Source organism: Anser brachyrhynchus (assembly GCF_964034855.1).
Source record: "Anser brachyrhynchus genome assembly, chromosome: 2".
Taxonomy (NCBI): Eukaryota; Metazoa; Chordata; class Aves; order Anseriformes; family Anatidae; genus Anser; species Anser brachyrhynchus.
The window spans coordinates 131094684-131238132 of record NC_137695.1 but is presented as its reverse complement, the minus strand read 5'-3'; the positions used below and the strand labels follow the sequence as shown (position 1 = coordinate 131238132).

Genomic DNA, 143449 nt, shown 5'->3' with positions numbered 1-143449 from the left:
GTTGTGCAGAAGACACACCGTCCAGCATTATCTTTGCATTAAATGGAAAGCACCTGGCTAAGACAGAGATACGGATGACTAACAACCACAAGTGACCCAAAGAACACAAAGGGGGAGTCATGTAATGAACCTGATTCTATCTGAAATGTCTTTCAAAGGCATATATGAGATTACCCTTGAAACAGATCACAGCTAATGGCTCCTGTTGAATCTATTGTGATCACTTGAACCTGCTACGTTGGGTCAAGGTGTTGAAGCTGCCTCCTGTAAGGCGAGCTTTACTGCATTCAGCCACAGTGTAGTTCTCCACGGGTCTATAATATCTTCAAATGCTATAATACCTTCAACTTTGAGCTGTTATTGAAGTCCACCTTAAAATGAGGTCTGGTACAAACTACTTTCCCCTTCCCAGCTATGGTAATACAATTTAGGATGACTACATAATATTGGGGCTTGGATTTCTGCTCTGCTGGCAGGAATAATTCTAGAGGTTAGTAATGATCTTTAAAGCACGAGATGAATAATGAGCTGATTGCTATCAAGTTTGTCAGAAGGATCTGAGAAATACCTACACATTAAAGAAAACAACAAACTATGCCCAACAGCAAAACTGTTTTGCTGTTGTTGTTTTGTTTTGTTCTTAATAACTAAATAACTGGAGGCAGAGCTTCTTAAACTGAAGGCTTTGTTTTTCCCGTGGTAAAGTCCTAGATTGCAAATCTGGGGATGTTGAGGATGTGTGAGAGGTAATGAAGAAACAAGTAACTCGAAGGGTCCACCTGGGTCATTGGATCTAACCCCTGAGTCACAGGCAGCCCCATCACGCGGTCATGCAGAAAGTTTTCTCCTCCACATGAGAAGCTGATACCCTTTGTCGAGTCTCTGCCTTACAGCTGGGCAATGGCACGAGCAGCACCATCAGGCCGTGCAACGCTGCCGTACACCAGGAGTCACACTCAGCCCAAAGTAGAGGCCTCTCCTCAACTTTCTGTTCTCCGAGTCTCATTGCCATGCTGGTCCCCTTGCACGATGAAGGTCTCTTCACCATTTGGGTGTCCAGCTGAGAACAAGGCCTGAGAGTGGGAGAGACATGGTGAGAGTAGGAGGTGAAGATGAGGAGCATTTGCTGGAGGGGAGAGCACTCAGTGGGGAGGTCTGAGGGGAAGGGAGAGGACAAGAGATGACAGTGGAACAACAAATGAGAAAATGAGGAAAAGCAGTAGATGATAAAGAGCAGGAGAAGTGATCTCACATGGCCTGGCTCTTCACATTATGATTTAAGGGTTTATTTTGCTTGAAGCTAGAGTTTCTACTACCATGCCTGAAGAGTTACGGTCACTCCTCTCTTCATGTGTCCTAGTTTAAAATCATACTCTGTGTGTGCAGGTGAAAGGAGTCACTATCAAGATTTCAGAGGTTGCCTAAGCAAAATCTTGCAGTATGGTATTCGTGCCCCTTTTTTCTCCTGGGAATACCCTAACAGGTGCATCCTGTGATCATGTTTGTCCATTTCCATTGTTGTTTCACAGATGTACCTCATTGTCATTCTGTGGCTGACCTCTACGTACACAAAGGTACACTCCACTATTCCCAGCTTCCAAGGTGGCAGGTTGCAGTTCTCAGTTTTCAAGTTTTACAAGCTTTTGGCAGTCCCTAGCTATTGCATTTACTGTCACTGCTGGAGTGTGCAAAAGAAGGAAAAGTGGATCTTTTCCAATGGAAGGAATTTCAGTATTTTTCAGAAAACGTACCTGAAGTGCCATCACAGTCTCTGCCATTGGACTAGACTAGACAGTGTGCTATTTTCAGTTTGATGTAGACGGCAAGACCTTAAGAAGGATGGCTGTGCTGATGCCATGAGAAGGACTCTGAGGCTTCTCACTCAGTCCGTGCTACCTGGTTTAAACGTCCTGTTTTTTTGATAATCTTCTGCCTGCAGAGGCAGACTAAGGTACTTCTTTAACCACACAGAGCATATGAAGAAAAAAATGTAATCAGAGTACATGCAGTAATAGATTCATGGAGTCGTAGAAAGGTTTGGGTTGAAAGGGACCTTAAAGATCATCTGGTCAACCCTTTAGCAGGTATAGACAACAGTAATAAATGTAATGTAAAGAGGTTGTGTGTTCTGCTGGACTGTGGTCACATCCAGGGTGAGGCAAAATCTGCTGGTGTGAGGCAAACAGAAGGGCAGGCTGATAACTCTGGGCCACTTTTCCCCTTTTATATCTTTCCTATCAATATCACTGCCTCAGCCAGTAAACAAGACAATGCGTGAAGAGCCGTGAAAACAACTGTATAATTAACCACCTTTTAATGACTTCTATTGAATCCCTGGTCATTAGTGCACTTTACACTAGTGCCACTCCTACAAACATGGGATGGGAACCTCGGAGCAGCCGGGGCATGCCCCAAGGTCTGTGCTGAGATAAGATCATGCCTGACTGCGTGGCCACCAGCCTGTGGCCAAGGGTAGTCGTGGTTTTGTTGCCTTCCTGTGGTGACACATGCACCGGGAGCCGGCACACTGCTGGGGGACATCCACGAAGCAGCACTGTAACGGAGTTCATTGTCTGTCTTGCTTTTGTGGGAGATAAACAGGACTGGCATTAGAAAACTACACTATTTCCAAAATGCCCCACTGAGCGGCTTGCTGAACAGGAAAATTTGCAGCGCTTTCCACGGCGGTAGGTAGCGATGAGTGCTCTGGTTACGGTGTTTTAGCCTGCTCTGCTGAAGAGCCCGGCATCGCGGGGGCTTTGGGTGGTGAGCACGGGGATGCTGCGGCAATGCTCAGGCAACGCCAGGGCTGCCCAGGGGCTGCGGCTGGGCTGGGGGAGACAAGCAGATGTGGGAGGGAGCTGGGGGGAAGGGTGCTGGTGTCGTGGGAGTCTGTCGGGGGTGAGAAGCTTGGCTCTCAGGATGCAAAGCTGCAGGAAAAGCAGGATTCGGTAGGTTGCTGCTTGCAGAAACCTTTCTGATGTTGTTCTCACAGAATTTGCTGGTCTTCAATGGAGGCTGATTTTTTGAGAGGAAAATGTAGCAAAGATACTAAAAAAGCTTGGGGCTAGGAGCCAGTAATGTATCTGTTCCTAGCCACAGCCAAGACTTTTATATAGCCCTGAACAAGTCACTTCATTTTTTCTGTGCCTCAGTTACCTCAGTTATCAAATGGGAATAAGGATACCTTTTATCCCCAATTACCTTTGGTAGCTATAAATGAAATCTGCTTAATGAATGCCCAGTGCATGGTATCTGAAAAGCTTCTGATTACATCTTTTCCCAGGCTTGGCATCAGCTCCCTGCTTTCGGAAAATCAATTTGCCTTTATGCACACGTATTTAAAAGAACGGCACCTAACTCGCTGTGATTGGGATAACGGCATTTCAGAGGGCAGCGATAAATAGAAGCAGCTCCTGACAGAGATAGATTAGTCCAGACCATAGGATCAAAGCCAAGCCTTCTTTTTCATTCTGAGAAAGACCCACTCCCTGCTGAGGTCTGGGTGATAACGCCCTCCCCCGCCTGTGATGGCCGGGGCCCACCTGGGCGCAGCCTCCCTCCGGCAGAGCTTTACCCGCGGGCTGCTTAGCGCTGACTCAGCCTCTCACAGCACCACACGCACCTCGTGTGTCTCGAGAGGAGCTCAGGAGATCAGCTCCCCCAGCCTCTCAGCCCTTCCTTTTCCCTTTCCTGGTTCAGAGGTTTCTCTGGAGCATTGTTCCTCGCAGAGGTTATGGTTATTTTGCAATTTCTAGGCCGTACTCGAGATACACCATGGTTTTGGCTAAGGCTCCGTCTGTCCTGTCCTTGTCTGTCCATGTCCATATTGAACACTGCTGGAGGCACGTCCATAAGCAGGTGACCCGTCTGACTGTGGATTCGTTTTGCCACAGGTGACAACCAGATTTCAGCTCCTTGTGTCTGGGTAACGCCCTACGCAGTGGCTTTGCTGTCTTCCAGTGTGGCAGATAGGGAAACACGCTTTTATTTTTTCCTCTCCCTCAGCTTCCCTACCAGTCCTGCCTGGTTCCTCTTTCGGAATTAAAGCCCTGCGTTCGGGGGAGCACACGGCGGGGCACTTCCATGTTCTGGAGATTCTCCTTTTCCTTCCAGCCCTTTGCAGCTCACTTGCAAAAGCTGAGGCAAAGTTCAAAATGGACTGACGTGGTCAGGGTCAGTGTGGAGAGGTGCACTCCCAGATAAAACCCGCCTGTGTCTGGGAGGCCCCAGATCCAGCGAGAGACCTTTACCTCCCCGGCTAAGCCATGCCTCCAGGCTGGCTCCGTGCACCTGTAGGGAAGGAAAGGGCCAGGGCCAGGAAGGTCTGTAGCTGCGAGGGGCAAGGCCATGCCCATGGGCACCATGGCAAGGTGGCAGGGTGGCAGAAATCCCTTGCAAAGGCTGCCGAGGGGAGGTGCCTTCACTTCCCAGAAGGGTGACCCTCTCTGTTCACCTTTCAACATCCTCAGCCAGCACACGGGGCTGCTCGGGGCTGCAGGGTATGCTCTGCTGGGATCCCCTCATCTTTCAGGTTTGGCAGCATTTCCGAGACGGTTCTGCTCGCCTTGCCCCAGTAAAGCTCTGCCTCCCTGCCTCTAGCCCTGAGCCCCCAAGGGCAGGGGCTCGTGCTGTGCCATAATTCAGCGCTTTCTGCCCACAGCTTTTGTTATTAGAACACTGAAAGAAAAAGCTATCAAACTCCTTGGATTTGGGAGAAAGACGTCCTCATGAATATGCTCGCTAAGATAAGGGAAAGTGAATACACATCCTTTGTCTCCCTCAAAGCCCGTGCCAGCCTCCTTCCACGTACTGGCTTTTCTCGTGGCCACGCAGCAGGGATTTTGGTGGACTGAAACACGGAGAGCACATGGCCCTTGTCCCCATGTCCTGCCCTGGGTAACCTTAGGACGTGCAAACAGGGCTTGGATTTTGTGGTGGTGCTCACAGGATAATGACTGCAGTGCAGCGTTAAGCTTCTCAATGCTCAAGGAACACTAAGCCCACTATAACTTGCATGGTGAAATGCTGTTTATGCAGAGGATTAGCAGATCCCTCAGATAAATGCGTTTGTTTTGATTGCTTATCTGCCCTGGGGAGGGTAGAGGAACAACCCACATGCTTCTGCTTTGAACTGAAGCAGGCTTTTCAGAGAAGACTTCATAGCATGTCTGGAGTTAAACTCTAAATCTATTGCTGTTCAATCCATTTATCCATGACATTTTCCTATTAAGCTTATACTTTTTTTTTTCCTTGCCCATAATATGTTTGTTGGGTTTGGTTTTATTTTCTACTCTTCGGTTAACTACACTGAGAGCTACCCACCTGCATGTGCTGAGCATGTAATTTTTGTCAGTCTTTGGTGACAGGAGAGGAAATAATTAATTCTAGGAGTCAGATGAGGATTTCAGCATTGTACATGACACCAAGTTTTGTTACTCTTGTTTTTGGTAAGGAGTCAAGCTACATCTGCCAAGGACACCTGGCTGTCTGAGGCTGGCAAGGTGGGTAGCTGCAGTCCCTGGCTCCCTGCAAGTGCTTGTTTTGCTTGTGTTTGGAGATAAACCTGCTTAATGTAAGCCTGATTTATCCAGGTTCTCAGTCCCCTTGAATCTTCTGTGTGGTACCACAGTTCCTGAGGACTTATCCCAAGTTATCCAGTGCCAAACAGAGCAGCTGCTCTGCAGCCTGCTGAGGTACCTTGCCTTCCTCCCGCTGGCAGAGGGTGCCACTCCTTGCCCTCTAACACATTTGCTGCTTTGCCAGTGCACGATCCCGCTCAGCCTCGAGTGTCGGAGGAGCGACCAAGCAGAGATGTCAGCGCACTCATTCACCGTAAACAGGCAGGGGCAGCTGATGGGAATACCCCACAGAGCCGCGCGTCCCTGTGCTGGTGAAGGCCAGGGAGCCGCGAGGAGACCGACAGGGCAGCTGTGGAGGCAGAGGTGACAGACCCGGACAATGCCACAGCTGTTGCCTTCCCCCTACGTCCTTCTGAAGCGAAAACCAGCCAGTGGAGACACTTTGCGCACATGGGACAGCCAGGAGGGATGCCAGAACTGCCGCCTGATGGCTGACATCTCCACGGATGGCAGCTCCCGGGTGATGGAGCACATGGCTGAAGTTACACGCACCTGAGCTGCACGTGAGCGGTTTATTTTATACAGCCCATATAATTTTATTCAGTCAAGACCGTGGATTGATCCTGCACCAACAGCTTCTGGTTCTTTTTGTTTAAAAATGGGACATGAAATGGGAATTTATTGAGTGTGGCCACTACCGTTTATTTTAACCATGGTCTGGTAAATCTATAAAGAATCGCTTTGTTGTTTTAAACACCAAGAGATATTTGAATGGCTGAAACTTCACGTTAGCTCATGCATGACATGCTTTTTATCTGAAAAAAGTGCTTTTGGTGGTGAGCACCTACACTAACAGCATCTGCTTTAAAGCTCATCAGAATATGATGGCAATTGTGCTTTAAATGTACAAGAGATACTGATGGCAGGACAGTGTGACTCTGTGCCCACTGTACGGAGTCTGGGTGTACGTGCTGCGGCTGACACAACGCGGGATCCCTTCCTTAATGTGCTGCTTGTTCCTGCTTTCCTCCCGTATGTCGGGAGCTGTGGTCTCCTAAACAGGATTAAACAGATGAAGAAACAGATATATGTGTGTGTGTTTATGTTCATAATACATGCTGTAACCACTGCAGCAGTTTTCAAGTGTAACTTTTTGTCTTGCAATTTGGTAACTCCATCCCTCCCCACAGGCACGTATCGGCTTTGTTCTTGCCCTGGAGGAATAAGGGAAGGAGGCAACAAAAAAATGAGGTGAGCTCCTGCCTGTCCCTTCCTCCTGTGAGCCAACAGCTGCCACCACACAGAAGTCTGTGGTCCCAGTTATCCCAGTCTGGGAGGTGGCCATTAGGACACTGAAGAGAGGCAAGATCCTTTTCCTGCAGCTTTCAGTACCGAAAGGGAAAGGTCCTGGCTGCTTCTGCAGAGGCAGCAGCTGGGCGCGGGCGCTAACTGTGACAAGGTGCCACCAGCTCTGTCCGCCACATCTCTCATGGCCGCATCCCTCCCCTTTCTCCCACAGCTCGAAATAAAACTGCTGCATGGCCACACACCCCTCTGCCTCGTACTCGTCTGGCTTCAGCCGCACAGAGCTCAGCGTGACAGTGTGAGACACCCCAGCAGCAGGGCTCCTATGGCAAGGTGTGCTGAGCCCTGAGGAACGCTTGCGCTGCCTCTGATGCGTGGAGGCTCCGTGGCCAGCACTGGCGGAGGTGTCGGTACCTGCGATGCCTGCCCAGAATGACAGGAGATGCCATTTCCAGGCTGCTCATGTGTGTACAGCCACAGCAGTCGGTGCAGAGCCGCACTGGAGCACCGCCTGCACGCCAGCACTTTGTCCTCCACCTCCGGGTGAGGCCCTGTGATCGGGCCTGGCCTTGCTGTGAGGCAGGACCGACGTGAGACTGCTCCCTCGAGGTGTTCAGAGCCCCCAGGACCTCTGGCAACGTGCAGGCACCACGATCCTCTCCGAGAGTCATGGCGAGGGGATTTGTGAAGGGGATTTATAAGCTGGACTGCTTCACCTCCTGGGTGGGCAGGGGGCTTCAAAGCTCTGAGGTTGTGACAGCCAAATGAGGGGGAGAGGGGCATAAAGGGGTGTCACCTTCTCGCCTAGATAAGGACACAAATAACCGAGCTGGCCTGCAGGTGGGGGGCTGAGCTGGTCTTTGTCCCCGGAGCTGTGCGGGGCTCACCGCCTTTGAGCTTCACAGGTTTTTATATTCACAGCTCAGATGACAACTGGGAACACCAGATGCCTGCTTCTATCCCCCCATTCCCTCCCCCCTTAGTAGCTGAGGCCGACCAGTGTGGGAGGCTCTACTGTTTTCCATTTCAGCTTTTTTTTTTCTTTACTTTTTTTTTTTCCTCCTTGTAGTACGTTCAAATGGAGAAGCAGGTTGACGTTTTCATTTGCAGGCTTCCCCCCCCTCCAGGCAAACGGAGAGAAATACAAGAGCTTGCTCTCCTTCACAGCAGAGCGTGCAGGTTCCCAGCCTCGCTGGGGCTTGGGCTCTGCATGGGCTGGCAGCAAATCCCAGTAACCTGTCAGAAGAGGTCTGGTGCTACTGGAGGTGATGTTCACTAGCACCAGAACTTATCTCATGTATGTTGGGCTGCTCTAGAGACACTCTGTAACAGCCGTGCTAAGTCTCAATTTCAGTATTTGCATCATCTGCAGACCTGGCCATGAGTTACTGAGGCCCATGCTACACTCAAGGTTATTTTTTGGCTTCACTGATGCCAGACAATATGACAGCATATAACAGTTGCTGTAGCCATCAGTACAGGAATAAATCTGTGGCATGGTGACAGAGCACTTCCAACTGATCATTGCATCCAGCTGTGCAAATTCCAGGCCTTGCTGTAGACTTGTGTAAAAGACCACCTATATATAAGGTGTAGTCATTATATGGCCCAGGTATGTGGAGCAGGAGGTCATAAACCATCAGGAGCAAGTGCTAAACACATGGCATCCCTGTGTGGTGTTGGCTGTTGAATTTACTGGTCCCCAGCTTTGGGGTCCCAGTCTGCTCCGAATCACACATTTTTTAACTAGTTCTTGGGCGTTTTGGAAGAATCCGTAACAGCAGGTTATCAACTGCCCTTGTATATAAACCTTCATAAGGTTTGATTCCCTAGGCCTTATCTGGTATAGAAACTTCTGCTTTCGATGTAACGTAGCTTATCAGTTTAATTGTATTAGGCAACAGTCCTGCCGTAATAAATACAGCTGATAACAGCAAAAAGGCACAAGTATATATATGCTGATTGCTGGGTTTGTTTTTAGAGTTGCAATAATCCAGCAGAATTTCCTTCTGGAGGTACAAACTGCATCCATAAATTGCCTGTCTGTCTGCCTAGCCTCTCGGGAGGAGGAAGGGAGGCTGCGGAGCCTCCCGGAGGAGCAGGAGCTGGGGCTTCTCCCTCCCTCCTGTAGGGCCCCATGGCACTGCGGTTGGAAGAGGCTCCAAGCTGATTAGTCACACCACAACTTGGGCTTCTTCCATGCGAGCACTTAATTAGATTGAACTCTGCTAATTTAAGAGATAACAAGATAAGGGGAGCTCAGTTAAGTTTATGTGGTGGTTTTATCTTTTATCAGCAGTAGGCTTGTCTTTTTTTTCCCTTACAAGTGTTTAGCTGGCGGTTCCTGACAAGGTGTTATCAGCGCTCCCCTGGAATGAAAGGCTGGAGCTCGCACCCTGCAGCATGGGCGAGCGAATTTAGCGCCTTGCAGCCCTTCCCAGGGTGACAATGGCCATTGTTCAAAGCCGGGTGGGGGCTCGTTGCCATGTAAATTGTGCATACGGTGTCTAGCTAGGCTCGGTGCTGCACTCCCTACGGATACTTGTGGAGGGCTTGTAGCTACTGCCGTACAAAATACACTAATTGTAAAATTATGGTTAAGCCTGCCCTGTCTGAGGTGGTGGTGACTGGTTTCAATGGAAGTGACCTTCCGGGAAAAACTATACACACATTCATTCATACATACACGTCTATGTGTATACATATGCACATAGCCTCAAGACACGTGTGCCTAACCTGGAGAAGTTTCTCTGCACAAGTTTTTCAGTAATTACAGCTACTGTACTTGTTTGACTTGAAAGGCTTGTTGGTTTCATAATTTCTAACCTCAACCACCCCCAAATAATGAATCAGACCTCAAAACTGTTACTTAGGCTCTCAAAGACATAAGGAACTTTTGGGGTTATTTGTTCTCATTTCTTTGAGCCTTTGGTGTTGTTTCAAAGTCTTTCAGGGAAGAGGAAGATAAAATGACTCAGTGAAAGATGAGATTTCCATCTAATCAGTTATTTCCAGGAGCTGGAAAATTAAGCTAACTGTAAAAACAAACAAACAAACAAACAAAAACACACTCAAAAAAAAACCCACACACCAAACCACACACACACACACACACACACACACACACAAAAAACCACAACTGGGACCTCATATCTGTTTTTCTAAGATGGTGTTGTGATGAATGATACAGCACTCGAGAAATCAAGACAAAACAGTAAGTGCTTGTGACTACTGGCTATGATCTCATCGAGTCTGCCTGGACCTGTAGCAGAGCTGTAGTAGGAAGAGCAGCATTGCCATAAGCTCTGTTGGCATTTTAAAAGAGCTGACTTCAACCTGCTCCATGGTTTGAAGGCGGAAGCAAATAAGGACACACAACACAGGTGATGCTGTTCCTGTGTCTTGTTCAATAAAATAGAGAGGGAAGGAACCAGTATAGATGGCACAAAAGCTATTCTTACTTTGCTGATGTTGTTATATTTATTATATTTATAGCTACTATTATCAGTATTAGTATAAGTAGGATGCAGGAAAAACATGTCTGAAAAAATTCCACTCCCAGTAATGGCTATTTCAGGTCCAAGTACAGTGAGAAATGCAAAGGATATGCAGATAAAATGCCCTTGTCATGCCCTGTCTTGTAACAATATTTTTGGGCTTCAGACATGGCATATAGCCTCCCTTCATCCTGGCACTAAATAAATGCTAAACAGAAACAGTCTTACCCCAGAAGTACCTATAACTTGGGTATAAAGCACCCATCCTGCACAGAGAGGACATCATTATGAAAAGCTAGCAGTATGGCATTGTTAGAAGCACGACACTCAGCTACATACTTGCATTTTATTCTATTACAGTTTTGGAATAAGTTCACGTTAACCTTTCCAGTCTCTCACCATGCTATGTTTCACACAAGTCTCCCAGCTCATTTAGAAATTAGTCCTATCTGTGGTCACCTAGGTACAAAATTAGTTACCTGGCAAATGTTGGCACCTCAGCTGTTACACATAACCTTCTTTTGCAGGTCACTAATATATATATCACAGTATCACAGATTTCTAGGTTGGAAGAGACCTCAAGATCATCGAGTCCAACCTCCGACCTAACACTAAGTACTCCACTAAACCATATCGCTAAGCTCTACATCTAAACGTCTTTTAAAGACCTCCAGGGATGGTGACTCCACCACCTCCCTGGGCAGCCCGTTCCAATGCTTAATAACCCTTTCGGTAAAGAAGTACTTCCTAACATCCAACCTAAAACTCCCCTGTCGCAACTTTAGCCCATTCCCCCTCGTCCTGTCACCAGGCACGTAGGAGAACAGACCAACCCCCACCTCTTTACAGCCTCCTTTAAGGTACCTGTAGAGAGCGATAAGGTCGCCCCTGAGCCTCCTCTTCTCCAGGCTGAACAAGCCCAGCTCCCTCAGCCGCTCCTCGTAAGACTTGTTCTCCAGACCCCTCACCAGCTTGGTCGCCCTTCTCTGGACTCGCTCGAGCACGTCCATGTCCTTCCTGTAGCGAAGGGCCCAAAACTGAACACAGTACTCGAGGTGCGGCCTCACCAGAGCCGAGTACAGGGGGACAATCACTTCCCTAGACCTGCTGGCCACACTGCTTCTTATACAGGCTGTTGGCCTTCTTGGCCACCTGAGCACACTGCTGGCTTATATTCAGCCGACTATCCACCAATACTCCCAGGTCCTTCTCGGCCAGGCAGCTTTCCAGCCACTCATCTCCCAGCCTGTAGCTCTGCTTGGGGTTGTTGCGCCCCAGGTGCAGGACCCGGCACTTGGCCTTGTTGAACTTCACACAGTTGGCCTCAGCCCATCGCTCCAGCCTATCCAGATCCTCCTGCAGAGCCTTCCTGCCCTCGAGCAGATCGACACACGCACTTAGCTTGGTGTCATCTGCAAACTTACTGAGGGTGCACTGGACGCCCTCATCCAGATCATCGATAAAGATATTAAAGAGGGCCGGCCCCAGTACCGAGCCCTGGGGGACTTCACTAGTAACCGGCCTCCAACCAGATTTGGCTCCATTCACCACAACTCTCTGGGCCCGGCCATCCAGCCAGTTTCTAACCCAGCGAAGCGTACGCCAGTCCAAGCCCCGAGCAGCCAGTTTCTTGAGGAGAATGTTGTGGGGAACTGTGTCAAAAGCCTTACTGAGGTCAAGGTAAACCACATTCACAGCCTTTCCCTCATCCACCAAGCGCGTCACTTGGTCATAGAAGGAGATCAGGTTCGTCAAGCAGGACCTGCCTTTCATAAACCCATGCTGACTGGGCCTGATTGCCTGCTTGCCCTGCAAGTGCCGCGTGATGACCCTCAAGATAATCTGCTCCATGAGCTTTCCTGGCACTGAGGTCAAACTGACAGGCCTATAGTTCCCCGGGTCTGCCCTCCGGCCCTTCTTATAGATGGGCGTCACATTGGCTATATATATATATATATATGTAGCACCTCCAAGCTCATTTCTTCATGCTGAAGCTCACTACTCATTTCTAATTTGCTCTGTCTGTCTGAGATTACGATGTGTGTAAGTACATGTGTAGCGTAACAATTCGTTCTTCTCACCTTTGTAGTTTCTTGAAGCTCTCATCCTCATAGGCTTTTTCGATGTGGCACACTGAGGCCTCAATTTGCAAGATGTCCACTTGTCACCAGCTGCTGTGCCTGATCTTTAGACATGCTTCCCCCTTCCCCTTAAAATAGAAGGACTGAACTCTGCTTTACATGTATTTAAAAGGCTTTCGTTTTTACCATACGCAAATACAGTGATGTGGTTAGTCACTGACTATGCACATTTTGGGGGCTACTTCAGCAAATGGCAGCAGCACGGGACAGCTTATGTGTATAACACTTTGTCACAATCGCACTTGTCTAGCAATAACCAGATATCTGTAATTCTGTGCTCATTAATTTGTTGGTAACTGAAGCTGTACTGCCAGACAGCATCCTCTTTTTTGGCAACAGAGCAGCTTAAAGGGGATCATGAGGTCCGCGTTTGGCATCAGGTTATTTTAGATTTGGAGAAAAATGCCAGTGTTATAAACTGGCAGTACTGGCAGAAAGTCATGCTCCTCTGTCGTGTCTTTGTGTGCTCCAAATGGCACCGCCACAGACACAGCATCTGGGGAGCACCGAGGAACAGCCACAGCCTCTCCGAACATGCAGCGACATGCTGTGCCGACAGCAAGCCCTTGTCGTGTCCTGCAGGTCTTACTGAGCTGCGGACGAGAAGAAAGTGAGTCTGGTTTCAGGCAACAAAGAAATTAGTAGTGCTAGTAGTCTGTCCCATATTTATGTGCCGTATCTCCATATAATTTTATGAAAGCGTCCAGCATGTTCCCCTGGTGCATGAGAACAGGGGTCAATAGGTATTAAATATTAACAGAGGAGCTGAGTACTAGTGCTTGGCCTTATTACAGGTCTAAACTTGGATATTTAATAAACTTCATGGGATAGGGAAGTCTCTTCTCATAGCATCAGGAATCTTTTAAGTGCAGCTCCCCCCTGCTCTATTTTGTGCAATGAGCTCACACCACAACCTCCGTTGATATTTTTCTCACCAGTTTTCTTGAATCTTTTTAATATTTTTGTAGCACAGCTTTCAGTGCACTGCTCTCTTTAGGTCCTCCTTGGTGTCTCCTTATTTCTTCTCTTACCATTTCTCAGTTCTTCGTACCTTCTCCAGTTCTCCTCCTTCATTTTCCTGCAGGGCTAAGAAGACCTTGCCCGTAATCACTCAGGATATATTTCTATTTCCTGGCCCATACACCAGGAGCAAGCTGATACAGAGCTTGCTCACTGCTGTGTACTCTATGTGGCCACACTGCTCACTACGGGATGTCTGTAGCTCAGTCTCCTGTGGCCATGCTTGGGGAGGGCGACCCAGCTTCGAGCTGCCTACGTATACAGGGACCCTTCTGATGTGCCACACTGGCCCTTTTATAAAATACTTCACAGCTTGTCTGCCAGGTGTTGGGCTCATGACAGTGTTGCAAAGGATCAGGTGAGGGGGAAATATGTTGTTATATTGGCACTGGGCGCAGTGGCTGCTGCAGCAATAGAAAAATAAGTTGCTGGGCCCTGGAGTGTGTCTGCACTATTGAATTGGCAACGCGGTGAGGCCTGGTGTATGCACAGAGCTTTTGCAAAAAGATATTCTCATCAAGTGGTTTGGCCTGTGTTGTGCACCAAGGCCTAGGTAGTGCTGTTGTGGATTTTACATTATTAATGCAGCGTGCCTGGAAAAAGCAGGAATTGTCATTGCTTCCTCCCTAATGGAAAAGGCCTGACTTTGCTAGCATGGCAAAAAAACTAGGATAAGGAGCACCAGCTAACTGTGCCTTATTCCGAGCAAACCTGTTTACCTTCCCTTAACCTGCATGATGAAAGCTTTTGCTGAAGATTTTATTAAAATTTCAATAGAAAATGACTGCTTAGCTGTGGGATGACAGCAGAGACTGAAAAGTATATGCTCGCTACTAAATGGAAGGCTTGAAGTGAATATTGTGTGTGTGTGTGACTCACGTCAATAAATCCAGTCCATCCCAGAATATGGGCTATGCAATAAGTAATTTTCTCTTCAGGTTTCCAAGTCATCTTTGTAGCTTTGGGTTATTGCTTGACTGGTCTCTTCGGTACTTCTCTCAAAACCGCCTGCTGCCGTAGCCGGGGTCACGCAGCTCCCCAGGTCACCTCCTTTTCTGAGGCCTCCGAGTGGCTCCGGGAGGAAACACAACACAGAAACACGGGGCAAGAGGGAAGACGAGGCCCGGTGTGCTGGTTCCTGAGGCAGGAGCATGCCTGTGTGCCCGTGTCAGGGTTTGTATTGACGTCTGTCTGCACGGAGCCCAGCAGGACTGCAGGCAGGGCAAGCTGGCAGCAGGTCACCTGCAGCGCAAAGGCCGTGAGGGAAGGGCAACAGGAGAACCACTACAGTAGACATGACCCGAGGAGGATTACTGCAGCATGAAACCTTTGTGGCTGATTTTAAGAGGGGAAGACCACAAGAGTGCTCTGGTTACATGCCAGGATGGAAGCACGTCGTGTGCCTGCAGATCCTTACACATGGAGGCCGCCGGCTCCGAGGGGGTAATGCAGGCATGTCGCTCCTTAAAACCCAGCCTGGTGCAGTTCCACCTGGTCGTCTATCTTGGAAAAGCTCAGGAAGTAGTTCTGAAAATACCACATGCAGCTGCTGTGGGATAAACCGAAGTTAAAACTATCATTGTGCTGCTGTAAATGGACCCCACGTTCGTGAGATGAGCAACAGCCCGCGAACAGAAAGAAAATCCCTTCTTTGCTCCCAAGGCTGGAAAAGAAAGACTGAGGGCACGTTCACACATCCCAGTATTCAAAATAGAACCGTACACAAACTGTGGGGTGTGAGTAAGGGAAATGAGATCAGTAGCAGTTGTCAAGTGTGAGTCATCCCCTCGCAGTTTTTTGGACCGCGGGAGGGAGCAGCCTGTTCCAAGCAATATGCTCGCTGGAGTAAAAATTTCAGTCACCACAACCTATTTGCATCAAGCAATATTATTGTGGCTACAGCCTCCAGGGAAAAACTGAGCTGAATCCATAATGGAACTTTTGATAGCAAACAGAAGTAAAGAGTGGAAGAAAAACTAATTCAATGAATATGGTTTATTTGAATATTTATCGAATAAATCTTGCCTTGGTATGCATTCAGAGTAACTGAAAGCAAAATGTTGCTCTCCCCTGTTTGAAATACGAGCTGAGTAATGTTTAATTTAAAGCAAAATTGCTTACTATTAAATACTGCAAGGTTGCATTGCAATATCCTACTTCTGGATGGCTGGCTTCTTTAGTGAAGTCCAGAGTGCAGAGCTAAGCACCCAAGCTTCCTTTGTGATCTACCAGGAAAGAAGCAGAGGCATGCAGAAAGAAGAAACTGCAAACAGCTTGTTATTGTTGTTTTTTCCATCAGCTGCAATTTATAGTGAACCCGTACCTTCATTCTTCTTATACAGGGATAACTTTGCTTCTCTGAGTATTTCAAGCATTCTTTTGCCGTATATACATTAGCGTTTTAGGTGAGGAACGTGCTTTTGAAACAAATTGTCCAGTTGTCCCCTACACTTGGTGTAGCAGACTTGGAGCCTAGATTTTTCTCAGATGAATTAAGCTGCAAGGTGTGCTCCACAAGCACGTCTGATGTGCTCAGACCACAGGCGCATGTTTGGTCCGCTGATCCAGTCAAGAACTCAGCTTAAGCAACCCCCTGAAAGGCACAGAGTGTGGATGCCAGGTTTTCAGCACGAGCTGTCTCACTCTGCAGATCTGCTCCTGTCAAGCTGCATTACTCATGACGTAGGCAGAGCTCTTTCCTCAGGTCACTGCTGGCTGCTTGGACTGAAATTTTTTCCTGCCTCCCACTTACCTGGCCTACAGCTAGCTCTCACCTTCAGCTGCCTCTTCAGAAATCATCAAATGACTGCACACACATACACACACAAGTCTCTGTAAAGGGCTGGCTGCACAAAACAAAACAAAATAAAAAAGCCCCACAAAACAACCAACCAACCAAAAAACTCTGTAAAGTGTAAATCCTGTATTAGTAGGTAGCTGAGAATTAATGAATAACAAATCTCCTGATTATGGAAAAGACGGTGATAATCAGCACTTTATTGACTGGTAAGAAAAACATCTTAAAATGTTTAATAAGTGTCTGCTTCACTTCCCCATAGCTGCATAATCACTAATACACTGAACTCTCAGCAATCTGTTAATGCAGGAATGCATGGAAGGACATATTTCTGGCAAATCCATGCTACCCGGCATCAGGCCTGTAGTAGATACTTGTATATGATTAGTAATGTAATACCCTACATTGCTAAAAGTCTCTGATAATTCAGAAAACCAGAGTTACGAAGGCAATTTAGGTCTCAAAGTGCTTCTATCACCTAACTTGGTCAGTGGCTCCTTCTCTCCCAGGCCCAGTTGCCACCACCTGCACAGAGAAGCGTGCTCAGGGAGAGGGAGCAGGAATGCCTTCGTGCAGAGCTGTCCTGTGGGCGAGAGGCGTGCTCGCAGCAGATGGTGTCCCTGGTGCGGGTATGGGCGTGGAGGACCTGGTTTCCCAAACGCAGGCACCTCAGCCTTGGGTAGGTGCTGGGCTCCACCGTCAAGTCTGGGCTTTGCCACAGCATGCTCAGAGGTAGCACTTTATGTTTTTGTGGCAGGATGAAATGCAGAAGGAAATGGAAACAAGTCCTGATATTAGGAAGTTCTTGGCTGAGGTGGAGCTGTGGAAGTTGAACAGGTTGCAATGAATACCGTTTTAGGCACCTGAAGGTCCAAAATGGGATAAACCTCTCTGAACTCACAGCATGTTAAGAGCAATGGAGGAGGAAGTACAGAACAATTAGTATGCAGCTCTACATGCTTCTGCTTATTTCACAATAATTTTTCACTGCAAACTTTCTCCTGAGTCCTGTTGGATCTGGCCTTTACTACTTACCATCCATGCAAAGTGATTATAAGTGTATCTTACTACTCGAACAGGGGCCAGTTCAAGCTGAAATTAAATAGCCTTCTCTAGATAGATAACATAGACGTCATTAAAAACACTGGAAAATCTGTGTACGGTTTCTCCATGTCAGATGGAAAGCCTCTAAGGCTGTGATAGCTAAAAATGGTAGGAACTTACAAAATACATGGCCTGAAAAATCACCAGGAACTAAAACATGGCCTGATGGAATGGGTTGCAAGTGCTGGTGAAATCAGGTTGGCTGTTGAAGTATATTAGGGGCTGGAAGCCAGGAAAATTAAGAAAAAAGTAATGGAGAGAGTTGCCCTGAGACAGATCTCCTGGAGACAAAAAATTTGGGCAAGGAGAGCTGAGATGAAAAGCAGCCTTGGAAAGAGTGAGCAACACAACTGCAGACTGTTCAAGTCCAGGTTGTTTTGGGGACATAAACATGTATGCACTTCCGTGTAAACAAACATGACTGAACAGCCAAGGACCACCTTACTCATACGATTATTTTTTGCTCCTGCTAGGAATAAACGCGCAGTGCCATTGAATACAGCCTGTCCAAAACAGAACAGTCATACAACAGGAGTATGTTGGAAAGCTGGCTCCTGCCGCATCAGCCCTAAGCTGTATCTGACCCTCACACACGGGAATCCGGGTGGAGCAGGGTCCTGGAGCAGACACATCTGGGAGGTCACCAGCCCACCTCCTGGCTTCTGCTTGCATATCCAGGTCTGCGTTTGTCTTCAGTGAGCAGGAAGCAGCCAAGCAGCGGTGTCTGAGACAGCTCTGCTACTGTTAGAGTCAACAAGTGAACACTCTGTCCATCGCTTCTCCCAAATTCTGCTACCTTGCAAGCCAAGTGTGTTTCTACAGTGTCTTTGATGTAAATGAAGATCTTAGCCTTAAAGGCTTGGAGCAAAGCCAAGAGGGTAATTTTCTGTGACAATGATCCTCCCTGTAGCTCCTTGGAAATGACATATTTCCCTGGGCAGGCAGGATGCTGGAGGTGTCATCCTTCCTTCTAAAAATTGCACTCTAGCAAAATATAGGAGATGCACAGACTTTCCTGCTGCTCAGTTTGCCTGAGTTTGTTTGCTAGAGTGCATGACTTCTAACATATTTTACAGCAGCCTTTTACAACAGAAGGGTGGGAGCAGAAATCCAGCTCATTTAAGAGTAAGCTTGCTGAATTTGTGCAGGCCCTCACATGGTGTGGTTGCTACCACAGCAGAGGGCTGTACTCAGCCTGTTTATAGCACCCCCACGATCCTCCCACTGCAGTGCCTTTGAGGCTAAGTCCTCTGACAGTCTGCACGGTCTGGATCTTTAATATCTCTTGAAGGTCCTTGTTTTCAGGCGCACAGTGCACCTCTTGCTCCTCATGGCACAGGCAGGAAGGCAGGCATGTACCCACAGCGTTCACCGCATTGCTCCACTGGCAGTGGCATACACTGGCACTAGGGTGCCTGCCCCAGGAGGGCTCCTTGCGTATCAGAGGGGAACCTCACACCATCATGGAAAAGCTGTGCGATGTGGTTTCCACTGAAGCCACCTCTGTACCCGCTGAGTTTACTTCAGTCCAGAGCACTGATGAGCAGAATGGTGAGCAGCACACTCAGTCGTCTGTAGCTCATGCCTCCTCTAAGACTATCAAACACTATATGCCTTTTCTTGCTTAAAAATTCCAGTGTTGGTATCTGAACTCCAAAGTATCAGTTGCCAGGTAAATGGCTGCTAGACGGATTCAGGCTGTGTTAGTGCTCGGTGTTGACACCAAGCAGCTAGCTCACCTCGATGACTCGCATAGGCTTATTGCCGTTCTGTTCTTCTGCATCTACCCGACATGACGAGGCTTGTGCCTGTTCGGCCATTCCCCCAGCTTCTCTTCCCCTTCCCTGCCCAGCACGGGAGGCAGGCTTGCCCCTTTTCTTTGTGTCTTTGCCCAGCACAACCATGAACCAACATTCCCAAGTGCACTGTGCACAGGCACAAGAAACCTCAGCAAAAGAGCCCTTTACTTGCGTTCATTTGGTGTGCCAAGTTACTGCTCTGAAGAACTATGAAGATCTTGGCACTCAGAAAACACCCAAAAAAATTGTAAAATAAAATAAAGCTTTGTTTAAAAATGTTTAAAACCAGCCCAAAACCTGGTTTGGGTTATACATGGTAGATAGTCACACAGGTCAGGTTGTTTCAGGGGTGACTGTGCAAACCACATACTGGGTGACAGCCCTCTTGATGATCTCCAGCAAAATATGTGGATATTTTAGTTTCTGATTCAGCAAGCTGTTACTGACGTATTTTAGTCATAATATAACATGCTCTAAAGGAATATCATTGCCTATCACTTTCTGTTTAACACTAAATATAACTCTTATGATTTGGCCATGAGTGGGTTATCTTGGGAAAACACCAGCTGCTTCAAAGAAAATTAAAAAAAGTCATAACCGCTTGATATAATACCTTTAAGTGAGATAAATCAGGTTTAACCTGGGAGGTTTTGCCTGGGTCTAGCTCGTCCTTCTCTAGACCAGATGCTCTTTTTCCCATAGACGTCTCAAGGCTGGTCTTTCTAGACTTTTCTCAACTGTATTCGGTCCTCTTATGGCCAGACCTCGGTGTGGTGATTTTATGCTTTGTGCTTTTCTCACCTAGCCAGTGTGAGCCCAGCAGGGAAGAGCAGCTGGTAACAAATGTCTGCCAGACGTGAGCTGGGACTCCAGAGGCACAACACAGACCAAATCTGCTCGCCTCCTGGAGGGAGGACAAAGGACATGGGATCTTGGAGAATGAGGGAGGGCACTCCCCTGTCCACATGAGCATCCATGGAGGATGTTTCTCTTTCATGTAAACAAACTTTGAGGAAACAATTTGTTTTGAGAACATATGATGGAGATCCTGTTCCCTACAGGGTCCTCTGTGGGGACCCACCAACCCTTCAGATTGTTTTTGCAGGGACAATGGTTGTGTTGTTCACTGCTCCATAAAGGTCTCAGTATGTGCAGCAATAAATCTTCTGTTTATAACATAAATTAAGTCTATTTTTAATACCTTGCCTAATGGTACACTTATGGCAAAATGAATGACTGTGGCAGAGGATATAAAATGCTGTATTTAGTGACAGACTTGCCTGTCAGTTGAAGGTCTTTGGGTAATGAAGCTGTCGCCTTTAGACTCTCATCCCTCAGGTGAATGGGCATTTGTATCAGACTTGCAGACAACGAGTGGTGACAAGCCTGGCTCTTGGCAGGCAGGCCTGGAGGGAGAGTCTCTTCACATCTCTGCCCTAGGAACGAGGGAGGAGGAGGAGAGGGGGAACTCAGCCCTTCCTGGCAGAAAGTGGCATGACCACGGCTGTGACACCATTTGCTTCAAAAACTGGTAGAAAGCAAAGCCATAGGGACCACTGAGGCTGTGAATCTAACACCCTTACTTGGTTGGTGATCATTATGTCTCAGTTTATCAAAGAGTTTATCAGGTTTATCACAGACTTAACCCAAAGTCCAGAGAAGTCACAGATTATGATCAGTTTTACTGGAGGAAAAGCCCTTCTTGAGCAGTTGCTTGCAACTTGCGTATTCCATACAGTAAGTAAAGACAGAAAGAGGAGCAGTATGTTGCGGGTAATGCTGAAATTTCCATTAATAAGAGAGATACTTAAGCTTAAAATGCACTTTCTTTGCAAAAGAAAAATCTTGATTCTCAGTTTCATAGGTAGCCAGTTTGAGTGGCAACAATGGCATGAGAGATATGTTGAATATAAATGGAACATAACAGGTAGCAATATTTGAAATTACTTATAAAAGTGAGAACAGGAAGTGTAGAAGGTCGAGGAAGAAAGCTCCGTATTCTCCTGATGATATATCACTGCCATGTAAAATGGGGTTTAGCCACAAAAAATGTCAAGCATGTAAAGCACCGGCAAGCCTTGTGCTGGACTGTCAGCTGAAACAAAGGTCTCGTTTTGGCTGAAAGAACCTCTGCCAAAACAAATGTCAACAGTGTAAAGCTTTACCTACCTTTCTGGGCGTCTTTAATGGCCACACACTCCCAAACATAGGCCATGAGCCTGTGTGTAACACAAGGGAAACTGCATTCACCTGGAAGAAAAATGAAGCAACAATTTGGCAAACCTACTGCCACTCTGAAGGCACGAGGGAGAAGATGCCTTCTCCTCCTGTAACGTCAGAGGTATCCCATTGACTGAGTAACCCCGCTACAAGTCCAGCTACTGCATAACCAGCAGGGGTGGTGAATGATCTTCACTGCTCAGGTCACCACTTTGGTATCAGAGGGGAGAGTCATCCTACAGGGTCATCTACACCAAGCTGGTGGAAATTGCCTTCTTCTCTTCTGAAGCTTCCAGCTCCAGATATGTCAGCTTTATTCAAAGGGGAATAGGAGGAGCTGCATCGGGGGTAACTCAGCTGTGGTGCAGGCATCTGCACTTCCCGCCTCGCTGCCAACAGAAGGCCCCACGCCATGCTGAAGGCCCAAGCGATCCTTGCCACCTTGTCACAGGACATTGTCACTGGTACAAAAGTCTCATTTCGTACACACCTATGACAGGTGTGGAAGTGTGTCATGGGAATTCTGGGCAGAAAGTCCCAAGAAAAGGGGTGTTTTGGGGGCTGGTCTGCCCGTCCCCAGGTATGTGCACAGAGCTCTGTGTTGCTCTGTGGTCACTTTTCCCTCTCCTCACCTGCAGCAGGACCTGAGGGCATCTCCAAGGTGTAATTCACACTGAAAATACTAACAAGAATGAAACAAACTAAAACAGAGTGGAAGAAAATGCAGGTCAGCTAGCACTATCTTTATTTGTTGTCCAAAAGCTGTTGAATCTGAGAACCCTTAATACCCAAGAAGCATGGAAAGCACAAGCACTGAATAATGAACTATTTTCAAAACATTTTGACACATATTCAATAAATGTCAGCTGTAAAATGAAGAGGCACTGTGCTATGTATTTGTAGCCAGGATGGAAGTGAAGTAAAATCTAATTATTATTACCTCAGAGAGGGGAGTTACACTTATATACTCTCTTTGACTTACCTTGAGGACTGGAAAATGGAAAGATAACAGGAGTGCCCAGGAAACCCTCCAGATACAGTGCAGTTGAAACATGTTCTTTAAGCATAGCGTTTCAACTGATATTTAATCTATCTTTATTTACTTATTTATTTTTAAACTGTGAGCAATAAAATGTACAGCTGGTCTCAAAACCAAAGATCAAGAAGAACCTTGGAACAATAATATGATGATAAATACGGTAGAAATGGAAAACGAATCAGAATGGATTAACAGCAAGAATAACGTTTGGGACCTAGTGATTATCAAATTATGTAAAGTCATTTGCTGTGAAGATATTGCCTTCCACAGTATTTCTAATTATTGAGTAAGTGGCAAGCTCTGTTGATTCAAGATACGTCTATAATGTCAGGAGCTAAAAAAAAAAGTATTTCCATGCTCTGGGAATGTAAATTCTGTTAATGCATTACTAGCAAATATCACTGTGGAATATGGGACAAAGCAGCAAGAACCTTGACAAATGCCAGGGTCAGGGTTACTACAACACTGCTGCATTGTACAATGATGCTGAAGAATATGTGGACCCCGCTGTTTAATTTATTTCCTGTTGTTGCCATATGTTTAGTCTTAGGCTTACTACACTCTTTAGCTGAATGCTTTTCACTTGTTCTCATTCAGGTAGAAATTTTAGAGTGGGATCTCTGCACTCCTATATTTGCTTAACATTAACGCATGCTAAAAAGATGAGCGTATTCTTGTAAGAAGTTGCAATTAAGCAATTATTTGTCAAAAGGAAAAAGGATTGGAGTGAATTCACAGCATTACTCTTACCCGTGAAAAATATTACAAGTTACCTGGTTGTGTGGCAGTATTCACTAGCAGCTCTCAGCAAAGTAAAGCATTAACTTTTTCTTCTTACTTGCTCATTTTACTGTTCTATGGTCTACTTTATGCATTGTGTGCATTCAGAAATATTATCGGTTCGTCAAGGAGTTGTAGGAATAGTGCAAAAAGTATTTTCAGCATTTTCCTTCAGTAATACAAATTACTGTGGATAGCAAGATATATAAGCAAAGTTCATATATCCGAGTCAAGCTTCTAGTGCAATGCTGACTGACTCACAGGCTTTGTTGAAAGAGAGAGAGAAAGAGAGAGAGAAAGAGAGAGAAAGAGAAAGAGAGAGAAAGAGAGAGAGAGAGAGAGAAAGAGAAAAAGAGAAGGAAGGAAGGAAGGAAGGAAGGAAGGAAGGAAGGAAGGAAGGAAGGAAGAAAGAAAAAGAAAGAAAGAAAGAAAGGAAGGAAGGAAGGAAGGAAGGAAGGAAGAAAGGAAGAAAGAAAAAGAAAGAAAGTTAGTTGCAGGCATTCTGTTAGATGCAGCAAGACTTGCTTGAAATCTGGGTCTGAGACGGTTATCACTATTATGGCTCTGTTAGGGATGTAGGGAAATAATATAACTGAAAAATGTAATGAGGCTAGGATCTTAGAAATTTTTTAGATTACATTGGCCAAAAATAGTACTTTTATTGGTGCAACTCATTGTGTTCGGAGAACTGGTAGCAGCTATGCTAACGAGATAACTCCTTGATTAATCCCTTGCTTACATGAAGGGGGATTTGCCTAGTCTAGACAAAGTAACAGTATTAGCTCAGCAAGCTTTTTTACATAGGAGGCCTAAAAAACCATGAGGCATGGAAGATCTCCTTGGAGCTGGGCCTGTGAGGTAAAACTGCACACAATTTACCTTGACTCTCTTCAAAACTAGCCACAATAGCTGAAGTCACCTAGCACTGGGTTTCCTCTCCCCTAGTCCCAGCTCTCTGGCAAGCAGGACACAGTGGTGTCAGGCCAGCCTGCGATACTGCTGAAGAAGAATATTTCTAGCAACAAATCAGCAGCTTGAAGCTGCTTAGCATTTGTCATTAATACTGGGTCATTGCACAGTCCCTGGTCCAGCTCCCGCTCTGCAGGCTTCAGGGAAATGTTGAAGCTGAGGCTGGGGAACTGTATAGTGATGACAGGAATGAGCTGCAAGGTTCATGGTATAGGGACTTGCAAGCAAAGAAGCAGGCTGTAAAGCTTGGGTGTTCTCACCCTTTACGAAGCAGGTACGCTGGTGGACACATAATGTGCCCTGACATAGGAGCTAGGCACCTAGAGGGATGTTACTGGGGTTTTATGTTGGCCCTCAAAGGCATAATTCGGACCCAAACAGAAAGCGTGGGATCCGTACTCTTGTTTTGATGCATATAGAAGGAAACACACCGGATGTACATTTCAGTTGCTGGTACCAGAAATCAGCAGCTGGAAAGGGCTGAAGGAGAAAGCAAATTGGTAAGGCTTTCTAATAAAAATGTTATTGTACCCATCTGTTGCAGCACTTTAGGCACTTGAAAAGTCCAAGCCATTAAAAAATTGCACAAACAAACAGAAGATAAAACCCACACTGGGAAATAAAGTTAAATCATTGTGCCAAGCCAAAAGCCTCTGCAAATACAGACTTCTGAGAGGATTTATTCAGCTTCAGAAAACTGGAAGTGGTAGGGAGGTTCTCATGGAAAATACAGCTCAAATTCAACTGCAGCTCTCTTGTTGCTTGGAAGCCCCGGGGCCTAGCGAGTCAACCTTTAAACTACATCCCACATCAAAACTGATCGTTTTAAAACCCGAGTACGCTGTGGCTTAGCAAGGTATGGACTGTAACTTACCTCTGCTTTAACCTCTGCCTCTGATTTCTGCAGGGAACCCACCGCTCTGTATAGGATGACTTCTAAAGGATTCTCTTCCCACAAGTGCCAGCTTTGAAATGGAGCACAGGGAGATGGGAAGGGAAAAGCAGAGAGAAACACGATGGAAACGTGCTCGACTGTACTTGCAGAGCTAGAAGCTAAAAGAGCTGCCGGCAGCAGAGCATTGCGAAGCTGCAGCTGTGTTGAGATATTGCCTGTGGGGTGAAACCACGGACAGCCAAGTTCCTGAGAAAGCTGGCCAGCAGGCACTGATTAAGACTACGTCTCTGTTAATGCCTGCAGTTGGCCGTATAGCTGGAGCTCTTCAGAGCTTGGGCACCAAAGGGAACAGGTATAACATCTCAACTGTAGACCAGATCTACGCATGGGCAAAGGAAACGGATTGAAGTTAGTCCTAAATGTACTGTGGACTTACACAAGGATAATGAAAATGATCTTGCCAGTATAGTTGAGCAGGGAAACTGGAAACAGCTACACTAATGAAATAACACTTTTGATAATTTAAGCTGCATCTTTACTAATTTTTCCCAGAGAAGCTAAGGGGTTTTGTTCACAAAGGTCTTACATTGTGGTTTTAGAAAAAAATGCCTGAGGAAAGGGCATTGTTAAGAAGAAAAATAGTTGGAGTTGAGATGCTGCTGATGGAAGAGAGAAAGAAATCAGGCAAGCAAGAGGAGCTAGAAAGGAGCAGATTTCTCATGCACTCTTTTAGCAACCTCTTCCGAGACTTACAGACTCCCATTTGAGAAGGAGTTTGTGCTCACTCTGAGACTTCTGCTCTTTGATCCTCCATCAGACTTCAGTGCAGCACTTCCCGAGCCTCTCAGGCGTGCTCTGTTGTGTCAACTTTGATAGAATAAATGGGCCACAGAGTCCAAGGTGGAAGCATGATCTTGCTATGTTGGAAGTATTTATTAGGAATTTGGACTACAGGGGTGACAGCCTGCTTATTCCTAGGGTGAGGACCATCGTTATAAATCCCTAACCTGTTATTAAAAATCCTGTAAACAAAGAAAAGGTAGTTAGTTAGAATAGGTAATTTGCACCGTTTTTAGCAATGTCATTTTAACAAAACATCATATAATTTCTTTCAGGATGAAAAGAATATTAAAAGCCACTTTGGAAGGGCCTACAGGATGGTTAGTGATGGAAAGGAGCATTGTTTTGGGTTAATAAGGAGGAAAAGAGAAAAAAAAAACATCTAGGGCTTCCCTGCTGTAGCTAGGGTGCAATTCTGTTTCCAGAAGAGAAAAAAAAACAGAACAGGCCAAAAAGGAAAAGCACAGCTGTATGCTCAAGTGCCTTTGAACCCAAGTTCGTTACCAGATGCGCCATCATCTTTTTAGCACCTCTTTGCAGGGAGAGGCAGGTACCTAGCCCCAGGGAACAGTCTGGATGCCAAAGTTGCTTTTCCTTCCAGTCTTGCAAATCCTGCAATAAATATGATTACTTTTTACAAAATGTAGGTAGGGAAGTTACTGTCAGGTTGGAAGCATTGGCAGATTTAGGATGAAAGGAGGCACAAACAGGACACTGGAAGGACACCCGCTGCCTTCCAGTGCGCACACTCCTCCGCACGGCACCTTCCCCTCCGATGCCTTCATGCATTTGAACTTGCTGCCATTCCCCATCCCCTCTCTTCACCGCCTTGCCCTGCACTGCAGCCGGGCAGTGCCGGGGGTCCCTGCGCTGCTGGGGCTGGGACGCGCCCCGTGCCGGGAGGAGGGTTTTATGGCCGGGTATGGAAATCTGACATTGTGCTGGTTTACATGGGAAGGGCGGGTTAATTAGCTCACTAAATACTTTCTTATCTCTGGCAGGCAAAATTAGGGAGTCACCTTTACTGGAAGTATTTCAAAGGAAAAGAATCTCAGTTCTGTTTTCTCCTTATTTTCCTTTCATGTGAAGGCCAGCATTTTAAAGCACTGATTGTTTGGAGCCGTAAAGCAGCTCGTGTTACTTTTGGTCTATCTTGTGGTTGATCATACCAGTTCTGCCTCAGCATTTTGGAACAAAAATAATTTCCTTCTTTACTCCTCTGCTACTGCATATGCAATCAGGAGTGCATAATCATCATTTTGGTTCCTTTTGGCTATTTTACAAAACAAAAGGTCTTTACCCATGCAATGCAACCAATTCAGTTTGAACAATTAAAACAAAACAAAACAAAACCTTAAATGAAACCACCGCCATAATTTTAAGACTTTTATTCCAAGTAACCTTTTCTGGGAAAATGATGGTGACTGAAGCCAGAAATGATTGGGTGTCTTTTCCCAAAAAGGGCAGAGCGCTGCTGAGACAGTAGTGTGCAGGACTGAGCTGAAACTGCTAAAAAGACTTTCCAAACAATGTCTGATTAAAAAACTCAGAATATCATCCCCTAAAATGAGTTTTTATCGCTTTTGGACATCATTCAGCACTTAGGAATACACATCATGGACTCCATAGCATACATTTAAGTGGTTTGTATGTTTTCCTTCATTATTTCGTGAACATGCTTCCTATTTTTATTATTTTAATTAAATCACTTCATTGGAAAAGTGTGAAATCATTTTCAAACAGAATTAGTAGAGTTTTTAAGTTCAAATACGCTATGGCTGAACCCCCAAACTGGTAAGTTTTGCTCCTGAAGATCAGTCTATATATTTTGACATATAAAAGGAGATACCAGGTCTTTATCTGACAATGGATTTTTTTTTTAACTCTAGTGGCTGAAACTTCACATTTTCAGGCTTTCTCAAATATGAAGGAGAATTTTCTCTAAAATCTTACTGAAAAGCATAAGTTTAAATTCCTCAAAACCAAATAATTCTTGGAAGCTGAGCTTTAAGGAAAACATTGGATGTTGGAACACATTCTGCAGAATTCAAAAAATGCAAAACAAATATCATTGGCTTGAAAGAGTTACTTAGAGTAAAAACCATCTTTATCTACATCTGCTCTTTGAGAAAACAATATGGTCCTGGAAATATACCAGACTTCTCAGACAACGCTAATGTTCTTCTAATGCAGTTATTGATCTGGGGGTATTTCAAAGTCTGGGTGTTGTGAGGTGGCCTTCATCAGATTCTTTGAAGTTGCTCCCCTGCTGTGTTTTGGTTATAAATTGTGATTTATGACTGTGGTATTGCTAACCTCAGAATATTCATTATCCTCTGTTCTGTTATTTTGGTATCTTATACATAAGCTTCATCACCAAATTAGACTGAAAAAAAGTAGTCCCTTATATAAAAATAGACTTCTGAGGAGCTCTGTAGGGTTTTATTTGCTCGCTTGTTTGTTTGCTTCGGGGGCAGTCTTCAGCTGGAGCTGCCAAACCCTCTTCTGTTGTAATTAAACGGTACATTTGGAAAAAAAGGAAAATATGTAGTGGTTTGTTTATTCAGGAGGAAATGTTTGATTTAATTTAACAGATTATATTCTTGAAAAAGAACGGGAGCAAAAATAGACCCCTGTGCCAAGTTCTGCCTTTCGCTGCATCTGGGAATCTCAAGCGCCTGCAGAGGCTCCGAAACTGGAAGGGGAATTACGGACCTTCATCGGGAGGCTGGAAAAGCTGCTGTGGGTCTGCCCACCCTGCAGCTCAAACTGGTAAGGGGCTGGGTCTGTGGCAACGGAGACGGTGGCTGAAACAACTGGTCTGTTAAAATGCACAGTGGATTTTGCAGCCTGAACTAAGCATGGGAAGGTCGGGCATCCCGTTCTTCAGCGCTGGTTTGAATGCTGAAAGCCTAGCGTTGCTGTTGGAGATCCCTGTCTGAACGATGGCCTGAAGTAACAGGCTACATGTTGTCTTGAAATGTAGCCCGTGAGCTCCTGGGATCTGGATTTGGTACAGTAAGGGCCCATTCTTGCTGGGGTCGGGATGCCTCTGCGGTGCAGACAAGATACCCGAGCTCGCCCTGCAGCCAGGAGCGTGCTGGCAGCTCGCAGGGAGCGCGGCTCTGCTCTGCAAAACAAACAAGGACGAGCCTTGGAAAGGGCATAAGGTTCATGAAGAGTAATAAAATTTTAAAGACTTGCAGTTAGAGAGATTCTTTTTAAAGAGACAGACAAAACGTCCTGCAAGTGTTACAACATCCCGGCCCTAGCTACCTTAGCTCTCAACACCAGGGCTCAGTGAAGCCAGGGAGGGGTGGGGATGGGGTGTGAGCTGAGCACGCGGGTGAACCTTGTTCTCTCTTCCAAGAAACCCAAACCACAATTAAGGAATTTAAATTACGGGGAGTCATAGCTTCGTATTTCAGGGATTAGGAAATTTCAGTCAGCCAGGAAATAAAAAAGGGGAAGGAAAATCAAAGAATTCCTAGTGTCTGTAATCTACTAAGTGTCACCATGATTCATCTTTTCCCATATTGGGTGGAATGACATAAGAGGACAGCTTTTAATTTTATTCAGGCTGGCATCCAACAAGAGGAAGCTGATAACAGTGGCCAGTACACCAGCAGGTAGCTTCAGAAACTCTCTGGATGCTGTCGGGGAGCAATGGTCGCTGTTGAGGATGCTCATGTTCATGCTCTGCACTTCTAACATTTTAAACATGTCGTCTTTTGACCATCATCTCCATCTCTTCCTTAAGAAAAGCAAACGTGTTTACTGAGCAATAGCAGGTACCTTGATTTGTACCAAACAGTATATAATTTCTTTTTCCTTTTTCCTCCAATAACTCCACTAATCATGCACAGGATGCTCCACAATTAATGCTGTCTTATGCTGAGAAGCATTTTCCATGCTGTTATCTGTTGTTAACAGAACAACTGTTCTGCTGCTGTTAACTGTTTTGTTCCATGCCTCCTCATTTTGGTGTTGTAAGAGGAGGTTGCTGCCTGTTTTCCTTTGCTGCATCAGCCATGATCCTATCAACCTCTGCCATAAGTCCCCTGCACCTTTTTTTTCTTTTTTTTTTTTGTGAGGGACGTGAACTGAAAGACAGAAGGGTACCAAATCCTTGCAGGTGCATTTAAGAAGACACGGAGTCACAAAGTGTCTTACTCATAACAGCAAAAGCCAGAGGCTTATTCTGCCCCAGAGTTTTCTCTCTTGAAGGAATGTCTTTGTGCAGGATAACACACAAATCCGAGCCCTGAAAGCCAGACCTTGACCTTCTGCCAGCCAAGCTGAACCAGCTCTGCAAGCACTGTAAAGCTGGGGCTGGTTCAGAGGTTTTGACCCACCACACACAATTTTGAATTGCAAGGAGGAGCAAAGCCTTGCTGTTACATTCCTGTGACTCCTTCAGTGGTGGTTTTGAACTTCGGAGAATTAAAATGTTGCTTTCAAGGCTTTTACATAAAGAATCTATTTCAGGAAAGTATTTTTAATACTTGCAGCTGGTGTTTCTCTTCATTGACTCTTCTTTCTTTAGTATCAATTGTACCACGTTCCCTACCAAAGTGCAGCTGCCCTCTAGTTTCAGAGGGCTGTGTTCTGCAGCTGTATTTATTGTGTACAGGAATGTGAAGGTGTTAGGAGCTTCTGATGCTACCATGCAATGGCCCCAGTGCTCCACCTGCAGGCCTGGGGCTTATCTTTCCATGCTCTTTGCACCGGGCCAAAGACTTTTGCATTTTAGAGGAGGAGGCAGGTTCAGCGTGCGTGTCCTCACATCTGTGGGACCGAACACCTGGCAAAGGGGTTTTATTGCTTCTCTGTTTGGGAATAATTTTCCATCGGAGAAAGTGAAAACATTTATCTGGCACCCATACACCACGGTATTCTCTTTGAGTGCGAGTGTTTTCAGGTGTGCTGCCAGCCAAAGCCAGCGCCGGCCGCCCTGGAGAGGGACTTTGGCGTGAGGCAGCGGAGAGGAATCACACTTTATCGCAGACATAGCTGGGAAACTCAAGGACAGAAAGGAGGATGGGGCCAGCTGGGAAAAGCTGAACAGATCAGCCCCAACGCCCACACCTCATTCTGCTCAAATGGCCTTGAAACGTGTTTACAGACCAAAGAAGTGTGAGTTGTGCTGGCTGACGGCGCTGGGAGCTGGTGCAGGAAATCAGCGGAGGAAGTCAGGGTTAATTCGCCGTCCTCACGAATCTTAGGAATTTATTTTGCTTTCTGCTGAAAACATATTGTGCTAAAAAACAGTCTCGGGTTGCTCCAGGAGGGGTTTAGACAGGACATTGGGATGAATTTCTTCACAGACAGGGTGCTCGAGCATCGGAACAGGCGGCCCAGGGAGGTGGTGGAGGCTCCACGTGGGGATGGATGCGGTACTGAGGGACATGGGTTAGTGGTGGGACTCACCAGGTCACGCTGATGGATGGATTTTGTGATCTTGAAGGCCTTTCCCAACCTAGATGGTTCTACAAAAAAGCTTTTGATAGCAGAGCCTTTCCTATGTCGCATTAAATTCACTGTGGGCCTTGTTTTGATAGCAGGCGAAGTACAAGCGAGGAGCACGTCGCACAGCATGGACACCACGAACCCCTCCGGCTCCGGAGCTCCTTGCAGCATGGGAACCTGATGGTGGCCACAGGGGAGGAGAGGTGGTGTTTCAGATTCAGAGAGGGCTCTAGCAAGGTACAGGGGAGAGGCAGCACGCCGCCTCAGAAGTGCCTGCTCCTGGGGGCTGTCAATAAGCACTCTTTCTTGTCTGTTTGTTACCTGGTTCAGAATATGGTGTCTAATGGGCAAGAAAGCCCTCAGAGCATCAACACTTAACATCTGCTGGCCTGTCTTCATGAGCAGCTCTCACCCAGAGGATCTCCTAGACCTCCCTGGCTTACCCTGCTAATCAGACCTTCAGTCCCATTGCCCCAGAACCGCCGCAGCTGCAGCCGGGAAGAACGGCAAGGCAACGCAGCAGGCAGCTCGCACGCAGCCCGGCTTGCACCAGGTGCTTGTGCCAGGGCACTTTATGTATCAGTGTACCAAGGAGCCTGAGAGAAACATCTGAGCAGGGCTCCCAGCCTCCAGGGCCTTGCAAATCTCTGCAGTGGCCTTGGGACATGGCTTTGCAGAGCGGGATGTGTCATGAGTTTTATCATCGTTACCACGGAAACTAAGCAACCTGGAATGAGCCAGCTCTCATTATCTTCAGACCTCTGCTGTTACGGGCACAAGATCCCTGCACAGTCCCAAGGAGAAAAAGCTGCTCTCAGCAGCTCTGAGACCTCTCCCAAGCATCCATCATCGTGGTGTAAGTCACTCCTGTCCATTAACTGAAACCTCGCTGCTTCCACAGCTGCATGTGTCACCAGTGCTTGCACACTTAGCGCTGTCTGCTCTTTTAGGAGGTGATCTTCAGTGGTACAGAAGTTGCATTTTGCTTAAGAACAGGAATGTGTTCAACCAATTTGTTTGTGAACAATTTGGGCTTCCCATGAAGGATCCACAAAGCTTTTGCAGAACAGCCTTTGTATGAATGAGCCTACCTTGGCCTCGCACCCCAATGTTTAGTGTTCAAAATTCATATACATGGCCAATTGACGCTCACCAAGGGATATATGCATCCCATATCATGTGTCCCATGTGGTCAGTTTTTCACAAGGGACATGAAAACCTCTGAAAAGCCGCTGAGCCTTCACGTCCCCGCTGTGGCAAAGCCCTCTCCTGTGCTTTTCCAGGTACTGTGCAGAATGCAGCACGTGAATGTGATGTGAAACAGGCTTTGCTCCGCTGCCTTCATCTTCCTGTTAACAGCTACCAGGTGTTCCTCATTTTCCCATAAACTTTCAGGCTCAGCTTCGGAGAGGACAGGCAAACAAGTTTTGCTCTGTGATGCAGTAGGAGGTGGCACTGCTTGCTGCGGGTGAGGAGGGGGTGCTCATGATAGGAGCACGAGGGCTGACACTGCTCACCTGCGTCATCAGCAGAAGAGGTTAGGGGCTTTAGGCCCCCATGCAAGCAGGGGGATGTGTCAGAGGTTCCTGTGGCCCTGTGGCAATGTCGGTACCTCTGGCTGCTGCGTGCTGTTGGTTCTCACTTCCCCCACTGGAGAAAACACCTGACACATCTTGTGACACAAGCACAGGCATTTACTGCCCTAGCAGCTCACAGGATGGGGGCCTGCCGTGCCCATAGCTGCCTGCTGGGGGAATGAAAACGTCCCAGAGCAAGATGAAGGAAATAATTTCAAAAGCTGATAGGAATCTGAATAGCATACCTGCCCTTGGTATCTCCCTGCAGATGTCTTGGTGTCTGACCACTTCATGGTACTTTTCGGGGAGGCACACACGGCAGGAAGGATGGTGAGGGACAATTTCTCTCTCTGGCATTTTGGGCAAGCACAGTTCCACATGAAAGCTGCAAGATTTCTGCCTCGATGCCCTGTTAGAAAAGGAGACGGAAAGAGCAAGTGAGGCAGCCCTCGCTGCGGGTTCCCCTCTACCTCAGCTAATGTTTGCACGGGAGCACAGAGACATTAGCAGGGTTCGGAGAACCATTAACCACCAGGTTTTGTGGCCTCGAGGTCATGGAGCAGCAGTGCAAGGCTGCAGGCAAGCAGCAAGGCTGGCGGTGCTGGGGGGACCACGGCACCTTGCCCACAAAGGGCAGAGCACTGCCTGCAGCCAGGTGCCTGTAGAGCTGCAGCCAGGCCTGACTCTTCCTCTTTGATGCTGGAACAGCACAAAGATGTTTTCTAGACTTCCTAAAAGCTGTTTCTTTCCCCTGCCCTTTTTCTTTTTATCTTTTTTTTTTCTTTATCTCTTTTCTTTTTTCTTTTTTTTTTTTCATAGCTTTGCTGCAATTCCAGGGGTAAAAAAAAAAAAACAAAAACAGCCCTAGATATCTGACTATGGTTACCATCTGCTAAATTTTAAACATCCTGGTCTAGCTGCCTTGTCTTCCTGTTCTCTTGGCCGGCCAAGGTGTGCCTTGCTCTCTCGCGAGCACCCATGCTGCTGGGAGGAGTAAAGGCAGCTCTAAGAGCGGAATCCACCTATGCCCCACCGCAGTGCTGGCATCCTGCTGTTTCCAGCCCCAGCTCTGAGCTGTGTCTGGTGCGTGAGGTCCCCAGGCTGGGGACGGGTCACAGCACTGCGGCACAGCCACCACGCAGTGTCCTGTGCTCACAGCTTCATCCCCAGACGTCAGCCCAGGGACACCGGACCTCCCTCCCTCCCATCCCCTCGCCTTCCCACTTTCTGACAACGCAGCCCTGTGCTCTGACATCCAGCCAGAGCAAAAGGCTCAGCCTTCGTGTTTGCAAACTTAAATCAGGCACGATGGATTATTCTACTCGCACTTGGCATGGACAGGAAAAAAACCACACCAACCTTTACGGAAGACTCTTGTGTTAATATCACCACATGCAAGTTTAGTTTTGTGCAATGCTCGGTGTTCAAGCCTTGCTCTCACCCCCCTCTTCACGGTGGGAAGACGCTGCCCGCAGGCAGAGCCCTCACGCCGTGTAATTAACAGTCTGACCGCTGGATGCTACTGTTGCTCCAAGCATCCGCGAGCGCAGGCAGGGGGGCGCCTGGCAGTGCCCCCTCTGCGTTTTTCAGCCCAGCTGAGTCAGCGGCCTCTGGCTGGCCGGGCCGTCTCCGTGCTGCCTGCCCCAGCCCCGGAGGGACAGCTGGAAGCTGGTGGCCGGGCATCAGGCGATGCCCGCTTCCCGCAGCACGCACGCGAATTATTAAGTTAACGGCACCGGACCTGAGATTTTAGCAACGACGAAGTCATTGATTTCTAAATCCCCAGGCTTGGGAATTCTAGCATATTGCTCAGGACAGTCAAGCCGTTGTGTAGGTAGCACGCTAGCAGTGCACAAAGCCCAGAAACTACAGTTTTCAGGCACCTTTGAGCATTTATGCTGCAGCCTACTCATTATATTGTAGCCTACTCACCCACCTCCCACAGAACGATTAGTTAGACTTAGGTGTAAGCATTCTTTTTATTATTATCATCACCACCACCATCATCATCACCAGATGCAAAAATTGATCCTTTTTTCTTTCAAAAGCAGTGATTATCACCACAGCCTGGCACTAGACAAACATTGCATCCCGTCACGCACCAGCAAAAGCTCTATGAGCTAACTGCATCTATCCTTTAAGAACGGACCAGAGCAATCCCAAAATTAGGTCGTTTTCTCTTATTTTTCTCTCACCAGCAGCCTCCCCTTATTCCTGTGAGAGCCATTCTAGGGGATGCCCCGTATCGTGCCTGCTTCCCTGTATCTTAATTTTTACTTAATCCCTGTTACTCTCAGATTTTGTCTCCCTTTTGGAATACTTCCCAGATCTGTAACCACTGTTACTCTCTACTTATCTCCCCCCAGCCTCCTTTCAGTACGGATCCCGTACACTTTGTGCACACCGATGTACCCTGAAGCAAAATCTTCCTATTAGAGGAGCACGGTTGGTATGATTGAGACATGCCCAGAGCAATTCATCATTTATTGATGGGCACCTCTGCGGAGTATTTCCTTTGTGCAAACTGGGTTACGGGAGCTCCCTTTTTCATCTTCCCCAAACAAGGCAGAGAGCCTTGTAGATGTGCAGGGTAATGTCCCCATGGGAACACAAAATCTCTGCTGCAAAGCTGACAAATTCAGGAAATTTCTGCTCACCAGTTGTCCACAAAGATGGTTTTGCCAGTTTGAGCTTTTCCTTTGGATTCTTCACACACTGGAGGAAGCACCCAGGAACTGTTCCCCCAGCAGGGCAGCATTTTGTGATAACAACCTCCTGTCTGTAGACCCAGTAACTTATTCACGCACTGCCTCACTATTCCACAGTTTCAGCAGCTCCAAGCAGAAATGTCAAAGAACAATTTTAGCAGTTTTCTGAGACCTCCAAGTGACTTCTGAGCCTGTTTTTCCTGTCTCAAGATCCACCTGGCTTGAAATCAGAAGCCAAGCTCCTGCTTGAGATGAGAAGTATGGAGGCTCACAGATACTGCTCTGTCAAACAGGGAGCTGCTCACAGGGAATTCACATAACTGTTTCAGCTGCTTAATGTAATTGATTAATGCTTTAATTTGTCTCATTTGGCTTTAGACCTAGTTTTGGCCCTAAATTTGACAATCAGGCTCTTTGTCAGCGAGAAGAAAGAGACACCTCCAAGGGGGAGTGCCAGCGGATCTATGGCAGAAACCTAACTCAGGAGGATTCATAACTCAGGATGGAGATGCCAGCTTCTGCCCATTTGTGCATGGAATAGCAAAGGAAAAGCTTCATCACCGTGCTACCGATACAGCACGGAACTATTCAAATAAAAAGAGAGAAAAGCTTTCTCTTTTTGACCTGATGTTTTTGCTTAAAAAGTGGCCATCCAAATCCTTTCTTTTAATTCTGAACTATTTTTTTTAAATCTCATCCTAAGAAATTATCAGAGATATGATACTGAAAACGGTTTACTTATCAAAATTCCCCTCTCTACATTTTGTATACAGGACTTTCTGCCCTGTTGCTGAAAGACTGCTGTTGGGCTGATGGGACATTTTAACATAGAAAATGTGGGAGTGTTTTAAACTGGCGTGTAAGGGTTTCTTCATATTTGAACCTCCTATTGTAACTCTGCTTGCTTGCCAGGGCAGAGCAGTCTACAGCTTTTGCTACGTGCTCGCCTGCTGTCATGATTTACGTGCAGGATTAAAGTGGGGGCAATAAATTAACCAAGTGTAGCTCCATACTGCATAACTCCCGGTGCTTTAAATGAAAAGCTGTGTGCTGTGGGCAGAGGAGTGCTTGGTGCAGAGCTTTGCCCTGCAGGCACATTTTTCACCGCCCCCTCTGTGGCCCCAGATGCTAGCAGTAGAAATGCCCATTTTACTCGTTTTTCTTTTAGGGGATCATCCTTTCCCCTTTATTTTATTATTATTATTATTTTTACGTTATCTTTCTTGAGACTGTTACCAACTACACATGAAATCAAGCATTCAGCCCAAGGCACAGAAGCGGAATGCAGGCTACAAGCTAGAGCAGCATAAAATATTCAAAGAATGAACACACGCGTATTTAGGTCAAGGAAAATGAGGGATCCTTGCAGTCACTTCTTTTCTGTGCCCTGAACACACTGTTACTTGTTGGTATTTATGTGCCCGGGATGTCTTCTTCTTTCAGCTCCCTTCAGCTGAAGAGCTGGTGGCCTGGCATTGGGTCCCTGGAGCCTTTTCCATGCGATCTGCCTCCATCCCTGCTCAGTCCCCTTTCCACCAGCAGCATCTACAACAGCTTTGCCTATGATAGCTTTGCTTTCCCTTCTCCCTTTCTTCTCTCTTCAGCACCATTAGTTGCTGCCACAGGCTGGAATAGCAGCTGCTGTGGGAAAAGATGGAAACTCGGGACACAGATTTTGCTAATTATTTATCTTTTATTAAACCTCCATCTTCCATTCTGGCATATGTAGGGCTGACACAGTCTCTGTGAAGATGACACAATTGTGCAAAATTCCCTCCATGGACATCTTTGCCTGTTGTCCCTTCACATACTGTCTATGTGAGATTTCATTCATAAGGGTCTTCTTGCCACACCCGAGTCTTGCTCAGCGACCAATATATGGGAGTTGAGATGAGAAAAGCTCAAACTGCTCCTTTCCCACAGCAATTTGCCCAGTCATGGAATGAAAGCTGTTAGATCAATAAATAGATGTAGGCATTTTCTTTCTTTATTTTTTATTTATTTATTTTTTTAAGTCTGCCCCTGAAAATACAGGTCTAACTCAGTGAATGCCTGAAAGCTGAATGGCTGGGCACTCTCACTGACCATTTCGTGTAACTTTTCAGACATATATTTCTGAAATGCGTTGGGGCTGTATTACTTTACAGCTAAAACTTTGTTGTTCCCTCCTACCTCCTGTAAAAATCCACTATGGGCCGGATACCCACCCAGACTCTCATGGCTGTGGGGTGCCTGGGGGATGGGAAGGAGCCGGCCGTGGGCGCCCCTTGTCAGGTCTCAGGAATGCGTGGAATGAGAGTGGGGAAGGTTCTCCTTATCTCCAGCATGAGCCACGTCCACCACTACGTGGCTCAAAGAGAGCTCATTCGACCCTTTCAGGTTCAATGCTCTGACAGTGGTCACTGGAACCTCTCTCATGGGCAGCCTGCCCCACACACCCCCATGGCCCTGCTGCTGTCCCCTGCAGAAGCCCCCAAATCCCTCCAGGACACCACAGCTGAGAATCTGCTCTCTAGGCGGTCCAGGTCCCCGTAAGTGTCCCTCAGATAAGGGACAGCAGATCCCTCCTGGCTCAGGACGGAGCAGCTGGCCTCCACATCTGAGCGGGCTGCCCCCACTTCCCAAGCAGTCGCTGGAAGGAAGCAGGAGGTGGCCCCTCTGCAGCGAGGAGCCCTGCGAAACATCAGCCTTAACCTTGGGGTCAGGATTTTCCTGGCTGGTTCTGCACACTCTGTAACTTTTCTCCAGAACTAACAGGCTCCATCTCATTTACAGCACATATCCACTTCCCTCCGAGTTGCCAGTATTTCAATAATAAGATAAGCACTGGAAAATTAGCATGGTTAGTGCTCTAATTGGGCCATCTGTCCCCTCTCTGGCTCTCTGTGTGTTTGTTGCCTTTTTGATTGCTGTTTCTTATCCCCACCAGAATCCAGCCTTGAAAAACAGGTTTTGGGGCCAGAGAGCATCTTTCTCCCCACCACACATATTTATGCCAGCACACAGCATAAAATGAACAAAATGAAAGCAACTGCAACAGTCGGAGGCTCTCTACCATTTGTGTAGACAAAAGGGGAAGGAGATCCTGCTCCACGTGCATTTCCATCACAACGCAATCCAGGGCTGCTCAGGTTGCCCAGAGAAGCTGTGGGTGCCCCATCCCTGGAGGTGCTCAAGGCCAGGTTGGGTTGGGATTTGGGCAACCTGGTCTGGTGGGAGGTGTCCCTGCCCATGGCAGGGGGTTGGAACTGTGTGGTCTTAAAGGTCCCCTCCAACCCAAACCGTTCTGTGATTCTGTGATTCTACAATCCAGCCCCAGCATCATTGTGCTCAGCCATTACTCAGCCCCTCCACACAGTCCAGGTAAGATGACAATGAGTTTAGTAATGGGAGTAATAGATGCATTAACATTTATTTTGTGATTTCCTTTATTTTTTATTTTTTTCCCAAGCACAGACGAGCTTCTCTAAATGGATTTCTTCAGTCCATAAGAATAACCCCCTGGGCTTTTACATTCCCTGTAAGGAAGAATGAGCAGTGTGTTAAAAAGTTCTTCCTGCTGATTTATTTAAACCTGTCTTCTCCTAATCCTTCTGTTTTAGTCTGGAAATTAAAATACATTTTCTTTCTCCTTTTATCGCAATCTCACCCGGCAATTAGACTGCTGAAGATTCAGAAAAATTCTAAGTCGTACTAATGAGATACAGTTCTCTTTTGAGTACTATCTATCCAAGGAGATTAGGAGATGGTGGCAAAAATAATGTTTCATTTTGGGGACGGAAAAACGGAGCCAAGGCCAGCTCCCTAGTTGGGAAGCGCTGCCGGGAAGCTCACACCATGCTGGCCCCCACCTGGCCCCCAGCACAGCCCCCAACCTGCCCCTTCACTCATGTGAGCCCATGGCAATACCTGACCCCCCCACTGCCCCGGGCCTGATCCTGAGCTGGGCTGGCTGCTCAGCATCCCGGCTCCCAGCCAGGGAGGTCTCTGCCCTCAAAACAAAGCCTCAGCAAGATGGCATTGGCCTCGTGCAGCCACAGGATGAATCTGGTTCTCCCCAGCTCATTATTTCCAATGAGTAAGAGCAGATTTGCCAATATTTATGCTGCACCCGCAGGAAAAGACAGTTTGTTTAAGCTGACGTCAGTATAAACCGTGCTATTCACTCTGGTTGAAAAGCTGTCCACGTTTTCTAAACCGTCCAGTCAAGGTAAAAACCCTCGCACTTTTATAACAGTCTTCATATGCATTCATGCTCTGTATTAATATTCCCCGTTATGGAGATCAGAGAGCAGGGAAATGGCATTGGCACCTTCCTCCGGCACCGCTGACAGCCTTTGGCAGCTTCCCGACAGCACTGAGTGCGCTGTAAACAGCAGGGTCAGCAGGCTGAAGACAGGGTTATATTTTTATTAGAAGTATATTTCAGCTGTGGCAGAATGTCACATCCTCGGGAGCTTCTAGTGCACGTATACAGATGTTCTCTGCCTACACGACTGCCTTCGTGGGGGTCCTAAGGACGCGAGGCCAGCAGTGGGGTGAGACCAGGGACCCTGCATCTCAAACCCACCCCTCCGCTTCATGGGGGACCTCGAGCTCGAGGAGGACTTACAAATTCCCAGTCTGTGTGAGAGCAGTGTTACCTTCCAGGTGGGAATAGCAAGTGCTAAACAAATATTTAGAGTTACTGGTTTCACCCCATTTCTCATGTGAAGAAATGCTCTCAGTTCGATCTGCTTTATTGAAGCCAGTTCTGCCTGAACTCAGTTGCGATATTACGTGGACATTACGTGGACATGGATGGCCGTGTGCACCTCACAGGAAACAAAGAATGTTCTCTTTCCTATGAGAGAGCACATGGTACTGGAATCCTCGCCCAAGCTCTGCCTCACGTTGGCACACCCAGACTAGCTGAGGGGCTGAGGATGTGAAGCTATGGAAGCAGGGGGCTCGTGCGGGGCTCCACATTTGTGCTGCCGTGTTCTGGCCTGACATGGGGCAAGAGGGGCAGCAGCAGAGACACAGAATCACAGAATGGCTTGGGTCGGAAGGGACCTTAAAGGTCACCTAGTTCCAACCCCATCGGATGCCACCCACTGGCACAGATGCCAAGGCCTCATCCAGCCTGGCCTTGAACACCTCCAGGGACGGGGAATCCATAACTAAGAAAAAACTTTTTTTTTCCTTTTTTTTTTTTTTTTTCTTTATGGGTTAGAGTCAGTTAAACAGTTGTGGTTGCAATGTGGACATGCTCTAGATGAGGACAGCACAGCGTCATTAAAACTTGCCAGGAGGCAGAGATAGGTCTGAGGACACAACCAGAGTGTTCCCTTGAGCTTCTGTATCTGAAAATGAAGTGAAAAGAATCAAAATTACATCAAACACTCTTTTTTAATCATTTGCATGATATTGGAGATTTTATCCTGTCTCCAACAGTGACAACAAGAAGGAGGCTATTTAGGGAGACCATGTGAGGCTGGCCTCTGTGCTGTTCTCTTCTCCAGCACACGCAGTTATATTAAGGCTGCAGAAGGGTACATTCTTCCCAATTCCCTTTATTATTTATAGTTCTGAAGAAGAATATACAAGATAAGTGTTTTATAAGAAGCCTTGCAAGGAAGGAAGCCTGCTGGAGCTTTCCGCCCTCCGTTTTCTCCCCACCAGAGCCACCTAAACATGCCTTCCTCTGGCTGCTGGCCTCATGACTGTTGACTGCTCTGCTGTCCTCTCCTCCTGCTCTGCTCCACATCTGGCTCCGTGCAGCCTCCAGGGACACTGAGGGGGTGTATTGGGTTTATGTGGCAAGGTTTTGGCAGCGGGGGCCTGCAGGGGTGGCTTCAGTGAGAAGAGACGAGAAGCTGCCCCATGTTAGATAAGGGCCAGTCTATGCCAGATAAGGGCATCTGAAAAGCCAAGCGAATCATTCACGTGTAATCACACCTCATAAATGTGCACACCTCCTGTTGCATTCACTAGTGTAGGAGAGTGTAAATAGGTGGAGTATTTATTATTATCAGCCAGTGTAAGATGTTGTCTTTTTCTTTCTTTCTTTTTTTTTTTTTTTTGGAGGGGGGGGTTGGGGGAGGGTTGGAGGAAGGGTGGGGTGGGGAGAGAACTGTGCATGCTGTTTAAATATGAAATAAAAGACCACTTAAGGACAGAGGAAGCTTTACTAAAAGGTCTGTCTTCCCCTGGCCTTATTTATTATTTAGGTCTTCAGCTGACATATTTAATACTGCCAGGCACACGGAGACTGCAGTATGAAAGAAACGTGCTGCACAACATCAAGCTTCCTCACAGGAGCAGGGAATGCATCTTCAAAAGTTAATTGCTCTTTCACAATTAAATAAACCTCTTTATTGCTGCTCTGTTCGGTAAGGAGAACAACTGTGCAGCATGCCTTCAATTTCTTCAAGACATGTTATATGGGCAGCTTGATCCTCCTCCCTTTTTCTGTTTTGATAGCAGTGAAAGCTTCACACCAGTCAGTTGACTCTGACTTTATCTTGGCATAGACAAGAGGAGAATTATGTGTGTTATCTGTGATATTTTTTCTTAATGCTGAATTGGCTAGAGACACAGAGACACATACTGATTTATTTCATAAACGCTGGAGGATAAAGCATAGAAGAGCTGAAAAGAAAACATGGACTTTGTCCGAGGCTGTTTTAAGCCGACAGCAGCAGATAATACATTAAGTGGAGAGCACACTAGAGACTCCAGTGTGTGCTGTTATAACGAGGGAAATAAAAACACAGATATCACAGAGAACAGCTGCAAATATCAGCTCTTCACCACGGTAGGAAGGCAGAGGCCACCACCTGAGCAACAGAGCTGTTCAGATGCCTCTTTCCTCCAGAGCAAACCCAAATATGGTTCATAAAGCTGCTGCAAAGACCTCGATTAAATAGCCAACGATCCTATAACTACACCTAACAACCAAAGCTGTCAGGGCTCAGCAGAACAGATGAACGTTGCCCCCTGGCAGTGGTCCCTTACCCAAGAGCAAAATGGGTGGCAGGAGGTGCAACGTGTGCTGCTGGGAGCCCAGGGCACGATGTAGCCACCTGGCAGAGGTTTGGCCCAGGGTCTGGTTTCATAGGCAAGCTGAGGAAGTGCGGCCTAGGTGAACTGACAGTGGGATGGATTGACAACTGCCTGCATGGCAGAGCTCAGGGGGTTGTGCTCAGTGGTTGAGTCTAGTGGGAGGCCTGTAGCTAGCGGTGTCCCCCAGGGGTCAGTGCTGGGCCCAGTCTTGTTTAATTTATTCATCAGTGATGATGAAACAGAGCACCCTCAGCGAGTCTGCTGTTGACACAAAGCTGGGAGGAGTGGCTGGTACCCCAGCGGGCTGTGCTGCCATTCAGAGGGACCTCAACAGGCTGAGGGTTGGGCCCAGAGGAACCTCATGAAGTTCAACAAAGGTAAGTGCAGGGTCCTGCACCTAGGGAGGAATAACCCCAAGCACCAGTACAGGCTGGGGGGCGTCCTGCTGGAGAGCAGCTCTGCAGAGAGACCTGGGAGCCCTGGAGGCCAGCAGGCTGACCATGTGTCAGCAATGTGCCCTTGTGGCCGAGAAGGCCAACGGGATCCTGGGCTGCGTTCGGAAGAGTGTTGCCAGCAGGCCGAGGGAGGTGATCCTCCCCCTCTGCTCAGCCCTGGGGAGGTCACACCTGGAGTGCTGTGTCCAGTTCTGGGCTCCCCAGTACGAGGGGGACATGGGGCTACTGGGGTGAGTCCAGAGGAGGGCTGCTTAGGTGATTAGGGGGCTGGATTATCTGTCATACGAGGACAGGCTGAGAGAGCTGGGCCTGTTTAGCCTGGAAAAGAGAAGACTGAGGGGAGACCTCATCAATGTGTATACATATCTGAGGGGAGGATGTCAAGAGGATGGAGCTGGTCTCTTCTCAGTTGTGCCCAGTGAAAGGACGAGAGGGAATGGGCACAAACTGAAGCACAGGAGGTTCCGGCTGAATATGAGGAGGCATTTCTTTACTGTGAGGGTGACAGATTACTGGGACAGGTTGCCCAGAGAGGTTGTGGAGTCTCCTCTGGAGATATCCAAAACCCGCCTGGATGCCATCCTGAGCAATGATCTTCATAGGTCCCTTCCAACCTCGGCCATTCTGTGATTCTGTGGTTTGCGGTGCTGGGTCCTGCCAGTGGACACCTGACCCAGATCCCAGAGATGCTGTCTTTGAGGATGAGGGAAATGAGAATAACTGGGTTGGAGCGATCAAGTATGCTTGTGGCTGCATGAAGAAGAAATGGAAAGGCTGGGACTTGATGGATGTGCAAAAGAGAGGGCAAACAAGCGTGCACGCAGGGCCAGATGCATGTGTGAATGGCTGCATTACAGATGGAAACAGTCTTTCAGCACTTCCAGTGAGCATCGTGCAGCGTGGGTACACCAACACACTGCAATGACTTTCGTGCAAAATTGCATAAGAAAGTTACCTTGCTGACAGTTAACTTCTGCAGCCATATAGGGAACAGGATCTTTAGTGACACCAAGTCTGACTATTAGTTGGATTCATGCTTGAAACTTAAGATTGCTTATTTAGTGAAGTAATGGAAATGACAAATAGGTAACACAAAAATACTCTTCCAGGAGAGTAGGGGCATGTTTCAGGCTCTGAGGTTTCTCAGCTATTCACCCAGTTTGCCTTTATTTGTGGATCCAGAGAGCTGCTGCTGTGGTGAGGACTGATTTTGCAGGGCTCTCAAAGCATGCAGCAAGCTTCATTACATGCACACAGCCTCAGCAATTGCATGGGCAAATAAGAACACCCTCATATTTGCATTTAGCACATGCACGGATGTGTAACTCGGGCACAAAGTACACAGTCTCTTGCAAACACAGCAACTGCAGAGATTTCTCTTTGGTGGGAGAAAAAAGGAAAGATGAAAGCCATTCAGGCAGGGGATGCCAGGTGGCTCACTTTGCACAACCACACCTGCACCTCGTTTGCTTCTGAACGGGGAGGTGGGTGACCCATTTTCTGAGACTTTCTGGTGGAAGTTTGGGTTCACTGAGAAATCAGGTGATCTCCATGCTGGTTTTGAACACATAGGTAAATGGTGGGAAAGGAAGGAAGGAAGGGAGGAGGTCTGGTTGATCCGTTTTGTTCTTTCTGAAATCAGAAGTACAGCCTATCTGCCTAGGGGGAAGTTTCAAGAGTGGAGCTTCAAAATGAGCTTTGTGAGATCAGGTAGGAGCTAGAAGGTATCATTAGGAGGTGTAGTGTGGTTGCCCTCACTGCAGTCTGATGGAAAAACTAACATACAAATCATAGCTGTTGTGCATCTTGTGTTGGAAGCATGTTTCTAAGTGAGAGTGTGGTGGAAGCACCTCCTGACTGGGTGATGGTGGCAGGAAGTAGGCAGTACTGCTGGTAAAACATTCATGAGATGAATGAATCTTTAATCGTGGTGTTTATGGTCTGATTTGTTGCTCATCTTTTCACTTCATGTTGGCTGGCTCAGTGAAATGTCATATCAGTGAGAACAGCCATATGCTTAGAATCTCAAAAAATGTCTCTCTTAAAAGACTAGAAGCTACGCTATTGGGGAACTGTAAGGGATGACTTTATTTGCCAAGTAAGGAAAGAATGTTTAGTGGATGAATGTAAAGGCTGAAATTCTATGGCTTGCATTATGAAAGTGAGCAGGCTTTTGAAATAGTCTTTATCTTGTTATAAAAACCTATATATAAAAAAAAAGACTTGCAGCAGTTCTAGTTAATGGGTCATCTTTTTTTTTTTCTTTCCTTGTAAGCTTTTAATGGTATTCCAGTATTAGGAACCAAATCTTTTGTTTCTGTTTTCTTGTTTGTGTCTAGCAAATTATAAAGAAGCCTCTGTGCTTTGGTTTGCCGGTAATGAAGTGGACCTGGTATTACCTAGTTATCTCACAGGAGTACACTGGAAGTTAACTACAGTTTGAAAAGCAACCCCAGGTCCCCTGCTTCTTAATTACCGTGCAGTAACTGTACAGCACTGCAGCCTTAGAAATAGCTTAATAATGAGTTACGGAAGATGTGACCTCCTTTTATCCCTAGTATCAGTGTTTCGAAGGTGAAAATGTTCCAGTTAACCCTTGTTCTGGAATTGAATATTTATGACTAATTAGCAGCGGTTAGTTGACACAGATATAATTTAGCTAAAGCTTTGGCTACGGTATATTTACCGCACCAATAAAGATGCTTGTTGCAGATAGTAACGCGTGTGGTAACGAAAGTAGTGTGCTTCCCTGATCAATGTAGTTGTTGTAACTGGAAACAGCTCGGAGGCTTGAGGACTCAGAGTTCCTGGGGCTGTGGTTGAACCAACGCTACCAGAGGACGCTGCACTACCAAGTTAGAAATGCTTTCTTCCGTTTCCATGAGGAATTCAAGAGTGGGGGCGGGAAGGTTATTCCTAGGTAGGTGTGAGGTTTAGTAACTTTGGCAAAGGGGATTAAAAAGCGACGTTAACATCAAACGAATAGTTACAGATCATTCTTTGATGCGGTAAAGCTTATAGCGTTCGTGGATCTGTGTGTACATCTATGCCGAGTCTTTTGCGTGCAAAATACTCCTTGTTAGGAGTTCTGGGGTCTTCGTTAAGAGAAGCACACAGGTACCAATCCTTCACTGGGAAATCACGAAACAACCAGCGGGCAAACTCCGCACCCGCGGGGTGCTCCGGCGCTCGCTCTAGCGACTCTGCACCACAGGTACCACCAACTTCGGATTTTTTTTTTTTTAATTTTGCTGATGAACTCCCCTAATGTCTATTTATCACACGCTTGCTGGAAGCTGTACAGAGTGGGCGTCACATCCTGCTATGGAGGAGAGGTATGAGTTCTCAGCTAACATCTTTTTGCATGCACCAAGCAGGTTTAGTTAGAAGAAATGAGTTTCACGCAGGGGGGTGTCATGAAGCCTGGCCCTCTGAAAGATTTCGTTCCCCTAAGTATTTCAGGTGTTGTTCCAGGACAGATAACTGTACTACACCTAAATGACCATGCTGCAGTGCTGAAGGTGCAATGTAAAGCTTCACTATGGTGGGTTTTCAGAGCTAATCGGAGATGCCTCCTAACTTGGAGGTCTTCAGCTAAGAGCCCCATGAAAATTGCATCAACGTCCAAATGATTAGGACTGCAAGGAAAGTTTCTTATCAAGCATCTAAGCAGTTCAGAGTTTAACTCTGAGTTGCAAAAGTGACCTTGGACTTGAAGACGCTCAGGCACTAGCAGGTAAAAGTCACCTGCAGATATTTTCAGCAATGTACAGCACTTCTGGTGAGACAGGAGCCTGTGGCATTACTGAATTCCACCAGGAGCCTGCTTATCTACCCCGGTACGTACATATAGATATGATCTTTAAGTTGATCTGTAGACACTTAAAGGTGTGAAAGATTAATTTTCTACTAAAGGGTTTCAGCAGGACAAGTCAAAAGTATAGATTCTCTTACTTGCTAGCCAGCTGCTACCTGACCCTGAAAAGGCACTCGCATGTCAAGTGTCTGTTTTTGATGGTAAAGCTAATTGGCAAGGTGGAATTCTGCTTTTGAGGATTTCTAACACTGCCTCAGGTGGGACATACTTGGCACAGGATTTCTGTCCCAATGTATGGCCCTCGTTGGTTGCCAGGACTTTAACATAGTAAGTGCTTTCAGGGTATGTCTGATAAACCAGGCCAAAAAAAAAAAAAAGCCTATTTACTTGCTTGTCTGTTTTTCCTACCCTTAATAACAGGGGATAACCACCTAGGATATGGCAAGTACAGGTTCACTGAGTATCTAGTTTTGATTTGCCCATGATGTTGATGGTTCAGTATGCACTTGTCTCCCCTTTTCAGTTAGGTTAACAAAATCCTGTGGTTTGGGTCATTTAAATCCTTCTAGACATTGCCTTACAAAGGAGCCAAGCTGACTGTGCTCTTCTGCTGCGTTTGGAAATAAAAACATTGGACATGTTCCTTAAGACAGATTGCTTCCAGCAGATGACTCAAGGCTCTGAATGAATGGAGGGCTCTTCTGGTGCCAAGTGAAGTACATAGCCTTGGAAAGAAAAGGCATTCAGGACAGCTCTCTAGCACTTTCTGTTGCTTAGGCTAGGTGTCCTGTGTGGTTTGAGGAGCTTTCGTGGGTCCCACTTACTGGCACCGAACTCTCAGTCTGGCAACCAAAGGTGTCATGTGAACTCTGCAAGCTGCAGCAGATGACTTGCTGTGCTGTGTTGCCCAACTATGTCCACGGACGTAGGTCTAAAATGTGTTAGCCCCCTCAGTAGCCGTGGCCAGCTCAGCACTGAGTTGCACAACCGTGTCCGTTTATGGCTGTACACGAGCATAACAGCCACCCTGAACGAGTACAGCTCATCGCTGGACTCAGCTCTTTGTACGCAGGAAGATGGGTTCTTTGGAGGTAATTGCATCTGTGACTACAGCGGAGGAGACAAAGTGCAGAGTGAGTCTGAAAAATAATTGCTCGTCTTAAGTCTGGATCTGTGAATGAACATGGAAGCATTAATTCTCTAAAACCTTGACCTTTACTTCTGGCTGCTTTGCCTGTTACTTGTGATAACATCTGATCTAGGGGGAATATTAAAGCTGGGATCTGACTCCACGGCAGGTGGTGCAGCCTGTTTGTTGCCCCAGTTGTGTGGCTGTGCAATGAAACCCAGCGTACAGCTGCCACAGGAGCTGCCTCTGGCACTCTACTTGCATTCCCATGCAAGCAACACTTGCATGGGACGGCACCATCCTACTCAGGACAAAGTATTTTGAAGTCCTGTGTTTACATGGATAGTTCCAGGCTTACCTTCTATACTTTTATAATCACCGGGAGGAAATGAGAAGTCACTGCACAAAGCACGGTAGCTCAGTGCGCTGCTGGTCCCACTGCCTTTCTGTCTTGTCCTTGTTCATAAAGACAATAAAGCCTTCAGGGCAGGTCCAGTCTTCTCATCTGAGTTTGTGTTTATAACCTGTGATTGTAACTTTGCCTTTAGGCAAAATCATACTGATTTATTTAATAGGTGCTACTTACAGGTGCTTGTTACAATGATTCAGTCTCCTCACTGTGTAAAAAGGAATATGTCATTGTATTTGGAGACAGCCTGTGGCTTTTGAGCGTCTTTTTTGTAACTAAAACCCTTCTGGAAAAGACAGATGGGAATTCGATTTGGCCAATACCCTACAGGTAGCCCTATCTTCACTTTGAATGGCCTGCAGCTGCTAAGGAAACCAAATTGCAGGGTGAGCTGGAAAGCAGGGATTTCTGAACTTGTAGTTCCTCAAAATTGCTGGGGGACTGCACACATTAAAGCTACACCTAAGCCGCAGAGGGTTTTCTTCGTTGTGACAGCCATGGGTGAGACACTGATGGAGTGCCAGCGACTCCCGCAAGCTGTACCAAGGGCACAGAGTCATCTCTCGGGTTAGTACTGCTGTCCTCACTACCAGCTTTTGCACTTTCGGATGTGTTGGCTAAATAATCCTGGCTGCTAGAGCAGCAGAGAAACGCTGACAGCTTCCCTGCTCTGCAGGTTGGCTCCTGGCAGATGCTTCAGCGCTGCCAGCGTAAAGCAGCTGTACTTAAAGGGATGCAAATTGTAGTGCTGTTGGTGGTCCTTCACTGTGACTACAGCTCAATAGGAAATAGCAGCTGATCAGCGGGGAAGCTCGGGGCTTCACATGGAGTACCATGGGAAAAATATTTATATATATATATTTTTAGGGGGGAAAAATACATTTTCAAATATCTGGCTTTTTTTTTTTAAATGGTCATAACTGAGATGTGCAGGATCAGCTTGTTCTGGTGAGAATCATATGTCTAAATTGCTGTGCTATGAGGTAAGAATACATCCCTGTGTTTTCATCTTGTTTTATCTACTTGCTGTCCTTTATGGCGCCACTGTAAATGCCTCGTGCTTCAGCTGTGCATATCCTAGAATTTAAGCCAGTGCTCCTTTACCCAGCAAAAGCTTGTGTCCTCAGCGGCCTCACAGGCTGAAAAATACCTGGATTTGATGCTGTTGTTTGTTATCTGAAGCAAGGACATCCCTGAATTGGCACCTCCTGACTCTCTATTGTGCTCTGCTTCGCCATGTGACTGTGCATACTGCGTGTCAGTGACAATTTGGCTATTCACAAAGAGCCATGCCATGCATGCCTTGCCGCTCATTCTCTGCACACATCGATCTTTTGAACAAACACATCCATCGATGTCAAGGCCAGGGATTTGAAAAGGGTGCAGCAAGAGATGTATTCGGTAGCTTAATATTCTTGATAGTCTCTTAAAGCAGTTTACTTGTGAGACTACATAATGAAAACTCTCTGCGCTTAATGTTTTATTAGTAGGAAGAGCTTGTAGGTAGGACAGTTGGTGGTCTGTTTTCTCTTCAGCTGTTTAATTCTCTGTAATGTAGCCACAAGGCACTGGCTTGCCTGTTTTTAAGTGCTAGCAAGTCTCACGGGGGAATCTCTGAAGCTAAAACAAAATTACAGCTTAATTTCAGTAACGTGGTGCTATCTGTGAGCGTGCCTATGCTTTGCTGGCAAATGTATAATACATAGCAGGTGGAAGCACTGAGGACGACAGCTTCCACAGCAGCACAAGGCGCTATGTTCAGTTACGATGCTCATGAAGCCTGTTCATGCTAATAATGGTGTTAGAGAGCAAGTTTTTCTTGCCCTGTTACCCTGTGTAAAGTTATGTCAAGGAACAGAAGTCCTGGTGTTGCATTACATGCATACCAGCCAAGGTGTGGAAGTACCGTACAGACAGCGAGACACCACGCTGGGGAGAAAAATCCTATATAAGGACTTGAATGAAGGAAAAAGGATTTGCGGCTGGAGGAACTTGGGCTGGGTTTGACAAGCCAGTAAATCCAGCCTTTGGACTCCCAGTGCTGGATTAAAAATGCTAAGGGATGCGAAGAACTGACCCCGTATGTGTTCACGGTGAAGATCTGAGGCTCTCCGAAGCGTGGCTGAGGTCTCTGGAGCCTTATTTCAGCTGAAGCCTTCGCTAAGCGTGGCTGTGTGCCGGGGGCAGCGGCGGGGCCGTAAAATGGCGCCCCCAGCCCCGCAGCCCCCAGCCGGAGGCCCCGGGGCCGCGTCCCGCCGGCACCCCCGGGCTGCGAGCGGCGCCCGTGTCCCCGAAACCTCCGTGCTGCCGCTGCTTAACCCCTACAGCCCGCTCCCCGGCGCTGATCGCGGCTCTCTCCCCCTCAGGGCCTGCTCCCGGCGGCGGCTTGGGGCCGCCCTCACCTGCGCGGGGCCGGCCCTGACGCGTCCCGCCCCGCCTGGCAGCGCGGGCGGCGCCTCCGCGGCACCGGCAGCGGGGAGCGGCGGAGCCGGGCCGCCATGGAGCCCCGCAGGGAGCCAGGTAGGGCCGGGCAGGGCGCTGCCCTCCGCCCGGTTAAACCCCCGGGGGAGCGGGGCTGGTTATTTTTCACGGGGGGCGGCCGCCGGCCGGGGAAACGCGGAAGCGGAGGTGGGGAGGGAGGCGCCCGGCCGGCGGCTGCCACGTCCCGCTGGGGCCGGCACCCCCCTGAGGGCAGCGGGGGGAGAGGGACCGCGGTGCCCGGCTTGTGCCGGGCCCCAGCGGGGAGCTGCCTGCCCCCGAGGGGCTGCTGCCCCTGTGGGTCGCCTTTAGCGTGGGGAAGGTCCGTAAAACCTTCCTAATAGTTTGATTTTTAACAAGCAAAGCGGGCTCCCGAGGGTATAGGTGGTGTGTCGCGGGGTGCCAGCCTGTGTGCGGGTCTGGACCCGAAAGCTTCCCCCGCAGAGGTACGCACGGACTGGTAGGATGTGCATACACCACGTTGTGCCCAGCCCCTTCCCACTGGGCCAGCACGGACGCGGGTCAGTGCCCAGCTTCGTTAGAGCAAGGTGATTGCGCTGCCTGGGGTGTCCGTGCCCTTGGGACCATGCCACTCATCTTTCGTACTGAGAAGCTGGACACGCTGGTGGCGAGCACAGCCACCCACTGCGTGGCCGAGCCGCCTGTCCGGCCGGGTGAGGGACTCGGGCGCTGGCCTTGATCGGTCCGAGCCTGTTCTGATGTTTTCAGGCTGCTGCTGGGTGCTTGTAAATGAGGAATGGCTGATTACTTGGCACAGAGAGAGAGGGGTGAGCTGGCTTTCCTGGAGCAGAAGGTAACGTGTAAGGGGCCGAAGCTTTCCTCAGGGAGGTTCTTCTAACTGTTCCCGAGTCCTGCACCGATCCTCAGTATGCGCTTAAACCCCACCTCAAAGCCTAAACCCCACCTCAAAGCCGTGTTCTTGGGGACTGGCAAACAGAGCCATTCAGCCAGGAAACAGTGTAAGTGTTGATCTGAATCTCACTCCAATTGCATGTACGTTAACACAGATTTCAGTAATTGTCCTGAAGCTTTCTCAGGTTTAGTTACTGCACTTACAGAGACTTGGACAGCTTCTAGGGGAAAAAGCTAAATATTGAGCTTTCCTCAAGAGCTCTAGTGACAGTGCTGGCTCTTCCTGGCGGTTTGTCCTGTTACTGAACTCATTTTTGCTTGAAATCCAGCTCTGAATAAGGAGGGTGCTGCACCCCAGACTGCATAACAAAGCAGTGTATCTGGTGTGACAAAACTGATTGCCGTGAAGCTTGCATAGTATAACACCCTCCTCTGCTACCTTTGCTTTAGGGAGTGAGTATGCTATTTTGTCTTTCAGGCAAGGTGAAGACCTGCAGGTACAGGGAGAAAAACCTACAAAAGGCAACACGCTTGTGCCTGTTCAGTTAGGGGCTTGTAGTACCCTGCTGGCTAGCCCTCAGAGGCTTTTCTCTGGCAAACTGGAGTGCTCGTACTGGAAATCCCATCTGATGATGCAGCGTTACTCACCAATGACATGCATTTTGCTAAACCCCAGGTTGTCAAGTCCTGTCCCTGGGGCTGGTGTGAACATCCTGGGTTGCTTCTGTTAACCACAAATGAGTTTAAAACTGCGTGTGTTTCCCCTCCCACCCACCATCTGTATGTGTCAAGAAGCAGTCTCTGCTTAGCTTGTGCACTGAGCCCTTATGTTGGAGAAGGGTGGAAAGGAAGGTACTAGCCTATGACCAGCAGCAGAATCATTGAGTGATTTTTTTTTTATTTTATTTTTATTTTTTTTACTTGGAGAGGCTTCATTTTCAGCGAAGGGATGTTTGGCGTTCCTTTAAGTGATGCTCAGTGCACACTCCTTTGCCAATCACTCTGGAAAGCTGGGGCTTTGAGTGCTTGGAGTCTCTTGCTCTGTGATTACAGGCACCAAAGCAGTGCTGCCAGTTCAGGCTGAAGGGATGTAGTGTCCTGAGCCGAGGAGACCCTTCTTCTATTGTACTTGGTTTTGCTTGCAAGAGAGTATCTCTGTGGCTTGCCCCGATACCGTTAGTGCAGGTCCCGTGCACCACTGGGAAACAAGGCTGGAGCAGCCCCAGCAGTACAGAAGCAGCACATTGCGGTGCTCTGAATGAGGAGGCTGCTTCTGAGCAGTCTAGTGACCGCGCACAGCACAAACCATGATCTGGTGATACAGAAATTGTGATTTTTGTGATATAAGGTGGTTGTATATTCAGCAGCTCTTCACTTACGTATACCAGTGCCTTTCAAAATGTCCTGTTCATGGGGGACTTAGGAGTCCTGAAATACTGCGTGTGATTTAAGAGAGCATGTAAGCCTTTCTTTTCCTAGAGCCTTGACTTGCATTTCTGGGGCTGATAAAGTGGACTTTAACGTTCCTTATATGCCGAGGGAACTCTTTGCTGGCAGTAGGACAAAGCTTACCTCATTGTCCGACCGAACAAAGGAGCACCTCTTTCTTCTGCTTTGTTTGCTTTCTTTATCACAAAGTACTTGCAGTACCGGCGGTAAGATTTTTCTTAATGTGCTGTTGTAAAAAATCAAACGCTTTATAAGTAAATAAGACAGCTGTTGTCAGAACTGCAAAGGAGGAGTTAGCTCGCTGAGCTGAGCATCTGTAGCAGCCTCCTCAGGATGAAGGAGGGAGAAATAGAAGACCTGTTAGGTCAGTGGGTCCCTTGAACAGGAGCAGATCTGCCTGAAATCTCTGGGAGGGGGAGATCTTGTTCTGACCAGCACTGAGGGTCCTGGGTGTTGTTCCATGAAGTACTTATCGATGTTTCCGTCCTTTCCTCCTCAGCGGGCGCCCGGATGAGGCGCTGAGCTGCTGGGGATCAGTGCGCGGTGTCGGAGGGGCCCTTCGGCAGCTGACATGTGCAGCTGCCTGTGTTTTGGCACAGCGTGGGTGGCTGGAGCAGCATCAGCTGTTCTTGCTAGGCCAAGGATTTGGGAATCGGAGGGTAACGGGAAGTTGTCATTTGTAATCACCCCCCTTTCAGGAGGAGGAGCAGGTGGGGTGGTGATGAGGCTGTTGGTGTGCACAGATCTTCTGTCCATCTTCCCTAAAGCACGTGCTGTGGCTTGCACGTATCCTGTCAGGAAAACCCTCCACCCAGCTAGAGCTCCGAGAAAAAAGCCTGTTCTCGGACCACTTGAGGTGGGGAAGGCTCAGCTTAAGGGTCTGCTTCCTCTGATCATCCGTGAGGCTAAGCTGTAACTGCTTGCAGCTTTTAAAATCCCAGCGATGTGAAATTCCAGCAGGTCTTCTCTTCCAGTTTCCCACACCTCAAAGCCCTGCCAAACAGCCCGTGGGCTCCCCTTTCTCCTTCTAAAAACGCACATCTGCTCAACGAGAGACCTCGGAGGCTCGGTCTGGCCCTGCCAGTTCAAAACAAACTGGGACTGTGGTGGTGTGAATTAGGTGGGTGCCTTGCTCTGCGTGATTTATGTGCCTTGTGGTAGAGTGGTACAGCTGACTTACACTGTCAGATGCCCTGTAAAGGCCAGAGGAGACAGAAGGGAAAAAAAGCCTTAGTCATGGCTGTCTTCCTTCCTTCCTCCTCTCTTTGCTGCCCTCACCGTGAGTGCAATCATCAGATGACCTTGCCTCAAGCCTCTGTCAGGTTCCTCTTTTGGCAAGAGCAGTGGTGCAGGGCTGAAGCGGACTCCTTCCTCCTGCCATCGCTCTGCTGCTTCACGAGCAGGTCTCGGGGCTGTCCCCTCTTCCTCTGCTTGCCCTTTTAACAGGAAGGGGCCCAGATGATTTTCGTGGGGAAGGAGCTCCCCAGCCAGTACAAAGAAGCCTTGCGTGAAGTCAAGGGATGAGACTGACCACGTACCATCAGTGAGTTGTGTGCGGATCGCTGTTTCTAGAGAGCACTGGACACTGGCGCAGGTGAGGGAGGATGTCAGCTGTACAAAAGAAGTGATGTTTCCGTGGCAGCAGGAACAGGGAGTCTTCCTGAGAGCCAAGGTCTTGATGACCAGCTTTCAAAAGGAGGGGGGAAAAAAACCACAACCACTCCATTCACTTAACAGGGAAAGAAACAAAGGTGTTGGTTGTTGAACCCTGTGCACCAAATGTCTGATAGCTGTGTTTTTTTTTGCCTTTTTAAGGAAACCTCACCTGCAGGTAGACTGGTGGCAACTCCACTGTTAGCTCTGCTGGAGTCCTGGTAACGTGGGCACTTTATATGGAGGCTCTCACATCAGAAGAGGGGAGGTGTTTACCCTTGTCCTTTTAATACCCTGCAGTGAGTAAGCAGAAAAATGTCAAACAAAGGATGACTAAAAGGGAAAGCGAGCATTAAGTGAGATTAAGCACTAAATTGAAATGCTGTTGTTCAGCCAAAATTGTTCCTCTGTCAGCTTCAATTTACGGCTGCAGAGGGACCACTTACGTTCCTGTTAAAGGTAGCGAGTGTCTTCAGAGCCCCTCGGATCTGGGTTTGTATTAGCATTAGCCAGAGAGGCTGGAGCCTTTGATCAAAGACCTGTCGTGGAGGCAGCACTTCCCAGCACAGGTCCTCTCCTCTGAAGGTCTGCAGGAGCAGACAAGCTGCCCGTAACTGTCTAATCTGGCTCTCTCCTGCAGGTGCAGTGTCACTCCTGCCGTTTTATTTCTCCTCTTCTTCCTTTCCCTGTGGCTAAGGGAGCTGAACGGACACGTAGCTGTGTGCCAGCCTTGGCAGCAAAGTGTGACGCGAGCTATCGCTGGTGTAGAACGTGGCTGCCCTGCTACGGAAACATCTGTGTCTGGCAGAGGTAGGGCTGGCTGTGTGAACTTCTCAGCTGTGGCTGCAAGTGGTGGCCATCAGCTGCCCGAGGCTGCAGCTGGTTGCCCTTGGGGGAGGGGAAGTGCAGTGAAGAGCGTGCTGGCTGGCACCTTGGGCTGTTGTCTGCCCCTTTCTGATGGGGAACAAGCTCTCGCTGTCTATCAGAAACCAGCGCTGGTATGAATGCCGTAGCTGAGGGGTGCAGCTTTCCTGTTTCACCGGCCGATTTCTCCACTGCAGAATCAGAGAGCAAGCAGTGAGTGTCCTCGGGTGCTGACAGGCAGCGGGTGCGCTGCCTTGGTGAGCCTGAGGTGCTCCAGTGACTCCTGCCCAGCGGAGCTCCTCTGTGGGAAGGAAGGTGCTGAGCTGCAGCCAGCAGCGGGCTCTGAGCTGTCCCTCTGCTTCGAGCCAAGCCTGCTGTGCTTAAAACCTCCATGGGCAAAGAGGAGGCACGCTTTGCGTGTGCGTGTAGCGTGTGAGTGTCAAGAATCGTTACTGTAATTGAAGCTTTAGCTCAAGAATGATTATTAATTTAGATCTAATTATTGCAGGAAGATTACTTACACAGATGAAGTCTCGTTGATAGCAATACAGCTAACATTCTCCTATGCACACAGTTTCTGCGCCTTCTCCTGGTGTTATTCTCATCCTTCTACTGGCTTCTAAGGCTGCTAACGTCACGGTGGTGGTGGCAGGGGTGTTGAGAGCAAATTGGCGGTATTGTGACCCCTTTTTGGGGAGGAATGTGCTGTTGGTGGCTTCTTCATCACTTTAGGATCTTTAGGATCCTCTTTGTGTGTTTGCTAACATGCTTTTTACCCCTTTGCCTTTTCTTTCACTGGTTTGCAAGCTCCATGTTACACTCAAATTCGCTATATTTAGCACCTCTATGTGTGTTAGTTCCAATTTCTTTGCTCTGTTACCTCTGAAATCCAGTTTGGTCCCGCTGTGGGTCTCTGCTGATTGACTTCCTCATAGCTGTGGGGTCTCAGCTTGGAGCAGTGGCAATACCCTACCGCAGGATCACAGAGGCTGGGGAGCAGCTTGCAGCTTGCTGTGGGCGGTGGGAGAGGTTAGAAGAGGCAGAAAGCAGACATCTTTTCTTCTTTTGCTTTCCCTTCTGTAGCAGCTAGAGGGAGTGGGGCTTTGTCAGAGCCTTCCAAGCTGAACAGTGCACAAAGGGATGTGACCTGGGCTGGATTTGGTGTTTTGGTCAGATGCTTCCCCTGTGCTTCTCTGGGATCAGAGCCCACGCTGGTCTCACTTCGTGAGGAAAAACCTTGAAAACCTTGAGAGAGAAAATTTGTAAGTAACGCTTCTTAGCTGTAATTTAGCACAGCAAAGCAGCGTGTTTCAGCTCTGCCTCAGAGGCGTTGTTCATGTCTGTTTTGCTTTGTTTAACTTTTTCTAAGGTACTTAAATTAAGCTAATAGCGGGAGTCCGAAGCTGAGCAAAATTTAAACCTGCTCATCCAGCTCCTCAGCTGTTCTCAGCCCAAACACACCGTGGTGTTTGAACGGCTGGCATAACCCGATGTAGTTGAGCACGCCTCGAAAGCTTTGCCGTGTCTTAAGGAGCGTCAGAAAGAGGCTGAAGGAAAAAGCAGCGATGATTCCCCTGCCCGCAGACTAACAGCTGTTGTTGGCCAACCTGCTGTCTCTTCTGTGAGCTCTGGTAGCTGTGTACAGAGCCGAGCTTTGTCTCAACGCAGGCTTCAGTGGGCAGGAGCAGATCAGGGCCTGCTGTCTCCACAGCACCGCCCAGACCTGGGCGAGGTGGTCCCTGAGGATCATCCCCGAGCAGCTGAGCGCTGCCGGGGTGAGGAGCTTTGAGAGCCTGCTTCCCAGGGCTGGGGAAGGAGCCTTGTTTAAATATCGACTTCCCTGCTGCCAGCTGTCACCCTCTTGGCAGAAGACAGACAGGCTGTTTTACTGCAGCGTGCTCTGCTTTGAGCCTTGAGCTTTTAAAGCACCTGTCCTGCTGTGCTGCCTCTCCTCGTGAGCCGATTGCAGTGTTGTGCTCTGCGACTTTGTTTTAGAGGGGATTTGATCTCGAGGAAGAGGATAGACCCTTGATCTGCTCTTTGAAAGTGTATTTTCTGCAAGGAAGCTGGGACTTTTGTCTCAGGCTTGGTATCCTGAATGCAGTACAGAAGCTTTTGGTATTTCCTTCAGATCCTACTGCGTCCCGCTCTGCGGTTCTGGCTTGGGGATGGTGACGTGAAGGGGATGGATTGGCAAGCAGCACCGCTGTGGCCAAGCTCCTTATTTTAGCTCACTTTCCTCCCCACCTCTCAGCACAGTGGTTTCTTGAATTCTAGCTTTCTCCTGAAGATCACTTTGGACAACACTGGGAGCCTTGAGCAAGGTGGGGAGAGTTCAGGGCTAGGACTGAGGGGTCTCCTGGGAGCTCTGTTCCAGCCTGGGGCGCTGCCCCTCCGATACAGCCAGCCCCAACGCAGTGACCTGGACTGAGTTCCTGTCTTTTCTCCTTCCAGGACGACTTGAGGGCCTGCCTGGCGGGTACCTGTTTGTTCTTGTTCTTCAAGGGTTTGTCCTCTGGCTTATGACAGCCAACAGACCAGGCTGGTTCTTCAGGTGCCCCAAGTAGCTGTAGCACAGTTCCCCAGCTACAGTGTGTGCAGACTGACAGCGGGGAGCAAGCCCCTTGAGGGCTGGAGGGAAGGGATGTCATCCGGGGGACCTGGGCAGGCCTGGGAGGTGGGCCTGTGCGAACCTCATGGGGTTCAGCAAGGCCAAGTGCAAGGTCCTGCGTCTGGGCTGGGACAATCCCAAACACGAATACAGGCTGGGTGGAGAACAGATTGAGAGCAGCCCTGAGGAGAAGGACCTGGGGGTGGTGGTTGCTGGCTCATGTTGAGCTTCTCATCAATGCATGCTTGCAGCCCAGAAAGCCAACCATGTCCTGGGTTGCATCAAAAGCAGCGTGGCCAGCAGGGCGAGGGAGGTGATTGTCCTCCTCTGCTCCGTTCTTGTGAGGCCCCACCTGGAGCCCTGTGTTCAGCTCTGGGGCTCAGAGCAAAAGAAGGACACAAGTATTAGAGTGAGTCCAGAGGAGGGCCATGAGGATGATCAGTGATCTGGAGCCCCTCTCCTATGAAGACAGGCTGAGGGAGTTGGGGTTGTTCAGCCTGGAGAAGAGAAGGCTCTGGGGAGACCTTACAGCGGCCTTCCAGTGCCTAAAGGGGGCCTGCAGGAAAGCTGGGGAGGGACTCTGTGTCAGGGGGTGGAGTGATAGAACAAAGGGGGAATGGCTAAAAGAGGAGAGATTTAGATTAGGAACAGGTTAACTAGAACAGGTTACCCAGAGAAGCTGTGGGTGCCCCATCCCTGGAGGTGCTCAAGGCCAGGCTGGATGGGGCTTTGGGCAACCTGGTCTGGTGGGAGGTGTCCCTGCCCATGGCAGGGGGTTGGAGCTGGGTGGTCTTTAAGTTCCCCTCCAACCCATGTGATTCTACAACATGCAAGTGCTTGAACTTGCCTCTCTTCAGTACCCGGACCCAGTTTTTACCTCTCCATGCAGAATGAAAAATTGTGAGTTGCATTATTAATAGTTAGTTAGATTCTGAGCACTTTCTATGTGCATGGCAGAGCTACCAAACCTGGTGTAACGGTGGTGTGCAGGGCATTATTAGCTAGACCACTCCTCAAGCATACAGGTTGGAAGGTTTACCAGACTAATCCATTAAAACAGTTCATTACGCGGACTGGAGCGTGACCGTATTTTGGGTGGGTTAGGATAGATGTGTTTTTTATGTTGTGAAATGGGGCATGTGATGGGTGAGCTTGTGCAATAGGAAGTGATGCTAAATGCAGACTTCAGTGCAAACCCTAAGAGTAAAGCTTTTCACTGCTCCTTGATGTTGAGATCCAGCTCAAATACTGTGAGGCTCTCGTATTTCAGTAAAATAAATGGTTTGACTTGCTCTACTTACTTCCCTTTAGAAATATAAGTAAGGATACTGGAGATCAGCTTATCCAAGTATGTTGATGTTTAGGAAAACTTGCCTTTAAATGGAGTAGACTGGGACAGAATTATCATGTGTAAATACACGAATACTGCTTGGAAATCTTGGCTTGAGATCAATACTCTTCTCATCCGAAGGAATTTCCCATTTAGGTAGTGAAAAGGCAAATACAAATTGCCTGCAATGTCACCCAGAGACAGAAAGTGGTGTCCTGTCCAAAGGCAGGTCTGATGGAAGAGGGGATGCTCGAGTTCTCCCAGGATCTAGAAATCCTTAAAAGCTTTCCCCCCCTTGGCATGAAATCATCTCTGGACAAGGTTTCTTGACCCTCTTCTTCACCTTCTTCTGCTGTTGGAGTGATTAGTGTTTTATGGCTGTCTGTTGATTCATGTGACAGCAACATCTCCGTGGGCTAACCATTCTGTTTAATTTACTGTCCTAGTCTGACGTGGAGTAAGAGCAAATGTCTCTTAACAGGATTTACTCAGCTCAAGCAGCATTAAAAGTCATTCAAGGACATATCAATCAGATAAAGTCTCAGAATACTTATTAATATAGTGGCAACCTCAGTGGTCGTATTACTTTAAGGGTAGGCGCGTTAACTGCGTTATATTTAACACAAACAAACCCCCCTGCACTGGCTGGTTTTTGTAAGCAAATCGCTCCTGGCTTGTTGCACGCACAGCTGCAGGATTCTGTCTCGTCTCTTTAATGAGATTAAGAGCAGTGCAGAAACACTCGAGCCCCGCATCTTGACCAGTCTGCAGCAGTGGCAGAACACATCACGGTGTCTCTTTGCCAGTAGCAGCTGCTGCCGTGATGCAGTTAGGAAGCACTGCAGGAATCCCTGCTGCCCAGCTGGGTATGCCATGTGGTTGTGGGGGCAGGTGGCAGCCAAAGCCCCGCCGGAGTGGGACGCTGCAAGCACTGCATGTTTGTGTGGGTGGCGGGTAAAATTCCGGACTTGTAAAGGGGTTGGTCATGTCCCGTGTTTGCTGCTGCAGAGAGAAAGCACGACTTACTCTGTGCTCTCAGGGGAGAGGTGCCCAGGACCAGGGAACTGCTGTGTCGGTGGTGCTGCTGTGCAGAAGCATGGAGATGGTTCTGGTAGCCTCGTGGTGCGATGTTGGCATGCCTGTGTTAGCTCCTCTTTCCCTAAGTTTGCGTGGGCCCACCAGAACTCTGCACCGGGTAAGAAAGGTAGATGAATAATACGGGCTTGTCTTCTCTACAGGCGCTTCTGCATGGATAAACTACGGTAACTGGCTCCGTGTCCATTGTCTGCCTCTAGGGACCTCGTGGAAGGGCTGATTCCCTGGAGGGTTTGTGGCAAAAAGCATTGCTGGGCGGGAGACGGGATTTGACTGCTTGGTGACAGAGGTGGCGAGACCTGGTGCATGTTCTTAAAGCCTGGAGATCCCTGGAGTTTGTGCGTGATAGATATATGGGGTATACTGTACCAATGCACTTCTCCTGCTGGCTAGGTGGGGTTTTACAATTAAGAGTGTTTAACACTGTCACCTCAGATAAACTGATACTGAAATTGTTAATAGAACTTCTACACAGCTTGCTGATTGCTGTTGTGTGTTGTAGACATTAAACTTCAAGTGTTATGCAATAATAGCAACTAGATTTCACTTGTTTGACAGCACTAATCTAAATCTTAAGTTTGGTTAGGCAAGGCCTGAGAAGGGAAGAGAAAATCGGCAAGTGTATCAGCTTGGTATTTGCTATCGTATTGGCTGACTTGGCAAAACGTTTATCTTTGTAGTGGGTAACTGAGTAAGGAGGTGGTGCAGCAGGAGAGAAGCTTAACTGTGCAAGCAGTAACTTCTGAGTGGAAGTTCTGGCAAAAAAAGTACGCTTTTACAACTTCGTGGTATTCAAGAGCATGGTGTGACTGAAAGGAGTCATAAGACTTGAGAAATTAGAAAGGTTTGTGCTTCTCAAGGGGAGCCACTTGAAAGTAACTGATGTCCTAGGAACCTGAGCATAACTTTAGTTTGTTGGGTGTGTGTACAATAAGGGCTAGATTTGGCTGTAAATTTTAAAATTCACTTCCACATCTTAATACATATTTATTGGGGGTATGCAGGGGGCTTAAGCTTGGGCTCCGGGAAGAAAGGGTAATAGAAGACTGGGTTCTTGTTCACTTTTGTAGTTTCTAGAGGTTCTGGGTTATTCCGGAACATGGGTGTGTGGTGTCTCCTGTCTTGTTTCTTTGTCCTCACAGAAGGCTCTTTAGCCAAGTGTTAAGTCATGGTCTTGCAAAAATGTCCTGTTCCAAGTACCTTCAGCTGAATTCTGATGTATTGTTAGGGTATGTTTTAACCCAGCTGGCTGCGTGAGCCTGGAGGAGGGCAGGGTGGGATTTGTTAGGGCTCATTAAATGCCTGCCCGTTGCAGCAGCCCACCTGCATGTTGCTGTGCTCTGACCGTTTCTGGGCAGCTCGGCCTGGGTTGTTAATGACGGCCATGTCCTCAGCACAGAAGGGACTTTGCAGCCCTCTGGAAGGGCGTGCTAACACCTCCGGCTGGATGGGCGTGTGTTGGAGGTTCTTGGTCCAGCTTTGGTCTGGACCAAGGCAATCTGCTAGGAGACCGTGATGGCAAGAGCTAGGGGAAGTTGCTGGAGGAATAAAGGACGCTGCAGCGAGGTGGGTGGAGAACAAACTGTGGAGTTGAGATGGGAATTCAAAAACTCAGCTTCAGTCTGGTTTTCTGAGGCTCTGTTTAATCAGTGGATAAAGGAGGAGAGGCTTCTGCTTCAAACAGCACGAGGCAGCTTTAGCATAGTGGTACTGACAGGTAACCTGTCTTCCAGCTTTTCTGCGTTATAAGGGTACACTCTTCCTGTTGAAGAGGTGGATGCTCACTTGCCTTCTGGGGAACGGCGCCCAGGGAGGCGCGAATGGCTTTCTAACACATTGGCCAGGAGGTACTTCTGTGTTAAAGGTCTGAAATCAGGTAGCGTACCCAACAAGCTGCCCCCTCGTTCATTATTGTGAACAAAATGTAAGGCAGCTCTCTTTGTGTAAATACAGGCGGCTTTTTCCAGAATCTGTCTCAGTTAGACTGCTCAGGTACCTGTTGCCTGCAGGCTCCTCACTGAAAGCAGAAGTCTCTGCTGCTGTGATGTACCTGGCTTGTCTGAAGGTGCTTCCAAGCAAATAGCTCCCTGCCGCGGTACAGCACGCACCTGATGGCTGCCAGCAGGGATCTCAGAGCACTTCTGGCATGTTCCCAGAGGTCAGCAGAGAAAATATTCCTCTGCCACCCTCACGGTCAGGCCGTGCGAGGGAGCTGCACCTGGTTACAGCAGTGCCCCAGGGATGCTGTGGGAGCTGTGTGGGGCGCCACCAGGGAAGGTCTCCGTGCCTGGAGCTGTGGATGTGCAGTCTGACTGTTTGACACGAAGTTCAGAACTGAGGAGCTCACTTGTGACCGTGCTTGGCGGAGTACCTCTGAGCCCTGTTTGTGGCCAGTTGTGCGCTGCTTGGTTGCATAGGTGCTTCTGGTACTGCCGCCTGCTGTGCTTCTGTCCCTCATAGCACATTTACACCCTTTGCTGTGCCAAATCCAGGAGCTAACTCGGTAACTACATGGTGGGAGTTAGTCCGTACCTCGAGCACTGACAGCGTTTGCTGGCATTACTAAACAGTCTTGCTAAGGCTACAGATGTTGCTTTTTTTTGTGCCCTGCCTTTTAAGTTTCATAACGCACGATTCAGCCTAATCAGTAACTCAGTCTGCTTTGTATCTATCGCTTCCAGCACCGGTTTGTGGTAGGACCTGATGCTGTGAGGTTAGCGCTGTGGGCTTCCAGAGCTGCTTTCCAGAGACAGAAGTGCCAGTGTGCAGCTGCAAGAGGCAGGCCGAAGAGCACAGAAGATCAGAGCTGCCTTCTGGGGGAAGCTGGGAGTCGTTCCAATCAAACGCACTCTAGTAAAGCTTTTAATTAGATTGCAAAGTTACATGCTCAAACTTTAAAACAGTGCTGTTCCACACCACAGCCTTCTTTCTCCCTAATCTCTTCCAACTGCCCTCTAGCTGCAGCTCAGCAATATTCTTCTCACGTTTTTCCCCGTTTGTCTCTGAGCGGGGGATCAGAGTCTCTAGAGAATGGCAGCGGAGCTGGGATAAGCAGCTGAAATCCAAATAACTAAACACAAATTCCTCTAAAACCTACCTGGCAGGGTTTTGACTTGGTTAATCTTGTTTGGAAATGTTCCTCTGTGTTCTCAGAGTTTGGCCTGGCTTCTCCAAAGGTCGTGCGGTGCCTACCTGGTGACTCACTCAGGGGTGCCGGTTACAGCGTCCGTTGGCCTGGGCTCTTGGTGTGGGCTGGAAACATTTTTCACCTGTTATTGCTGGAATGGACAAACATGATTGTTCTGGCCTCTGAGACACAGAACTTTGCATTGAGGCAGGGATTTCTCCCTAACAAAAACCTTAAATGCTAGAGGAGATGGCTTCAGAAGGTAGTAGAGAAGCTGTGCGAATGCAAAGGCTTTTATCTGACATAAACAGGCTGCGGATCTTACCATGGCATCATCTTGTCTAGCTGCACAATATGCTGGAGCATGGATCCAATGGATCTAATCCTTCGCAACATGTCAGGAAATTAGTCTGTAATTGGATTGGGAGGAGGAAAGATGAGAACTGCTGCCTCAGCTGTCTGAAACGCTGCAGGCTGAGACTCTGGTCTTAAAAAAGGCGCAGTGCCAGTAACCTGGTAATCATGATCTCAAAAGCACCCGTGTTACAGGACAAGACATCTTGGGAGGTTCTAATCTGGTCATTCTAACAGATTTGTTTTTTAATGTGGATGAATGAAGACAGTTTAGTGTGAGAAAATGTTGAAGGAGCTATTTCTATACAGAGAACCCTCCCAGGCAATGTTGTCACATGCAGATTTCATCTAGAGGAAGTCTTGGGGGGAGGCTGAAGTATTGGAATGAGGATGGTGGCGGTGAGTTGGATGCTGCTAGAAGACAGCAGACACCTAAATCTCCATGCCCAGGTCTGCTGGCTGTTACTGACAGGCTGTAGAAGCCTGAACTGTTACTGTTCAATAACTGCTAGATCTCCACAGCTCCACTTGCCCCATGAGCAAATCTTGTGGGCTGAAAGAACTTCCCCTTTTTAAAGGAAGGGGGACAGAGCACAGCATGGAAATTAGAGCATAAATGCACCAGTTTAAGGCTTGCTGAGTGTCTGCATTTGTCCTACTGCTTCATGGCATCGCATCTTTTCCTCTTAGTGCAGTCTTAAGGCCTCGGATCAGGCGCTGAAAGGCTTTACTTGTCCGTAAGGTGGCAAGGCTTTGAAGATCAAACTGATGCTACAGAGCCTACGCTGGCTTAAGGTGCTTAAGTGGCTTTTTAGCTCTTGTGATGGCTGATGTCCTGTGAAGCTCTGGAGTGGAGACAGGAGCCTCACTGTTGCTGCCTGGTTGGGACGAACCTGTGCGAGCTGGGGGTGAGGGAAGACCTAGCTGGAAGTCCTTGCCCTGTTTGCTGTTACTAGAAAGCCTCTTCAGTGCTATTATTCTCTTTTTCTCTGCTCCCCAAAAGCTAACTCCCCTTTCCATTCTTTGGTAGAGCTCTTTGTCCCTTCACCCCACCCTCTCCTGCTTGCTGAATGAAGTGCCGAAGTCATGGCAGGCTTGCCTGAGGGATGGGCTGTGGTGCACATTTGGCATCTGTGTGCTTACATGGGAAATGCAGGATGCTGCAGGTGCCCGTGCACTGGCAGGGCTCATTTGGTTATGCACAGATTTTGGGGACTGATTACTTACATGGCTTTATCCACAGTACTGTTGGGATCCTGATCTAGAGTAGCCTCTGTGCTCCTCCAAACCCAAGGCACTGGCATTTTGAATTTCACTCTGTGTGAAACACTACTGAGCATACAACGTAATTCCTTCAAAGCCTGGAGGTGGCTCTCAGTCGTACTGTAGCTGGGTTTCCTTCCTTTAGAGAAAGGGGGGTGTAACTCTTCCAGGTACAAACTGTTCTCCTGCGAGACCTCCCATGTGAAAAGCAGGCTCTCTGAAAGGCTGCCCTAATGGCTTAGCTACCACCGAGGCAGAAGTGCTTTAACAGCACTGCTTTGTTTTAATGGGTGCTGGCCAGCATCAGGCTGGGGAGGCAGCTATAGAGTGGGGTAGCAGATGGTACCTGAGGAAAGACCAGTGCCTGACAATGAGCAGGCAAATGTCTGGTTAACGGTGTTTGCTCAATCTTTATGGCTTTTTTAGCTGTGCAGAAGGTTCCCTCCCATACAATTCATGTGCACAATCTGTGCTACCTGGTAACGCTAAATAGTTACCTGGGAAAGCTTCAAACACTCAAGCCTTAGCAGAGTAGGTTATGGTGTGATTAATGGGGGGAAATGTGGTGGTAATGCCTCGCTGAGCCTTTCTGAGCCACTATGTGATATTCACTTGAACTTGTCAGTAATTGGTTCAAGCATCCTTGACAGAAGTAATCTACCTTCATGTCAGTCTCCTAAACACCAGCTTCTAACACGGTGTAGGTGCCTGAAGTGCCAACCTATTTGTCCTTAACATGTCAGGATAACAAAGAAGCGCAAGTTCTGGAACAGCAGAAGCATCCACAGCAAAATCTTCAGTTTAAATCTCACATGTAGTGAGCAAAACCCCACTGCTACCTGTCTCTGGAGCAAGTAAGTGCTTAGACTTTAACATCTATTGAGAAGGGCAAGGTACATTTAATAGGGCATGGCTTTGCAGCCTCAAATTGTCTTGAGCCAGCTATATGTGCTCTGAATTACTCTGGAGAGTGGGGAGGGAGGCAGGCTGTGCCATGGCATGTTTTGTTTGTGGGATGGCCCTTAACAAAGAACAAAGCTGTTCCCATAGCTTAGGGGAATCCTGATTCCTGCCGTTGTCTAGCTGTGTTCGGACCGTGGAGGGCTAGAGGTGACCTGGCTGAGGTGACCGAGGAAGAGCCTCGTTTGGGGGGACATCTTCCTCCATAACCAGGTAGGGGGAGAACGAGAGGGGAGAGAGGCTCGCATCAGCCTCCTGCTCTCACCCACAGGCACCTTTGTGAACTGTTTAGGTGGCTTGGTGGGGAGGTGCTACAGCAACCTGTGGCCACTCCGAGCTAATTAACCTGAGCAAAGAGGCTGTGCGTAAGCCCAGGTAGAAGAAAAATTCAGTCTTTCACCTGGAGGCTTAGGTCTGTAACCTGACAAACGTTCCCTGTAAGCTGAAGTTTTGTCCTGGCGGTGGGCAGCACCCTGTACTCATCTCTCAGGCCGCAGTGAGGGTGCGTGGTGCACACGTGTGCCTGTGCTGCAGCAGGTGGCCGGGTTGGTAATCTCCGACCGGCGAGCCAGGTGCCAGTAGGGATGTGAGACTGATTTTTGCATGTCAAAGATACAGGAAGAGTCCCAGATTGAGTTTTGCCCCATGCCATCTATTGAAAAAACAGTACAGGGCGTTTCCTGTGAGTGACAGGAACATAAATGTTGACTCTCATACGTGCCCTTGTCCAGGAAATGGGATTCCTGCTCATTAGCAGGCATGAATGGATCATAAGATTTTTTTCCTCTAATAGCACGTTAGGACAGCTACAAGTAGCTCGCATCGATTAGCTTGCCGTGAGCGATTCTCTGGGGCTGTTAAGCTGCTGGTGGTAAACTCACTTTCGTGCTTTTCCCTGTCAGGAGAGTGGCGGTAGAAAACATTCGGCTTTCCAGTACGCCACATCTAATAGCTTGTCCTCGTGTCTAATCCAGGTAGCGCAGCGGCTCCTGGGCTGTGTCTGCTGAGCTGCGCAAGCAGAGGCTGCAGGGCACCACTGGCGGCGCTTCGCATCGGTGCGCTGGGTTAACAGATGCTGCCCGGCTGCTGCAGCTCGGTTGTGCTTCTCTGCTCTTTCTGGGTGCTTTAACTAGAGCCTGCGACCGAAGCTTTGAACTTTTTTTGGGTGAACTTCACAATGTTTCTGGCCGCTGCTGCAGTCACGCGTCAGAAATGCAGAGGGACATTGTGTTTTCTTCTTTTGAGTGGTTTCAGGAAATAGCAGAGCTGTATTTCGGGCTTCTGTGCTCTCATTGTTAGGAGCCTGCAGGTAGCCTGCACCAGAAACCAAAGCAGGCCTGCAGCCTAAAGGAGCTGCTCTTTAATTAGCCCAAAGGCCTGCTCCTGCAGTGGAAATGAGAAGCTAAAACTCAAGTGGTACGCTTTCTTCTGGTACCCCGGGGGGATTCACTGACTTGGCTGTGCTGCAAGGCTCCTTCACTTCTGTGGCTCTGAGCAGAGAGCGGCCTCGCGTCTCTGATCAGCGTTGTTTTAAAACATCGCTCCTGTGGCGGAGGAAAAGGTTAACTTCCATTTGGTTATTCTGCGTGCAGGCTGTGGCTCAGAGCCCAGGTGAAGGCATGGAGATGGGAGAGCTCAGTTACGGAAATCATTGCCTAGCTGTGAAAGCGATCTGTCTCGTTAGTAAATTGTTTGCTTTTCAGTGAAAAGAGCTGACCCTGTGAGGGGGGGGGGGATCAGTGAAGCGCTGCAAAACCGTGCTGAGTGCCCCTCTTAGGTAAGAACAACGTCTGCTTCCCAGAGCTAAATACTAAATGCATAATGTGAAGTCAGATTGCTTGTGCAAGTTGATTTCTTCATAGTACATGTGTCAAAACATCAGTACATCTCCTCAGGGCCGTGCGTTCCAGCGGTACCGGTTCCTGGCGTAAGGCTGGCTGCTCCGAGTGCCTCTGGCTGACGCACCAAGGGCACGGGGCAGTGCACTTCAACAATGCCTTTTTTAAAGAAAAGGGGGGAAAAAAGCTCCAAACACAGCTTCGTAGGTAGGTGTGAAGCCCTCATGGGCAAATACCGTAGAGCACGTCTTCGCCTCCGTGAAGCTGGGTAGTGTCTCTAGCGTAGCCTTTGAGACGAGCGCTGCTCTGTCACCTCCTGAGCTCGCATTGTGGGCAGCAGAGCCTGGCTTCTGGCACCGGCCCCTCACAGCTGGAGAGACAAGAGTTACACGGGCAGAATTTTCCATTAATCAGAGGAAAAAGTCCTACACAGATGGCATATAGGATAGATTACGGCTAGTAATCCTTTTGTGTCCTAGAAGATTAAGGATATCCTGGTGTGGCTGCTGTCAGCTGACCTTTTTTTATTTAAATGATTGAAAATTCTTGATGCCGTTCTTGCAGTAAGGGCGAAGGTTTCTCCATTCCCAGCGCACGGCTCCTGGGCTTCTGTTTGTTAAAGGCACGGTCTGTTTAAGTCCAGCCCCAGTTATAAATTTACAGGAACTCAACTTTGTGCCATGTAAACAGCAGAAGCTACGGCGTGGTTAAGAAATTACTTGCCGGACGGCTCTATCAAACACGGGAGAGGTGTCGGCTGAGTTTTATGAGGAGGTTCGGTGAGTGCCAGGTGAAGAAACGAGGGCTGAAGAAAGTCTTGTGGCCGCCGAAAGCCAAGATGCCTCCTTTGGCAGCAGCAGAGGGCGGCTACGTGCTCTGAGCTTTCTGACATGGATCTGTCCGAGGATTACAAATCGCCCTTCGATTTCAACTCAGGAGTGGACAGAAACTACCTTTACCTCTCGCCCGGCATAAACCTTTCTCCGCCTGGGTCGCCGACACTGACGAAGTCTGGTAACTTCCTGCTCTTTCTTTATTACAACTTCGTGTGGGAAGCTTAGTGGGTAGTATCTGTAGAAAGGATCTACTCGTATTAAGAATCTGTGACTGGGCTGAAAGGCAAGCGTAAGTAAAGTTAAGTACTGCTGTTATCTGTGGTGGTCTGTGGGCTTTGGGATCTCATCTAGGTAATATCTTGTGTGCATCTACCACCTTTATCTTATTTATTAACCCTGTAGAAAGGCAGTTCGTGGGGAAACAAAGCAAAAAATTAGGAACTTCTCCAAGATTGATGTAGCCAGACTAGTTTGACAATTAGATTTTTATTTTTTTTTTGGAGGGGGGAAGTGTAGGAATTGTATACTTAGACTATCTGGAGCTCTGAAATTACACTACCTGTTGCTGCCTGAGTATTAAAAAAAACTTCGCTGGTTGACAAAAACGTCCTGTAAAACCCCAACTCTCCTCACTTAGCATGCTCTGGAGGAAACAGCTGTTACGTGCTGCGCTGCGGCAGCAGGTGCCTAGTGCTGAACCTGAGCAGCTCCCAGCTGGTGACCTGGTGTGCAGAGTCCAGCAGCCATGCCTCCTGACACAGCCCTGCCTGCTTCTTACTTCCTGTGTTTCTTGCTGCTGGACACAATTGATTCTGTGGAGTAATGAAAAACACTGAAGGCTTAGCCCTCCTTCCAGCATGACAAAGCAAAACTAAGTTAGAGGTGATGGCTTTTTTTTTGTGGGCTTGTTCTTGCACCCCTGGGGAGCGTCTGCGTGAACTGAACCAAACCCCTGCATGACCTAGATGAGCTGCAGGGCGCTGAGGAGCAGTGGTCAGCTCTAGCTCTGCACCTTGCCCTTCTTTGAAAGGGGGAGCAGCAGTCCTCAGTATCTAGTGGTGATGCATCACAGTAGGTGGCAACCTTTTTGCTGTTTTCTTTTTCATTCACTTTGGTTATATGATTGGTGGTTGGGAGAAGCCAAAGAATTCTCTTCCCTGAAGCTGAAAAAATGGGACTGGCCTTTTTACTGAAAGGGAAAGCACTTCAAATTTGATCTTTCTTATATGTTGTGAAATAAATCCCCTCTGTAGCCACATCATATTCAAGTCTTATAAACTTAAGATTATTCCGGCAGCTTGTTCTTCTGAGCTCTAACAAGTACCTTTAGCTTTTTCTTTCACTTTCCCAACTACGTAGTGATCATCAGACACTGGGAATGAGTGTTTTGGCACAGAAGGTCTGTCTAAAGATAAGGTTTTGTAAAGGCTAACCCTTCCCCACCCAAAAGGTTGCTCATCTGAAGTGACCAGTGCTTCCTTAAATGGCTTGTGTTTGTTGCTAATCTCTGACTTCAGGCCAGGAAGTGGTAGGAACTTCAGGTCAAGATGGGTAACAAACTTGGGCTGAAAACTGCAAAGCACAGACCAAAACCTGAGTGTAAACAGAATGCTTCATCTACCCTGTAAGAGGAACGTGGGCTTAAGTCTTGTTTCTTTGACTGCTCGTGATCTGCAGAGACCTAACAAACGAAGTTCTTAATGTCTTCATTTGGTTCCTTTAACTAGACCTGATAAACCGTTGGGATAACTTGTCAGTCTTAGAAAAGCAGACACCTAAAAACTGACCTTAAAATTAGGTAAGTTTTCCCAATACAGGCTAATTACTTCCAGCTACTGGATTCTCTCTACAGAATTTTCCCTCTGCTTAAGAGATTTGAAATGCTCACACTGAACTTGGTTATAGCAGGGTATCCAGTGACTGAGTTTTAAGTGCTTTGCAGCCCTAAAGATGTAAGAAATAAGGCACTGTGAAATACGAGCAGAAGCCAAGCACTGCCTTGCACTAGTGCAGATGCACCGTGTCCTGCAAGTACTGACGTGAGAGGGGGAATAATGCCAGGGCGGAGGTGAACGGTAATGGGGTGAGAGCGGAGGTGGCAGGTGTCTGCATGCTTCGAATGGGACTAAAGGAGGAGTAATATGTGGGAGTGGGACAGAAAGCAAGAAGGGGAAGGTGTGACGAGATGAACTAGGTGAGATGTGAAGGCACCTGATTAGCAGTGACTTCCTATCTTCCTAAACCATCTGTAAGTGGGGAGGCGAGGTGAGATCTTTCCCATGCTTCTTAGCATTGAACCTCAAGTTCAACTTTGTGCTGCAAGAAGCAGCAGAAACTGCCTTGAAGCACCAATTTTCCAAAGGTAAAGTATATTCCCCAATATACTGGTTCACACTGGAGGCAATCCAGCCTGTTTTCCTGCCTCTGAGTTAGTTCACTTGATCTATTTTTGGTGAGATAATCCAGATGACCCTTCATAACCAGATTGAGCAGCCTCTCAGCAGGATGTGCTAATGCTCTGTAGGCAGTGTGCTCTTTGGTGCTTGAAAAGCATCCGAAATTTGGTTTTGAAATGGTGAGTTCTGTAGCCCTTAAAGGGGTTGCTAGCCTAACTCTAAATCTGCCGTCAGAAAGAGGGCAATTTGCTGAGGATGACAGTGCATCAAGGAAAAGTGCAATTTAAATTTCTTCCTTCTGTTGGGCATATATAATAGCACAAATGGCAATCAGACAAAGTTATGGCATTCTTAATGGCTTGATGTTACAAAAAGGAAATGTGTTGATGTACAAATAAATGGTCTAGTTGTGGGATGTGAGCTGTAATCCTATAGTGTTCTGGGCTGTAGTGCTGTGTTTTGTTTGGGCATTAGACTTGAACCCTCTGTCCCCCCCCCTTTAGATTTCTGCCAGAAAATAATTGGGAAACCTGTAAGCACTGTTATGTTTAAGACACACAATTCTCTGGGGGAAATGTGGTACTGCTTTCATAAATTCAGGGTTCAGTATGCTTCCTGATTGCTGTGCTCCCCAGCTGGCTCAACATTTACACGTGTCCTGTCCATGTAGCAGGGTGCTTCTAGAGGAGAATTGTTCTGGGCACAAATATAGGTGGAAATCATACTGTTATGGAGAGAATTTGTGGAAATTGAGCTTTGCTGTGGTTTAGTAACTTGATCAAGAAGAAGACGTCTCCTTTTATAGGCCTGACAGCTGCTAGGAGCATGTTTTATAGAATTACAGCCTTGCAGAATCTTTTTTTCCCCGGGCTTTTTCAGTGTATTGTGATGTAGCTGTTTGATACCAAGTCTCACAAGGAAATTACAGTGGTGGTCCAATTGCTCGTTAATGGGCTGTTGAATTCTCAAGCCAAATACTGTCACTGTAAGGCCATCAAAAGCTGCTGAAACCAGGGTGGGATTGATCTGGTTAATTACTGGAGTGACTAGCAAGGGAACCTTAATGTGTCCTCAACTTGTCTGAATGAATGTATGCTTCCAGCCCTATGAAAGGACAGAGAAGGCAATTGTTCTCCTGTTACCCCTTAAACGCCTCAGTGCCAGGCTGTTGTTAACAGAATAACTAGCTAATAGCTGGAAAAGATCCATGCATAACTGTTCTTTTCCTGATTTATTGGTTTTGTCACCCTCCACTATCATATTAAAAAAAAAAAAATCTCCTTGGTTTAATTTGTTAGACTCTTCATTTTACCCTGTTTTACTATTTATAAAGCTATTTTACCTCTTGATTAGTGTTAGTTCTGGGATCCTGTAACCATTCCAGCATTCAATCTCTCTGCAAATTGGTCTCTTCCCAAATTATTGTAGGATTCCCTCGTTTTGGTGAACTGTGTTTAAGTATTGGCTACAAAGATACAAAATGGGAAATCTTTTGCTGTTTGTTGCCTTACTTGGTTTGTGCAGCCCAGAGCAGAGCAGGCTGAGGGGAGGCCTCATGGCGGCCTGCAGCTCCCTCACGAGGGGAGCGGAGGGGCAGGCGCTGAGCTCTGCTCTCTGGGGACAGCGACAGGACCCGAGGGAACGGCATGGAGCTGGGACAGGGGAGGGTCAGGCTGGGGGTTAGGGAAAGGTTCTGCACCCAGAGGGTGGTTGGGCACTGGGACAGGCTGCCCAGGGCAGTGGTCACAGCACCAGGAAGCCTTTGGGCATCCTGTTAGGCCATGTGGTTTAACTCTTATGTTGCCCTGCGTAGTCCTGAGTTGGACTGGATGGTCCTTGTGCCCCCGTTCCAACAGAAAACCATAGAATATCCTGAGAATCCTGCAAGCACAGGACTAGTTAGGATTAGGAATAACTAAATTTTAAAAACTGAGCACATCATAGGAGAGCAGTGTTCTTTGTATCTCTTCCTTTGCGTGAAGCTGTGAAAACAAAAGCTGAGGAGGACCATAGGGATGTTTCAGATTAATATAGAGGGGCTTGGCAGAGTTTTGGTTTCTGGATTTGGAAGGGGAAGTGGGGAAGAGCTGACTGACATCCTCATCAGTCCCTTCTCAGCACTCCACCAGTTTGTCTGCAGTGGAGGCCTTTTGGTCCTAAGCTCTTTCTCTGGGCTTCTGTCTTAAAATCCAAGCACAAAAGAGCAACTTACTTCTAGTTCCATGCTATCTGTGACTTCCTAGCCATGGTGGTCCCAGTTACAAGGGGCAGAAAGGTTGAGCACAGCATATTGGGAAGAGTGCCCACTTGCGGTGCACCCCTTTTCTCCACTGCTGCTGGACTTGTTTGTGGCCGTGGCATTTCCCAGTTTGCTGAGAACAGGCATTTTTCTCTGATCCAGAGAGCAGAGAGGGAGGGAGCGAGCCTTCTTTGCTGGTTCCAAGCACCTCTAACACCTCCAGAGTTTGTGCTGCATGAGCAATTCAGAGCAGCGATCGTATGAAGTCCTGGGCAGAGGTTATGTATGAACCACTCTGTGGTTGAGATGTGCTCTGTACCTTGGTTTTCATCAGAGTAGTGGGCCAGGTTGTTCTCAACAAGTTTCTAGCCTCCTCCTGTAGCAGAAGTTGAAATTATATTGAGTTTTATTGCAACTTGATAGAGTGAAACAGTCAGTAAAATGTCTTCTGGTCTCCTGTATGCCATAGTACTTGGAGTGTGACTCTGGTATCCTGTTGTAAGTCTTATTTATACACTGGCATGAAAGGGCTGTATATCAACATGCAGTTGTTGTCTGGCAAATGCACAATGATCTGACTTTTAATGGTTTGTTCACCTCTAGGGCTGCTGAGAACTGACTCTATACCTGAGGTTGGAGAGGATGCTGCTGCTACAGTTGGTATGGCAGAAACACTCTCAGAAGAAGAACAGGATGAGCTAAGAAGAGAGCTTGCTAAGGTAAATCTCTGAAATAGTTCTTAAATTGGTTTTGAGAATTAAAATCTATGTCTTTGAACACACGACTAATGCTATGTGTATTCATTCTGAGTGAAGCTGGGTACAGCACTCTTCTGTATTGAGGGGTGTGAGAAGAAAGGGAACATGTCAGGAAGAAACTCTAGTTATAACTACAGGGAATTAATTAAGCTAAAAGTGCTTAGTAAACAGTTTAAACCAGAATTTATAGATGTCTAACTTTTTTGTTTACCCCTCTCTCATTTAAGGGTGGAAAAAAAAAAAGCTGTCAGAACACAGTTAGAAGCCATTACCAAGTGTTATCTCTATTGGTGTGGTGTGATTAAAGCTGTTTTCATGAAGGATGCTTTGTAGTAAATTCCATGTGTACGCTGCTTTGCTAATAGCTAACTGTGTAACTATGCTTGTTTATACTTGACAGTAGCAGAAAAATTAAGAGCGATTAAAGTAGCACTTGTTGAAGGACAGTCAAATATTCAAGCATGGTGTATATATTTCATAAGTCATCAAAGTCAAGTTTCATTGAGTGGACTTTTTTCCTTTGTAGCTCCCTGCGACTTTAGGACCCTAAAGGGAATAAAAGAAACTAGCTTAAACTTAAAATTTTGGCATACCAAGGTTAGCTGTGAAATAAACACACAGCTTTTCAGTCAGGCTTTGTTTTTAGTGGTCCTGAGTATTGTTCCGTGTTGAAATGGTCAATTGAAGGTGTTAGGGGAATCTGGTCCTGCTCAGCTGTCGTGCTGATCTTCATACAGGTATCCAAACCCAAGTGCATTAAGGGTAAGGTGCATTGAAGTAGTCACTGCACCAAGCCTGTCAGAGTTCAGGAAGCGTTGTGGCTGTGCACTTAGTCACATGGTCTAAACTTTTGGGTAGATCTGTGCGGTGCCAGGAGTTGGACTCGATGATCCATATGGGTCCCTTCCAGCTCGGGATATTCTATGATATTCGTACTCCCTCAAGGGAGCTTAAATGAGTAGGCAGCCTGACATCCTAAAGTAGGGTGGTCCAGTCCGGATGAAGAAGGTAGGGTTGGATGTATGCCTTTGTACATGTTGCCTTAGTGCCTCCATCACGCCTGTCAAGCAGTTCTACAATGCTTTTCTGTAGGCTGTATGCCTCTGACCGTGACCTGGTCCATGTTGCTGAGACACTTAATTGATTATCTGTGTAAATAAGAAAGTACACGGACATCATAGTTTCTTTTAGTTGTAGAACAGGTTACTTTTTTTAAACCGCTCCGTCTGCCACTATTCCCACCCCTCCAACTCCTTTCCAGCATGCTCTGGGTAGGACATTCCTGTAGCTGAATTCAGCTCACAGAAGAACCTTTATGGTCAAGAAAGGAGACGAAACTCGTGTGTGGAACAGACGCTCTGAGCTTCCTCATGTTTGTAAGCTAGCATCTCTTCTGATGTGGAAAGAGCATGCAGGCTTGGTGGTTGTCCCAGGTTTGACTAATCTTCAAGCTCAACGTAGGCCAGTGGAGTCTAAAGGTAGTAATTTCTAACGATACCATCTTTCAGAGCTACCCAGTTCCTTATTCCTGTTATATTAACAGAGCTAGCTGCAGGTAGGCTTCTTTCTGACTAACTGGTTATTGTTGTAGACTACATTGGCTTTCCCCTTTAGTAGTTAGAAACAACTGTGAGGCGATGCTAAAAAAAAAAAAAAAAAAAAGAAAAAAAAGCTGTTATCCCTTCCATTACTGATGTCTAGTGATGTTTTTTTCCTACATATGTAGTTAAATGGCTCTGTAGATCACTTGTTAACTTAATTCTCTCATCTTTGCTGCAATAGGTGGAAGAAGAAATCCAGACACTCTCACAAGTGCTAGCTGCCAAAGAGAAGCACCTAGCAGAAATCAAGAGAAAGCTGGGAATTAACTCCTTACAGGAACTAAAGCAGAACATTACCAAAAGTTGGCAAGATGTTACATCAACCGCAGCGTATGTACCTCTTTGTGATGGTAGTCTGAGATGAAAACTATTACGTTCTTATGTCTAAATCCACTATTTTTGTGAAATAAGATGCGTAGATAACACAAAGTTAGGTTGCACTAAGATTTGTGTGAATAATTCATAGATTTCTCTCATTACGGACACTACTAGTCATATCATCTCATGCGAAATAAGAATGAACCACAATATGGGAAATTCTAATATATTTGACTAACAACTGAGATACCGGTACCAAGTCAGAGTATCCTTTTCTAATGTGAAAAACTTTGTAAACTGAGCTCATGCAGGAGAAGTACAAAGTCACAGTTAATACTCTAGCCAAACAAAAACTTTTACTTTGAGGCATAGAGTGAACTTCATTTTCTGCAGTCAATGACTTTCCAGAATATGTGAGGATGTACCTCTAAATACAGAATCTTGTATTGTGAAGTTTATTGACAAAACCATTATGGATAAGACTTTAGACACTTGGTACCAGAAATAACCTTTTTTTCAATATGTATTCATGCTGGTTTTTCTCTTTGAAAGTCCTAAAGTATCAGATTGCATCTGTTCTGGGGCTGGAGTAGTAGATATATGATGGTGAATCTGATCTGAAATCTGGGGTGGTGCCCTAGCCAGAAGGGATGGCAGTGATTCAAAATAGTCTCTTAAGTAGCTTGTCCACTCTTCCCAAAAGTTGAAGTATACTTCTGGGTTTGATACAAACTGAACATACATACACTAAAAGTTTCACTAAGTTTCTCATGTGTTCTGTTAAAATAACTATAGACTTAATTTTGTTTGAACACAGATACAAGAGAACATCAGAAACCCTGTCTCAGGCTGGTCAGAAGGCCTCTGCTGCTTTTTCAACTGTTGGTTCAGTCATAACCAAGAAGTTTGAAGATGTCAAGTAGGTTTCTTTTTCTTTTTAACAAGAAATTGCACTTCTTTATTTAAGCAGAAGATTACTAAAACAAATTTATGCTGTTAACATGCTTAGCACTTCTGAAAGTTTATCTATCAAGAACCCTTGGCATGCCTTAGTCTTAGCAGTGCTGAGTGACTTGCTGCAAAATGTGCCTGTATGTCCTCCCTGAAGTGGAAGAGTTCTGTGGGGTGCGTTTTATATATGCAAGAGAAATGACATATGCTATTACCTCCACTGCCACTCCTGTTTTCCTGGTACGATTGCAGATAGCAGCATCCCTGTCTGCCTCTGTGTGCCCAATGCAAGTAGCATCATCACTTCTGTTCCCTGACTTTCTCAGCTTGTGGAATGCCACACTTAAAAGACAGTTAAAGATTGTTTTTTGTATTTTGTGTGTGCGAATTCCTTTTACGGTGTCTTACTTGTTTGTAAGCTGTTCTACCTCATAGCAGTGGCTTGATTTTATTACCTTTTAATAGACTATTTTAATTCCTAAATATTGGTGTACAACAGCATATTTTGACTGTGTGAAATGACACAGCCCTTTCATACAAATTAGGTGAGTTTGATGGTAACTTTTAGCACTACATGTACTGTTAACTGCGTGCAAACTAAACTCTTCCTGGATGCAATCTAATCATATGCTTACAATTCTTTGATTATACAATTTTTACTACTGGAACATATAAAACTTATGTCCACTTGTAACTTGTTATGAATAGTGGATCAAACTTACTTTTCAATTATTGGGCAAGTAAAACACATTCTAACAGAATATTGCTGCGTTGGAGAGCAATGTAATAAAATCAACCATTGATTTTTGAAGTGCTGCCATTAACCTCTTTCTTGCTTTTTGAAGTCCAGTGAGAAAAACTTTGAGGTGCAGCTTCAGACACTTATTTTGCTTCAGATTTATCAGAACTTCCTTTCTCTCTTTAATGCTTACTCTGGCATTGTGCAGACTACAGGCATTTTCACATTCCTTTAGGTAAGGTGGGCACAAGAACTGTTTCTGAAATAAGCATGTAGTCAGACTGTCTCCATTAAAAGCTTTAAATGAGTTGTGTCTGTAAAAGGTAACTTTTTTTCTCCAGTGTTAGTTGTTGTAAAGCTGCAGTTCTTACAATGTCAGAAGACATTTCTTCACGTTCATCTGGTAGCTATCCCAGAACATGAAATCTTGATAACATGCAATAATTAGTCTCTCTTTCATGTAAGAAAGAAACCTGTTAAAATGAGTCCGGATTTCTTTTTTTTAAAAGAGGCAGAATATGGTTTTGAGGTCAATGGCACGCAGAATTCCTCCTCTGTCTGTACGGTGTTTGTGCCTTGAGAGTAAAATTTTTCCCTTTCTGGTGTCTATTACAGTGGTTGTTTAGCATTGTGACTCTAATCAAATTACTACGGGCGGAGTGTGAGGTAGCTTGTGCATTCACTGCTCATGGTTTTGCCAGTGAAATTTTGCCAGTGAAACAGTCCTTATCTTTGACCTGATTACTTTAGCAGCTCTGGACTTGGAGCATTTTAATTACCTTTTCTGCAGTGCCTTTTATCTGCTTACTCTAAGCAAATATTCAGTGTAAAGTTTTCAGTAGATAACTTTTTCCTGTGTAGCAGCTTCTGTCTATTGCCTCATCCTCTCGTGCACCTCTGTCTGGCTTCATCTTCTTTGTACTTTCCTATTATGTAATCTTTTAGATGTTAATAGGATCTCTAGAGATGTAGGTATCCGGCTGCTAGAACGCTAGCTAGGAGCTCTAGCCCCTTCTGCTGTGCGTGCAGAGGAGGCAGGCAGTGAGCCCAGTTTGTTCAAGGGTAAGAATGTCTGCAGTATCTCATCTTTGTCCATCAGCAGGACAGGGAGACTGGAAGATGCCTTTCGGATGCAGGGCTCAGCTGCTTGCTTAACAGGGTTCACCTTCCTTCCGTCAGGCTGTGGTGTTCTCATGCAGGTATTGGACTACCCTATTTGACAGAGATAAGCACAGACTCCTAGCTCTCTTCTGGCCTCAAGAATTTAATACCTCAACATCCAACCCAACAAGAGTGTCCTAATTGCTCAAGTTAGCGAGTATTCAACAGTGACCTGGCCACTATCAGAAATGAGGCCACTGGGAGGGAGAGTGACAGGGCCAGAGGAGTCACACTGTCGGTGTGCTTCTCTGGGGAAATGAGGCAATGGAAATTCAAGGTAGGGATATAAATTCAGGAGCAGCTGGATTTAAAAAAAAAAAAGGAGTGTGTGTGGAATTAGTGCTGTTCTAGATCTTAATTGCACTTAAGAGACTTGAGATTTTTTTGCTTTCATGAGGATCAAGTTCAACTGGGATTTCAACTGGGATTCAACCAGTGAATTCAGGTCCCGTGGTTATGTAACCCCTAAATTGGTGTCTACTTTTAAGATGGCACAAGTCTGAATTTCAGGAAGTTTTAGATGTCAAAGTCTCTTCCTGGAACTGAGAATTTATGGGTCTGATACTTGAACTAGTACTGAATATTGGGGTGCATTTTTCTTAAGTGGTTTCTTTATTGTGACTTTCTCTTGTGCTGTTTTAACTTAGGGATTTTTTAGCTGTAGTGACATGATTGGGTTATTTCCATGTATTCCATGCAGCAAACCTATGCAGGTGTTCGTTGTTGCAAAGTGACTGGAGGGAGTTGTAGAAGGGAATAAGGCAGCTAGCTAATGGAACTGTGAACTTGAAAAGTAGTGAAATAGAGAGGGAGGACTGGTATTGCGAAGTCAGGCAGCTGTTGCTTTCTTTATCTGTTTCTTCTGCTTTTTGTTGTGCTGTAAACAAATTCTGTCCCTTCTCAGGTTTTCTTTAATACCTTTATTCTCCTTTATATGAATGTCTTGATTAGCTAGCCATCCTCATGTAGGCAACATGAGTATTATGTGCCGAATAGCAGTAGTACCAAGCTGCAGCTCTCACCAGACTTCCTGAGCAATCATAACTGCACTTAGCTCCTCTTGCACTGTGTCCAGTAAATCCTCATCTTTCTTCCTTCTGAGGTTGTAGAATAACTTCTTTGCTTGCTTTGGAAATGTGATATGATCATGGACTTCAAAATGTCGTCATTTGTCAGCATATCAACTGGAAACCTAACTATTAACAGAAGACACTAGTGCTTATGAGCTCTTAAGCATATTTTCCGGACAGGGACTCTGGCATGGCTCTGTGTGCTCTCAAAATGTGAGGCAATGTAGTAATTGTAAAAGTAATAATTTGTAAAGGACCAGAAGCCTTTTAATGTAATACAAACTATATGGAAGATTAGGGAGCAACTTACTGTGTCTTTTTTGCTTTCATACGTAAGCTAGTGTCTTAACTTGTGGGTGTTGCAAAAAAGGGCTTCTCATCTTCAAATTGCCCTGCTTCTGGGTCTAGCCGAGTGAGTGCTTTGTGTCATTCCGTCAGTTGTGAAAAGAAAAATTGACTTATCTTTGTAAAGCTTCTCAAGACTTAATCTTGCTTCTTAGAATGCACTACTTGAACAAGTGATTTGATGTTTAAGAGAAACTGCGCTTAGCCAGTGCTCCTGCGAACCAAATCATTTTGTGCCAAAACTATATATTATGGTGACACTTCACAAAACATTCTGAGTATGTGCAAGTGTATCGTATGAGAAGTAAACTCAAGTATGCAAATAGTTCTTCTATTCAGTGATCTGAGTTTTTAAATAAAGTTCTTTAGGCACCTGTTAAAAGATCTGCAATAGCTTGTTGCTTCTCTGTTGTAAGCAGGTTTGCAGATTGCAAACAGAAAAAAAGAAGGTAACTTTCACCCTCTTTAGCCTTAAACTTCCTCAGCTAGTGAGGCACTTCTTGCAGGCTAAGGGGAAGTGGCTCAGCGTGACTGCACGAAGAATTATGTAGTATCAGCCTAGTTCTGTGATGAAACTTGGCACAGAGCAGTAAGACCAGAATTACTAGAAATCCAGATCAGAGAAAGGAATATGAAGGTGCTTCTGAAGATAGTCATCTTCTGTGTGCTCTGAAAAAACTTTGTGGAAGCAAAACCATCAGTGAAGATGAAAAACAGCAGCAAGGGGTTTAGGATAAAGGAATGAAACATGGCCACGTTACCAACATGTAGGAGGACAGCAGCTGGCCTCAAAGAATCTGATTGCCAGTACACTGTACCTACAAAACCTTGAGTTGTACATCAGCTTTAAGGGATTCCAACCTTAAGGCAACTTCTCTTACATGTGTGTTTTTCTTCCTATTGCTGAGTTCTGCCAATGAGCCTTTTGCTTCTGTGAATACATATTCTGTTGTGCTGAGGTACTAATTTGAGCTTCGGAGGTGCATCAAACGTGAGGTTTTTTGTTATTCCTCCCCACACCAGCAACCACATGGACAGGATTCTCTTGAAAGACCTTGTCAAGCCCTATCAAAAATCAATATTCCAAACAATTATGAAAAATCATCATTTTTTCTAATTTACTGTTGTGGTAGTTGACAAGAAACACTTAACACGAAGACTAATTCTTATCAAGAGTAAATAAGGATTTCCCAGAGTATGAAACTGATGGTATTGAAGTTATTTGGTAGCTCCTTAATCTACCTCCAGTCATCTTCTAGGAGTAGGTATGTGTTCTCACCAAACAGTAACAGTACAGCAACACTGGTAGGTTACAGAAATCCTCCCTGAATTTCAGAAGTGTTGAAACTAGGACTCTTTCCCTGCCCCCACCATAAACCTGAAGTTGGGTATAGGTTGATGTAACTGCTCTCTCTAGATAAAACTTATATACTTATCAATATAAATTATACTGGATTAAAGTGGAAGCCCTCTGACCTTTGGACTAATTCTTTGAGTAGGAAGGTCTGTTGGTTGATAACTCTCTGGATCGTTTGCTTTCTACTTGATATTGTCAAAACTGTAAATGCAGCATGTCTCACTTGAAAAAACTTACCAGCAGACAGACTTCAGCTAAAAATATGTACTTACTAATAAGCATGGCACTTGAATATTTTTAAAAATGAAAAAAGTTGTTGCAGCTTTTGCTCTGTTGTACTTGTATGTGTATGCGTGCATGGCTAAGCAATTAAAAAAAAAAAGCAAAACGAAGCAGTTCTTATTTAAGACTGTATAAGACTGGCTGTTTACCAAAGATGGTGTCTGGAAATCAGCTTTCTAAGCCAATTTCTTCTGTCTGTCATTTCAACTAATTTCTTGCTTTCTTTTTTCTTAATGCTGGCAACTTAGTATACGCTCCATACAACATTCAATTAGCATGCCTATTATGAGGTAACGTATGCATAATCCAGCTGTTGGGTATATTTATTGTCATGTGTGGAATTAAGTAAAATCAAACGTAACTAACAAATTAAAAAAAATAAAACAAAACAAACCAAAGAAAGTACATAACTTTATATTGGCGCAGGAAATAGATTATGTAGGATATCTTTATTTCTACTTAACCGTGATGGTTATCAGACATCTGGAATGGGACTAAGTACGCTTTCCTGATGTTTGGAGAACTATAACACTTTACCTTCCTGTTAGAAATGCAACTGACAAGTTTAAAAGACAATAGTTCAACAATAGTTCATCATCTGATTTAGGACTGTCTTTGGAACTGAATAGAAAATGTGGCTTCATAAAAAGTCTCTTGTTGACTTGTACCGCTTGCTTGCTTTTCTCTTGGCGTTCTTTTTTTGGCACTGTGTCCCTCCATCTCCTGAGGGAATCTGGTTTGATATATAGATGTCACTCTTTTCCTAAATGAAAGAGTGCTGCTAAGTGTGGGTGACTGACACAAATAACAAGGGCGGGGGGGAGCCTAACCTGTTTACAAATACTTTCATTTTTATGTAACTTATTTTTTAGTCTTGATTAGTCTTGGTCCATGGAAGGCAAGCTTTTTCCATTCTGCATAAAGGCAGAACAGGTGTACAAGCTACTGCGCGAATTTGCAAGTGTCAGTGACAGCTAATCGGAGCACGAAGGCACTCTTTTGACCCTAGTAGTAAAAATACAGTGGCCCTCAGCACTGAACATTGTGAGCTGTCCTGCTCTGCATGTGCAGAACGTACCGTTTGTACTCACAGCTGTCTCCAGCACTTAAACAAGGGGGAGTCTCTCAAATGTATATCAGCAGCAGAAAATGTCACTGTGAACTATTTTGTTATTTAAACACAGCCTGTTAAAGTTGTTTTCCTCCAACAAGCAAAAAAATCTGACAAGCTTTACTCAGCAGTAATACAGTAGGCTATCCAAAAGGGATGACAAAGCTTTTCTGGACAAAGCTTTTCTGAACAAACCCTTTAAGCCAGAAACCTGTTTGAAATCACTGTGTGTGGAGGGGTGGGGGAGTGTGGGGGGAAATTGCTAGCTTTCCCTTCCTTCTTGTAATGACAGATCCTATAGCTGAGACTGGCAATGGCTAATTGATGTGAGTAAGTTGCAGCTTGAACGTTCTTGAATTTTTACAAATAAAGATCCAGATGTAAACTATTTTAAGCTGCAATTAAAAACAAGGAAGAAGCCCCAAATAAACAAAATGCATGTTGACTTTGGAAAAAGCAACTGCTTGCTTGTTTTCTGATGTTTATACACTAACTCGATACATTTTTAATTCTGTGGTTCCTTTTTGTCCCTAGAAATTCTCCTACTTTCAAATCTTTCGAGGAAAAAGTTGAGAACTTAAAGGTAAGCATTAGTAAGAAGTCTTGATGACTGTGGAGCTGTGTATGTGGAGAAGAGACTTCAGTGGGCTCTGGGTAACCTGTGTGTTTCTTTTTTTGTTACTTGTAAGTTGTTGAAGGTGCTTAGATGTCTTTAGAAATACTGTGTAAATGGTTTCTCTGCCTAATGATTTCAGAATAAAAACAGGAGGATGCTCATAACTAGATGGATCAACAGCTATCTAACCTGTACAAGTGGACAGTAATACACCCAGTATTATATCAAAAACAGTCTAGGCTTTTACTTCTGTGCCTTCCTAAGGACTAGTATCATAGGTAGGAGTGCAGATTGGGTTGTTTATTTTTAAACTATGTAAGGTCTTTGTACTTTAGTTCTGCAGAAAATATTTGTAAAAATAAATTTACTCACAAAAGGCTTAATACCAGAAAGACACATTAGTAAGCTCTTTCATACCTCCCCCCCCCAAAAAAAAACCAAACCAAAAAAAAAAAAAAAACAAAAAAAAACCCTTAAAACTACACCAACTTCAGAAATAACTAATACATGTAATTAGATCCAGACTCCACTGTTCTCAGGGACACACTGGTCTGGATGAGAAGCACGCAAGCAATAACATTAGAGAATCATTAGATCTCTGCAAACTAATTGTCACTAATGCCATACCACAAAATATCTTCTGTAAAGAAGTGGAAAGGTGAACGCACTGCCTGGAGAAAGTAGCATAGCTGCGAGGCTCCACTAAAGAACTCAAGATGTGCTCTTGAGACTGAAAACCGTTCAAAGCTCCTTATTGAACAACACAGCAGCTAGTTTTAACTCCGAATCTTTCGAAGCCTAACTGGCTTAAAGGCAGCATACCTGTACTGTTTTTAACTGAGGGTGTGTATGTCAACCTTTAGACTCCCTAGAATTAGGTCTGCTTCATTCTTCGTGTCTTGAAGTCACAGGGAGGCTGGTGTGTCCGTGATATTTAAGGATTTTCTAAGTAATATAAAGACTTGTGGGGATAGCTCAGTCCTGGAAAAGCTGCTCTGCTGAGAAGAGTTGTTAAGCCTCTTTGTGCAGAGGTACTGGTTTTATGTAGATAACTTTATGTTGAGGCTCTCTTTATGTTCTAGTCTAAAGTTGGAGGAAACAAACCTGCCGGGGGAGACTTTGGAGAAGTTTTGAACTCTGCTGCCAATGCCAGTGCCACAGAAACAATTGCAGAACAGACACAGGAGGAGACCCACTGAGATTCCTGCCTCTGTCCTGCTACCCACTGCCAGATGCTGCAAGCAAGAACTAAGCACACTTCTAACACTCGTTGCGCTCTTTCCACCAGATGTGCGTTTATTTAGCACGTAGCTATTTTACCAGATTAACTGATACCAAGCTTGTCCGTGGGTTCAAATTATTTTTGAAACTTAAAATACATTGTTTGGGGTTTTGTGTGGGAAGGGGAATTTTTATGCCTTTCAAACATTTAAAGGACTTATCTCTAATTTGAAGGCAACCTTTAAAATACAGCAATGAAAACTCTTCTGAGAAGTTAATTATACTGTACATATACTGCGGATTCGTAATTCCTTTTGAATCTGTAACTACTGTTCAACTTGATCATTTTGAATCTACTTCTGCTACCAAACTTTACTCCCTTGTGATTATTTCACTTAATTGTTGCCTGCATGGGAACCAGACTAGGAGGATCATTCCCAGCTAAAGAAAGGACTTTTGCTTAAAGCCTGTTGAAGTACGTTACTTGTAGCACAGTTACAGATGTGTAGCAATGTACTGTATTAAGAGCTTCTTTTTTTGTACAAAAGATACTGGTAGTGTAACACGACATCTAAAACTTACTGATTTGTCTTTGGCTTATCTAACTAGAAGGACTCTGGACGCAAGATGCCTATTAATGCAGGTTTAGTTCAGTTACAGTAACGTGATCACAATCACATTTTGTTCTGAACTTTTGATCAGTTGTGAATTCATCTTAATTCACAGGTGGAGGTGTCACACACTAACAAAGTATGGATGGTAAGAATGAAAGTGGTTCTTCTGTTAGGCAGTGAGAGAGCTGCTGTCAAATGCTAATGTTCATTCCCATGTAGACTGACTGGAAAAGATCTACTACATACTACATAGTTGTGTTTTTCTGTACGTCTTAAGGGCCTGAACCCCTTAAGATGTATCACTACTCCCATTTCCTCTGCTGCGCAGAGTGTTACCTTGCAGCATAGCACTCTGGCAAGGTCTGTTCCTCTACCTGTTGCTTTATCTGATTGTTGTCTTCAAATTGCTTGTCTTTTCTATGTTTCTGGCACCTGGTGTGGGTAAGATTAGAGCTTTTGGCATGTGTTTTATCACCGTGGCTAGAACTGGAAACACGTTTGAAACAGGTGTGTGAAATCTGAAACTTCCCCCTGCCACGGTGGGGTCTGGAAGAAAAAAAAAAAGTTCCTGATAACTTTATTAGCATGCCAGCTGTCATGTATATATGCTCAATTCCTTGTGAGAAGCTTAATAAAAAAAAAGTTAAAAAAAAAAAAGTGTGAGGAATGTATTGTTCTGTTACTATAGAGGATTATACTTAAAAAAAAAAAATAAATTACTTCCACTTGGAAATAGTTCTTAAAACTTTAGTTCTGGAATATTCATACGTACTAGTGCACCAGCCCCTACCAGCCTGGCATTACTAGAGAGGACTACTCATGCTACATTGAGGACGTGAGAAATGGGGCTGTGGGTATATACCCTTGTCCTTTGGCAGCTATGCCTCAACAAAAGGGGGAATGGGGTGACAGGGTAAGAACTGAGCTCTTCTAGGGCACTGGTACCATCTAAGGAACATGATCTGTATTGTATCGGTTCCTTCTCCGTCTATTTAAGCGCCTCCTTGCAGGAGACTTCACCTAGCCCACCGTGGGGCTTTCTGCTTGTGAAGGACCCCGGGGCCCCCTCAGCCGGCCGTGGGGCGGTGCCGGGCGCCCCGCTGCGGCCGCTCCCTGCCCTCCCCGCCCTAAGATGGCGGCCGCCCCGCCTCACCGCGCCCGGTGCGCATGCGCCCGCCGGGGAGGGCAGCGGCGGCGTCCCGCCCCGCACGCGGCCCAAGATGGCGGCGCCGGGCTGGCGGCAGTGGCGGGCGGCGCGGCGGTGGCTGCTGACGGCGGCCGGGCGGGGCGGCGGCGGCGGCGGCCTCAGGCAGGACGGCCCCCGGCAGGACCCCCCCGGGCAGGACCCTCCTCGGCAGGAGGCGGGGAAGTGGCCGGGAGGCACCGCGGCGACAGGAGGGCGGCAGGTGAGGGCGGGGAGGGGCCTCCCCTGGGCGGCGGGGCGGGGCCGGGGCGGTGTTGGCGTGGCCGTGGCCGTTGGCTGGGGGCGGATAAAGGCCCAGGCGCCTCGGGCGGAGGTTTTGTGCCGGCTGTTGGTTGTGTGTTTTAAATCTTAAACGTCAGTTCTGCTCGTGGCTGTCCTGCCTAGGTCACAGCTGTCCCATCAGGAATGGTGCAGCCAGCAGGAGCAGGGAGGCGATCGTCCCCCTGTGCTCTGCTCTGGTGGGGCCGCACCTCGAGTGCTGGGTTCAGCTTCGGGCCCCTCAGTACAAGAAGGGCATCGAGGCCCTAGAACGTGTCCAGAGAAGGGCTGCGAAGCTGGTGAAGGGCCTGGAGCACAAGTCCTGTGAGGAGCGGCTGAGGGAGCTGGGGTTGTTTAGTCTGGGGAAGAGGGGGCTCAGGGGACACCATATTGCTCTCTACAGCTACCTGAAAGGAAGGTGTGGGGAGCTGGGGGTCGGCCTCTTCTCACAGGTGACTAGTGATAGGACTAGAGGGAATGGCTTCAAGTTGTGCCAGGGGAGGTTCAGGTTGGAAATGAGGAGCCATTTCTTCTCAGAAAGAGCAGTCAGGCATTGGGACGGGTTGCCCAGGGAGGTGGTGGCGTCACCATCCGTGGGGGTGTTTAAGGAAAGATTGGACCTGACACTTAGGGACATGGTTTAGTGGGTGACGTAGGTGGTAGGGGGATGGTTGGACCAGATGATCTTAGAGATCTTTTCCAACCTCAACGATTCTGTGATCTACCTGTCTGCATTTGCCTATCTCACTTCTCATCCCTTCACTTTCTGTAGCAAATAGCCTACAGGAAGTTCTCGTATTTTTTTAAAAATACTCCTACAAAAATGCGTCCTGTTTCTGTAGGAAACACGTGGGTTTAAAATAGGAGGTGCAGGTCTGCAGCAAAGCTATGTGCAGGCTTTTACTGGCAGGTAGAGAGAAGGTGGGAAGTGTGATGAAACGTCAGTGGGTGGGATCAAAGACCTGTGAGGCTGGTACTCTAGTGGCTTACAGCAGAAGTATTAAGGCAGGAATGAGAGAAGTAAGTGGAAATGCTCACCTGTGAAAGCAGCAGAAGTAGTAGCACGGGGGTTGAACGCGTAGTTACGAGTGAGGACAGCCACAGTTCCCTGGGTGCTGGTTCTCTGGGTGCTGTCACAGTGGGGACGTGGGGACAGTGATGTTCTAGGCAAGGCCCAGCAGCACGGAGGACTGACAGAGAGCAGACACCACGTCCCAACAACAGGAGGGTGGCAGCCAGCTGGCATCCTCTTACCTGTTGGGTGTTCTCGTACCCCACCACGAAGCAGAGGTGCTTTTGACAGGCATGGTGAGACCCACAGTGAGCAGCAGCTAAGTCACCCTCTGTGGCCATTGCAGTGAATTTTGTCACGTTGGTTTTCCCACAGTACCAGTTGTGACAGTGGCCAGTAACAGGCACCTAGTCACAGGAAGAAGCAGTGGATGTATATTAACATATCCCAGAATATCTCCTCCAGGCTGAAAAATCCCGATATCTTTGATTTTTCCTTACACAGAAGTGATTCCATACTGCTGTTCGCCCTTGTTGCTCTCCGTTTTGTAATTTTTCCAGTTCTGTGTGGCTGCGATTACGTCAGAGTGTGCCCAGTAGGATATGGAGGCTAATGCTGTTTGTTAATATTGCAGGACTGACACAGTAAGGGGAATGCAGAAATGCCAGTTACTGGATCCAGGACCTGATATCCCAAATTACTTCGTAATCTTTAACATTCTGCTTTCCATTGAATATCCCTACTAATGAGGCTGGCTGTGCTAGGATGAAGCTGTGAGCTGGCTCGGGTGGTGTCCAAGGGAGAAGTCCACAAAAGATTTTAAGAACGGATCCAGTTGACCTGGATGTAGAATATACTGAACTTTGCTTAGAATTTTTTTTCCTGTTAAAGTAACAAGTTAGGAACACAGTCTTTTCTGCTTCTATATACTTATAAATTGTCATCAAGTTTTTAAAGGTTGTGTAGGTATGCTGAACTAACCGAAATGTTATGTGGTATTCACAGCATCATTTCTAAGTGTAGTTATGTGTAGAAATATAAACACCTAATACAATATGGACTTCAGCCTAGGAATGCAAAATGAAGAGCTGGACCACGCCTCTGGATTTTTCTGTGCTCTGCTGAATTAGCCTGACCTGAACAAGAGGAAGGGCAGCGCCTTGCTGTGTGATGTCAAGGTGATGTTAAGCGTGTAACAACGAGATGAAGTGAGACTGCCACAAGTCTACTTCTGTGCTGTTCATAGCCCAGTTAGCAAAGCGCACAGAGAGCACGAGTGTGACTGGTGGTTGTTCACGGCTCTTCTCTTTTTAAGCGGATGAAGAAGAGGCAGCATGCTTGATGAGGGTGAGCGAGCTGTGCAAGGTGGGGTACTGAAACAAGAGGAGAACACAAGGGGTCTGACTTCCAGCGTTACCTGCTGTCTCTTTCCAGCTTTCTTGAGATCTCCATTTCACCAATTGTAACGTATTTTTGATTGCTAGGAAGCATGTTTTAGGGGAAATAAAATTTCCACAGGTATGAGCAACCCTGATGGTAATGCAGCATAAAGTTGTGTGATACTCCTGGGAGACACTCAAAGCATTCAAAGTCCTTTTAGGAAAATCCTTTCAAGGGGAGCAACATGCTCCTCCCTAACGAAAGTGTGCAGTGGCTTCAGCTGCAGTCCTTTTCCAGGGTGCCATGCATCCATGGGATCTGCTCGTGCAAGACACAGCAGCTGTAACAGCACAGAGATTAATTTGGGTCCTCAGCGATTCTGTTTCAATAGAGGAAAGAAAAAATACACAGAGATTCAACGGTATTTCTGCACTGGTTTCATATATAGGGATTTTCTTCTCATTTTTGAAGCTGCACAGGTGCTGTGGTGTTTGGGGTGCTGCAGTGTTTGGGAGGCAAATGTTTATTTTATATGAATGGCAGAAAACTTGGCAAATGGACATTGTTGCTTTGCATTTGTTTTAGGTAACTAAAAAAGCGTGATGATATTTTCCCTGGGTAGCTTCTTAACTTTTTTGGGCGCAGCAGCAAATGCGTGATGCTGACCTTGCTTCATACCTGCCTGCTGTTGTTCTCTGCTGTGCTGGTAATGTATCAGAGTAACGTGTTTTATTTTTCAAGCAGTGAAATCTACAGAGCAGATGCTTACATGTTGGTTTAAGTCGTTAAAAGTTAGCAGCACGGTAAGCAAAATATTCTGGGAACCCTGCGTGACGGTTAACCTTGCCTGCAGCAGGTGGCTTACCTCTCACTGCTTTCTCCTTCTGCATTCCCGTAACGCCGTAGTGCCGAGCCTAGAATACCAAACCAAAAGACAAGCCTGGAGCTCTCCTCTACGTGGAGTCACGTAAGGAAGTCGTTCAGAAGCAGGGGAGATGCTTTGGGTGTTACCTGCGCAGCAAGGTAGGGAGCCCCGCTTTTGGGAAGGACGGAGGGGCCGTGTGACAGGGAGCCCCGCTTTTGGGGAGGACGGAGGGGCCGTGTGACAGGGAGCCCCGCTTTTGGGGAGGACGGAGGGGCAGTGAGAGGACCAAGCCGCACGTTTGGGCCAGGGCACGGCGCTGGGCCCCCTGCCCCTGCTTCTCCTGCGGCGGCCGGCAGGGGGGGGCCGCGTCGCGCACAGGCAGCAGCAGCGGGCTCCCAGGGGGGGCGCTTGGTCAGAGGAAACCTAACCTTTTATTTTTGTTTTTTTAAAGTTGGCCTTGGAGGGACAGGCTCCGTTCAGAAGCTGGCCTGCGTCTGAACTGAGCGGCGCTGAAAATGGCACCTTGCAGCGCTCGGGCTTTAGTTCCATGTTTTCACCTTGGCGGAAGCGTGCAGATTTCATACTGCTGCTCCTCGGTGTCACAGCTCTCACGCACAAAGTTTAGCATGTGCATCGTGCCTTCTTTTTCTGTTTAAATTCTTACACGTTATGCATCTGTACATACTAAAGAGAGCCGATTGTATCCTCATTGTGGATGTGTTTCAATTTAAATTTCACTTATGTGATCATAATCCTCATTTTGCAACCTTAGAGGCAATAGTGTATAATAACGTGTATGCCTAAACACTTGGGATCGTTGAGAGAAAAGTATTTAGTTTAATCTCCAGACCACAGATTGAACTCCATAGCAATTTTTGAGCTCTGCAAAGGAAGAGAATCAGAAATCTAGAAAACGGTGACTTTTCAATTGATTGGTATCAGTACGTAATCATAACTAATTTCTGAAATAGATTAGAAATTATTCCATCAAAAATGTTTGTATTTTTAATTTTTGTCCAGTCAGATGCTCTTTTCCAAAAGGATTTGGGAATTTGAGGGCGTCTGCATATTTAAATTTCTTGTTGCTGTTTTCAAAAATGAGGTATCAGTGGTCATAAAGAGAAGACAAGTGTTGTAACAGATGATATAAAGAGCTGTCTTAGCTATTTATATTTAAGGTGAGAGACTAAAAACTGAGGCACAAAAGTGATAGTTTTAAATGAATGTACTACCCTGTTACGAAAGCTACATGGATATTCTTTACTAAGGACGCATACCTGTCTTACTTATGCAGTATCTTGTCAACCTCAGTATGGAATAATGTCTAACAGGGATGTTTTGGAAAAAAACCCACAATTATTTATACTGTAATTGTTGGTGGGAAATAGTTTTCTTAATCTATCTTTCCACCTAGGGTATTGTCTAGAAGATGATTTTACTGAAGTTGCAGTTACTTGAGAACAAAAATACTTTGTGCATTTTTCACTTCAGTACAATATTTCTTAGAGCCCCTATAAACTCTCTGTGGGTGGAGTGCTCTTTCAGTCTTAACAAACAACTTAAAAACATTTTTGTTTTGATTGCAAATGTAATAGCACTTTACAAAAAATACAGAGGTTACTCTTTCAGGCAGATGACCTTCTGGCCAGCGTTCAAGTACTTGACACTGCTGACTGGCGGAGAGCACGACTTGCCCCGTGTGCAATTTGTAGGACCTGGAACGAGTTTTCTTTACCTGCAAGTTTCTCCTGGCTTGCGCTGTCTGTGTGTGCATTTGAGAGGCTTGGGTTATGCCTGCTTCTGCTACACCATGAACGCTTCCTGAGGCTGAATGCAGGACAAGGACTACATCGCAGACTTCTCAGCATCCTCTCAGCTGTGTCTGCTCTAAATGCTGATTTGCTTTATAGTCCTTGGCAGACCACAGAGGTGTGGTGCTTGCTGCCCTTTTGGAGGACCCTTTGTGCACGGCTGCGATGGGCTGCAGTGACTCAGGAGCACAGGCTTGTGTGGCAAGGCCCTAAACGCCTTGCAGAGCTCTGTGCTCAGCGTGAAGAAGACCGCAGCACTTAGGGAACGGGTTGCAGTTGTCTTCTGCAACTTCTTTAGGTAGCTCTGAGTCTGTGAGTGATGACTGCATTGCTGGAGGTCGGTGAGTGGTAGGTACCTGTGATATACCATGGGTAACTGGCTGTCAGTCTGTCTGGGGACTACCAGTGGTATCACAGTGTGGTGACCTCTCTAGAAAAACAAGCGAGTCCAGCTCCTCGTTTAGCAGTTCTTGGTCAGCTGCCTGTGAGGTATCTGGAGGAAGGTGCTGCCCGGAACCATAATATAAAGGTTGGATAGAAACTGCAGTCCTTCCTAGTTACCAGCAGGATTTTACACGCACTGCTGCTGTGGGAGATCCCAGTTGCTCTCTTACTGTGGCTGTTGAAACTACCTCCTGCCCTCGAGGAGCCTGGAAAACAGCAGCTAGCCTACTTGGAAGGGCAGGGCGGCGATGAATGGAGAAACAGTCAGCCTGAAGACAAGACCGTGCTGTTGTGTGAGGTTGCCACTGACCCATTGCAACCTGGAATGCAAGGATGGAGACGTGTGATGGCTCCGAGTTGTGCTGCAGCAGCCTAGCTGCAGGTGCTGGGCTCAGGCACCACGGGCTTCTCTTAGCACCGCGCGCGCTGGCCTGGTACGACTTTGTGATGTGACCCATGGGGTGGGCTCACCCTGCTTTAGACGTTTCCCTTCTTCAGAGATGAGAATTTCTGTTCAGAAGTAAACTGAAGAGTGGGATGTTTTGGGTGCCCTCAGCACATGGGTGGGTGGGAATCTTGGTGTTGAGAGCTGATCCCAGCTCGTTTAGGAGTGGGTGCAGGCACCAGGGAGGAGTGTATGTGAGCAGGAGGAGAGCTGGGAGGAATGTGAAAAGCTGTGGACATGCAGGGTCAGGGCCTTGTAGGATCGCCTCTGAGTTCTTAATGTTTTCTTCCCATCTCTTCCCATATATTACAAAATGTAGTAAAAATATTTAGGTAACAAACTCAAATCACTTACAGTTTCTTTTCCTATGACTGATAAAGATACTGCAATAAGACTTGTCTCTCCTTTTGCAGAACATCAGTGAACTTTCATCTGTGCTACGATCTTCACCTCTCTTCACCTATTCGTTCCTTCTCTAATGGCTTCATGTTTTAATCTTACATCGACACAACTGCAATGTTCTATAACTTTTTGCTATAAAATAATCCTGGAAGAAAAATATAGATATACTTTGTTTAAATTGTATACAGATATTATTTATATTCAAGAAAAATAGGCAGGTTTACAGTAAACAAATTATGTATTATTTTATGTTATCAGATACATTCTTTGCTCAACACTGTTAGTACGTGATCCTTCCAGCTAGTAAACAGTATATTTTCTAAGTTGCATTTGAAACCCTTTATGGAAGTCTTGTTTTCCAGTTTCTGCACTGTGTACGTAATGAAAATGTGAAGATAACTGGAGAACCTTCATTTTACAACAAAGTTGCTATGGAGTTGACCAGTGTAGCAGATTTATATGTACATTTATAAGATTTTGGAGGTAAACCTTGGAGGTTTTGGTAGCATCATAGTGTGTTAGCAATGTGTCTTTGCTGCTTTCTGGTATTACAAACGGACTATTGATTTGCCTCACAAGAAGTTTCAAAAAAGGGACTAAAAGCAGCTGTAGATGCTTAATTTCCTTGTGAAATATAGCTGTGATGTCTTTCCCCTCCCCAGATGTACTCTATTGTTTTATGCTGTTCCTCCTCAACACGGTTGCTTAAAGTCACAGAAAAAAAGTATAAATACAAATTTTAGTCCTGTGCATCTCTGTATATAATACCAAAGAAATCCAGATTCAGACAAAACAGACCATACCTTTGGCACTTTAGGAAAGGGGCAGGTATAGCCATAATGGGGTCAGAAGGCTCCCCTTTTTTTACTCACTATGCTAGTGCGTGCAGCATTTCTTACAAGACACACAAGGGTAGTTTGAATTACAGCATTTGCATTTGTTTTATGAACAGTGTTACTACATTTGATTTAGCAGCATAGAGTAAGACATCAGTAATGAGTCATTTTACAAAAGAAATAATTAGTGTGTTTCATGAGTTTAAAGAACTGTTCTCATACTACATCTAGATGATAAGTCTAAGAAATACCCATCTTCAAAGAGATGAAAGCTTCAGAAAGCAATGTAAAGAGCTTAGTAGACAACAGAGAAGTTTTGATTTTTAAAGTCCAGTTCAGGAAAACCTGTTGCATGTTATGCACAGTGTACAAATCATATTCCTGTGATCTTTTTTTTTTTTTGATGTCTGCATGATCCTACTTGAAAAGTGTAATTATGAGAGACAGAAGGATAGTTTTCACCGTGGTATTTTCCTGGTTAAGTGCTACATGTATTTGGTTAATTGTTATTTGCATCTCTTTTAAAAATGTGCTTAGTTCACAATATTACATTGTTCATTATTATGAGGACAATATATATACAAATATATTTTGACATACAAATGTAATGCATGCTCTCTGCACAGTTGAAAAGCTTTTAATTAGAAGTTATTCTGTATGCAAAAATAAAATTATATTCTTCAGTCAGCGTTGCAATGAGTACCAAAATGTGGAACTTGATGGAAAGATAAGCAGAAGGTAAAGACTGAACATTAAACGCGAACGTCAACTGCTTTCAAATAGCGTGTGATGAATCTTTCATTATTTTAAAAATACAAGTGTAATCCTTTCCCAATCGCCAATCAAAATACAATTTTAAAACATTTTTTTCAAGTGTAATTTCAGTATGCGGGATTTGGCTTAAAATTGTGTGTGCAGTGAATTGTAAAGCAAAATCTTCCAGAGAGCTTTGCCAAGTATGACAGCAAATAACTTGTAACTTCCTATGTCCATGTTTGGTCCCTTTTGGATAATGCTACACAATGTGACTGTACTGTTCTTACTATAACTGATGTTAGGTCCTTTTGGTATTCTTTGTTTCTTTTGGGGATGAAAAAGGTTGGCAGATAGAAACTGTAACTTGTACTAAGTGAAGATATTCTTCAATGAAAATCAGTTATTCCCTCATAGCATGCATTTCAAATTAGCTGTGTAAATGGTTTTGTGTATTCGCCTGTTTCTTATTCACAACTCTTCCTTGGTGGGAGTCACTGAAGCAGCTACAGCTCTTGCAGATCTTCTTTGGAGTTATGTGCCAGATCTTGTTGCTTGCATGAGAGATTGGAAAAATGGTACCTGCATTGTTGAAAGTGTAGTGGGTATTTGCATAACTGAAGATTAAACAAGTGTTTTTTAGGCTAGAAAGGATCACTGTGACCATCAAGGCTACCTCTGACATAGCACTGACGTTTCAGCCACACTCTTGGACTTTTTTTTAAAAAAAAAAAGTCTCAACCATAATGCTTGCATGTAAGAACGCAACCTCAGAGTTTGTTCCAGTATTTCTTGTAGTGTTTTGTGCCTTATGAAGGCAGCTTGGATATCCACGTAAAGTACTCTTCCAAATGGCATTACCTAGAGGCTTTTTTTCAGTATTATTATGGTTTACGTAGGACTAGATTGAAAAATAAAATAAGACATACTTCATTTTCCGGGGCTTATAGCTCAGCCAGTTTCAAATGGATTGGTGAGAGCAGTTCTGAGTTCTCCAGCTTACAGCTGAGGTGTAAACCATTGCCAGAATGTTTTGCCCAGGCCACTCAGAAATCTTACCAAGCAGGTGATGTTTCCTCACAAGTTCCTTGGGGGGTTGAGGGTCTTCTCAGAGAGTTCTGTTCATGTGCGCTCCCAGCGCATGCAGGGGGCTCTGAGACTTCTCCTAGCACGTTGTGTGTGGCAAGATCACTGCCTGGTTTTACCGTCGAGTTAATGGTGAATATGGAGACACCCCTGCTTCCGTAGCTGTGCTACTTAAAGCCAGATCCTGTAGTATTAAAATAAAAAAAAAGAAGTTAGTTTTAAAGTAGAGTTCCTTCCAAAATAGTATTAGACTTGCACACTGAATTAGTTGCCAAAAATCGTAGTATCTTCAGCAAAATTTAAATGACTCTTTGCCAAAACACTTAGTCACCGCTTCTCACCAAGGGATGCTTAAATGTGTAATTTCAGCTTTTTACTTCCAGGCTTTTTGGCTGAAGAGCTTTGTTTGTTTTGCTTTCTGAAATTAAACCACATTTATTTTCTGTACTGAGGAGAATGTATGGATATTCCCCTTTTGGTTGGAACAACTGCAGGAGGTTTGCTCTTTGGCGGTTCTTTAGGGATGCTTGTAGTTTTAAGTTTGTGATGGGAAATACCTCTGGACAATTAAAACGCTAAATATGTGAGTTTTTGAAAGTTAATAAAGATTTAATAAAGATAAGAATGAAAACATAGCAGTCAATTTCCTTTATCCTGTTGTAGGCAAAAAAAAAAAAGCTGTTCTCCTTTGCTTTTTTTTTTGTGTGTTATAAAATCTGAGATGTATTTCCTCTGAATTGTAAAGTTTTGGAGGAAAAGCCTTCAGCACTCACTGCTCTCTTCTTGAATACGAGTTTTGTAGTACCATATTTTATTGAAAAATGATTGTGTTTTCTTCTCCTCTCTCCTGTTTTCTTCAAAAACTTGCCTTTAAAAAATGGATACAGACACTGTGCTTGTTTATTCTAAAACTAATCGGGGTTTTGCTACCACTGAGGGTGAATTCAGGTCCATACGCAGGTATGGACAGAGCTTGGTGGATATGGTGTCTGCAGGAATTTCTCAGCTTTTGTCTGTTAGCGCTTTTTGAACTACTGCTGTTCCCTTATCTGCAAGTCCCCCTGTCTCCAGAGCATATTTCCATGTTCAGAAGAACAAAGGAGACTTTTAAGCTGGAATGAAGAATGTTTGGCATCTAATCTGTTGTGATCCCAGATAGTGCTTTTTAGTTACACTGATATGCCTTGAGCTTGGCTGTAGATTTTAAATGATGGATACTAGAATATATTAAAATCCTTAGAGCTAAAACACTTCCCTTAAAGAACTTGGGTTGTCATAGCGTAAGCTGATGTGCAAGTGTTGTGTTTTCGTAGATTGGACATTGAAACAGTCTTTGCAAGAAAAGCAAATCATACAAAGCTTTTTATTAGTGTCTCTTTGCTTTCAAGCAAGGAAGTTTCCAGTTTTCTCCTTGATTGCTTTCAGAGCTGTCCTTTGTGACTTCGCAGTCATTAATCTTAGATTTTTCCCTGAATCACTGCTTTTATTTCTGCTTTGAATCATGGGTCCTTCTTTTATGCTTTGCACTGTTTGCCTTCAGTGGCTTTATTAAATGACACAAATCTTGCTTTTGTTTGTTTTCTACAGTAGTTGCTAATAAAGGGTTTTGATAATCAAGAACTATATGCTAGCTGCTCGCTGTTATCTGTTTTCATGGAATAAAATGGAAAAATCTATTGTTTTGAGGAAACTGAAGAGATCTTCCACGTCTTTGTGGTTGCCCAGTTTGGGTTGTAAGTTGGATCTGTTGGCAAACAGCATGAACTTCAATTGTTTTGTTTGTTTGATTGTTTTAAATAGGACAAAACCTCTGACCACTAATAGGAGAGGAAATCCAGTTATGTTATGATGGGAAAAAATTACAAAACACACAGTGGAATTTAAAAGAGCAAACTCTTGAATTTGTGCTATCTTTGGTAATGCTATCAGTGGGACTTTGCTGAGCTTTGAGTCCTGCTTAACTGCTCATAAACTTTACTAGGTGAATTTTGCTGGCAGTTGCATTTAATTACTTGCATATTAGCTAAAACTTGTGATCTAGTTTGCTTTATGCAGGGCTGTATGAAGAATAATCGTACTTTTTTTGTGTGTGTGTGTGTGTGTAGTTTCATGTTTTAATGGGTGACATTGGTAGTTGGGTGATGGTTGGACCAGATGATCTTGGAGGTCTTTTCCAACCCTTACGATTCTATGTCTGCTGTGTCCATGAAGTGTTTTGTTAATAATAGCTAATATTTTAATATTTGTCTTGTTGAATGTTGCAGAATTAAACATCAGGTTTCAAAACAGGCTGTAAATAGTAGTCAAACGTGTTGGTGGAGTATCAGGCTGATGGGTATGGTATGTGTTCTCCACGTGCGAGTACTGTATAGTAGCTGGCAATATGCAAAACATCTTCTTCAATATTACTTGAAACTAGTGCTGGAATTAAGAGGATAGCAACTAACTTGGTATATTTTTTTTCAAATGGCATACTGGAGATGGCAAAGATGCATGTTACACTGGAGGATAATTCCTGACTTTGCATTGCTGTTCACAAAAAAGCCCGAGTGATGCTCTGGAGTCATATTTGTGATTTCTTCCAGTGCTGCAAAACATGAGCGAGTCGTGTACTGCATATGACAAGTATAAGTATTTTTAAGATTTTGCTCCTACTTTCTGATAATATATGTGCTGATAACAAGCCTCTGAACCCCTGCTATGCAGGGCGATAGCTCGTGCCATCTAAAAAAGGGAAAGTAGGCACCAACCTCCCTCGAGGAGGTGGGATGCGTAATAATTCAGGGACTGTTGTATACTGAGGTGATTGCTGGTGGTGTTTTCTGCACCTCTAGAGGTATTTTGCCAAGTGCTGAGCTACTTCGGAGCAGGAGACAAAAAGTCTGGGGAGGGAGGAGGCCGGGAGGACCCTGCAGGCTGAGTGGGGATGCTGTCTTGGTGGAAGGTAGCTCTGCGGTGGCATGAGCCTGAAAGTGCAAGACTGAGTTAGTGTTTAAGAAATCTACATTGGGCACTTACTTATTTTAAAGTAAAGAAACAGTAAGTATTAGTGGCAGCTATAACTTTTAAAATGTTTTTTTCTAAGCTTTTCTTTCTGCTAATGCAAGTAGCAGAGCTTTTGCTTTAGAAAGCTCTAAAATCACGGCTTACTGCTGGGCACAATGTCGTGAACATGCTCAGGGCTGGAGGTATAGAAGGTACTTGAACTATTTGGTCGAGAGGAGACAGAGCTGCACGTCTTTGTTTTGACATGAGTGAAAGGCATGAGGCCAAAAGCCTGGAGGATTATATTCGGAGACCAGAATAGAAAGCATTGAACTTCTCAGTAATGAACTGTAAGCATTAGGCCCAAAGAGTTTAATGTATAAAAAGAAGGCGACAGCCAGAGAAATGGGTTGTACAACTTTGGGCAGTGATTGCTTGTATGTTGAGATTTCAGTCGCTGTTACCATACGTCAGTCCTCGCAGTGTTCCTCTCGAGTCTTTACCCTCGTTTCTCAGAAAAGCTTCAGTGTGTAGGGGAAAAAGTGGTGAAAACAAAATGTGTTCTTTGATGGGTTTAGGAGAACTCTTGAGTTTTGCTTGTTAATGCTGCTTATGTATTTCTGGGTGGAAGGCCATTAACCGCTTGATGTAAGATTTGGCAGTACGTTGTCGGTTTGAGTTAGTCCTGTTGGCTTTGGGATGATATTTTTGTGCAAAATGAAGTTTTGACTTTGTGTCTAAGCCAGAAGTCTTGTATGACTGTAGACTGCAATTACTGTTCATATTGTCTGAATACTTTAACAACTGCAGACTGATAATTTTTGAATGAATATTTAGTTGTACCTTGTTTACAGGGCAGAGTTGATTTCAAAGGGATGTTGTTTTAGCAAAAAATAGAAATTGTGAAAATAGAATTGTGAAAATCAAAATTCATTTGATTTAAAAAATAGTAAAAGAACACTGGCGAGGAATTCAGTAAATTAACTGTGAATCACTGTGATCTGTTGACCCAGTAATCCCTTCAAAAACTGTTAAACAATTCCTGGGATTTAGGCTTATGTCTAATTAATGCAGCACACTTGCGGTAGTTACTATGTATGGAAAGGTAAAGTTTGCTGGGCTAGTAGATAGCAGTGGATTTGTTTAGGTTGCTGATTAAAATATGTGCCTTGTCAATATGTACCTGATCAGAGGGAAGCTTAATACATTTTAATATTCTTTATAGCAGGATCTCAGTCTCCTCTGTTTCCTGAATGAAGTAATGTGTGTTGAAAGAGATCTCGGGAGGCTGTCTGTCTGTTCAGACCCCTAGCTCCAAGCAGCACAAACTTGGGGCAGATTACCCAGGACCTTTTCCAGTCAAGTTTGGGTATCTCCAAGCCATTGCGCCTTTAGCTATTGTGTCATCATGCTAGCTTCCTGTTCCAAATTATTTTTTTCCATTTTGTTGTCTTGTGTAACTAACATTGGGCAGAAAAACCTTTCCGGCTGTGGGTGACAGTGCTGAGGAGACAAACTTGATGGTTCTGGAGGGTTGCATTCTTCGCATGCTGCTGGATGCTAATCTGTCATTCACCCTCTAATTGTAGCCCTCTGATTACCAATCTCCCATCTCACTCCTTCATGTTTCATCCGTATCTCTCACATTCCAACACACGTGCTACTTGTCTTTGCAAGCAAACATAAAACATATAGCTAGGGTTTTAAAGATGTCTTGCTCAGTGGGTGGGATAGGACCACCCTGCTCGTATAGTCATAGGCTTTCCTCCATTGGAGTTGCTTCTTTCATTTGGATCTTATTGGGGTTTAAATCTATGGCTTTTTCAACTTGCAGAATATTCTGTTATTTAAAGAGCTACATTTTCCTATTATTATTATTTCACTATGTGCAGAGAGAGTGGAAGGCATCCAAATATTTGTGAATAACTTTCGACCCTAGAAAATTAGAAGGAAAATCAAACAGGCTAGGCATTTAAGAAAAAAAGAAGTCTTTGCACTTCAGGTATTTGAAAAGAATTTTCCCTTTGTGCTTCTGGACTTTTTTAATGGCCTCCGACTTCTGCCACTAGGTGAGTTATCAATGCATTGAATATACCACAGCTGTATGGCCAGCATTCCTTGAGAATCAAAAAAGAGCACTTAAATATGTTGTCCTGTTGTCCTGTTACCTTACTGTCTTACTATTTTTTTTTTTTTTTGCAGTGGCACTGTGAGGAATGCAGTGAAGGAGATTTGGAAATGGTGGAGGAAAGTACTCCTCCAAATGTCATTAAATCTCTTCAAACATTTTAGATAAATTACTCCCTTAAGAGAGCTCCTTTAGGTTATGCAAAGGAAAGGATGCTGTATTTTAGCTCACTCTGTTTCTAGGCTGTCCACAATCGTGTTCTTGATGGCAGTAACCAGTGGAGTCTTTTGAAGATTCCTGTATACTTGGATTGGATATTCATACTCTTGAGGAGCTTCTCTCCAGGAAGCTGAATGGAAAAAACCTGCAGACTTGTAGACTGGTGATATAATTCAGATCAAATCCTGGTGCCTTCTTGGAAAACTGTCCCCAGTGAAGAATGGCCAAGGGATTCTTGGTACATTAACATTCGGGTCTCACTGACTGTAATCTATGTTCTAGTAAGAAATGTGCACATCTATCAGTGTACAAAGATAGTACTTGGGTGTTGTGTACAGAGATTACTTCCCAGGCAGGCTTTCAGGTGGGAGAACTCTGTGCCTAATTTTTTTCCTGCCAGGGAGATAAAGGAGAGGGATGTTATTATCTAGAATGGGCTATTTGTAGGTGATAAAAACAGGAAATCCATGCAATGTTCATGTACCCGTCTTTACAACGTAGAGATAAAAATGTCACAAGCAACAGCTTTAGGGTAGCTTTAGCTACTGCATGTGTCATCGCATGAAAGCAGCAAGAATGAGGTGAATATGATCGATCAGTGGCACAAAGCAGGGTCAGTGCTGGGTCCAGTCCTGCTAAACTTCTCCATCAGTGACCTCCACGATGGACCAGAGGGCTGCTTCAGCAAGTGTGCAGGTGACACACAGCTGGGGGGAGCAGCGAGTACACCAGAGGTGGTGCTGCCATCCAGAGGGACCTGGACGGGCTGGAGAAATGGGCTGGCAGGAACCTCATCAAGTTCAACAAGGGGAAGCGCGAAGTCCTGCACTGGGGAGGAACCACCCCATTGAAAAAGACCTGATGGGGGCCAACCTTCTGGAAAGGGCACTTCTGTGGGCACTTTCACACTCCTGTGGATCCTGACACTCACCTGGTTTTAGGTGATACAGTTTGGGAACTAGACCAACTGAAACTATCCTTACAAGAAAGTGCATAGCTTTTGTTTGATACATTCCTTAGGTAGGCGTACTCCAGTTTAGGACAAGTTTTGGAGGTGTCATAAGGGGACAGGAATTTTGTCTGGGAGAGAGTGGAGAGGGCAGGGTGACACATGGCAGTGCCAGCTTGGTTGGTTTAAACATTATGGAGCGGTATCCTACATTAATAAGACTGAAAGGAATTTTTGGAGGACCCTAGAGAGATGTTCGTCAGGTGTTCAATCTCAGAGCAGGTAAAGTATTTGGAATGGAAGGGTGATCTCCAAAACACCATGTTCTGAAAAGCCAGCATCTCTACCAGTTCATGATCCTGCATTTGTGTCTCTATCTTCAACATCATTTAGTCTGGAGAAGAGGGGGCTCAGGGGAGACCTTACTGCTCTCTACAGCTACCTGAAAGGAAGGTGTGGGGAGCTGGGGGTCAGCCTCTTCTCACAGGTAACTAGTGATAGGACTAGAGGGAATGGCCTCAAGTTGTGCCAGGGGAGGTTCAGGTTGGAAATGAGGAGACATTTCTTCTCAGAAAGAGCAGTCAGGCATTGGGACGGGTTGCCCAGGGAGGCGGTGGAGTCACCGTCCCTGGGGGTGTTCAAGGAAAGGTTGGACCTGGTGCTTGGGGACATGGTTTAGTGGGTGACATTGGTGGTAGGGGGATGGTTGGACCAGATGATCTTGGAGGTCTTTTCCAACCTTAATGATTCTATGATCCCTTTTAAATATTTCTTCTTGGTGCTTCCAGTGTTTTGCATTTGTTCTTGCAGCACTTGGAAATGCATCCTGTGCAATTAATTTTTGTGTATTTGAATTTAGAGTGCATTATCAATGCCTGTGCTTGAAACTTTATCTGGTATTAGTTCTCCAGTATGAAATCCTACTGCTCTGTTTGTGGTTTACCATCACCAGCAGCTTTACTTTTGTGAAGTGTGCATGCACGTGCATATGCGTGTGTTAGAAGGCGTTTTATTCGGTCCTTGTCCTTGGGATGTGACATTCAAACTTCCCCAGTTCTGAAGCATCACATTGACCAGGTGTCAGATCTCTAGCTTTTAATTCCTGAGGTTATGTCATGTCAGAACAACCCATGTTGTTTGTGCATTCCAGTGAATCTGGAATTCAAAACTGTTCCTTGTTTTGACTTCCCGAACAGTAAAAGTTTCCAAATGTGCAAACGGAAAATGATGGCACTATTCCCTGTTGGTACAAAATACAGATGGCTTTCCTGCATCTGCTTGCAGTAGTCAGTGGGGACGCATGTCACCCCAGTTCGGTCATGTTTGGTAAATAGTTGGTTTACAGATATGAGACATCTTTCTTCTGTGGTCTAGGAAGACGTGGTTTTGATACTTTGATTTAAACCTTTTGAAATTATGTTATTTAAATTGGGAAGAAAAAAAAATCCTGGTGCGATTTCCACGATCCTGGTGCGAAATGCACAATGCGATTGCTTCCCACGGCTCTGTTCATCAGTGTCATGGAAAACCAGGGAGAAACTGTCAATGCTAGCCTCTATTCTGAGGACATGGTAACTATAATAGGAATCTATCATGTATTGTTTACACATTTTAGATTCTGGTTGCTTTCTTACAAAAGAGGGGAGTGTAATTTAGTTCAACTTCATGCTGTGAATGAAGCCCCAAGTTCCCGTGCGCTGAGCAGAGCCTTGCAAGGTCACAAACTCTGGATATAAAATCCAGAGTGCCCCTGTATCCTTACCACACTCATGTGCTGTGCTGAACATCCTTAGTCACTGGAGTATTGTAACGGAATAGTAATTCACCGTGAGAATCCTTAGCAATAGTATTTCTCTCTACTCCGAGACTTTCTGGTGAAATGGAGTGAATTTTCAGATGAGCCTTTTACTTTGAAGCCAATGTATCTCTAAATTGTTAATTACTTGATTGTGTTGTTCTGTTTAGTTCTTGTGTTGGCATGAAAATAGTCTGAAATCTTGCATGAAGTAATTGTTCTCTCCAGCTAATTGCTGCTAAAGGTGCGGGAAAAATTAATAGGCTCTCATTTTGTGTATTTGTGCTCTCTTTTTTGTGAATTTGTTTATCCATCCATCAAATAATTCACTTTGTTTCCCTTTTGGATTTCAGGTACGTATTGCTTCCAAAACACGTGTCCCCTTTCAAAGGTGGTAATCTTAAAAAGTGGTCAAATTTAGTGTATCGGAGGAAGCATGTATGAGAATGAGTCTCACTTTGATGTAACTGGGTATGTTTGTCTATCGTATAATGGGAAGCATTTGGTAGTCTCTTAGATCACAAACCAGAGGTGTCTCCGTGAAGAAGAGCAGGAGGATGTACGTTCTTACGTTTTCCTAAAGCTCTATGGAAAAGAACTGTCATTAGATTTATCTAGTTACTGAATTAAAATATCATTTGACATCATAGGGTAAATAGAAGTGGTAATTCAATTTTTTCTTAATATATTAGATTAATCCTATGTATGCTTTCTACTTTTGCTGCTGTGGCAAAATAGTTTTGTTCTTTAAAATGAAGATTTAACTGTTATTTGTTTTTAAATATTTGCATGCATAACTGCAAGGTACTAATTCTGCTTCATTTTTCACCAAGGATAACAAGATATGGGATCTGTCCTTTGCAGGACTAATACTGGGAATACATTTTTAAGTCAACTTAGCAAACCAATAATAGAAGATGTTTTCATGAGACTCTGAAGATGCAAAATGTCACATTTTTGCGTGACCGAGTTAATGAAGCCTTTGTCTTCAGTGTGTAAGATGTTTTGGGTTGGAGAATAGAACAAACGACTCCATAGAAGTATTACTAAAAATGTGCAAAAGACATTAACTCTTTACTTGTAATAATCCTTTTTGTATGTTACAAGTTTAATGTATTTCCTCCTCCAAATGGTATATTTTGTGAAATGAGTACTTTTATTTATCTGTAGGTTCCTTCAGAGAAATCGGAATCCTTTGCATCCATGCTGAGACGTTCACCTTTGATTCAGATGGGACCTGCCAAAGATAAAATTGCCATTGGTCAAATATTCCACATTGTAGAAGACGACCTGTACATAGATTTTGGTGGCAAGTTTCACTGTGTGTGCAAAAGACCAGAAGTAGATGGAAAGTAAGTAATAAAGTTATGGTAAGCAATTAAAATAGGGGAATGAAGAACTGAAGTGCCTAAGTAATTTGACTTGATTTTCTGGACTGAACTTTCATAGGTTGTGTGAATTATGTGGTTTAAACTAGGGAAGTTAATACTTTCATTCTGCACAATATTTTATCACAGACAGATCTGTCTAGCTCAGAAATCATTCTTTTGTATGCAAATTCCTTTGTAAACTTGCTTTATTGATATCTACATTATTCATAAAGACCAAAGGAAGTTACTTTTCTTTGAGATGTGGGTTGTTCATAGAACACCAGTTATGGTTCTGAAGTAATTTGCTGGCATTTTCTGTTTTGTGTTAATTTGAATATACAAGTTAACAGAATTTTTCTTCTGCTGAAATGCATGTTGGCAGCAAACATAATGGACGGAATGGTTTTGTGATAGAATGACGTTATGTGTGTGTATGATTTCACTTTTGGCCATGTTTCATTCAACAAAGCTAACGTGTTCTTCAGTTTTGTTTTGTGAAAGTAACTAGATCGTTATAATTTCAGTTAAAGGAACTTAGTTATGATATTGCTTCAATTACAGATAAGGAAATCTGAGTTTGAGAAGTTGTTACTGTAAGAGAAGCATCAGCTTTTCATAGTAAAGGTAGTAAACCTAATCCATCTACTTCTGTAAAATGAACTTAGTATTTATTTAATGGGAGAAACCTCTGCTCTTTGTGAGAGAGCATAGCACGTGTGAATGGAAAGCAGACCGATCGAGTCTTGTTTTCTTCAGTTCTCAGTTGCTTTGTAGCAGCTGCAGGTGAGAAGGAGCTTTCCTTTTTTGTTTTGTATTTCCCTAAAGGGAGAGCCCTGTCTCTTGTCTCACTTCCACTTGTGCAGTAGGTTTCACCTTCTGATCGGTGGGGCTTTTGTCACTAGGAACAGGGAAATTGTTATTATCTGAGTTGGTAAAACAAGCATTATTTACTGAAATACTTGGAAGCTTTGTGAACATGGAACTTTAGTGCTATATAGACAGTAAGCATTCTTGTGCAAGAACCATCTACTCTAAATACACGAACGTGGGGTGACATACTGGGGAGTTTGCACATTATTTGGCTCCTGGTTGTCTGAATGAAGGAGCTTTCAGCCACTGCCTCTTCCTGATCAGACAGTCCATGGCAGATACCCACTGTGGCTCTGTCTGTCTTGGTCTTCCCTCTGATTCTGACCCGTAACTCTCAGCTCCCTCTGCCTGTAGGATAGCACGGTTGCATGCATTCCTGCTGCTCCTTGCTTAGGGTGCAGCTCCCATTATCTTGTCCCAGGTTTGCATGCCTGCTTTGTCCCAGGTTTGGGGAACAGGCAACTTCTCGTATTGTCTTTAAGTCCCTAACTCAATTCATTTACCCGGTGAGTGCCCAGCCCACCTCTCGCTGCTTCCTTGTGTGCATCTCGCTTTGCCCTGGTGCTCTGTAATAGTGGGGTGACGAGATGAAGTGTGGGAAAGAAAAGTATTTCAGTGAAATGTGTCTTCCTGAAAAACTTCACAGATAGACCGGTGTTTGGTCTGGCCATGGTTGTCTTTTAACTCCTTTCCTCTCTTTTTGCTCCTAATGCTGTGTTTCTGTTCTGTCAGCGCAGGCTGTGGTGGTATGGTAGGAAGTGAGGCCCAAGGAAATGTGTAGGAGCGGGTGCTTCAGAATTCTCTGTTGAACACTAGGGCCATAAACCTGGCCCTGAGAGCATCTAGGCCAATAATAATTTGTGGCTTTGTGTTCTAATGATAAAACCAAGGAGATCCACATAAGGCTTGGTCATGCCTGTCCCTTGCCTTTGAGTGGCAGTAGAGAGAGGGACATAAAGAGTCTGGCATTTTTAATGAAATAAAATTTGGAGCTAAAGTCGGTAGGTACTTCACCTGATGGCATAGACAATATCCACAACACCAAGAATGTAGTGGCGGTGGGAGTAGTAGTGTTGGTACTGATGGACCCATAGACCTCCAGCATTCATTGAGATGTAGAAGATTGATTCAACTCCTGTTTCTCATCAATTCAGTCTTGGAACCTGAGTTTGTTGATGGTCTCTTAAATGTTTAAATGCCGTACAGACTTAATCCTCTAAATAAAAATATTTGTATCAGAAAATAAATAATTGAAATAAATCTCACCCTTTTTCCAATCCATTATGTTTCTGTAATTGGAATTCCTAAAATTTTTATGGATTTTTCAAAGACCACAGTTGTGGGCAATCTTTTGTTCTGTTGTTGTTAGCTTGTCGTAAGATGCTGAGTCATGTAACATATTTGTTCCAGCCCATTTTTGGGGGGATTTATAATATGAAACTTGCGGAATACTTGTGGAATCAAAAATAAACCCAGCAAACTTCTATCTTAGCTCCGTATATCATCGATAGTACTGAGGTGCTGCTGAGTTTGGATCTCATGACTTATTAAAATGTAGTGGGAAGAATATGCAAGCAAATGTCTTTGCTTGTACAATTGCTTTGATCTGTGTACTTAGTAAAGACAGTAGCTCATTGATTTACTGAGTAAAGTTTGCCTTACCAAAACAAATACAATCTTTTCATATACTGGCCTCTTAGTAAGTGTAAAGGCTTAGTGTCTTTTGCTGTTAATGCACCTTAAAATGAGATGTTATTCCCTTTGGAAGGGTATAGCTGTTTTAGATCATCACAAAAAGGGTCAAAACAGTGCTATAGTACCTTCTTCCAAAACTTGAAAGGAACTCCATAGAATTTGCAGTGTGTATTTAGGTCTGTGCTTACTTTGGTGACTGCCATAAGACTTTGATACTGTTATTTCTGTTAATTCCCTTGCTGACAGAAGTGACATTATCTCTGTGTCTTACTGGCATGTTATCAGTAGGACTGTTTACTGTTTTGTTCACAAAATGTTTATTGTTTGTGCCAAGGAGAAGGAAGCGCACATTAATCTACAGAAAACAGATGATTTCTTGAAGGCCATCAGTTCAGGGCAGAAGAATCAGATTTAATCTTCAAATGTGGAAATATATAACACAAGTTTTATGAAGTCTGCCTTGTGAGCATGGCTATTCTAGTACCTGTATTCTAATGCTGATCCGTGCTTTTACTGTCTTGTCTCTTCAGGCATTCAGTAACTTATCCAAAATGTTAGTTTAGAATCTCTACGGGGGGTAACCCTTTCTATTGCCATTTCTGTAACGAGGCGTCTTCATGAGGACATGTGCTGTTGGTATTTTCTTAGTTGTTACACTCTTTTTGAGTTCTCACCAGAACTCGACTATTTGCTTTGATACTATAATATAGTTTGCTTTACCTCATGTCAGTCCTTTGACCTTTGAAAGTGCAAGAAGTTACTTGAAAAATCAAAATCCTGCTTGAGGTTCTTCTCCGAAAATCTGGTTCTCTTAACTTGCTAAGTCCTGATCCTGACAGCTGTGATTTCTTGGACATGCAAGTGAAAGACCCTGCAGTTCTACTGCCCCATGGCAATCAGGATTTCATCCTCAAGACTGTCTTGGCTGAAGGAGTAACTACAGAAACAGACGTCCTTAGCTTGGCAAATTTGAAACAACTACCTGAATATATTTTTGTGTCAGCTCTTCTAAAGTAATTTTTCAACCTTAAAAAAAAAAAAGTAAACTAGTAAGTAAAAGAAATCTTAAAACAGCAGTGATATGGAATTTAAACTGAATGAACATTTGAATTACTTTTTTGCTGCTTCTTTTCTTTCTTCCCACAGCTTTGCAGAAGCTGTTTTATAGGTTTGCAAAAAGCATATTTTATCAGTATTGATTGTTTTGAGATTGTAAGCATAAATCAGCTTAGAAACCAAAGGTGTTGTTGCAGAAACGTCACAGGGGTCAGGCAGGGAGGTATTTGGTTATAAATATCAACAGCGGATTGCTGTCTGGGATTTACTTCATGTGACAAAAGTGTTTATTACTGTTATGATTTCAAGGTCTTACTTAATATGTGTTGTATTTCTTTAATATAGACTGTAATTAATAAATATATGTTTCTTGTTATGCTTTGATTTAAATTCTGTATTAATTTTGAGTTTTATGACAACAGTATATGGAACTCTGTAAAGCATGCAGAGACTGTACGAGTGGCAGAAAGGGTCTGTAGGAAAGCTATAGGAAGAATATTATGTTTTTTTTTTCCCATTCTTTCTTTTAACATGCAGAGGAAATGAAGTGTCATTCTTCGATCTCCAAATGAGCAACACTTTAATCCATGGTGGAAGGTTGCTGTTATAACCTGCTTCTGCCATTATCAGATGGAATTCTTAAGAACCAGAAAATGTGGGAAGGGGTTGTGCTGACACTGCCTGATACATGGTCTGCACCTGTACTGTTAATGACCAATTCCCATTCAAAGCACAATGGCTTTCAGCAATTTTCTGAAATGTAGGATTGTAGGACCAGCTTCCAGAGAGGATTAAGCTGCACCTTTCCATGCCAGTGTAATGAAGCTTTATTTTCAAAGCCTGCTTTAACCCTCCAGCAACTCCAGTATTATCAGGCTATAGGATCAGAAAGACACTTCCTTTAGGTTTGGGTGTGCAGCTGGTGCAGGGATTTCCAGTATATCCTGTGGCAATTTTACTTGACACCTTTTATACTGTGCATATTTGCCAAACTTAAATAGTAGAGAAGGGAAGAAAATCATTTGATGCCGGCTGCGATTTAGATCATGACAGCTTAATGAGCATCCTAAAACATTACCTAATGTTGTTTCGGTAAACTGCATCAAAATGTTCATGCTGTTTGAATGGTCGCCAGAGTGAATTTTATTTGGGAAACATTTTAAATTCTTCCCTTTTTGTTCTATTTTTAAAATATTTTACAGATAAAGGCAGAGTGGAATCCAATTAAAAATACTGTATCTTTTTAGTCTGGGTAATGAGAGTAAGTCTGGGTGTTTTATAGCAAATTCATTTATTAAGGCTGTTTTAAGTTAGGCAAAACTTTAAAAGATCTTGTAAAAATTAAAAAAAAAAAGAAAGAAAACGAGTTCTCCACAAAAAGGTGCACGGAAGAATCTGCAGGGAGAAGAATTTCAATAAGACAACATTTGGTGTAGTTCCAGTTTGTGTATTCAGCTAAGTTACTGTGCATTAAGCTAGGGGTGAGTCTGGAGTTACCTACTGCACTGCCATTCCATGTGAATATGCTTCTTGAGCAGTTACTGCCCCTTTCAGCCAGAACCAGCTACCTGACATAAAGCAAAGCACAGAGCAATCTGCCTTGCTCTCAGTGTGCGGCAGATACTCGCATAAGGAAAGGTGCCACTGCATAGTAAACTCACCCTTTGCTTGCTGAGCCTTTGTTTCCCTGACTGTTGTGTATGTAGTGGTGCAAGATTACTGTGGCAAGGTTCAGAGAGGCAGTGGTAAAGACATAATCTTTCCAACTCTTTTCTTTAAAATTAAATAAAGACCAGAAAACTGGCAGGAGTTAGCATTTTCATAGCTAACTGAGTTCTGCTAGCGTTTGTAGATACTCCCGTTGACATAATTTCATTAATCTATTTAATGCCTTGTGGCTTTTCTTTCATTAGGGGATTTTTTAAAATTAAAATAGTTGCTTTCATTCTGATCAATGCTAGCTGCTTGAGTCATTGGTTCCCTTATAAAAAGTCAGTGTGCATTTAGGCCAAAAAGTGAAGAGATTTTTATGAAAGTAAAGATTTGTTTCAGATGTCTGGAGTGCTGCTTTAAACATTGTAAATAAAGCATGGTGATGCTGTCTGTCCTTTCTAAGTGCACCTTTCTTTTGCTGTAAGTGTTCATTTTAACCCTTACAGTACTATGTGTATAAAGAGGTACAAAATGCTTTACAGCTTTTACAGTAGCTGATGCTGTCAAGTAGATCTTGCCTTTGGGGGCAGTTAAGCAGGAGGAGCATAGGGGCAGCTGGGCAGGATCCTCTCCTGCAGTGAGTGACAGGGGAGCAAATGGACGTATCGCTGCCCCTGTGCCCCAGGGATGAGCTCCGAGATCACTGAAATTCATCAGTTATCTCTTTGTCGTGCTGATCATAACGCAGGCAAACCAAGCAACGTCTGCCACTGAAAAACCAGACTCCAACAGAACGTATCCAGAAGCATCCTGTAGAAACTTGGCGTAACTAACAGCAGTAGGAGGGACACTTGCCTTTTGCCAGTGATGAGGAGCCTTCCCCCGCAGTCACCATGGCCTTTGGGGTAGAAAGCATCTTTACAGTGACATTAACCAGCTCGCTTGAGCGCGTCCCACCTGGTCACGTGGACTTGTCTGAATTGAATTGGTTTAAATGGTCTCTAACTTTATCCTCCTCCGTTGCAAATGCTGCTTCGCTCCTTCACACTCTGCACATGGGTCAAGAAGCTTGAGAGTAGGCCTCTAGGTGAAAACCTTGGCAAAAAAGAGGTGTTGAATACCTGAGCCTTTTCCATGCACCTTGTCTCAAGGTTCCCTGTCTCAGTGAGCGTGGATGATCATGTATCCTCTTCTGCTTCAAAACAGTGATGTTAGACTTCCCTCTGTTCTGTCTGGAAGGTAAGAATGCTATGGGGAGAGGAAAGGAGAGGGTTTGTACTCCAGCCCTTTGTAAGGGGAGAAGAAAGAGGATGAGATAGGTTTCAGCATGAGAGAAGGGGTGGACTTGTTGGAGATCATTAAGTGCACAATCACAAAGGTGCTCTATGAATATGTGGTTAGGGGAGAGAGAAACTAAAAATGTCCTGGCCTTTGGGAAAAATAAATGGAGAAGAGGAAAAGTAAGGGTTGGGAGTCTCCAGTGAAACCCTTGCATAGATAGCTATGAAGGTGACACACAGAGGTGTGCTCCAGAGGAAAAGGAGGTTAGAGAGCCAGGTCAGCGTCATTTAAAGAGACCCAGAAAATTCATGACCTTCTGGCAGCCTGGCAAATCATACAGCTTTCATGTCAAAGTTTTAATGTTGATGGTACTACTACTGCTTTTTTTTTTTTTTTAAAGCGTAACAACGTGATGTATAAAGGAAGCAAGTCTTGCTGCAGCAATGCTCATTTTAGTTTTACACGTTTGTTTTCACAGTAGTCTATTTCCTTTTTACTATCCGTTGCCAGCTAAATATCACCTATGTGTGGTGTGTCATTCTCGAGGGGAAAGAAGGAAATTGCTAACAAGCAGTATGAGGGCTACAATAAGAGTGATGCTTTTGCAAGTACAATTTTCAAATTCCTGCAGATGCAGAAAATACGGGTCATTTGAAAGGGACTGAAAACCCACAGAAATGTAGTACTGTTTTTTTTTTTTTCAATATTAATTTATATATTGAAGGTACTGAAAAAATGCACACCTTACTGAATCAATGTGCAAAATTCCTTTTTATTTCCATGGTGTAACTTTGGCATAGAAAAGGCTCTAGGACTGCTGAGGAAGATTTTAAACTCCCATTTGTGTTAAGTGAGGAAAATGACAACAGCAACTACACTAGCAGCATTTTCTCATTCTATTTGTGCATTTGATTTATTGCTGATAGTTCATTGGTGTTGGTATCTTCCTCCTTTGCTGCCTCCCTCCTTCAGTTGTAGTTCTCATTCTCAACAAATCGGTCTTTTCCTCACAAGCCTTTCTAGTAGTAAGCACACTGTAGGAAAATTATAATAAGATGAAGTAAATGCGCAGCCATTTTCTTATATGAACTAAATTATCTTCTGTCCTTCCTTAAGCTTTTGATGCCATTTCCTCATTCATGTGGTCTAGTAATGTTATTTGTATTGGTATGTTGAGCCCCTTCCAGTCTTGTTTTCTGTATTCTTTTTTCCAATGCTGATTTCTAATGCATATTATAAATATATACAGTGTGCTTGCATTTATCATTAATTACAGTTTTATATCATTATATTCAGTATTATATGTTAGTAAGCCTTTTTAATTCATACATTATCGCTCACCTCTTTACCAGTGAGTCTTCCAAATGAACTGTTAGAATTTGCAGTTTTATTGTGTGTTTTTAAGCAGTTACCATGTTTTAGGGGTGACTGTATTGTAGCAGTACATGTATTCCTTCCAATCATGCTTTTGGAAAAATTAATAAATCATTTTTGCTCTTTTATATATAATTAAAGCAGAAATTGCATGATTTACTAAAATATGTATTAACATCATCTTCTGTAATCAGCAAGAACTCACCATTCACACTAATTGCTCTATTCTTTTGTCGTCAGCTCTGATTTTTTGAAAATATTTATTGCCTGTTAAAAACAATGTCAACAAAACCAATAAACCTATAGTGGCATACGTAAACAGCCAAGGAGAATTTGGTAAGATTGGAGAACTGTGATTTCTTTTGCAACTATAACTTCAAATGGTTTAAGTCCATAAGCCCATCAGTGCCATGTTGCTAGTAAATTTGTAATACCAGGTAGGTCCCTGAAGTCAAAGAAGTCTTTGTACTTGCCTGCTCCACCCTCACCTTCTTCAGCCTCAGAGTTGTGCTGCCCATCAAGTAAGCACTTATTTATTGCAGGGACAAATTCGTCTGCACTTTGAAGGATCTTAGACCATCTTATTTTTGACTTGTTGAATAATTGTGACCTGGTCAAACTTGCTGAAGTATAAAATGAAGTTCACACACGCTTTCCTGAATCTTTTCCAAGTTGTATCTTTTATGGAAAACATCATCAGACAGCCAGACTCCACGCTGTGAAAACCAGTCTCTAGCTGTGATTAAAAGTACCAGAATGTCATGTTGAAATTCTCTTAGGACCAAGGTGGTTGGCACCAGTCATCAGCAAACTTGGCTTTTGGCACTCCAGTCAGCCTTCGGTCACAAACTTTGCCCAAATTCCAGGGAGAAATGGTAAGCAGGACTGCTCTTGTCCTGTTCCCACATACCACTACTGCAACTTGAAAAGGAAGCCTTATTGTTTATGTTTAAGACAGCTAAACTCAAGGAGGTGGCACGAACTCCCTTTTCTACAAAGCTTCCATATAGTGCAATTCGCTGTTGCTCCTAGCCCAAACAATGCATGCGGTGCCACTGTGTCTGCTGGTGAACAATTTCAGCTTTCTTTTCAAAAGCATGCTCACAGAGTAGCCATGTGATTGCAAACACAGGCTGTGTACTTCAGCAAATAACCTCTAACTTATTTATAGCAGTGTGCATTGCTGAAATTACAGCATTTTTATCCCCTATGGACATAGCTTATTATTTGCTTGGTTGCTTTACAATTGTGCCTGTTTTTGCCACCCACTGTAGATCGTTCTTCAGTGGTTATTCTCAACCACAAATTGAGGTGTTGGCTTTTTGTGGTTCTGTAATACACAAAGACACTGCTTCCAGAGTTCCTGGAGCCCAGAGCGTGTAAACATTTTTTGGACTGTAAATTTTTCATCACAGATAGATACTCTGGGGTTTGGTTAATGTAATAATAGCATGGGACAGGTGTTGGTTATCAAAAGTACAATTCATCAGCATAGACCTAGGATTACTGCCACAGCAGTGCATGCTATCCTGCAGATCCCTTTTTTGTCTTCGTTTTTCATTTCTGTCATCAGTTTGGAGTAGCAGAGGGTTATGAGATTTGATGGCCTTTGGAGGAAACAAACAAACAAAAAAAAAACCAAAGCAACCCTCAAAAAACTAGCAGCATTTACTGGTGAAAACTTTGTGCCAGCCCTGTCTTCCCAGGGCATCATGATAAATGGAGATGGAATATGCTGTATAAAACGTCTTGGGAGAACAAAGCAGTCTATAGGTGGCCTGGGGCTCTTTTGGCAGTGTCAAGGACTGTAAATACTCGTTAAGCCACACATTTTCTCATATGTGGACGTGCACACACACACGATAGAAAACAAAGCTTGGGAAACTTACTACTGCATTGGAAGGCTTGAGTGCTGTCTGTAGGAGATGAGGTAGGTTAACTCTCTCTTTTGCCCTAATTCAGATATTGGATGTCAAGAACTACAGAAACTAGAATTATACACTCATCATTAAGGTTGTTTCTAGTATTTTGTTTTAAAACCCATGAGAATAGGTGACTTAAATCTTTGTATGCAATCTATTTGGAAATTATTCTTCCACGCTACGATAAAGCCTTGCTGTTGGCACGTGGGGAGGAGCTGCCTTACTGAAATACTTGTAGTACAGTAAATTACCTCAACAGCCAGATCAGGCTCTAGGAATGTCAGCCATCCCAGATGCAGAAGATTGAGATTCCTGGTGCAAGCCCTGGCCCCCCCCATCGCGTCTGACTGAGGGTTTCAGGCTGACAGCTGGCGAGGTAGCAGTGTGCTGGTACGTAGGCGTTGTGTACTCCTTAGGGGTGCAGGGAGCTGGGCTTTGCTCCACCACACAGCAGAGCAAGGTCCAGATGTTCCTGGCTTAATTTCTGCTCAGATTGATGCATTCCCGTAGCACAGGCAAGGGAAAACCAGCCCAGGTTGCTGAAGCAGTGTAACTGGTCGGGTGTAGCTGTGGCCTCAACCCTCTCCTTAGCATAACGAATTCAGCTGCAGTGCTGCCCTGGTGCAGCCTTTGATTTCAGTTCGGGAGCTAGCTTTGCCTCAACTAGCTCATGGTCTCCGTGCTGCAGTCCAGTGAGAGGTGCAGACTTGCCCAAAGACAGAAGCTGTTCAGTTGCTAGGTTGAGAAATTGAATTAATTACTGTTAGGACCAAATGTGAATTGCAGAGCTTCATATAATATGGATCCCACTCTGCAAAATTAATGCTATCGTATAACCCTAAACCAAGGAGTGGTAATTATTCATCCCTTTGGAGCAGAGAGTCTGAGAAGGGGATTAGCACAGCTAGAGGAACGTTCTGCAGCTGATATACGAACCTTTTGGTGTTCAGAAAGCATTAGTTAAGCCTTCCACAAATCATGATATTAAAGTTGGGCTTCTTGTTTTTTTGTTTGTTTGTTTGTTTTTGGCTTCTTTAGTCTTTGGGTTCATATTGCTTTCTTTAAAAAAAAAAAAAAAACTATAGGAATTTCTAATTAACCAACATTTTTAAAAAGGCAATAGAGCATCTTTTACCTCTCCTGTGAAGACAGGCTGAGGGAGTTGGGGTTGTTCAGCCTGGAGAAGAGAAAGCTCTGGGGAGACCTTACAGCGGCCTTCCAGTGCCTAAAGGGCGCCTGCAGGAAAGCTGGGGAGGGACTCTGTGTCAGGGGGTGCAGTGATAGGACAAGGGGGAGTGGCTTTAAACTAAAAGAGGGGAGATTTAGATTAGATATTAGGACACAGGTTGCCCAGAGAAGCTGTGGATGCCCCATCCCTGGAGGTGCTCAAGGCCAGGCTGGATGGGGCTTTGGGCAACCTGGTCTGGTGGGAGGTGTCCCTGCCCATGGCAGGGGGTTGGAACTGGGTGGTCTTAAAGGTCCCCTCCAACCCAAACCATTCTGTGATCTTGTGTAACAATGCAACTGCAAGAACCAAGGCTTTAAGACTTGGTCGTGCTGCCATCCAGAGGGACCTGGACAGGCTGGAGAAATGGGCTGACAGGAACCTCATGAAGTTCAACAAGGGGAAGTGCAAAGTCCTGCACCTGGGGAGGCACCACCCCATTGAAAAAGACCCGATGGAGGCCAACCTTCTGGAAAGCAGCGTGGCAGAAAAGAACATGGGGTTCCTGGTGGACACCAGAGTTGAACAAGAGCCGGCAGAGTGCCCTTGAGGCCAAGAAGACTGATGGCATCCCGTGCTGCGCTAGGAGGAGAGTTACCAGCAGGTCGAGGGAGGTGATCCCCTCAGCACTGGTGAGGCCACATGAACTCCTGGCTCCAGCTCTGGGCTCCCCAGTAGCTGAGAGACCCAGGCACGCTGGAGAGAGCCCTGTGAAGGGCCACGAAGATGCTGAAGGGATGGGAGCCCCTCTCTGGTGAGGGAAGGCTGAAAGCTGGGACTGCTCCGTGTGGAGACGAGAAGGCCGGGGGGGTTCTTATCAATGGTATCGATACCTGAAGGGAGGCTGCAGAGAGGCTGGCGCCGGGATCTTGTCAGTGGTGCCTGAGGATAAGACAAGAGGCGATGGGCAGAAACGGGATCACAGGAGGATCTGTCTGAGCACTAGGAAGCCCTTCTGTGCTGTGAGGATGACGGAGCGCTGGCACAGGTTGCCCAGGAGGCTGTGGAGTGTCCTCCTTGGAGATGTTAGGGAGGTGCCTGGACGTGGTCCTGGGCAAGCAGCGGTAGGTGTCCCTACTTGAGCGGGGGTAGGACCAGCCAATATTCAGAGGTGTCTTCCAACCTAAGCTGTTCTGCAGCTCTAAGATAATAACTTGATAGAAAATCTGTCTGCCAGACCGAACGCAGGCAGGCCATAGATGCTTTAGTCATGCGTTTGTATTTGCTGTCATCTGCACTGAGGGGGATGTTGCATCAAAGCGAGCAGTGGGTGTTGACTGCCATTAGGAATAAGCTGAAAAGTCTGATAAAATTAACTTTGTCAGCTACTCCTACGCATGGAATCCCTGAAAAATGCTTTTCATCCCCTGACGCATCATGTAACTGCTTTACAGCCTATTTAGTTGCCATTATCCAACCTGGACACAAAAGCAGGTGAATTCCTAATAGGATAGGTAAATCTTTTAAGGTTGAGTGTTTCGAAGCTGTGTATGGGATTCAACTTCTTTGCTAATGTTGGATAGGTCTGGAAGTCCGATTAGAAAGAAAAAAAACCACATTATTTAGAGGTAAAAATAATGCATCTGTGTGGGACTAGAATAGGAATAGAAATCGACTATAATTTTTTTATCAAATGTTTTGGTGGAAGAAGCAGAGGTAATAGAAGTACTAAAGCAACACTGAACTTGTATGCAATTACCCTTACTGGGTAAAGAGCTTCTGACAGAGCATTGCTACTATTGTTTTTGCCTACCTGATTTTCCTAAATATTCAAGATGAAATTTCAAGTCTTAGGCAGGTATTGCTGCTGTGCTGGAAGATATGCAGTATAAGACTCATTTATTAAAAAGGAAAAAAAAGTATTACTACTCTGTGAGTACTCTGTAGCTGTTAAAACTTGCCTTCATAAATTTTGGAGTCTGTGTGTGGTCACTGCTGCCGTGGTTCTGTCGGCAGTCTGGGAACGGCAGCAGCCAAGCAGAGATGCGAGTTTCTGTTGCTTTGTGGACTTGCTGAACATGTCTGTGATTTGTGGACACTGAAGTATGATAGTCGTACAACTTTTTTTCCTAACAAAAATGAAGCTTTTTCCTTTTGTCGAGATGGAATTTATGGAATTTTTCCATTTTCCTTACTTAGCATTTCACAACTATTCATTTTTATCAAAAGAACTGAATATCCAGCCACCCAGCATGGGTAAGAAATAGTAACTAGCCCCCCCACAAACACATACCAAGTCCTCCATTTCCTGAAGGAATTGTTCTGAAAAATCCTGGAGATGTTGTTTAAATGAACCGGCGTTGAGACTTGACAGCCTCTGATGACATGGAGAAGTGCACATAATTTGGTCGCAGTGCATGATCATCTACCCGCCTAACCAAGAAATTGAGATGTGTCTCTAAAGGTAGAGAAAGAACCATTGGATAAAATGAAAAATGCATCTCACTTATTAAGGTTTGGTGACTTCTTGTTAGTAGTGTATATGGAAAAGAGCTTAAGCAATTTTTCTTTTATTAATTATAAGAAGGAATGAAGGAGGAGTGAAGGATTGCTTGTTTGTTCTTTATGAAACCTCTTGTTCTAGTCTTTATTGTCATAGTAATTAGTGGGCTCTTCCAAAGATAATGAGATCTTATTAACCAGTTTCACAGTTGGTATAAATCTATGTAGAGGATGCCTTTATTGAAACGCACAGTGTACGTATTTGACACTTCTGAAGTCTTCTAGGACTAATGGAGTATCAGTTTTAAAAATTAAAATACTTAAACCATAACCCTCTACAACATTAAATCCCAATCAGACTGTATAGGTCTTTTCCATACATTGTAAGGAAATATGTGTAGCTACATGAATTTAATAGCGTATTAATTTAATTTATTTGTAATTTGTACTCATTAACTTAAAATATTTATGTAGAGATCTTAATCTGAAGGGTAATTATAAGTTGATTGCTGATCTGACCTCCACCTACAGAGTTCATGGCCTTTTTTCCTATGACTTTATACATTTGAAATTACCTAAAAGCATTCAAACCTTTCAGATAGGGTAGTGCCTGCTCCCCCTCACTCCTCTTCAGGCGCCCAGCACCAGTCTGGTCTATTTAGTGACTAACTACTAGAGTTTTCTCTCCCTAAAGCCTTTCAAGACTGTTCTTGGCAGCTGTCTTGAAAGGGTTCCTGTCGAGGAGAATGAAATGCTCTCTGCTTCCTCCAGACAGAGCTCTGTAAACAAATGGTGAGCCTCTGCTTGGCAGGGCATTGCCTGGCCACGGCTGCCAGCGTTGTGGGGGACACAAAGCCGCAGTGATGCATGGCAGAAGACACAATATCCCTTTTGGGGTCTTTCCGTCGCTTGAGTTACACATTGCTGTAAGGCAAAGGTTCTTGAAATATTCCTCTGCTTCTGCACGATGTATTAACAGTATGCTAAGCTTTGGCCTGGTGTGCATGCCAATTTTCACTGATGCGTTTAGCTAAGTCTGTGGATTATAGAAAGCCGGTGGGAAGGACTAGTGTATGGCTGGAGTAGGCTAGGCTAGGTCTAACTTGCTCAGCAGTGATTTCAGCTAAAGGCAAAAAAAGGAGTTTTGCAGCAAATTAGAATCACTCTGTTGAAAAAAAAAAAAAAAAAGATGGAGCAGTTTATTTCTCCATTTTTTTCTTCTCTCATCATAGGGCGAACTTGGATTTGAAGGTCTGTCTTTGCTGAGAATCTCCAGTTCATTACAAAAATTGTGCTGTATGTTCCTGCCTTGTTTACCAGCCTTTAGATCTATGTGCACGTCTGTGCTAGGGTATGCAGTAATGCTAACAGTAGTTGAAAGGTGAGGATTTTCCTCCTTTGAAGTGAACTAAAAATTGCCCATTCAGGGTTGTGATTGATCAGGTTCTTGGTAGGCTCGCAGGCATACTTTGGCACTTGCACAAACGTTTGCCTACTTTATGTACTCAGTGCCAGTATACTCAAATGCAGTCACATGTCTTATATTTAGTGTTCAAAGCAGGCGTGTCTTCTTTAAATGAAGCCATATGTAAATATAAAACGTAAAAATTCTTGTGCCATTTTAAAATAAAATGTTGGAAGGTATGGTGATTGTCTTCACATATCTTTCAGGTTACTCGTTCACAACTCATATGCCAAGAGCAAAAGTCATGGATTCAGACTTGAAAAAATCTAGAGCTCACACATAATGAAATTTTCAATTTGTAGGATTTAATTGTTTTCTGATATTAAAGACACCATTTTTTTAATGTTTTGGGTCTTTCTTCTGTAACCGTTTATTTGTTTCTTACCGGGTAATAACGAGAGTCCAGTATTTTGAGCTTAAAAAATAAAATTGAAAAAGCAGTAGAAAAAGTACTTGTGCTATCTTCTTGGCTATTAATGCTAAAATGAACCAAGTTCTTGGTATTCCATTCATGGAAGTCCAGGGATTTGTTTAATTTAAAATGCTTTTTTTTTTTTTTAATTTTAAAACCAATTCACAGTCTTAAAACATGTTGAACAATACTTTCACTCTGACTATATCATGAATGACTTTATCTATACCATGGTCAGCATGAGTTAGAGCCTTTGCTCATACCCTTATTAAATCTGAAGCTTGGTGCTAATCATTCCAAAGTGGAAATACTTTTTGCAAGCAATGACTTCAGTCCTGCATATTTGGTTCTGTACTTGTATATATGAAGCAGATGAATCTAACAGCATTGCCTGCAGTACTGTGCTCAGCTCTGGGGCCTGCAGCACAAAAAAGACACGGACCTCTTAGAGGGGGTCCAGAGGAGGGCCACGAGGTTGATCAGAGGGCTGGAGCCCCTCTCCTGTGAAGACAGGCTGAGGGAGTTGGGGTTGTGCAGCCTGGAGAAGAGAAGGCTCTGGGGAGACCTTACAGCGGCCTTCCAGTGCCTAAACGGGGCCTACAGGCTGGGGAGGGACTCTGTGTCAGGGAGTGTAGTGATAGGACAAAGGGGAATGGCTTTAAACTAAAAAGGGTAGATTTAGATTAGATTTAAGGAAGAAATTGTATACTGTGAGGGTGGTGAGGCACTGGCCCAGGTTGCCCAGAGAAGCTGTGGATGCCCCATCCCTGGAGGTGCTCAAGGCCAGGCTGGATGGCGCTTTGGGCAACCTGGTCTGGTGGGAGGTGTCCCTGCCCATGGCAGGAAACCCAACCCAACCCAGGCAACTCCAACCCAAACCATTTTGTGATTCCATGACTTTGTGCCACAGGGCTGTTCTTAAACATGCTTATAGGGTCAGTGGTACTGGGTGGCCATGCAGCCGTGGTGCTGGGCACAGCTCGCTTGCGGCCTCCCGCTCCCGTTGGGCCAGGAGCAGTGGCAGGGCAGGCAATTCCATGGTCACAGCTGGCATCGGCGTGCCGCCCCGGGGAGACACGCTCTGGGCTCCCCAGCACTGAACATTGATATCACCTAGAAGCAGATGGTGGATTGGCAAGGCTGACAGGGCACCGCAGCGGACACTTACCCACGTAGGCTGGCAGAAGCCCAGTCTCCGTTGCTGGTGTGTTTCTGCAGCCTTCCATATCTCTCCGTGCAGTTTCACGTCAGGAGTCTGCAAAATACTTCAGTAGTCCCCTTTTCCAGAGCTGAACAGCCCTGCAAACACCAACCACGGTAGCGAATTGATTTCTTTTTACCAAGATGCTCACAATGGCTGTGGCCTTTAGAGGCCAGGTTGCCAGGATTTCCAGATAACAAGCCTTTTTTATCACCAGCCAACATTTCAAAACCCAGCAGTAAGGCGTGCAAAGGTAATAAAACATCGCTGGCCATATTTTAGGGCAACTGCTTTCTTTTAATGCGCTTTGGAGCGGATGCGTAGTAGTATTTGCATGTAAATTGGTCTGACACATCCTCTCCTCCCCTCTGCCCCCCTTCTGCTGGGAGGGAAGAGCTCCCTACAAAACGCACAAAAAAAATTACGGGAGAAGGGTATTCCTCAGTGGCACGTCCGAGCTGCAAGCGGAGGCAGTGCCCTGGCTGCAGGGCAGCCGATAAGTCCCCACTTTGAGCGCTCTCCTGCAGGAATGGCTGATTTGCTGCTTCTGTTTGCATTCGCATCCTACTGCAGGTCCTTAGCAGCCGGCTGCTCAGAAACGCTGTTGCAGTGTGGAACGTAATGCGCTGGGGAGGGCAGGTGCTGCAAAGCCGTGTCACGGCAAATGTCTTTTATAGTCCTGCATCGTTGTGGGAGGGCTGTAATTACTCAAAGTGTGAAACTCGCTCCTGCAAAGGCATGTCTGCTGGTCCTGAGTAGCGGGCTGGTTATTCATTCACATGGCAGGCAAGAAGCAGTGGTGAAAAAGCCAAAACCAAAAATCATTCAAATGTATCCAGAAATGAGTTGGCGTTAGCATCTTAGGCAGAACAAGGGAAGAGCAAGTCCATCTACCAGCAAAAGACAGTTAAATTATGCTTGAATCTGCAAAATTACGTTACTCTGTGGCTGTTCAGTACTCATTGCTGTAGAAAGGAATAAGCTTCCCTAGGGACTTTTCTAGGACATACCCAGGCTATATACATTCTTTTTTTCATGCACATTAAGATCAGTTTTTCCAAATATGCTGAAAATGTTATGTTTTCATTCTCCAGTAGATTTATAACTTTATAAAAAATACTAGAGTCTTAGAAGGTTAGGTGTCTCCTAAACCATTCACCCATTTCTTTACTTAAATAAAATACTCAGAGTATTTCCTCTTCAGCATCCACTGTTTTTCTCTACTGTGAGGAAAGACCAGAGAATATTTATCTAAAGGATGCAGTCTATGTAAAAAAGGGTTCTCCTCAGCTCTGTTATCTGTAGAGGCCATAAATGAGACTGAAGATTAATCCTATAGAAATCTGTAAATGCTCTACACTCTTTAAAATACATTGTGACTAAAAAAAATATGTTTCACTCCAGATGTGAAATGTCAAGAAGACCTTGAGATGAGAATTCCCAGCAGAGAATGAAAGCTTCCTGGTTAATTTTTTGTTTGTTTGTTTGTTTCTCCCGTTCCCCCTGCCTAGTAAGTAAAACTTGAGCAAAGTTTTAACTCAGGTGCTCAAATTTGGATGCCCTGTGCATCCTGCAAAACCTCAGCTGTAATTCTGACTCTTTAGGTAATTCAAAAGGAGTTACGAGACTATACTTTCCAAAGAGGCAAAGATGAGTCCTCGTCTTCAGATGCATCATTGGACTTACGGAAATAGGTGTTAACCACTGTGGGATTCTTGTACCTTTGAAAGGTATATAACAAAAGGAAAGTTGAAAACGAGATGTAGAAATAACTATGTTCTCAATGGTTTGGAACATTAAGGCAGTAGTATCAATGAATCATGGAGAAACCTTGCACAATATATGTAGTACAGTTTCGTGCCTCAGCAGACAAGGCATTGTAGACAAATTTATTCCAGTTTTAGTCAGAGAGAAGAGAGTGTAGATTTCTCACATACGCACTGAAGACTGATTGCCCGGTTGAGGCTCAAGGTAGCTGGTTACCTGTTGGCATGCAATATGCTCATTTAACATCGTGGCCGCTTTTCTCAGAGAACAACCTCAATGTGGGTTTTAGGTTCTCCCAAAAGGAAAAATCCTTAGTGACTTCATTGGTCTAATTCATTTTCTTGGAGCTGCAGTTGCTTACAGAATTAAAAACAGAGAAATAAGCGTAAAGAATTTCAGTTGAGATGAGTAACGATTGTTTTCTTTTTTCTTTTTTCTTTGAGGTGGTAATACTTGAAATACTTACTGTTAAATGGGAGACAAGATGTCTCTGATCAACCCTTGGCAGATTTTCCTTTATCTTTCATGGTAGCAGCATGCATCAAATGAAAAGCTGATAATAACGTATTATACCTTTTACAAAAATTCTGCTTGATTTTTTCAAGATGGTTGTTTATATAGTGGATTAGTTAATGATGAAATTTTAATATATCTCTGCTTCTATTTTAGTTTAACACAAGCTAGGTTATGTGAGACTTCATTCACAATGCAACATTGCTGTCTATCAGTATCTCTTTTTTTTTTTTTTCATTGGAATGGAAATGAATAATACTCTTTTTGAAACTTGTATACCTTCTGGTAAAGTCAGCCCTAAATATGATGCATATATATGCAATTTATATATGTCACACATCTAGCCAAAATCTAAATGGACATAATTTGTGTACCTTCCTTAGAAGGAGAATAAAGTGTGAACCAAAGCAGGAAAATAAGGAAAATAAAGGTTTCTAACATAAATTATTTGGCTTGTTTAAACAAAGGGCCCTGGGATATCGTAACCTATGTGTAAAAACAATAGTAAACTTGGCACACGTTGCCTCTGGAAGTTCAAAAGAACTTTATGGAAACTGAAATAACGATTCTAAAAATACATTTGAGGGCATACCTTTTGAGTTCTAATAGTACAGTGTGGGGCAGTCCTTTTTTGATAAATAGCTTCTTTGGGTTACAGTGATAAAAGTACAGTAGTGAAGTGTAAGAATGGAAAATACCGATAGGCTAATCTGTCACCACTGCTCTTCTTAGGATTTGTCTTTGTACAGCCTGTAGAAAATGATTCGTGGTTCTGTGAACTTGCAATACAGCTGAATGTTAACTGTTTTTCTTCTATACATTTTTTTCAGGTTCAAAAGTGTGATTATCCCAGCAGAAGACTAAAATAGCACAAAACATTTGAAATTTTACATACTGTCTTACATTTAACATACTGTCTGAAGCAGAGAACTTTACTTCAAAGCAAGAATTCGGTACAACTGAGATCAGATGAGCAGGGGCTTTGGAGTATGGTTCGTTTTTTCCTAATGTGGGAGCTAATGCATAGTAAGGGCAGAGAAGTGGGGTTGGTTTACAAATTACCTCATTTAGATGGTGTAAAATCCAGTTTCATTGCCCCACAGTAATTAAAGCCAGCCTTATGGATGTCTTGCGATATCCCATGAGATGCGTGTAGCCGGTCAGTTAACTAACTTTTTTATGTTTTTGTAGCTTTAAAAACTTCCAAACAGTTGGCTTGTCAGTATAGGTTTTGTTGCAAGCAGACATATCTCACATTCAGGTTACGCTATTTTTTTCCCCAGTTATTAGAGTGAGGTGAACTTATTCCATCACTCAGTCACATTGTGACTTGCATTGCTTTTCATTAGGGAAGATTTCCGTATGTAGGCAGGATGCAGCAATTAAACAGACTCTTGGAACACGAAAATATAGATTACAATCGGTACCAGTCAGCCTCAACATGAGCTTCCTTTTACCCCCTCTGACTATTGTCACAGCTTCCCCCCATTCAACTTGGTGGCTGTTGTCCTTTGCGTGAGACCAATAGATAGTATTGATAGATCAGCAAACGTTGTTCACATTTCGTCTCTTGTAATACAGAAATGCAGTTCTGGCTCCTCAGTTCCCTAATGAAAAAATTGCTGCTGTACAGCCTTCAAGAATGCAACAAAATACTACTCAGAAAGTAAAGAATTTCCAACAAACTATTCCTCCTTTATTTTGTTAAAGAAATTACTACTTCTTGAAAATTTGATACCCTTCTTTTTTTCTTTGAAGGAGCATAAACACAGCACTACACATCAAATCCATGCAGGATGAACTCTTAGACATACTCAATTTAAGAAATACTGATAAAAATAATAGTGCCAACTATCTGATTAATTCATCTTAATTTATAGATTTGTTGGTGTAAAAATGTGGAGGGCTTGGATCCCTCACAGTACTGGCGATGTGAAATTTCCTCAGCTATTTCTAGGAGGATGCTTACACTTTGGTTTCTCCTAGAGAAGAGGTAGGTGCAGTAGAGGGTTAACACTCTGACATGCTGAAGTGTCTTAATTAAAGCTTGGCAAAGAGCCACGGGCAGCAGAAAATATGCTGTGCCTGAGACAGCAGCAGTCGCTGGTGGTTGGAGCCTCTGGCAAGGTCTCATGCATTCAGCAGCGGTCTGTGCTTGTGCCTACCTGTTGTGGGAAAGCAAGATGCTGTCCAGACCTGAAACAAAGCGGCCGAGCATTTTCCCATCCAGCTTCGCCATTATATCCTTAAAAAGAAAGGATGCGGGGAGTGGGGGAGATACCTGTCAATGAAAGTAGCTTTCTCAGCGACTTGCTGCACATAGCAGCCTGCACTTAAAGGAGGGGCTAGTTAAAACTAAAGAGCAAATCTGTTGCAAACTGTCGAGAATGAGCAGAATATTTGCCTTAAAATGGGTAAATGGGACAATTCGAAGTTTGAGGCTGAGAAGATTTTAAAACATTGATAATCTGTAGCGATGCTTTTCCAGTTGGGAATTACCACATTTTTAAAAATAGTATTGATGATTTATTTGTAGGAATTATTAATTTATACTGTTTTCCCAAGATTGCAGCTTACTTGTAGTCCAACAATAATATTTGGAGGGAAAAATATAGTATAAACCGGCCCAGTTAAGCATATATTGTCACAGTATGGACAAGTGAATCATACAGGTTAAATTAACACCAAACTTGTTATTTAAAACCAAACAATAAAACTATTTGTAGTTTCAGGACTTGGTTGCTGGATCTTACAACGAGAAATAAAGAGAGAGAGGCTTGTGATAAAATTGACCCGATAACACTGTGTGTATGTAGACGTATATTCAGAGAGACAGCAGGGGAAGTACTACTCCTCAAGCTGGTTATGGTTCTAAAGTGTGTAGAAAAGCATGTATTTCACCAGTTTTTTTTTATATGTAGAACAGAAATTGTAAGGCTGCTTCTTGGGGTCTGTGTGAATGTCAACGTGCCTCATACCTGTATTTGAAATGAGGAAAAATGTACTGTAAGTCTGAGGGAGTCTGAAGAGGTGCAAACAGTAGTTAGGCTCTTCCATCTCTCCCTGAATTTCATTGGAAATTCAATGCCAAAATCAATTCTGGGAAGGCCTGGAGGTCATTTCCTTCTGAGGTGTGATTGCATTTACACAACCTTAGTAGGAAAAATAGTCCTTACTAGTCTTAATATTTAATAATAAGTAACAAGAACGCATCAAAAACATGCTTATATATATCTCTAGAAGTCCAGGTAGACCCTAGTCACTTTGGTGGGACTCTGTAGCACTCAGTAAATTATGCTGGAGTTGCTGCTGCAGGTCGCAGCAGAGCTGAAGCCCTTCTAATTAGTTAGGTGCTGAATAGTAATTTAATCCCGGCAGGTTTTGTGCGTAACAGAAACCTGGTGCTCCAGCATCTCACGGGAGTGTTTCTCAGGTCTGTGGCTCTGCAATTCCCTGTTGAGTGGCTGCAGAGTGCCGGTGCTGGTGTTGGCCCTGGCATGTCTCACAGGTGCCCTTACAAACCAGTTCTGCACTGTTGGAGTAGATCATGGTTGTATGAAGAGAAGCCTAAAAGTTAGGTGTGATTACAGTCTGCAGGGTGAACCGGTAAAAACTTGTTGGAATAAGATGATGATGACCCTAGAAAGATTATTCCCTGTTTTATGCTACCTCTTCGCAAGTGTGCCTTTTTGCGTGGGATCATGCATCATTTCAGAGGAACCCGCTGGAAGCTTCCAGCAGAGAAAGTCCACCCCGTAGAGAAGAAAAAGGGCCTGTTTCCACAGCACTCCGTTACCATATGGGCTGCTGCAGAACCCAGGGACCTTCTCTGTGGAGGGGAACACTACCAGCTTAGGTCTTCCCGCTTGAAGAAGGTGATCTACTTCAGTTTATGGTGGGCACAGATAGTGAAGAATTTTGGGTCTTGTGAAAAAAACAGAAAGGCAGTGAAGACTCATCCACGCAGTGCTCCTGACTGGAATACAAGGAATGACCCACCTGTGTTATGTCTTTGAGACATAAGCACAACCCTTTGGTGTTTCAATAGGAACATACACCCATGGATAGTGGAAGCCTCTCTTCCCTGCCCATGGAGGCGAAAACATGTGTTATTCCATCCTAAGAAAGTGCACAGGAGAACGGATGGTGTCCTTCAGCATGAAAATGTTTTCTTCTGACCAGACTGGTCCTGAGTGCACGCAGCTCCAGCCAAGTTAATTATACTCTGCCCTGCGAGTGTTTACATTTTCTGCATTTGTTTTGTAGGAGAAATATTTGGATAGTCAATGATCCGCTCTGCTTTTCCAAATGTTTGTGCTATTATTTTAGATCTAAATAGAGGAGCAAAGTCAACACTCAAATGTATTATTGTAGATAGTTTGCATGCGTGCCTGTTTATTCTAAGGAATGTAACAGGTCTGTGTAAATCTGTATTTATTTACACACTTGTAAAAATAGCAGTTTGACCCAGTTATCTGAGAGCAGTTGGTTTATGAAAGGACTGCTGAGGATCAATTAAGTTATACCATTGGAATATGTTTATTAGAATGCTTAGTTAATATTTACAATGAAAAGTTCCACATCTAAATTACTTGAAATTAGCTATATAGCACATGCATATCACTAATATTTTCAGTGGTTAATGTCATTCTTTTTAATAAAACTCCTTTGTTTGTGATCCTCATAAGCCAGGAAGAAAGGTTCATATTTGAGCCTTAGCTTGTAAAATATGGTAACGAATGAGGTTGAATTTAAAAATGTCTTGAAGAGAAAAGTGTTTGGAAAAATATTTGCTTGTGAGATGTACATGTCTGGGAGCTAGATTTACCCATTTTATTATATGCATTGTAGGGACACCATTTGCATGAGTATTATTAGAATTACAATTATTGTGTCTGAAAATTATATTGCATGCATTTGTACATTTATATGTAAATTTATTCAATTCAGATATTATTTCTTGGATTATGTATTTTATTTCCAGTTCAACTAAACAGGGGATGGTGGCAGTCGAATTGTGGCCAAGAACAAATAAGTTAGACTATTACATTGCAGTGGTCATTGGGCATTTTCATGTTTCTTGTTTTGTGGAATTGTAGTTATGTGGGTTTGTAAAAGTTAACGGTGAGTGAGGAACCCATCTTTCTGCCATCTCCACGTACCTTTGACACGTTAAAACGAGGCGCAAGAATTTGCAAGAATGAAGTAGGAATCAAGATCCTGCAGGTAGTGCGGGCATTTAGCATCAGCAAGCATCTGTGGGGAAAGAGCTGGTGTACTTTCTGCAGTATGCTTTATGCTTTTGTATTTTATGACCAAAGATCAAATGTGGTGGTTCCTCTGTGTGTTGTGTTGCGTTATATGCAGCTCAAAGACTAAATAAATATGTCTAGTGGTGTAAATGAGCATGGTACCATTCTAGACCAAACTCAAGTACTTCAAACACATATGGACACTATCTTTGTATTATTATTTAAATTTTTAGCACCATTTTAGCTTCAATGAGGCTTCACAGCATATAAAGCTGGGCAGATTTGGGCCTCACAGAGCTGTGCTTTGTGTAGTAGCTGTACATTGTAATTCGGTGACTTCAGTTAAGGGGAAGTGAGTTCAGAGGTAGAAAATTCAACACTTGATCTTCGGCACTGTTGTGTAATTGCACAGTATTTTATATAGCACTTGGACTGCAGGCCCTTGCCCACAAAGAAAATGGATTCTTTCCTGTCCAGGGCATTTTCTGTTTAAAATCTGATAGTTGGAGCAAGGAAAGCAAAATTAAAAAGGCTGGAGTTTGAAAAGCTACATTTAATCTAATTCATTTTTAAATAAAATAGAAACTCATTCAGCCGATCATCAGTGTCAGTAAACTTCTAGAGGTATAATGTCACTGACTGTGTGATAGCTGTAATTTATTTTTCTTTAAGTAAATTAAATCATTTCCTTTATCACATTATGTCTTGCAAAAGCATGGAAAAAGGTGAGTAGCAGTCATGTATTTGTTAACTTTTTTAAAGTGAATTTAATTTTATTTTAAAAAAATAGGGGGATGTTTGAAAGCTTTTTTGGACAGAAGAGAAACCATGCACATCATAATCTTGACATCAGTGTTTTTGTCAACCTAGGAAGGCAGGAGCTGTACAGTAAGTGCCAAATTGTTTGTAGAACCATAGTGTATCATTAACAGTGCGTAGTTCATTGTCTAAATGAAAAGATATGTAGAGTTTGCTTCCCTAGGAGGTTGTCTTGGATTAATGGTAGCTACCAGCATTTCCCTAATGGAATACAGCGAGTGCTCATTCAATGTGTAAGTGACGCCAAGTTGAGAGTTCAGTTCCAGTTCCTTTAAACAACAGTTTAAAGGTTTGGCCCTAAGTTTCAAAATTAAATAGATGAGTTGGAGAAAGGGTCTGGAAAAAAAAAAAAAGGTAATCAGAAGGTACCATTGCGATCTGTTGGACATACGGAGAAATCGTCTGTACAAATGGGGGTCAAATAGTAGGCAGTAGTAGTTCTGCAGAGCAGAACGTGGAGGTTTTATGTTGTCACACAGGGATGTGTGCCAGAAGGCAGTGCTGTGCATGGAGCTGGCCCAGCCCCCCAGATGGGTGCAGGACGGACGGCGTGACGTCTCGAGCTCCCTGCTGTTCTGCATTACCACATCTGCTTCTAACCCGATAACTGAAAAATGTGAATTTTTTTCGGATCAGTGTTGATTTTTTTTCCACCCTTCACACAATGGTGATTTATGGAGCTCCCTTTTTTCTGTCACCCCTGTCCTCCTTCAGTCTCCCTAGGAACCAGGGAGCCTGTCCTTTTGTTCGGAGGATTTCGTAGGCCTGGTGATGAGACAAACCATGCTGCCTTGGGCGTCATAAAACGTGCTGGATCGGGGGTGCTGCCGCAGCCTGCCTTCCTTTCGTTGTCTTAGAGTATCTCTGATATCCTGTGGTCCTTACAGATCAGTCACTGGTCAGAAGAAACTTCTGTGGCCTTTCAGGCCGTTCAGCAAGCGCGGTTTTAATGCATTGAGGTACTGACGCTAAGTATGGCCTCCTCTCATGTCAGGTGAAAGTCAGTCATAATATTGTGGTGTGTTTTCTGTGAATAAAGTATGTTATTGAGCGGATAACATCGAGATAAAAGGATTAGCTCTGGAAAAACTGTCCTACAGTTATTCAGTGACAGAAAATGCACATTGTTGTCGTGGGATCTGTTGGTTTTTAATAAATTATGTTAAAACAAGGGCTGGCCCAGTTGCATGCATTTTAATCCATGTAAATAAGTGAAAGCAATGACAGTTTGTTGAGTATGCAATTTTCAGTCACTGCTTAGGTTTTTATTACCTCACGTGAAAGAGGCTGTGCGAGCAAAAAAGAGCTTCATAAAAATTAAAGTAAGATAACATTCCTGGAAAGAAGAAAGAAGAACTCTTTTCTGAATTACCTTCATTTTAGATCCAGACTTATTTTCGTGGATTAGCTTTTTTAAACCAATGATTTTTTAAATTTTTTTCATATTTGTTTGTACAACAGAGAATGTCCAGGGCATCTGTGTTTTCCTTTACAGTGAGTAAGTTTGGCTTTCAGGTAAGCAATGAGATACGTGGTCTTCGTGTATTGCACTTTAAATGTAAGGATAACTTTTAAAAACATTGCTTCCCTCAAGTCACAACATTTTTACTCATATCTGGAAGTATTTGAAAATAATTGAGTTTTTTAAGCTGTTTTTGAATGGCTGCAAGACACAGAACTGAGGCTAAAGCGAGGGATTTCGGCCTGAGGACTCCAGCTCCTGCTGAATCCCACTCCCTCCAGCCTCCGTGGAGGCTGAGCTGGGATCCCCAGAGGCTCTCCCTGTGGTTGCCCGAGCCTTCTGGTGGCAGAAACCAGAATGTAAAAACAGCTATTTTGGGTAAGACAGGAATACCTCGTGTAGTGCCCAGTTGCCAGCAGTGGGCAGTGCTTTAAGGACGAGGCAGTGATGTAGCAGTGCTTTCCCAAACTGTCTTTCAGGGTCCAGCAGCTTGTGACTGCAGGGGCTCCCTGAGCTCGAGGCGGTACCCTCACGTTCAGTAGCCCTCTGCTGATTTCCATGCCCCAGAAAAACACTCCTTGAACTTCTGCCAACTTTTCTAGCCTCCAGAGTAACGTATGACAGAGTATCACAGCCTGTGTGGTAAAGGGGGTTACTTTTTCTTAGCTTGTCATGCCCGTTTTATTTAATGCCCACTTGTTCCTGTGCCAGAAGAAGTAGCGAATAGTTTTATCCACTTGGTGCTTTCCATGACCTGAGATTCAAATGTATTCCTGTTCACACCTTTATTTTTTGGCTGAACACTCCTAGATATTTTTCCACTGTTCTCAGAGCACCTTCAAATTTAACTGTATCCTTTCATAAGAGAGGACGAGTTTTAAGGTCATAACTTTATGTGGTAGCATAAAATATTTTTGGTTTAGTTCTCTCTTATGTAAAGCTAAATGCTCATTTCGCTTTTTGACTGCAGCAGAGTCTGATCTGAGGTTTTGCTTAGAATCATTTCTCATAACCATACCATCTTGTTCCTAATCAGTAGCAATCAGTTTAGTGTCAGTGCACTATGCATGTAAAGTTTGGATGCTTTCTCCCCGGTGTGCATCACTTCACACGTACCTGTATTGAATTTCATTTCACAGAATCACAGTTTGGCAGGGACCTCTGGAGGCCACCTGGTCCCACCCCTGCTCAAGCAGGGCCGTCCAGAGCAGCCTGCCCAGGACCACGTCCAGGTGGCTGTTGAAGATATCCAAGGAGGAGACCACCTCTCTGGGCAACCTGTGCCAGTGCCCTGTCATCCTCACAGTACAGAAGTGCTTCTGGTGTTCAGAGGGAGCCTCCCGTGTTCCAGTTTGTGCCCATTGCCTCTTGTCCTGACAGTTAAAGAAGCTGTAATAGTTTGCAGTGTACCAAGGAGATGCATTTTGTTCCAGTGTCCCACTGAAGTGTGTATCACAGGATACACGCTTTGTGTCAGGGAGAGAAAGGGAGAGAAAGATGCAAGTCTTTACAGTTCACACTGAATGTCCCCACAGATGTCTTTAATGCCAAAGGTATGAAATATTACCTGCAGCCAACTTGACTTGCATTTTTCTTCCCCAACTTAGCCTTCAAGCCCACAATTCCCAACAACAGACAACAGCACGAGTCTTTAAAATTGGGAAGTGGATAGGACCTGCCACTTTTAATTCTCCTTTAACCTTTCCTGAGCTTCTGTTCTTTAAATTGCTGCTACAGCTACTTAATTTCCCTCCCCAGAGTTATCAGTTGATTATTATTATTATTATTATTATTATTATTATTTTATGTGATTATTTCTTCTTGCCTGAATGGTGGAAGGTGACAGCCATGTCTCAGTGCTACAGCAGCCCTGGTGATGTGGTGGCCATATCACAGCAGGCAGCCACCAGCTCCTGGCACCTCCCTGGTGATGTGGTGGCCATGTCACAGTGGGCAGAACATTGGTGGCGGCCCATGTCACAACGGGGAGGGTGGCATGGCTGGCCCAGGAGGGGTGTCTCCTGGCCATCAGGGACACATGAAACAGACAGACCCGGAGGGGGGACGTGACCAGACCAGGACCTCCATCGCTCAAACAGAGAGCAGTGCAGCTTTCTACAAGGACATTGATGGGCTGCACATGTCCCATCCGTGCTGTTCTGTGAGCTGCTTACACAGCTTTTTGCAGCTAGCTTTACTTTTGACTAACGTAAATAGTATTGTGAGCAAACGTTATAACCTCTTTATTAATTCTAGGGGGAGACTGTATACAAATAGCACTATTAGTATTGGCAGTGCTAGGTTAATGGTTGGACCTGATGGTCTTACAGTTTTTTTCCAACCTAAATGATTCTATGATAAGATTCCTGTGGGATCTCAATGACGATTTCCCTTTATTGAAAAAATTAACCATGTTTTTCTTCATTTCCTGTCTTCCACCTTATATTGGTCTAGGTGATGATTGTCCTTCTGACACCATGACAACTTAACGTAGTGTTCTTTGCAGGGGTGGCTTCTTTTATGATTCCCTGGTCAGGGACCTTCCGAAAACTTCTGGATATTCAAAAAAACTGTATCGGAGTGGTAGAGGCTTGCAGTTTTGCTACTTTTAGCCTCGCAGCAAACCATCCAATCCCAGTTACACCATCGCTGTTAGGTTTCCCACCGAGAAGTGAGGCAGGAGGGTTGAGGGCTGCCTCTTAGTCCCCATAGAAACTGGAGGGGCTGTGGGTGCTCCATCCAGAGAAGGTCATGTCTCTCTCCTAATATACCCAGCGCTCTGGGCAGGGGGAAAGGAAACCATGATTTCAGGTAAATCCAGCGAGTGGGAAATGAGATGTGTGAAGACGTAAAAGAGTGTTGGTAATCATTATTAGTGTTCTTTAAAAGCAACCTTTTTCTTGGCAACTGTGTCATTCTTGTGCAGAGTCTGAGCAATGCTGTGTGGTACAGGACTGGTTGAGGAAGTTGAAGAAACTGTTTCTTTGGACTGATCCCACTGGAAATTTAATCATACTGCAGGTTATAGATCACTGACAAGTGAAACGACCTCATTTTACTGCGCTTACAGGCACAGGACATTTACTTGCAAAGGTGAAAAATACATACACAACTTCAGATTTGGGGTTTGCTTTTAAAAAGAATTTAGGCTCCCTGTGCTGGTTATTAGAAACTGCTTAGATACCCACTCTTGGGGTGGGGGCTGTGTAGGAGATTAATTTGAAGTCAAAGCTTGGGTCAAGTAGAAGGACTGCAGGGTATGACACAATGTAAACTATGAGATCAGTAATGTGGTATCAATTTTATAAATCAATGGTGATCAAAAGAATGATGTAATAAAAATAAGTAGCATTGCTAACAGATTTCCATTCTAAAGTAAATTTACTCAGAAGAAGTGAGTATGATTAAAGCAGCAAATTCTTTGCTGTCGTAAAGCCCAGGTCATCACCTGCATATTTTCTGTCTGATTAGTTTTGGGATTATTTCTGGTTCTGTTATGTCTGCTTTCATTTCATTACAGACACAGCTTCATCAAATATTAATAGTAAGGAGTGTGGGATAAAACCTTTGCATCTGTTTCCTTGCTCTTCCTTGCTGCTTTATCAGCACTGTGGGTATTGTGGAAATCCTGGTCAACTGCTGCTGTGATGCCAGCAGATGGAGAACAAGAACACTACTCTGTTTCTGTGTGAATATGAAATAAGAAGTTGCTATTGTTTGATGAGGAAAGGAGATAAAAATATAATTACCCAGTCAATAAAAGTGAGGTTTCAGAAAATTAAACTTTGTAAAGAAAAACCCGCAGATACTTTCCCCCAGCCTCCCCGCAGAAAAGTCAGTTATTTCCCCCTTGAAATAGCAAATGTACTCATAGTTTTCTGACTGGTCAAACTGACAATTAATGCAGGTGACGTGCAATCTAGCAGTGTGGCTAGCATCTACCTGAATAGTTTATTTTAGCTTTTTGCATCCTGCAGCTGGCAGAACAATTTCTGCTAAGAAACAGCTAAGAATGCTTTTGTTTTAATGGGGCTTGAAATAGGCACCTGTCAGCTACAAATTGACAAATGATGATATTTATGTGAACAGTGGTATGGCCTCTTTGTGAAGGCAGACACCTGGGCCAGCTGGCAGTATAGCAGATATATCATTTTATCAATCAATCATTTCCTTAACAGAGTATCTCGGATTCTGGTATTCTCTCTTTCTTGATTTGAAGGTACAAATTTTAATTTCACTGAAGTTTATTTTGTAGCTGACTTTAATCACAAGAAAGTATTAATTATATATAATGAATTATATGTAGTGAACTATGTGGCAAGTACTGGCAAAAGTATAAAATCTTTCTCCAATGTTCATATCAGTAAATCAGGTAACTTCTAGGTTTAAGAAAAAAAAATACAGTCAAAATTTTGGTATATAAGAAAGGCAGCTTGTAGTTTAGTTAATAGCCGGGCTGTTAAAAATCCCTAGTTGGAAACAAATAGTCTGCATACCTACTCAGGATTCTCATCTATGGCAAGAACACTTCTTTATTTAACAGAGGTCATCTGTGCTCACTGTTGCTCCCAAGCCCAGAACTTTTTACACCGAGTTATAACAAGTATTTTATGGACCATTGGTAGCAGTGAGCCCCATGTTGTATCATCAGCTATTGGGGCTCAGCCACTCACAGTACACAAACCTATTCCAGTAAGGTTTTAGTCATTTTGAATATTGGTTAAGTAAGATGGCATAATGATCCCAACTGCGCTCTGAGTATTAAAAGCAAAGTTTCGCCCACATCCTTCTGCAGATCAGGGACAGCGGGATTTTTTCCTGGGTAGGTCCCATCTCCTGCACCCATCGCCGCACGCTCATGCACATTCCAGCAATGCAGTAAGAGGCATGACTAACATCTGTCACATGCAATCCATCCTTTGTTTCTGTTTCCTTTTCCCAGGAGTAATATTTCATATGGAATTTTGCTTTTGCAGATTTTAATTCATATCTTGTTTGTGCAGTTTGCTTCACAGAGGGAGCCCCAGCTGAAGTAATGCAGTTTGTGTTTGAAACAAAAGGGTGTGCCTCAAGTGATTCTTGCTTGAGGAGGCACTCTTGTCATGTGTATGGAGTGGCCTCAGGAGACAGTCTGTGCCTCGGAGAGCTAAATTTTCATTTGGAAGTAAATAACTCCATGTGTTTCCTCTGCAAAAATACCTTTAAATATTAGAAATTTGCCCACTAGATGATCTTTTGTATATCCAAGTCCCGTATCTTGAAACACGTCTAAGTCCAAGGGTCAAAGATTTTGGAGTGCAGTGCTTTATAAGTCACTGTGGTGTTCGAATGATGGTTTTCATGTCATGGTTACTTGTTTTGCTGAGGAACTTGTGGATGTTGTTTCCCCCAAGTAACTTGATGGCCAGAGAAGTGATGATGATGCCGTCTAAGAGCCTGATTGCTACCTCTCTCCTGTAACCCTGAAAGATGGGAAATTGAGTCTGGCTGGTTTGAAATTGGGAGTCCCAGAAATTAGGAGGAAAAGGCTGTTTATGGGAGAGAGAGGAGGAGGTGGAATTCAAAGTATTATCCTCACTTCCCGCAATTTAGAGGATACCTATCCTTTTTGTCATCTAAGCAGTAGTACCTTTGAGAAACAGTAAGAAAGCTGTGTGTCTGAAAATTACTTCAGAAAAAGTAATCCACTTGTCTAATTTAATAAAGATGTATTTATGTATCAGTCATGACATGACTTTTATTTTTTCCCATATCCAGTTATGGCTATCAATATATATTCTTTTACATTTTATGTGAGACCTTAGTGCAGGTGTGACTTTTGTAACTGTAACGGAGACGTTTTTCTTCACTGTCATAAATATCGTCTTTTCCAACCTGGAAACATGACATTGGTACAAAATCAGAGAAACACATGGGTCAAATTGGCAAAGTTAGACTGAAATCCCTTTAGGATTGTTCAGTATTTCCTTGTGTATGCAAGGATTGAACTGAGGGAAACTTGACAATTTGTTTAATTGGTGGTGGAAGAAGGGATCATGATAGCAAAGGCAATTTTTGGATACTTGTGGTGAGGATAGGTCTTTGCAGTGCATGGTGCTAGGTCCTGCCGCGAACTGTAAGCAAGACTGATAAGGCTGTTTAGTATGCTGAGCAATTCTGTAAATTCTGTTCTAGTAACTCAAACCAAAAAACGCACACCGTTTTCCAGCCTCCTGGTTTCAGAAGTAGCTTTCTGGGAGCAGTGATCACATTTGAATTCCTTTTTATTCCTCTCTTAGAAAATCAGGCTGCTCTGAGGAGCTCGCTGGGGATCAGAGAGTCAGCTTGGTGACCAGAGTATGATAGTGATAGATCACAGCCATTGCTGGTCTGCAAGCAGACATTGCTGTCCTCCAGTAAATTTAGGAGTTTGAGCCTTCGTGGACAGGCCATGCCTACTCGAGTGGGCTGAGGTTGCTTGGTCTGAAGGAATGCCGAATTCAAAGGCATTCCTGCTGTGTTGGGTCACTTTTGCTGTAAGTTACTATTATATTTAAGTATGCCTTGCATCTCAGTTAGAGTAAAAAATATATATTTTTCCTTTCTCCACTTTGTACTTGAAAAAACAATCACACTCTCCAATTAAAGATGGCTTGGATACTCTGCCACATAGTTATGTTTTAGTGACTACTTTAGCACAATTAAATAAGCTTTTTTCCTGTTTTCTTTCATTATTCATGTACTTTTCCAATTCATTTTCTTCATTTTCATGGGGGAAAAAAAAAAAAGCTTAATGCTTTCTTTTGTTAATTAAATAAAAGGATAAATGCTGTCAAATACCTACAAGTAATTGGATTTGGAAATAACCATTAAATACCTTCTGTGCTTCACGGCCCACGTGCAAGGTGGATGCAAGTGTTCTGCCTGTGTTTTTAGATTAGAGACCCTTGGCCTTCGCCTAGATCTGGGCTTGAGCAGCTTCTGAGCTTGTGAAGAGCTGAGCTTGGCAGCTTCTGCTCGACAGGAGTGAGGATGTGCACGTGTGAGCGTCGTGCTACGTGTACGCCGAATGACAGTTCAAAAAAAAAAAAAGGCAAAAAAAGGCCCCCAAAAAAACCCGTCTGCAGCCTGCTGAGCACACGCAGCTGCTGCTCGCTGTCTTGTGCTGTGAGAGCACCTTTCTGACAGGTTCTCAGGCTCGGCGCGGAGGTCAGGGCAGGATTAGGATGGGAACCCGCGCTGCCTCTCCTGACAGCTGCAGTGTTTAGTCACCGCGCTCTGACTTCAGCTCTGTGGCTTCTGAAGAATGTTTAATTAGTTCGCCCGCTATCAAAAATTATCTCAGGCAGAGACACAGACATATGTTGGAATTGGAGAAGATGCATTAGGGGGGCTGCTGAAGGGTGGCATCCAAAATATGAATAATTTCTTACATAGGCCGATACGCTTTGATTATGATCTCGTGATTGTGTATTTCAGTACTATTTTTTTTAATAATTCAGCTAATTTGAGATTAAAGTCTGCAGCAAACTTGTGCCGTTTTAATGGATGTAGATTTAATTTTGATGATTTGAATTGTACTCCAAGCACTGTATCTGGTATTATCATATTCTGCATGGTTTTGGCATGTGGAAGGGTAATTTAAATTTTTCATAGGTAGTAATCCCAAACTAAAGAGATGCTTTTGTTTCATATAATCATTTCTGAGACAGCCTCCGAAATCAAAATTTCTTCTTTAATGAAAAAGTATGCTTAAGTGAACAAATAGGCTGTTGTTCTCTGCCACCGAATAGGAGCTGATAGGAACTTGAGGAGCCTGGGGAAGACACAAGTACCGTTGTGTGAGGAAGGCTAGCCTGCCTCCCCGGTCTCGCTGCTAGCATAAGCCAAGTCTGGCGAGTTCATTATAGATAAAAGCATTAGCTCCCTCCTCTCCTCCGCTGGGACCGGCAGCGGCTCACTGTAAATCGTGACTCCGCTGCACCCTGAAATATTTCCTGAAAACCCAATTACTTTCTGAATGGTTTTTAAAACCGCACCAAATGTATAGACATCCCCTCCTTTGTTTGCGAGCTTTCTGGAAGAAGACAAACTGCGTTTGAAGCGTAACAACCTTTTCACTCGCTCAAAGGCCGAGCTGCGAGGCCTGTGGTGGGAGCAGGGCAGGACGGGCGAGATGGGAGCTGTGATAATGCTCATCCCATTGCACGGCCATGCAGGAGACCTTATCTGCGGCCGCCAGTTCCTCACCACCAAACCCCCGGACACTGGTGCTCCTTGCCAAAGGCATTTCCCCACCGGGAGGTTAGAAAAGGAGGCTCAGGAGAGCTGGCTGGCCTGCCGCGAGGCCTGCTGGGTGCCTAGGCCGCACCAGCCCACCCAGAAGTACATGATGCTGGATGCACGGTTATAGGAACCCTAAGGACACATGCCCAGCTACCATGGCTGCAAGCAAATTGCTTTATTTTCTGTATCCTTCTCTCTCTGACCTTTTTTTCTACCCCTCTTGTTTTGGCTGTTCTTCGTAGCAATATTTTGTTTTTTTTTTTTTTTTACCATTTGGATCACAACCTCCTCATGATATGGATAATTCGTACAACGAACCTTGCTCTGTATTTATTTTGTTTACAGTAGCTCCGAATTATCAAGTTCCGAAGATCTGTATTTTTTAACATTTGTCCTGAGTAATGTGATGCCTGGTTTTCATCTTCACCTATCCTTCCATCCTTCTGTTTTAAGCTTGATTACTCTTTTATTAAAAATAAATTTATAGGCTTCTCAGAGCAGGAGGTGTAATGTCTTGACTGGTTTTTGCATCACCGTTATACAATGCCTCTTCTTAATCAAGATCTTAGGTTCACATGGAGAGTTGATAACATTATTGGGGAAACAGTCTTTTATACGTACATACCCTACTTTGTATATCAATAAGTATATAAATAAGATGTATTTCTATCATACTCTGTATGTATTTCAAGTTGTGATATAGAATTACTAATTTCTGTAGCCAACTTGGGAATCCTTACAAGCAGTGTTGTAGATGTTAACGAAACATGTTTCTCACCATCCTACTGCTTTAATAAACTATTTTTTCCTGTTCTGTGAAAGAAAAAAAAAAGCATGGAAACTGTAAGGTACCCATGGTTAGAGTCTCTCTTGGCAGGATCTGGAAGTAAATGAATTTATTATTTTTGTGTTTTAACCAGGAGACAGTATTCTTCCTGGCTAAAAATTGGTGATTCGCATTATAATTAAAAAGAACTCTTCTTGATAAATGGCATTAAGTGTTGCTATGGCTTCCCAGGGCCTGTTTTTGGCAGTCGCATGGAAGAGGGAATTGGAGCTAGTGCAGCATCCCCCTCTCTGCTTGTTTGGCTTTGCAGAGCTGTGCTGCAGTGGACAGTGTAGGCAGGATTCTTCTCCTCTGCTTGATCATGAGAAGACCTTAACACTGATATTTTCATTAGTATTTAAATTTGTGTTTGGCTTGCTTGAGATTTGTAAGAACAAATTCTGATAAGTTCATATAATATTTTGATATTGAGTGTATAACATACTGCATAAAAGTGGGTAATTACCTTGTCATGCCTCAGTCACAAGCTAGAGTCATACGTTCACTGGTGTTTCGCGTAAGCAACAAGCATTGCTGAATGCCAAGGTAGCAGTTCTGCATATGGTCCAGAAAAAAAATGATGTTAACGATGCTTTGGATAAAGATGCAGAGAATTGAATTGTTTTTAAAACTGTAGATTTTGCTTGATTCACAGTATTTATTGTCCATTGTCTGGTTGCATTAGTTCAGTTTTTCTGTTTAAGATTTGCTCATAGGAAGAGTCCTGCTGAAACTTTAATTGCTTTCATTGTGGAAAAGTAAAAGCTAAATAACAGCACTGAACTCCTCTGAGTAGAAACACACAGTCCCCAGGAAAACAAAACGGAGAAAGTCAAAACTGTTCTCCCAGCCTGTGTACAGATTGGAGTCACTGCTTGTAGAATATAATGGAATATACGTACATGAAGTGGTACAGCAATTATTCTATGAATAAAGGAGCAGCAGCTTAAGACTGTTATCTTCTCCACAGTGTGCACATTTCTTGTATATACTGTTGTCAATTTGGTCCTTCTCTGCAGCGCATATGGGAGCATTTCTTCTGTGAGGTTTTACCACGTAGGACTGCATATTCTGCTGGTAGTCGTTGTTTCAGAGATGAGCAGCAGATTTTTGTTTGTATTTCTTCCTGTGTGTCCTCCAGTTCCATATCAGCCACTCCTCCTGTCCATTACCTGTCTGGTGGGAATCTGGGAATCATAGGGAGAGTCTTCACCACTTTCTGTAGGAAAGCAGAGAGTACTTGGCAGCCTGACAGACTAGCATTTTTTTTTTTTTTTTGTCTAAACCTGACTAAACTGAAGAAAGCCCTTAATTACACTTACAGTCTCCAGATCCTTCAATGGTGATTTTGGGCAAATGATGGACGTTATCCTTTTCATAGCACTGGTGCATGTTGGCAGTCATGATAGGAGCCTGGTGTTCAGCTCAGAGAAGACGTCACTGATGTTCTCTTTTGGCTTGTGTAGCTTGCCATACCTTTTCTACTCTACATTTTTGGTGTTTTTTTGGGACATATTTTGATTTTTTTTCTTCATTTCCTCTGCTATTCCAGTATACATTGGTTTTAAACACAACCAATGTAACCCAGAAAGAAGGAAATGCCTTTAGTATTTGGGGAAGAAATTACAAGAATTTCTTAGTAGAGTCTTAGAGAGGAGGCAAGAGAGTTATTGACTAATAGAGCAGTGGAAAATAACATTATAGGTAGGGAATTAATTTTACCCTTGTGTATAGGGTATTGATAAAAATGCACTGTGGCAAACACTGATATACTCCCATTTGTTAGCAGTGTTGTGTGAAAGACAGCGAATTGAGTAGGCTGCACCAATTATCAGCTGGAATTTTGTGTATAATTGGGCCCATAATGAGAAGTGTGAGTGTTTCGTTTACTGCGTGCT

At 44.7% G+C, this 143449-nt stretch overlaps 1 protein-coding gene and 1 long non-coding RNA gene across 14 annotated transcripts; both read left to right on the top strand.

Annotated features, from left to right (window-relative positions):
- The first annotated feature begins 43135 nt into the window (after nucleotides 1-43135).
- TPD52 (tumor protein D52) lies at nucleotides 43136-86766 on the top strand. 11 transcript variants are annotated; one of them, XM_080581202.1, is made up of 8 exons: nucleotides 43136-43166; nucleotides 74569-74684; nucleotides 76506-76654; nucleotides 77460-77561; nucleotides 78541-78567; nucleotides 82796-82837; nucleotides 84193-84241; nucleotides 85357-86766. In XM_080581202.1, the coding sequence occupies exons 1-8, from the start codon at nucleotides 43151-43153 to the stop codon at nucleotides 85471-85473; spliced, it is 618 nt and encodes a 205-aa protein (XP_080437328.1). In that variant the 5' UTR covers nucleotides 43136-43150; the 3' UTR covers nucleotides 85474-86766. The 11 variants fall into 11 exon arrangements, with proteins under 11 accessions (XP_080437328.1, XP_080437318.1, XP_080437322.1 ...); XM_080581192.1 differs by lacking the exon at nucleotides 43136-43166 and adding an exon at nucleotides 44654-44816; XM_080581201.1 differs by lacking the exon at nucleotides 43136-43166 and adding an exon at nucleotides 44823-44954.
- A 613-nt stretch (nucleotides 86767-87379) lies between these two features.
- LOC308190169 lies at nucleotides 87380-94732 on the top strand. Of its 3 annotated transcripts, none has more exons than XR_013946966.1 (3): nucleotides 87380-87515; nucleotides 90870-90986; nucleotides 91280-94732. It is a non-coding gene; the product is annotated as an uncharacterized lncRNA (long non-coding RNA). The 3 variants fall into 3 exon arrangements; XR_013946967.1 differs by lacking the exon at nucleotides 87380-87515 and adding an exon at nucleotides 87611-89930; XR_013946968.1 differs by lacking the exon at nucleotides 87380-87515 and adding an exon at nucleotides 87611-90766.
- The last annotated feature ends 48717 nt before the right edge of the window (nucleotides 94733-143449 follow it).

Coding starts and splice junctions, on each gene's coding strand:
- TPD52 (XM_080581192.1), top strand. CDS start 44,669: ATGCCAGGTGGCTCACTTTGCACAACCACACCTGCACCTCGTTTGCTT. Junction 76,655..77,459: donor GATGTTACATCAACCGCAGC/GTATGTACCTCT, acceptor GTTTGAACACAG/ATACAAGAGAACATCAGAAA. Junction 78,568..82,795: donor GCATTTTCACATTCCTTTAG/GTAAGGTGGGCA, acceptor CTGGCAACTTAG/TATACGCTCCATACAACATT.